This window comes from Mobula hypostoma, chromosome 7 (genome assembly GCF_963921235.1).
Source record: "Mobula hypostoma chromosome 7, sMobHyp1.1, whole genome shotgun sequence".
NCBI lineage: Eukaryota > Metazoa > Chordata > Chondrichthyes > Myliobatiformes > Myliobatidae > Mobula > Mobula hypostoma.
The window spans coordinates 12300854-12445032 of record NC_086103.1 but is presented as its reverse complement, the minus strand read 5'-3'; the positions used below and the strand labels follow the sequence as shown (position 1 = coordinate 12445032).

Here is a 144179-nt window from a genome sequence, read left to right as displayed (position 1 = left end):
AGTTAGAAAGGATTGGATAAACAAAGCTGATTTATTAAGTGTGGCTGGTTTAACAGACGAGCAATCTAATACTGGATCTAACCAGCAGTTAAAATCTCCTCCCATCACAAGAGAGTAAGCACACAAATCTGGCAAAAACGAAAATAGACATTCAAAAAATCCTGGATTGTCTACGTTGGGGGCATATACATTAGCAAAAACAATCAATTTACTGTCTAAACTCCCTGATACAATAACAAATCGACCATTAGGATCCGAAACAACTTTATGCTGAACAAAGGAAACTGTATTATCTACAAAAATCGAAACTCCACGTGATTTTGCATTAAACGAAGAATGAAATTGCATATCCTTCCACCGAGTAAAAAAACGTAAGCTATCGCAGCTGCGTAAATGCGTATCTTGTAAGAAAATAATGGATGCTTTTAATGTTTTAATATAAGCAAGCATTTTGTTCCGTTTAATGGGGTGATTCAGCCTTTTCACATTCAAACTAAATAAGTTAATATTTTGAACCATTTTAAATACCAATCATCATGTAATTAAAAGATCTGGCCGTAAGTTATTAAAACTAGAAAGCAAACCATAGGGTAAGGTAGTCAAACAGACAATCATATAATCAACCCAACACAGCTCCCAGAGAGAAATAGGTCCTACTCCCTCCCCCACCCAAAGCCAGAAGGCTGACCAATAGCAGGTCAGCAAGCTAACAACTAAAAAGTTCCCTCCCCAAAAAGTCCTGTTGACAGAAACTCTGGTCCTTCAAGGTCAATTATGTCCCTACCAAGACACAACATAAAAAGAAAACTAACTCAGTATTGGAAAACATAAAAGGATCAATTTAAACAAATTCAAAGAAAGATATAATAAAATAAAGTCTCAAAAAGGGATATAATAAAAAGTAACAAAAAAATAACAAAATGAACAGCCAAAATGTAAGCTTATTGAAACCTTATTTCAAATTCATATTAACAGAAGAAAAAATTGATCAAATAAGAAATATAACAATTTTAGACTTCAGCCTTCAGAACCTCTTTTGCACCTTCAACCAACTTTATTCTTTTTTGCAATCCGTTCTTCAAGACAATACTCAGATGAGCGGGAAAACGAAAGTAGAAACAGGAGAAATAATTTGCAAATTCTGGGTCTTGAAGAATCAATTGAACGCGCTGACCCTATGAAGTTCTTTGCAAACTTTCTGAAGCAGCTATTCCCTGTTTTATTCACTTCTGAGCCTAAGCTTGATCGGGCATGTCGCTCACCGACTTTGAAGCCACTGTCTTCGGCAGCGAGATCTAGGTCGGTCATTCTAATTTTTCGTGAATTTTGCATTAAGGACCTTTTAATTCGCCATACCCGCTGACAAGGAATGGTCAATTTCCATGGTTACAAGGTCAGATTTGTGGAGGACTATTCACCTGAAGTTATGGCCGATCATATGAAATATAAAGAAGTTATGTCAGAACTTTACAATAAAGGATTTAAACCATCTCTTCATTTTCCCGCCTGTGGTGTAGGTCCTGAGGGTTTTGTACCTCCTTCCCGATGGCAGCAGTGAGAAAGGAGCATGTCCTGGGTGTTGGGGGTCCCTGATGATGGATGCTTCTTTCCTGCGATAATGCTTCGTGTAGACGTGCTCAAAGGTGGGGAGGGCTCTTCCCATGATGGACTCAGCCGTATCCACTACTTTTTGTCGGATTTTCCACTCAAGGGCATTGGTGTTCCCATACCAAGCCGTGATGCAGCCAGTCAATATACTCTTCACTGCACAGCTATAGAAGTTTGTCAAAGTTTCAGATGTCCTGCTGAATCTCCACAAACTCGTAAGGAAATAGAGGCGCTACTGTGCGTTCTTCATAACTGCACTTGCGTGCTGGGCCCAGGACAGATCCTCTGAAAGATTAACACTGAGGAATTTAAAACTGCTGACCCTCTCCACCATTGATCCTGTGTGCTCATGGACCTCAGGTTTTCCCCTCCTTAAGTCCATAATCAGCTCCTTGGTCTTGCTGACATTGAGTGAGAGGTTGTTGTGGCACGGCTCTGCCAGATTTTCAATCTCCCTCCTGTATGCTGATCTGTCACCACCTTTGATTCAGCCAATGACAGTGGCTTCATCAGCAAACTTGAATTTGGCTTTGGAGCTGTGCTTAGCCACACAGTCACAAGAACAAAGTGAGCAGAGCCGGGGCTAAGCACACAGCTCTGTGGTGCACCAGTGCTGATGGAGATTGTGGAGGAGATGTTGTTGCTGATCCGAACTGACTGGGGTCTGCAGATGAGGAAATCCCACATCCAATCTGCACAATGTCTTGAAGCTTAATGATTAGTTTTGAGGGGGTGATGGTATTGAACTCTGAGCTGCAGTCAATAAAAAGCATCCTGATGTTTGCATTTTCTCTATCTAGATGTTCCAGGATTGAGTGAAGGTCCAATGAAATGGCGTCTGTTGTGGACCCATTGTACTGGTAGGTAAATTGGAGCTGATCACTGATGACAGCCATATAACCATATAACAATTACAGCATGGAAACAGCCCATCTTGGCCCTTCTAGTCTGCGCGGAACTCTTATTCTCACCTAGTCCCACCGACCCGCACTCAGCCCACAACCCTCCATTCCTTGATAAGTCTGGCTCAGAGTCAGAATCAGAATCAGGTTTAATAATACTGGCATATGTCATTAAATGTGTTGTTTTGTGGCAGCAATACAATTGCAATACACTATAATTAAAAACATATAAATTACAATAAGAAATACATATAAAAAATTAAAGAAGTAGTGCAAATGAGGGCAAAAAAGAAAAAGTATTGAGTTAGTGTTCATGGTTCATTGTCCATTCAGAAATCTGATGGCAGAGGGGAAGAAGCTGTTCCTGAATATTTGAGTGTGTGTCTTCAGGCTCTTGTACCTCCTCCCTGATGGTAGCAATGAGAAGAGGGCAGGTGCTGGGTGATGAGGGTTCTTAATGTCAGATCCTGCAGTTTTGAGGTATGGCCTTTTGAAGATGTCCTCAATGCTGGGGAGGCTGGTGCTATGAGGGAGCTGGCTGGGTTTACAACTTTCTAAAGCTTTGTCCAATCCTGTGCAGTGACTCCTCCGTACCAGATAGTGCTGCAACCAGTTAGAATGCAGTGTTGATTGTCAGCAAGGGGGAAGATGTCATTTCTGATCTGTACTGTGTGGTCTCTGAATGAGATAAAATTTTCCTGTACAGCTGTTGGATTTTTAACACAGTTTCTCTCTCTGCAGATGCTACCTGAGGCATCTCAACCCAACTACATACCTTTTAGATGCACTGTATTCACCCCCTCTTGGAAGTTTTCATGTTTTATTGTTTTACAACATTGAATCACAGTGGATTTAATTTGGCTTTTTTTGACACTGATCAGCAAAGTGAAAAACAAATTTCTACAAATTGGTTTAAATTTATTACAATTAATAAACACAAAATAATTGCTTACATAAGTATTCTTCCCCTTCAAATCAGTATTTAGTAGAAGCATCTTTGGCTGAAATTACAGCCTGTAGTCTGTGTGGTTAGGTCTCTATCAGCTTTGCACATCTGGAAACTGCAATTTTTCCCCCATTCTTATTTACAAAACTGCTCAGCCTCTGTCAGATTGCATGGGGATCGTGAGTAAACAGCCCTTTTCAAGTCCAACTACAAATTCTCAATTGGATTGAGGTCTGGACTCTGACTTGGCCACCCCAGGACATTAAATTGTTGTTTTTAAGCCATTCCTGTGTAGCTTTGGCTTTATGCTTGGAGTCATCGTCTTACCAGTAAACAAATCTCCCAAGTTGCAGTTCTCTTGCAGACTGCATCAGGTTTTCCTCCAGGATTTCCCTGTATTTTGCTGCATTCATTTTACCCTCTACCTTCACAAGCCTTCCAGCGCCTGCTGTAGTGAAGCATCCCCACAGCATGATGCAGCCACCACCATGCTTCACGGTAGGGGTAGTGGGTTTTTAATGACATGCAGTGTTTGGCTTATGCTAAATATGCATTTACTCTGATGGCAAAAAAGCTCAATTTTGGTTTCATCAGGCCATAGAACTTTCTTCCCACTGACTTCCGAGTGTCCCATGTCTTATGGTAAACTCTAGCCAAGATTTCATGTGCGTTTTGTTCAACAATGGCTTTCTCCTTGCCACTCTTCCAGAAAGCTGCAACTGGTGAAGCACCCGGGCACCAGTTGTTGTATGCCTCAGGGCCAGGTTAACCTAATAGTAAAAGTAGCTATGCCACGGGCCCCGCCCGCACTAAATGCTTGCAAGCTGCAGTCTAGTGAAATTGGCATCTCACCATATTTTTTTAGATTAGGTTATGAAGACACGCAGTCCTCTTTTATTGTCATTTAGTAATGCATGCATTAAGAAATGATACAATATTTCCTCTGGTGTGATATCACAAAACACAGGACAGACCAAGACTGAAAAAAACTAACAAAACCACATAATTATAACATATAGTTACAACAGTGCAACAATACCATAACTTGATGAAGAAGTCCATGAGCACAGTAAAAGTTCAGAGTCTCTCAAATGTCCCACATCTCACGCAGATGGGAGAAGGAAGAAAAACTCTCCCTGCCATACCTGACCACGGTCCGACTCTGAGTCATCCAAAAACTTCGAGCTCTGATCAGCTCTCCGACACCGAGTACTGAGCACCATCTCTATCCGAATGATTCAACCTCCATCTCGGTCGCCAACAGCAGGCAAAGCCGGGGATTTTGAGGCCTTCCCTGAAAGATTCCCGACTGCGCAGTAATGACAGCAGCGAATGAGCATTTCAGAAATTTTTCCAGATGTTCCTCTGTGTTTTCATGTCCATCTCCATCAAATCAGAATTGTCCACGGCCCCTATTTAACGGATGTGATATCATTTTTCACCGGAGGGCTACACACGCACGGCGCGCTGCTCTCTCTCCTCCCGCCTATTCTCACGACTGTTAGAGTGAGTTTGGGTAGACGATTCATTTACACTTAAATAAATGACTTCAGCCATTAGTCTCCTGTTCTTTGACAAAGTACTGTGGATTCAGTTCATAACAATGCATTTCCTAAAAGCTGTGAACCCAGTTTCATTTGTAACAATGCATCTCTGGCGCGGCACCTCTGAGACAAGAATGCTAAGTTTACAGGTAGTTGTGAAGACACCATATCTACGCTTTTTGAATATGAATTGTCTTCTATGTTAGCATGTTACATACCAAATAATGTATTATGGATTTTAACGTGCATTCCTAACGGCCATGAATGCCAGTTTAGGCATGCTGGTGCCGGTAGAATGAATTTAATCAAAAGATGTGAAAGATTCAAAGAATTGTCTATACTTGTAACTATGAACTGTCCTTTGTGTTTAGCAAATAAATATCGAGGCTCAATCACAAGGCGGTTAGACCTGTTCTGCCAGGGGTCTCTGCCTGCTGTAACCTAGTTTTGTTGAATAAAGAAACTGCCCTGGACCTACGGGTAACGCAACGCTCTGTGATTTCATCCACGCCACAACGACGACGATCTGACAACGCTGTTGTTTTCATGTCGGGGGAGCTGCATGCTGCATGGTACAGTATGTGTGTACAGGCGTGTGTTGGCTCCTTGCTGTGTCGTGGTATAAATGCTCATGCAAACCAAGGAAACGGACATAAATCATACCTATCTAAAACAACGTGAGGAATTCATCAATCTGACTGGATCCAGCATACTGGATCACATTATCAGTGAAGTGAAGAAATACAAGTATGATTCTGTTTCATTGGATTCCACTCCAGATATATCTAATGTGGACCAGCTGACTTTGACTGTGTGCTATGTTTTGCCGTCTGGACCAGCTGAAAGATTTGTGAAGTTTTTGGATATGGAAGGTCATAGTGCTGAACAGCTCGCTCGAAGTTTACTTGACTTTTTAAAGGAAAATGACATTGATATAAAAGACGGCCATGGTCAAAGTTATGACAATGCCACCAACATGAGTGGCAAGTATAGTGGCTTACAAGCACGAATTAAAGAGCTGAATGAGTTTGCGGATTACGTTCCATGTTTTGCACATTCACTAAATTTGGTTTGAAAATGTGCTGCTGAGTGTTGTCAAGAAGCATTAATTTTCTTTCAATTTGTAGAAAGCCTGTACACATTTTTTTCTGCTTCTACTTATCGGTGGGATCTCCTTTCTGCTGCATTATCTGATGGTGGTGCTCATTTGCCCATTGTGAAAAGAATGTCAGATACCAGGTGGTCAGCTAGTGCAGATGCAATGAAAGCACTTTTACATGCTTTTCTGCAATAAAACAACTCTTGGATGACATTTCAAATAACAATGATCAGAAGGCAGAGTGTCGACAACAGGCTCGTGGACTACTTTCAACCATGATGAAGTTGGAAACAGGAATAATGGTCATATTGTGGGATCAAGTATCACAGCGTTTTCAAATGACCAGTGCTTCTCTGCAATCTTCTAGCCAAGACTTGAACACAGCTGGTGCACTCGATGAATCCTTGCATGGACATATTCAAGCTATGCGGTCTACTTTTTCAGACGTTGAGCAAAAAGCCAAGGATCTGACTAAATGTGAAGATTATCAACAGCAAACTCGAAGAAAACTCAAGCAAAATCACGCGGATGATGGTTTCAGAGGTTCCAGCACTCTTGATCCACTTGTTGAATCTCAAACGCCTTCTCAGAAGTTTAAAAGCCGAACATTTCTTGCCATTATTGATATTATTGTCAAAAAGGCAGAAAGCTTATCTAAAGGTGAGTGGTCTTTTTGGATTCCTTCATCAGTTACAGTCGTTTACACCTGAAGAGATCGTAAAGAGGTCATCAAATCTTATTAAATTATATCCGGAAGATCTGGAAGAAAGTCTTAATGAAGAATTTGTGTAGCTTACAGAACTGTTGAAAACTGATCTTGCTTCTCATTTTGGCACCAAGACCTTGTAGGGTTACAGTTGTACCGTTTGATAACTGACAATTCTTTGGAGTCATGTTTTCCAAATGTAGAAAATGCCTTGCGCGTCTATTTGTCACTCATGGTTACCAACTGCAGTGGAAAATGCTCATTTTCAAAACTGAAAAGGATTAAAAATGAACTGAGGAGCACCATGGGTCAAAACAGATTGAACAATCTCACTCTAATGAGCATTGAACATGAACTTCTGCGTGAAATAGACATTTCCAGGATCATCAACAAATTTGCTCATGCTAAATCTAGAAAATCTAACTTTTAAATTGTAGCTTTGTTACTTTTGACATTTGTTGTATTATCTGGCTGTATAGCAAATGAAAAAAATTGAATTACTTTACTATGCAAGTAAATAATTTATGTTTTAATACTTAAATGCATCTTTAAAATTTAGGGCCCCTTTATAACATACAGTGCCATGCAAAAGTTTGGGCACCCGGTCAAAATTTCTGTTACTGTGAATAGCTAAGCGAGTAAAAGATGAACTGATTTCCAAAAGGCATAAAGTTAAAAATGACACGTTTCTTTAATATTTTAAGCAAGAAAGCTTTTTTATTTCCATCTTTTACAGTTTCAAAATAACAAAAAAGGAAAAGGGCCTGAAGCAAAAGTTTGGGCACCCTGCATGGCAGTACTTAGTAACACTCCCTTTGGCAAGTATCACAGCTTGTAAATGCCAGCTAAGAGTCTTTCAATTCTTGTTTGGGGGATTTTCGCCCATTCTTTCTTGCAAAAGGCTTCTAGTTCTGACAGATTCTTGGGCCGCCTTGCATGCACTGCTCTTTTGAGGTCTATCCACAGATTTTTGATGATGTTTAGGTCGGGGGACTGAGAGGGCCATGGCAAAACCTTCAGCTTGTGCCTCTTGTGGATTTTGAGATGTGTTCAGGATCATTATCCTGTTATAGGAGCCATCCTCTTTTCATCTTCGGCTTTTTCACAGATGGTGTGATGTTTGCTTCCAGAATTTGCTGGTATTTAATTGAATTCATTCTTCCCTCTACCAGTCAATGTTCCCCGTGCCACTGGCTGCAACACAAGCCCAAAGCATGGTCGATCTTAACAGTTGGAGAGGGGTTCCTTTCATGAAATTCTGCACCCTTTTTTCTCCAAACATACCTTTGCTCATTGCGGCCAAAGAGTTCCATTCGAAAGGTTCAAAGGAACATCTAAACAAGCCTGATGCATTTTGGGAACAAGTCCTGTGGACTGATGAAGTTAAAATAGAACTTTCTGGCCAGTGGGGGCCACTGCACAGGTTTGAAGTAAGCTGCAGAATGGCCCAGCTCATCCATACTAACCCCACTTATCTGCAGTTGACCTTGTATCTGTTGTAAGTGCTGAGATTACCAGCACTTTGAACCCTTAAAGTTTAGGGGTAACAGGAGGGGGAACTTCTTTACTCAGAGAGTGGTAGCTGTGTGGAACGAGCTTCCAGCAGAAGTGGTTGAGGCAAGTTTGATGTTGTCATTTAAAGTTAAATTGGATAGATATATGGACAGGAAAGGAATGGAGGGTTATGGGCTGAGTGCAGGTCAGTGGGACTAGGTGAGAGTAAGAGTTCGGCACGGACTGGAAGGGCTGAGATGGCCTGTTTCCGTGCTGTAATTGTTATATGGTTATATGGTAAATACTTAACTGTAAATTTTTTCTATTATTATATATTACATTGTACTGCTGCCACAAAACAACAAATTTCATGACATATACTTTATACTTTATTGTCGCCAAACAATCGATACTAGAACGTACAATCATCACAGTGATATTTGATCCTGCGCTTTCCGCTCCCTGGATTATAAATATTAAATATCAAAAATATTTAAAATAGTAAAAATTAGTAATTATTAAAATTTTTAATTATAAATCATAAATAGAAAATAGAAAAATGGAAAATAAGGTAGTGCAAAAAAACCGAGAGGCAGGTCCGGATATTTGGAGGATATGGCCCAGATCCGGGTCAAGATCCGTTCGGCAGTCTTATCACAGTTGGAAAGAAGCTGTTCCCAAATCTGGCCGTACGAGTCTTCAAGCTCCTGAGCCTTCTCCCGGAGGGAAGAGGGATGAAAAGTGTGTTGGCTGGGTGGGTCGTGTCCTTGATTATCCTGGCAGTACTGCTCCAACAGCGTGCAGTGTAAAGTGAGTCCACGGACGGAAGATTGGTTTGTGTGATGTGCTGCGCCGTGTTCATGATCTTCTGCAGCTCCTAGTAATATTAAACCTGATTCTGACTCTGATTCTAAAACCACATCACTCTCATGGGCCAATAATCCTGCACTGTGGTTCTTGAGATAGCTGGGCATCTAACTCGTTCCCCACCATGTTCTGCCTTTTTCCATTCCCCATTTTGTCTCCATTCTCACCCTTCCTCTCCTCCTCACCTGCCCAACACCTTCTGCTGGTTCCCCTCCTCCTTCCCTTCCTCCCATGATCCACTCTCTTCTGCTATCAGATTCCTTCGTCTTCAGCCCCTTACCTTTCCCTCCTATCACCTCCCAGGTCCTTACTTCATTTCCCTCCCCTACCCATCTGGGTTTACCTATCACCCTATTTATTTATCCTTACTGAGATACAATGTGGAGTGGTCCCTGCCAGTCCTTTAAGCCAGGGATAATTTACAATGACCAATTACCTACCAACCCGTGCGTCTTTGGGCTGTGGGAGAGAACAGGAGCTCTCAGAGGAAACCCACTGGTCACTGGGAGAACGTAAAAGCGTCTTACAGGCAATGGTGGGAATTGAACCTGGGAGGTCGCAGGTACTGTAAAGCATTATGCTAACCGCTACTCAACTGTGCTGCCCCGCCTTCTCGCTTGTCATCCTAACCCTCCCCCCACTGTCTAATTCTGGCTTCTTCCCTCATCCTTTTCCAGTCCTAATGAAGGGTCTGGGTCTGAAACGTCGACTGTTTATTCCCATCCACAGACGCTGCCTGACCTGCTGAGTTCCTCCAGCATTGTGTGCTGGCTGCCCTCGATTTCCAGCACCTGCAGAACTTCTTGTTTTTACGAAGACGGGAGAGTTGGTGTTTTGCACCTTTTGGTTATTTTCAAAGCATTTGCAGAATTCAAGGAAGGTTCCAGCTGTCCCTGGAATGATTTCCAACTCTTTTAGTGTCGGAGTCCTGTGGTCAACGCCTTCTCTCTGCCATCTGACCAGCTGCATTTGGCAGAGGCCTGAAACCCCCACCCACTCACCCGCTCCCCCACCCATCCATTTTCCCACCCTCTCCTGGTCTCACCTTTGACCTTCTATCTTGTCCTCCTCCTCCTCTCCCCATCTTCACATTCTGGCATCTTCCCCCTCCATTTCCAGTCCTGACGAAGGGAATGTGATCCCCCTCATTCTTCTAAATTCCAGCGAATACAGACCCAGGGTCATTAAACACTCTTTGTATGTTAATCATTTTCATGAACTTCCTCCAGACCCTCTCCAATGCCAGCACATCGTTTCTCAGACAAGGGGCCCAAAACAGCTCACAATACTCCGTGCATTCTGATCAATGTCTTATAAACCCTCAGCATTACATCTTTGCTTTTATATTCTAGTCCTCTTGAAATGAATGCTAACATTACATTTGCCTTCAAATCTGCAAGTTAAACTTTAGGGAACCCTTTAAAAAATATTTATTTATTGAGATATACATAGAACATAGAAATTTACAGCACATTACAGGCCCTTCGGCCCACAATGTTGTGCTGACCATGTAACCTACTCTAGAAACTGTCTAGAATTTCCCTAGCACGTAGCCCTCTATTTCCCTAAGGTCTATTACTCATCTAAGAGTCTCTTAAAAGACCCTACCACCGTCACTGGCAGTGCATTCCACTCTCTGTGTGAAAAACTTACCGCCGACATCCCTCTTCTATCTAATTCCAAGCACTTTAAAACTATGCCCCCCTCGTGTCAGCTATTTCAGCCCTGGGAAACAGCACGGAACAGGACCTTCTGGCTCTTGGAGTCACACTGTCCAGCAACCCCTGATTTATTCCTATTCCAGTCACAGGATCACTTACAATGACCAATTCACCTACTAACCAGCACGCCTTTGGACTGTGGAAGGAAACCCGAGCACCCGGAGGAAACCCACGTGTTGCCGGGAGGACGTACAAACTCCTTACAGACAGTGGGGGGAATTGAACCCTGATCACTGGTACTGTAAAGCATTGTGCTAACCGCTACGCTACCGTGATGCCCCAAATGAGCTGCACTAAAGAGTAGCATGATTGCACAGGTCTCCTTCCATCTACCCTCTGGATTACTCCACGATCAGATTCCAACTGCAAATGCCCCACCCCTTGTTATGTGTGTGGCTCTTTGCACGTCGTCTGCCCAGCCACCAGCTGAGGGGCAAATGAGAAGAGGCACGAGGCCGGAGTGGGGGACGGAAGAAGAGGAAAGGGGGGGGCGGGGAAAAAGAAAACACCTGAAGGAGAAATGCCACTGGGCTGGGGGTTTCCCAGATGGAACACAAGGCTCCGCTCCTCTCCTCCACCCTGCGAACAGTCCCACCCTGGCTGAGAAGGAGGCCATGCATTCGTGTGTGTTGTTCTGGATTTCCAGCATCTGCAGAATCCCTTGTGTTTAATAATTACATTACTTCCTGTAGGTAATATTACTTTATGTCTAGTGTGTGAGTTTATATGTACTGTGTTATTCACCCTGGTCTGGAGGAACGTTGTTTCGTTTGGTGATATGCATGTGTATGGTTGAATGGCAATAAACTGAACTTGAACTAGAACTAAATTCCCCTGGAAATTTGCAGTTGTGTCTGCTCCCACTTCCTCCCCGGCAGCCTGTTCCAGGCACACACCATTCTCTGTGTAAACCCCGTATATCTGCTTTGAAGTTATCAAAGATAAAATGTTAAAGATTAGCTTTATTTATCACATGTACATGAAAGCATACAGTGCAATGCGTCATTTGTGTTAAGGGCCAACGCAGTCCAACAATGTGATTGGGACAGGCTGCAAGTATCACCACACTTCCAGAGCCAACATAGCATGCCCACAACTTACTAACCTTGACCGTACATCTTTGGAATGGGGGAGGAAAACAGGAGTACCTTTCCCCTTCTCCCCTTAAATCTACAATCTTAGTATATGGCAATTCTTTAAGACATTTTTTTTCTGACACTTACTGTCAATGTCAACACAAGAGATTCTGCAGATGCTGGAAATCCAGAAAAATAGTCCTGTTGAGCCTTGATGAAGTGTCTCTGTGCCAACTGTTTATTCCTCTCCATAAGTTTCACAACATACAGTAGTGTGTAAAAGTCTTCGGCACATAGATATAGTTAGGGAGCTTAAGACGTCTGCATAGTACTGTGCCAGACAAAAAAAAATCATGGCATATGTGAGTGATGATAAACCTGATTCTGATATGGGTCTGTATTTTGGACCGCGAGTGGGAAAGAGGCGGGGAGAGGGGAGGGAGTGGGAACACACACACACAGAGCAAGGGTGCCTAAGAGTTTTGCACGGTATTGTATTTGACAATATGGAGCGGAGAGCAAGTTTGTAAATCTGGTGGAAACAAAGGATATTGGGAATGATGGGGTTACAATCCTGCCAGTTGGCACGTCCACACCAGACAGTGATATAATCACTGAGAATACTCCACAGTACGCCTGTACGCTCTGCGAGAAGCCACAATGTTGTACTGATTAGTAACCAAATGGGCGATCTATCTGCCCACACAATGTCCATATCTTTCCATTTTCCTCACGTTCATGTGAATGTCTCTTAAAAATCTCTAATATATCTGCCTCTACCACCACCCCAGGCAGCACATTCCAGACGCCCACCACTTTCTGTCTTAAAAAAATCTGCCCCTCCTATCTCCTTTGAAATCACCCCCTCTCACATTAAATACATACCCTCTGCTATTAGACTTTTCAATCCTGGAGAAAATGCTATCGTCTGTGTACTTCATCTTTGCCTCTCATAATCTTATGAAGCTCTACTGCTCCAGAGAAAAACAGCAACCTGAGATAGTCCAACCTTTTGTGGTAGCACATGTCCTTAAGTCCAGGCTTTGGTGATTGGCTGGCCAATGGGAGATCATGTCTGGTATGGCGGCAGAGCGAAGGGCTGCTGGAAGGTTCTGATATGGGAGCAGAGGGAAGGGCTGGTGGAAGGTTCTGATATGGGAGCAGAGGGAAGGACTGGTGGAAGGTTCTGGTATGGTGACAGAGCGAAGGGCTGGTGGAAGGTTCTGGTATGGTGACAAAGCGAAGGGCTGGTGGAAGGTTCTGGTATGGTGACAGAGCGAAGGGCTGGTGGAAGGTTCTGGTATGGTGACAGAGCGAAGGGCTGGTGGAAGGTTCTGGTATGGTGACAGAGGGAAGGGCTGGTGGAAGGTTCTGGTATGGTGACAGAGCGAAGGGCTGGTGGAAGGTTCTGGTACGGTGACAGAGGGAAGGGCTGGTGGAAGGTTCTGGTATGGTGACAGAGCGAAGGGCTGGTGGAAGGTTCTGGTACGGTGACAGAGGGAAGGGCTGGTGGAAGGTTCTGGTATGGTGACAGAGGGAAGGGCTGGTGGAAGGTTCTGGTATGGTGACAGAGCGAAGGGCTGGTGGAAGGTTCTGGTATGGTGACAGAGGGAAGGGCTGGTGGAAGGTTCTGGTATGGTGACAGAGGGAAGGGCTGGTGGAAGGTTCTGATATGGGAGCAGAGGGAAGGACTGGTGGAAGGTTCTGGTATGGTGACAGAGCGAAGGGCTGGTGGAAGGTTCTGGTATGGTGACAGAGCGAAGGGCTGGTGGAAGGTTCTGGTATGGTGACAAAGCGAAGGGCTGGTGGAAGGTTCTGGTATGGTGACAGAGCGAAGGGCTGGTGGAAGGTTCTGGTATGGTGACAGAGCGAAGGGCTGGTGGAAGGTTCTGGTATGGTGACAGAGGGAAGGGCTGGTGGAAGGTTCTGGTATGGTGACAGAGCGAAGGGCTGGTGGAAGGTTCTGGTACGGTGACAGAGGGAAGGGCTGGTGGAAGGTTCTGGTATGGTGACAGAGGGAAGGGCTGGTGGAAGGTTCTGGTATGGTGACAGAGGGAAGGGCTGGTGGAAGGTTCTGGTATGGTGACAAAGCGAAGGGCTGGTGGAAGGTTCTGGTACAGTGACAGAGCGAAGGGCTGGTGGAAGGTTCTGCTTTTGACTCAGTCATTACTGGGGTGGTGTAACATGCCAGAACCTTCACTTATGAATTCCCAAGTTGCTTCTCTGCAGATTATTGTTTTCCTTTGCAATTTCTTGGATGTTTTCCAATAATCAGGAAAACAGAAGCTGTCGGTGGAGCTCAGACAGTGTCTGTGCAGAAAGAAGGAATTAGCACAAGTCGCGGTTTTTTCAGAAACTGAGTGCAAGGAATTCTAGCAACACACATAAAAAATGCTGGTGAACGCAGCAGGCCAGGCAGCATCTCTAGGAAGAGGTACAGTCGACGTTTCAGGCCGAGACCCTTCATCAAGACTAACTGAAAGAAGAGATAGTAAGAGATTTGAAAGTGGGAGGGGGAGATCCAAAATGATAGGAAAAGACAGGAGGGGGAGGGATGGAGCCAAGATCTGGACAGGTGATAGGCAAAAGGGATAAAAGGCTGGAGAAGGGAGAGGATCATGGGATGGGAAACCAAGGGAGAAAGAAAGGGGGAGGGGAGCACCAGGCCTCCTGTCCCGTGATCCTCTCCCTTCTCCAACCTCACTTCCCTTTTGCCAATCAACTTTCCAGCTCTTGGCTCCATCCCTCCCCCTCCTGTCTTCTCCTATCATTTCGGATCTCCCCCTTCCCCTCCCACTTTCAAATCTCTTACTACCTCTTCTTTCAGTTAGTCCTGACGAAGGGTCTCGGCCCGAAACGTCAACAGTACCTCTTCCTGTAGATGCTGCCTGACCTGCTGCGTTCACCAGCATTTTTTATGTGTGCTGCTTGAATTTCCAGCATCTGCAGATTTCCTCGTGTTTGCAAGGAATTCCAGGCTTTAATTAACCATGTTGTCCAGCTGCCCCTTGCCCTGAGTCATTGTGCCAGTGCTCCTCACCCCTGTTCCAAATGGTGACCCTCTATTCTGAGGCTGTGCCCTCTGATTCTAAACTCTCCCACTGTAGGAAACATCCTCTCCACATTCACTTTACCTAGGCCTTTTGGAAGTCAATGCGTTTCGGTGAGATCCCCTACCCCGCCCTCATTCTTCTAAACTCCAGCAGTGTAGGTACTGTGCACTATACTGACTGCACAATTACAGTACAGCTGCAGTTGACCATAAGACTATAAGACACAGGAGCAGAATTAGGGCTTTCCACCCATTCAGGCTGCTTCACCATTCCATCATGGCTGATTTATTATTCTTCTCAACCCCATTCTCCTGCCTTCTTCCTGTAACATTTGATGCCCTGACGAATGAAGAACCCAATAACCTCTGCTTTAAATATACCCAATGACTTGGCCTCTACACCCATCTGTGGCAATGAATTCCACAGATTCAGCCCTCTGGCTAAAGGAATTCCTCCTCATCTCTGTTCTAAAGGGACATGCTTCTATTCTGGGGCTAGATTCTCGTCCGAGGCTCCCCCAGTATCGGAAACCATAAGACCATAACATATAGAAGCAGAAGTAGGCCATTCGGCCCATTGAGTCTGCTCCGCCATTCAATCATGGGCTGATCCATTTCTTCCCGTCATCCTACTCCCCTGCCTTCTCCCCATACTCTTTGATGCCCTGGCTAATCAAGAACCTATCTATCTCTGCCTTAAATGCACCCAATGACTTGGCCTCCACAGCCACTTGTGGCAACAAATTCCCCAGATTTACCACCCTCTGACTAAAGTAATTTCTCCGTATCTCTGTTCTTATGGCACTGCCATGTGTCGCTGGATTCTGGATTTCTTGACAGAGAGACCACAGTCAGTCCATGTTGGCAGGAACATCTCTGACTCCATCACACTGAGCACTGGATCCCCACAAGGCTGTGTGCTTAGCCCATTGCTGTTTACACTGCTAACACATGACTGTGCAGCCAGATTCAAGGAGAATCTGATCAGTACATTTGCGGATGATACCACAGTGGTGGGGCTCATCAGCAAAATTGATGAAACTATGTACAGGGAGGAGGTCAAACACCTAGAGAGCTGGTGCAAGAATAACAGCTTGATGCTTAATGTCACCAAAACCAAGGAGATGATCGTCGATTTCAGACCGTCTCAGCCTGAGCACACACCCCTCAGCATCAGCGGCTCCACAGTGGAGAGAGTGGAAAACATCAAGTTCCTTGGGGTGCAGATCTCGGACAATCTCACCTGGTCCAGGAACACCACTGGGATTGTGAAACGGGCCCAGCAGAGATTGCACTTTCTGAGGAAACTTAAATAAGAATCACTCCCCACTAACATCTTAACTATATTCTACAGAGGCGTGGTTGATAGTGTGCTGACCTTTTGCATCACAACCTGGTACTCCAGCCGCAGTGCTATTGACAAAAAAGCCTTGCAGAGGGTGGTTAGGGGAGCAGAGAAGGTTACTGGGGTCTCCCTACCTTCTGTCCAAGACCTCTTTCAGAGTCAATGCCTCCAGAAGATACGGTACATCATTAAAGACCCCTCACACCCTCTCCATGAACCGTTTGTTCTTCTGCCATCAGGTAACGTTACAGGAGCATCAAAACTAAAACCACAAGGCTACTAAACAGCTTCCTCCCACAGGCAGTCAGACTGCTAAATAGCTGCTCCACCTGACTCTGCTTTGGACACTTTTAACTTGCACTGGACACTTATAACTGATTTTAACTGACATGTGGCTGTTGTGTTTTACTATTTATTGTTATGTTTATTATTTAGTGTTGCATTTGTTATGTTATGATTGTACTGTTCCTGAGAAACGCTGTCTCATTCTGCCCTGCAGAGCTGATGTATGATTAGAAATGACAATAAAGTTTTTTGAATCTTCTAAATGGACATCCTTCAATTCTGAAGTTTGCCCTCTTGTCCCAGACTCCAGTACCATGGGAAATAACTTCGTCATATCTTATCTTTTCACGTCTTTCAACATTCGGAATGTTTCTATGAGATCCCCCCTCATTCTCCTGAACTCCAGGAAATTCAGCCCAAGAGCTGCCAGATGTTCCTCATACCGTAACCCTTTCATTCCCTGGAATCATTCTTGTGAATCTTCTCTGAACCCTCTCCAATGTCAGTATATCCTTTCTAAAATAAGGAGCCCAAAACTGCACACAATACTCTAAAGTAAGGTCTCACAAGTGCCTTATGGAGCCTCAACATCCCATTCCTGCTCTTATATTCCATACCTCTAGAAATGAATGCCAACATTGCATTTGCCTTCTTCACCACCAACTCAACCTGGAGGTTAACCTTTAGAGTATCCTGCACAAAGACTCCCAAGTCCCTTTACATATCTGTATTTTGAATTTGCTCCCCATCTAAATAATAGTCTGCCCATTTATTTCTTCCACCAAAGTGAATGAACAAACACTTTCCATCATTGCATTTCATTTGCCACTTCTTTGCCACTCCCCTAAACTATCTAAATCTCTCTGCAGGCTCTCTGTTTCCTCAACACTAACCGCTCCTCCATCTATTGTGGCAAATTTAGCCACAAATCCATTAACACCATAGTCCAAATCATTGATATACATCGTAAAAAGCAGTGGTCCCAGCACAGATCCCTGTGGAACTCCACTGGTAACCGGGAGCCAGCCAGAATAGGATCCCTTTATTCCCACTCTCTGTTTTCTGCCAATAGCTGATGCTCCACTCATGCTAGTAAGTCCCTTGTAATTCCATGGGCTCTTATCTTGCTAAGCAGCCTCATGTGCGGCACTTTGTCAAGGGCCTTCTGAAAATCCAAGTACATCACATCTACCACATCTCCTTTGTCTACCCTGCTTGTAATTTCCTCAAAAAATTGCAGTAGGTTTGTCAGTCAGGATTTTCCTTTCAGGAAACCATGCTGGCTTTGGCCTATCTTGTCATGTGCCTCCAGGTGCTCCATTATCTCATCCCTAACAATCGATTCCAACAACTTCCCAACCACTGATGTCAGGCTAACAGGTCTATAGTTTCCTTTCTGCTGCCTCCCATGCTTCTTAAACTGCGGAGTAACATTTGCAATTTTCCAGTCACCCAGTACAATGCCAGAATCTATCAATTCTTGAAAGATCATCGTTAATGCCTCCGCAATCTCTCCAGCTACTTCCTTCAGAACCTGAGGGTGCATTCCATCAGGTCCAGGAGATTTATCCACCCTCAGACCATTAAGCTTCCTGAGCACCTTCTCAGTCGTAATTTTCACTGCACATACTTCACTTCCCTGACACTCTTGCATGTCCGATATACTGCAGATGTCTTCTACTGTGAAGAGTGATGCAAAATACACACTCAGTTCTTCTGCCCTATCTGCGTCTCTCATTGCAATATTTCCAGCATCAGTTTCCATATCGACCCTCTACTCTCTTTTACCCTTTATATAGTGAAAAAGGCTTTTAGTATCTTCTTTGATATTAGTCGTCAGCTTCCTTTCATAATTCATCTTTTCCCTCCTAATGACCTTCTTAGTTTCCTTCTGCAAGTTTTTAAAAGCTCCCCAATCCTCTATCTTCCCACTAGCTTTGGCTTCCTTGTACATCCTCTCTTTTGCTTTTACTTTGGCTCTGACTTCAGTTGTCAGCCATGGTAGTGCCCTTCCATTCAAAAATTTCTTCTTATTTGGAACATATCCGTCTTGCACTTCCCTCATTTTTAGCAGAAACTCCAGCCATTGCTGCTCTGCTGTCCTTCCTGCTAGTGTCTCTTTCCAGTCAACCTTGGCCAGTTCCCCTCTCATGCCTTTGTAATTTCCTTTATTCCACTGAAATACCGACACATTGGAATTTAGTTTCTCTTTCTCAAATTTCAAAGTGAACTCGATCATATTGTGATCACTGTTCCCCAAGGGTTCCTTCACCTTAAGCTCTCCTATCACCTCTGGGTCATTGCACAACACCCAATCCAGCACACCCTAGTGGGCCCTGCACCTATTTTCTATGCTTCTAAGCTGTTCTAAAAACTCATCCCTTAGACCAGTGGTCCCCAACCACCGGACCGCGGACCATACTGGGTTGTGAGCATGTGCTACCGGGTCGCGCAGAAATGATATGATTTGGCGATATGAAACGATATGAGTCAGCTGCACCTTTCCTTATTCCTTATTCCCTGTCACGCACTGTTGAACTTGAACACCACCCACCCCCCCCCCGTCTGCAAGTCTGCAAGAATATCGTCAATATTAAACCAGTCCGCGGTGCGCAAAAGGTTGGGGACCGTTGCCTTAGACATTCTACAAGTTCTCTCTATTGAGGTCCAGTATTGGCCTAGTTTTCCCAATCCACTTTCATGTTAAAATCCCCAACGATTATCATGACATTGCCCTTCTGACACGCCTTTTGTATCTCCTGCTGTAATTTGTGATGCACTCTCCTCTTGGCTTTTCAGTATGTGATATGTCTCAAAGAGATTCCCCCCTTATTCTTCTAAATTCCAGTGAGTACGGGCCCAAAGCCATCAAACACTCCTTATTCATTAACCCTGTCATTCCCAGAATCATTCTCATGAATCTCCTCTCTGAACCTCTCCAATGCCAGCACTCTCACCTTGAGTGGACGTGTGTCAGGAGATTCCTCGGCAGCCAGACCTTAAACAGAAACAGGAAGACAAATTAGAATGGGAGAGAGGAGCCAGCAACACATTTATTGTGCCCTCTGGTTCTGGACTCCCCCACTGTAGGAAACGCCTTCTCCACGTCCACTCAATCTTGACATTTCAATATTAGATACAGTGAACTTGTCCCTGGAACAAAGGAGGCTGAGAGGTGGCCAGAGAGAACATAACACGACGAGACACATAGATAGTTACATTCTTTTCCCATTGCAGGGTAGCAATACCTTTTGGTTGAGTTTTGAGGTGAGAAGAAGGAGTTTGAAGGGGACTTGAGGTTGTAGTTTTTTTTAGAAGTTTAGATAGGTCAAAGATTAGCTTTATTGGTCACACGTAATTGAAACTTGCAGTGAAATGCATCCTTTCGCGTCAATAACCACCACAGCCCGAGGATGTACTGGTCGCAGCCCTCAATGTTACTAACACAGCTTACTAACCTTACGTCTTTGGAATGTGGGAGGAAACCAGAGCTCCTGGAGGAAATCCACACAGTCACAGAAAGAACGTACAAGCTCCTTACAGACAGCGGGGGGAATTGAACCCCATTCCATGATTGTAGGCAGTAGGCTGATCTTTGTGGGCTGAAGGGCCTGTGTCTGATTGTTCAGTGCCCTCTGAGACACCCAGCAAGCCAATGGTCCTGAGGTGGAGTGACGTCAGCACCCAAAAACGCAGGAAAGTGGGTGAGAGGGGATGGAGGGTGTGGGGGAGGGTTGAGGTGGGGTGCAGAAGGCTGGTTCGCTTAGCACGGAGCTGGGCTTCCAGCCCACAGTTTTGCTCCAAAGGTCAACCCCTGCACCATGGTCTCGTTTTTAGCTGAGTTTCTTTTCTGAAGCTCTCCCCCAAGTGAGAGGCAGTGTTGGTCTACAGGATGCAAAGTGTTTCCAAATACCTAGAAATTAAAGACTGGCGGGGATTTCCAAACCATTCTCTCTCTCTCGCTCTCTCTCTCTCTCTCTGCCTCTTTCTGTCTTTCTGTGTCTGCTTATGTGAGTCTGTCTCTTGTCTCTCTCTTTCTCTCTGTTTTGCTTTCTCTCTCTGTCTCAGTGTGTGTCTCCCTCTCTGTCTCTGCCTGTCTATCTGACAGTGGGTATCTCTCTCACTCTGTTTTCTTTCTCAGTGTGTGTGTGTGTGTCTGTCTCTCTGTCTCTTTCTTTCTCTGACTCCCGTGTCCCTGTTGGGAACCATAGTTCAGCGACAGTGGTCAGGTACGTGTCAACACTTTGAGGTCATGTTTTCTGAAGGTGACAAGAACAGCACCCACTGCAGCTGAACTTTATTTTCCCCACTTGACCTCAAGCAAGGAGCGAGATCTTTCACCACCCCCAGTGAGTACAGGCCCAGACCATCAATCAGTCCTCAGATGGTAACCCTCCGCAATCCAACAGGGGTAGGTTAACAAAATCCCAGACATGGGTAAATAGTGTTTAGTTTCATTCCAGCTAGAGGAATGTGGCTGGAATGCTGAGAATCTGGAACTTAATGCCAGAAACGATGCATATTTGAACTCATATTTGAGGTTAGACATGTCCCTATTGACTCGCTCCAACTTCGTTCGATACACCATAGACAGTATCCTAGCCGGGCGCATCCTGGCTCGGTACGGCAACAGCTCTGCCCGTGACTGCAGGAAACTGCAGAGAGTTGTGGACACAGCTCAGCATATCACAGAAACCAGCCTCCCCTCCATGGACTCTGTCTACACTTCTCAATGCGTCAGTACAGCAGCCAGCAGAATCAAAAACCCCACCCACCCCAGACATTCTCTCTTCCCCCCTCTCCCATCGGGCAGAAGATACAAAAGCCTGAAAGCTCGTCCCACCAGGCTCAAGGACAGCTTCTATCCTGCACTTATCAGACTCTTGAATGGTTCCCTAGTACAACAAGATGGACTGCAACTGTATTGGTAACACTTTATTCTGCATTCTGTTATTATTTGACCTTGTTCTACTTCAATACACTGTGTTGACGTAGCTGTATTTCAGTGGAGTAAAGGACATTACAGTGCTATGAGAGAGGAGTTGGCCAAAGTAAATTGGAAGGAGCTGCTGGCAGGTATGATAGCAGAGCACCAACGGTGTGAGTTTCTGGGAAAAATGAGGAAAATGCAGGATAGATTTATTCCAAAACAAAGAAAAACTCAAATAGCAAAACAATACAACCGTGACTGACAAGGGAAGCCAAAGTTAATGTAAAAGCAAAATTTAGGCCTCCATTAGTCTTGCAAGACCATGGATCTGCACCTGGAAAGTCTTCACTCTCCAGGGCGCAGGCCTGGGCAAGGTTGTATGGAAGACCAGCAGTTGCCCATGCTGCAAGTCTCCCCTCTCCACGACACCAATGTTGTCCAAGGGAGGGGCATTAGGACCCATACAGCTTGGCACCAGTGTCGTCGCAGAGCAATGTGTGGTTAAGTGCCTTGCTTAAGGACACAACACGTTCCCTAGGCTGGGGCTCGAACTCACGACCTTCAGGTCGCTAGTCCAATGCCTTAACCACTTGGCCACGTGTCCACATGCAAAATAGAGGGCATACAACAAAGCAAAAATGAGTGGGAAGACAGAGGATTGGGAAACTTTTAAAAACCTACAGAGAGCAAACTAGAAGAGTCATTAGGAGGGAAAAGATGAAATATGAAGGCAAGCTAACAAACAATATCAAAGTGGACAGCAAAAGCTTTTTCAAGTATGTAAAAAAATAAAAGAGAGATGAGAGTGGATATAGGACCACTAGAAAGTGAGGCTGGAGAAATAATAATTGGGGACAAGGATATGGCAGATGATATTTTGCATCAGTCTTCACTGTGGAAGACACTAGAAGTATGCCTGATGTGTGTGAAGGAAGAGAAGTGGGTGCAGTTACTATTACAAGGGAGAAGGTGCTCAAAAAGCTGAAAGACCTAAAGGTACATAAGTCACCTAGACAAGATGGACTGCACCTTAGGGTTCTGAAAGAGGTAGCACTAGAAATTGTGGTGGTGTTAGATATTATCTTTCAAAAATCATTGGACTCTGGCAAATTGCAAATGTCACTCCACTCTTTAAGAAAGGAGGATGGCAGCAGAAAGGAAATTATAGACAGTTAGCCTGACCTCAGTGGTTGGGAAGATGTTAGAGTCAATTGTTAAGGATGAGGTGATGGAGTACTTGGTGTCCACAGGACAAGATAGGACAAAGTCAGCAAGGTTTCCTTCAAGGAAAATCCTGCCTGATGAACCTGTTGGAATTCTTTGAGGAGATTACAAGTAGAATAGATAAAGGGGATGCAGTGGATGTTGTAAATTCGGACTTTCAGAAGGGCTTTGACAAGGTGCCACACACGAGGCTGCTTACCAAGCTAAGAGCCCATGGTATTACAGGAAAGTTACTAACATGGTTAGAGCATTGGCTGATTGGTAGGAGGCAGCAAGTGGGAATAAAAGGATTCTCTTCTGGTTGGCTGCCACTGACTAGTGGTGTTCCGCAGGGGTCGGTGTTGGGACCACTTCTTTTTATGCTGTGTATGAATGATTTAAATGGTGGAATAGATGGCCTTGTTGCCAAGTTTGCAGATGATACAAAGATTGGTGGAGGGGTAGATAGTGTTGAGGAAACAGGTAGGATACAGAAGGACTTAGACAGATTAGGAGAATAGGCAAGAAAGTGGCAAATGAAATACAATGTTGGAAAATACATGGTCATGCACTTTGATAGTAGAAATAAATGTGCAGATTATTGTCTAAATGGGAAGAAAATCCAAATAATCTGTGACGCAGAGGGACTTGAAGTCCTTGTGCAGAACACCTTGAAGATTAACTTGTAGGTTGAGTTGGTGGTGAGGAAGGCAAATGCAATGTTACCGGTCATTTCAAGAGGTCTAAAATATAAGAGCAAGGATATGATGCTGAGACTTTATAAGGCACTGGTCAGGCCTCACCTTGAGTATTGTGAACAGTTTTACTTACTTTACTTTATTGTCGCCAAACAATTGATACTAGAGCGTACAATCATCACAGCGATATTTGATTCTGCGCTTCCCGCTCCCTGGATTACAAAGCGATAATAAATATTAAAAATTTAAATTATAAGGCATAAATAGAAAATAGAAAAATGGGAAGTAAGGTGCAAAAAAAAAACGGAGGCAGGTCCGGATATTTCGAGGATACGGCCCAGATCCGGGTCAGGATCCGTTCAGCGGTCTTATCACAGATAAGACTGGAAGGAAGCTGTTCCCAAATCTGGCCGTACGAGTCTTCAAGCTTCTGAGCCTTCTCCTGGAGGGAAGAGGGATGGAAAGTGTGTTGGCTGGGTGTGTTGGGCTCCTCATCTAAGAAAAGATGTGTTGGCATTGGTGACAGCTCAGAAGAGGTTCACAAGGATGAATCTGGGAATGAAAGGGTTATCATATGAGGAACATTCGATAGCTCTAGGTCTGTACTCATTGGAATTTAGAAGGATGGGGGGGGCATCTCATTGAAACCTTTTGAATGTTGAAAGACCTAGACATGGTAGAAGTGGAAAGGATGTTTCCCATGGTGGGGGAGTCTAGGACAAGAGGGCACAGCCTCAGGACAGAGGATGTCCATTTAAAACAGAGATGCGGAGAAATTTCTTTAGCCAGAGGTGGTGAATTTGTGGAATTTATTACCACAGGCAGCTATGAAGGCCAGGTCATTGGGTGTATTTAAGGCAGAGCTTGATAGGCTCTTGTTTGGACATGGCATCAAAGGTTACAGGGAGAAGGACAGGGAGAGGGGCTGAGGAGGCAAAAAAGGATCATCCATGATTGAATGGCGGAGCAGACTCGATGTGCCAAATGGCCTAATTCTGCTCCTATATCTTATGGTCTTATAATGATCTGATCTGTATGAACAGTATGCAAGAGAAGCTTTTTCTGTATCTCAGTAATTACGACAGTAATAAACCAATTTACTCTCCAGTGTGATATTAAATCCTGAGGCCCTGTTTTGTGGAGCCTCAGAGGTCTGTACATTCTCCGAGGATGAGGGTTTAATCCTTGGACTTCGTTGAACAGATTCTCTTGAGACGATTAATGTACAACAAAGTAATAAGTGATCAGCTTGGACCAGGAGACGGGGTGGAGAGAAACCAGGGTGTCACAGGTATTTTAGGTTCTCCGCCTCACATATAAATATCTCCATGACTGTGGTTGGTGGGCTTTAAGAGAATTGAGGGGTGAGTACAGCGAACCTGAATTGATTAGAGAGCTTAAGGTAAAGCAACCCTTCTGGATAAGTGATCATAATATGATCAAATTCACCCTGCAATTTGAGAAGCAGAATCTAAAGTCAGAAGTATCAGTACTGCAGTGGAGAAAAAAGGAATTACAGAACCAGGGGAGAGGAGCTGGCCAAAATTGATTGGAAGGGAACACTAGCAGGGATGATGGCAGAGCAACAAGCTGAGATTTCTAGGAGCAATTTGGGAGGTGCAGATTAGAATAGAAGGTGCCCCAACGAAGGGGTATTGTTCTAAAAACAGGATGATGCAACCATGTCTGACAGGAGAAGTCAATGTAAAAGCCAAAGAGAGGCCATATAATAGAGCAAAAATTAGTGGGAAGTTAGAAGATTGAGAAGCTTTTACAAGCCAGCAGAAGGCAATTAAAAAAGCCATAAAGAAGGAAAAGATGGAATACGAAGGTAAGCTAGCCAGTAATATTATAGAGAGGGTACCAAAAGATGTTCAGATATATAAAGCGTAAAAAAGAGAGGTGAGAGTAGAAACCAGGCTTCTGGAAAATGATGCTGGAGAGGTTGTAATGGGTGACAAGGAAATGGTGGGCAAAGTGAATGAGTATTGTCCATTAGTCTTCACTGTGGAAATCACTAGCAGTGTGCTGAGAGTGTCAGGGGGCAGAAGTGTGTGAAGCTGCCATTACTTAGGAGAAAGTGCTTCAGAAACTGAAAGGTCTGAAGGTGGATAAGTCACCTGGACCAGATGGTTTACACCTCAGGGTTCTGAAAGAGGTGGCTGAAGAGACTGTGGGGGCATTAGTAATGATCTTTCAAGAATCACTAGATTCTGGAATGGTTCCAGAGGACTGGAAAATTGCAAACGTCACTCCACTCTTCAAGAAGGGAGAAAGGCAGAAGAAAGGAAATTATAGGCCAGTTCATCTGATTTCAGTGATTACGCGGATGTAGGAGTCGATTGCTAAAGGATGTGGTCTCAGGGTACTTGGAGGCACATGATAAAATAGGCCGTAGTCAGCATGGTTTCCTCAAGGGAAAATCTTGACTGACAAATTTGTTGGAATTCTTTGAAGAAATAAAAATCAGGATAAACAAAGAAGAATTGGCTGATGTTGTGTACTTGGATTTTCAGAAGGCCTTTGACAAGGTGCCAGACATGAGGCTGCTTAACAAGCTATGAGCCCATGGAATTACAGGAAAGATTCTAGCATGGGTAAAGCAGTGGCTGATTGGCAGGAGGCAAAGAGTGGGAATAAAGGGATCCTTTTCTGGTTGGCTGCCAGTGTCTAGTGGTATTCCACAGGGGTCGGTGTTGGGACTGATTCTTTCTACATTATACGTCAATGATTTGGATTATGGAATTGATGGCTGTGTGGGCAAGTTTGTAGGTGGAGGGACAGTTAGTTTTGAGGCAGCAGTGAGGCTGTAGAATGATTTCAGATTGAAGGGCTTATCATATGAAGAGCGTTTGATGTCTCTGGGCCTGCGCTCACTGGAATTCAGAAGAATGAGGGGAGGGATCTCATGTAAAGCTATTGAATGTGGAAAGGCCTCGATAGAGTGGACATGAAGAGGATGCTTCCTGTGGTGGGAGAGTCTAAGACAGGAGGACATAGTCTCAGAATAGAGGGGCATCCTTTTAGAACGGAGAGAAGGAGGAATTTCTTTACCCAGTGAGTAGTGAATCTGTAGAATTTGTTGCCACAGGCAGCTGTGGGGACTGGTCTTTATGTATATTAAAGGCAGAGGTTGATAGATCCTTGATTGGTGAGGACATGACGGTACACAGGGAGGAAGGCAGGCGACTGGGACTGTGAAGGGAATGGTGGAGCAAACTCAATGGGCTGAATGGCCCAATTCTGGTCCTACGGCCTTGTTGCATGGCAGTGTAGAATGGTTGTTTCTCTTGTAGCTTGACTTTGCTTTGCTTGTATTTTTATATAATCACCTAAGTACATGGAATGGTTCAGTGACGTAATTATGGTGCAGTTGCTTTTATATATTTGTAGAAACTTCTTACTTTTCAGTAGCAAATGTCATGCTACTTAGGCCTGGTTAATCGTTGTCACTGGAATGCTCTCTCCAGTATGAGAGACGCCAATAACTGCTTTTCCTTTGTCGTTTCTTTCTTCTCAGCTCCTCTTTTGTTGTTCACTTAAAATTGCTGGCAATAAGTATTATCCCTCATTCTTGATTTCTGAAGAACGTCTGGATCACAAACCCAACACCCTTTAACTTTACGTGTCACTTTGCTGCAACACTCTGGGTCCCAACGTATCACAGGCATTCCGTCAGGTCACTTCACCACACCTTGCCCCTCGCCACCTTCCGATATGGAAAACCCTTCTTATCTCCAGTTCGGGTGTGTTTGGGGGGGGGGGGCGTCCAGGGAGGGGTGGCATCTCTGTTTGAGAGCTTGTGGTGTCCACTCCACGGCAGATCGCTCACCGGACGCTCAGCTCTCACCTGTGCCTCTAAGTAGCTGTTGGCATGTGACACCTGTGCAGTGCTTTGCCAGGCAGCCCAAACCAGGTGAGGATAGGTGACGGGCCTCATACCCGGTGAGATGGGGCCACGGTCCAGCAGACGAGGCCAGTTAGATCTACAGTGAGATCCAAAGGCCAGGAAGGCGGCTCTGTGGAGAACAAAGAGCATGACTAGGTACGGACTGCAACCAAGGAAGCCACAATTGCTCTGACGGCTTGTACCACCGGAGCCGGACCTGCCGAGATCGAGAGATTGTAACTGTTGCAGTGCAATGGCTTTTCCACTTTAAAAACTCTCCCATACAGGCCTCCTGTCGGCATCGGACATCAAACTATTTCTAGTTCACTTATAACTGGAGGTCATGCACTTCTCACTTTGACCTCTGGATGTGGCTGCATATCATCAGAAGCTCAGAGAATTGTACAGCTATGGGAACAGGCGCCCTGGGCCCACACCATAACACCAACAGACATAATAGCAGAATTAGCCCATTTGGCCCATCAAATCTGCTCGTTCGTTCCATTATGACTGATTTATTATCCCTCTCAACCTCATTCTCCTGCCTTCTCCCGGTAACCTTTGACACCCTGATTAATCAAGAAACTATCAAGCTCCACTTTAAACGTACCCACTGACTTGGCCTCCACAGCTGTCTGTGGCAGTAAATTCCACAGATTCACCAGCCTCGGGCTGAAGGGATTTCTCCTCATCTCTGTTCTAGATGGATGTCCCTCTGTTCTGAGGCTGAACAAAGTACTTTATCTAAGTCTGCAGGCAGTATACTGTACAACCCTGAGATTCGACTTCCCCACAGACAGCCAGGAAACAAAGAAAACCGTGGAACACGTCCAGAGGAAACATCACACCCCTCCCCCACCCTGCACGCCAAAAATACAGCACAGGGCAACAAAAAAATTAATGAGAAACCAAATATAAAACAGAAAATCGAAAGAGTCCAAGCATATTCAGTTCAGCTCAGTGTTCGTTATCTGCAGGGCACCCCGATTCAAAGTGGCCCAAAATAGCAATAAAAAAAGTGACCAAAAACCAGAAACACATCATAATGTGAACTACAGAGTCGAGAAAGGAGTGACCAGAGACATCAAGTGACCAATCCAAAAGCCGCGTTGATTAAAGACCCAGGACTCTGGTACCATCCTCGGACAGCATCAGGAGAGAGAGAGAGACCATTCAAATGCAGGGACCTTCCTCCAGGAGCACCAAGTGAGAGGGATAGAGAAATAGAGATGGTCACGCGTCTAAACCTTCCCCCGGAAGCAGCCAGCGAGAGGCTGGTCGATGGCGCTGAACACCTCTCGCCTTCCGCTCACTTCTCAATGTTTTCAATCTTCATTGGTGCTTTAATTGGCGAGATCAGTGGCCACGGGCTCACGCCCCATCTCCAGGCTTCTTCGCTTTGAGGCCACAGACCTCACAGAACAGCCTCGGCAATAGCAAAACTCCAGATTGCACAGTCAGCCCAAAACACACCACCAAAATGTAGATCACAGGCTCCAACAGCAGAAGAACCATATGTGAAAAAACAAGACATTAAAGAAGTGAAAGTAGTGTTTTGTAAACCGTCTGAAGGATGTCACACCCTGGTCGTGTCTTTTGCTGACACCAGCATCCCCAGCATCGACGACACCTTCAAATGGCAATGCCTCAAAAAGGAGGCATCCATCATTAAGGACCCCCTCGCTCAGGACTCTCTCATTGCTACCACAGGGTGGAGGTACAGGATCCTGAAGATACACAATCAACATTTCAGGAACAGCTTCTTCCCCTTCACCATCAGATTTTTGAATGGACATTAAACACATGAACACTACCTCAATATTTTTTGCTCTCTTTTTGCATGACTTATTTAATTTAATTGTTAAAATACATTTCTTACTATAATTTATAGTTTTTTAAATTACAATGTACTACAATATACTGCTGCTGCAAAACCAGAAGTTTCAAGTCATCTGGCAGTGATGTGAAATCGGGCGCATCCAATTTCCCCTTGTAACTTCAGGCTTACAACACAGCAAACCTCCTGTGAGACTACAGGCCTCCAACAAAGCCAACCTCCTGTGAAACTACAGGCCTCCAACACAGCCAACCTCCTGGTGAAACTACAGGCCTCCAACACAGCCAACCTCCTGTGAAACTACAGGCCTCCAACACAGCCAACCTCCTGGTGAAACTACAGGCCTCCAACACAGCCAACCTCCTGTGAGACTACAGGCCTCCAACACAGCCAGCCTCCTGTGAGACTACAGGCCTCCAACACAGCCAGCCTCCTGTGAGACTACAGGCCTCCAACACAGCCAGCCTCCTGTGTAACTACAGGCTTTCATTACAGCCAACCTCCTGTGTAACTACAGGCTTTCATTACAGCCAACCTCCTGTGTAACTACAGGCTTTCATTACAGCCAACCTCCTGTGTAACTACAGGCTTTCATTACAGCCAACCTCCTAGTGAAACTACAGGCTTTCATTACAGCCAACCTCCTGGTGAAACTACAGGCCTCCCACACAGCCAACCTCCTGGTGAAACTACAGGCCTCCCACACAGCCAACCTCCAACACAGCTGAGGATAGGGGATGCATCACCTGCCTCAGTTAAATAACCTGATCCAGCGTGGGACTTGAACCGTCCGAGTTAGTCACCCTCTGGTCCACACAGCATCGTGAGTGAGTCTCACATGATATCCGCTGTGCCAGGTGCACAGGGGCAGACATTAATGGGCAGTACTGAGTCAGACTGACATGGTGGGAATTCCCCTTCGGAAGTGCTGTACTGGGTTAGGTATTCAGAAATTGAACGCTGGCCTGTTAACAAAACAGCACCAACTATATAAATGTTCTTTACAATCATCCAATCTGCCAACAGCAAAGTGCTTTCTCCTTTTTAAAAATCTTGGCCTAGTGCCAGACATCTCAGTTAAAATTGAGTTCACTTAATATCATCTGCACAAGTCCGTGTGTGCACGGGTGCAATGAATAACTGACTTGCAGCAGCATCACAGGCTCAGAGTGTCAGATGAACCGCGGTCACATAGCTGAAACATACCCTTAATGCCCCCTTATATGGCACCTCCTGCACCTAATAGAGTGTGTGTTCATGGTCTGTTGTTGTAGCCCATCCCCTCAAGCTTCAACATGTAGTCCATTCAGAGATGCTCTTCCGTACTCTGCTGTTGTAATGCGTGGTTATTTGAGTTACCGTCGCCTTCATGTCAGTCTGGCCATTCTCTTCTGACCTCTCTCATTAACAAGGCATTTTTCTCCCACAGGACTGCCGGTCACTAGGTGTTATCGTTTTGTTTCTCACAGCTCTAGAGAGCATTGTCCGTGAAAATCCCAGGGGATCAGCAGTTTCTGGGATACTCAGACTGCTTTATCCGATACCAACAATCATTCCACAGTCAAAGTCAGTTAGATCACGTTTCTTCCACATTCCGATGTTTGGTCTGAACCTCTTGACCATGTCTGCATGCTTTATACATTGAGCTGCTGCCACATAATTGGCTGGTTGGATATTTGCATTAACAAGCAGGTGTACCTAACGAAGTGGCCACTGAGTGTGTCTTGAACATAGAATAGTACAGGACAGTACAGGCCCTTCGGCCCACATTGTTGTGCTGACCCTCAAACCCTGCCTCCCATATAACTCCACACCTTAATATACCTGTCTAGTAGTCTCTTAAATTTCACGAGTGTATCTGCCTCCACCACTGACTCAGGCAGTGCATTCCACGCACCAACCTCTCTCTGAGTGAAAAACCTTCCTCTAATATCCCCCTTGAACTTCCTACCCCTTATCTCAATACATGTCCCCTTGTATTGAGCAGTGGTGCCCTGGGGAAGAGGCACTGACTATCCACTCTATCAATTCCTCTTAATATCTTGTAACCTCTATCATGACTCCTCTCATCCTCCTTCTCTCCAAAGAGTGAAGCCCTAGCTCCCTTAATCTCTGATAATAATGCATACTCTCTAAACCAGGCAGCATCCTGGTAAATCTCCTCTGTAACCTTTTCAATGCTTCCACATCCTTCCTATAGTGAGGCGACTAGAATTGGACACAGTACTCCAAGTGTGGCCTAACCAGAGTTTTATAGAGCTGCATCATTACCTTGCGACTCTTAAACTCTATCCCTCGACTTATGAAAGCTAACACCCCATAAGCTTTCTTAACTACCCCATCTACCTGTGAGGCAACTTTCAGGGATCTGTGGACATGTACCCCCAGATCCCTCTGCTCCTCCACACTACCAAGTATCCTGCCATTTACTTTGTACTCTCCTTGGAGTTTGTCCTTCCAAAGTGTACCACCTCACACTTCTCTGGGTTGAACTCCATCTGCCACTTCTCAGCCCACTTCTGCATTCTATCAATGTCTCTCTGCAATCTTTGACAATCCTTTACCCTATTTACAACACCACCAACCTTTAAGTCATTTGCAAACTTGCCAACCCACCCTTCTACCCCTACATCCAGGTCGTTAATAAAAATCATGAAAAGTAGCGATCCCAGAACAGATCCTTGTGGGACACCACTAGTCACAACCCTCCAATCCGAATGTACTCCCTCCACCATGACCCTCTGCCTTCTGCAGGAAAACCAATTCTGAATCCACCTGGCCAAACTTCCCTGGATCCCATGCCTTCTGACTTTCTGAATAAGCCTACCGTGTGGAACCTTGTCGAATGCCTTACTAAAATCCATGTAGATCACATCCACTGCACTACCCTCATCTATATGCCTGGTCACCTCCTCAAAGAACCCTATCAAGCTTGTTAGACACGATCTGCCCTTCACAAAGCCATGCTGACTGTCCCTGATCAGACCATGATTCTCTAAATGCCTATAGATCCTATCTCTAAGAATCTTTTCCAACAGCTTTCCCACCACAGACGTAAGGCTCACTGGTCTATAATTACCCGGACTATCCCTACTACCTTTTTTGAACAAGGGGACAACATTCGCCTTCCTCCAATCCTCCGGTACCATTCCTGTAGACAACAAGGATACAAAGATCCTAGCCAGAGGCTCAGCAATCTCTTCCCACGCCTTGTGTAGCAGCCTGGGGAATATTCCATCAGGCCCCGGGGACTTACCTGTCCGAATGTATTTTAACAACTCCAACACCTCCTCTCCCTTAATATCAACATGCTCCAGAACATCAACCTCACTCATATTATCCTCACCATCAAGTTCCCTCTCATTGGTGAATACCGAAGAGAAGTATTCATTGAGGACCTCACTCACTTCCACAGCCTCCAGGCACATCTTCCCACCTTTATCTCTAATGGGTCCTACCTTCACTCCTGTCATCCTTTTGTTCTTCACATAACTGAAGAATGCCTTGGGGTTTTCCTTTACCCTACTCACCAAGGCCTTCTCATGCCTCCTTCTTGCTCTTCTCAGCCCCTTCTTAAGCTCCTTTCTTGCTACCCTATATTCCTCAATAAACCCATCTGATCCTTGCTTCCTAAACCTCATGTATGCTGCCTTCTTCCACCTGACTAGATTCTCCACCTCACTTGTCACCCATGGTTGCTTCACCCTACTATTCTTTATCTTCCTCACTGGGACAAATTTATCCCTAACATCCTGCAAGAGATCTCTAAACATCGACCACGTCCACAGTACATTTCCCTGCAAAAACATCATCCTAATTTACATCCACAAGTTCTAGCCTTATAGCCTCATCATTTGCCCTTCCCCAATTAAAAATTTTCCTGTCCTCCCTGATTCTATCTTTTTCCATGATAGTGCTGAAGGCCAGGGAGTGGTGGTCACTGTCCCACAGATGCTCACCCACTGAGAGATCTGTGACCTGACCCGGTTCGTTACCTAATACTAGATCTAGTATGGCATTCCCCCTGGTCGGCCTGTCAACATACTGTGACAGGAATCCATCCTGGACACACTTAACAAACTCTGCCCAATCTAAACCCTTGGAACTAATCAGGTGCCAATCAATATTAGGGAAGTTAAAGTCACCCATGATAACAACCCTGTTATTTTTGCACCTTTCCGAAATCTGCCTCCCAATCTGCTCCCCTGTATCTCTGCTGCTACCAGGGGGCCTATAGAATACCCCCAATAGAGTAACTGTTCCTGACCTACCCATATTGACTCAAAAGAGGATCCTGCTACATTACCCACCCTTTCTGTAGCTGTAATAGTATCCCTGACCAGTAATGCCACCCCTCCTCCCCTTTCCCCCCCGTCTATCCCTTTGAAAGCACTGAAATCCAGGAATATTGAGAATCCACTATTGAGTGATACACAAAACACCATCCATGAGGATGAAGAGTCTCAACCCAAAATGTCAACCGTTCATTCCCCTCCATAGAGGCGGCCCAACCTGCTGAGTTCCTCCAGCATTTTGTGTGTGTGTGTGTGTGTGGCTCCGGATTCCAGCATCGGAACTTGTGTCTCCAAAGATATTCAATGCATCTTGGTTGTAGGATTGTATGAAAACAGACCTAGGAATAAGTTGGGTTAGTTGGCTTGTGTACCGAGGCACAGTGGAAAACGTGGTGCTTTGTGCACTGTTCACGCAGATCAGATCATTACACCGTGCATTGAGGTAAAACATGGGAAAACAATAAAAGAATGCAGAATAAAGTGTTACAGTTACAGAGAGAGTGCAGCGCAGGCAGACAGTGAGGTACAAGGGCCACGCTGTGGTAGATTCTGAGGTCAAGCATATGTTTCATCTTATTAATAAAGTTCAGCTTTATTTGTCAACACATCAGCCCATACAGTGAAATGCATCACTTGTGTCAATGGCCAACGCTGTCTGAGGATGTGATGCTACAACAGCGCAGTGCTTCGAGTGACACTGTTACAGATCAGGGCATTGGAGCTTGGGGTTCAATTCTGATTTGACCTGTAGGGAGTTTGTACGTCCTCCCTGTGGCCATTTGGGCTTCTTCCGGGGGCTCCGGTTTCCTCCCACGGTCCAAAGAGGTACAGGTTCATAGGTTAACTGGTCATTGTGAATTTTCCTGTGATTAGGCTCGGGTTAAATCGGTGGCCCGCGGGGTGGAGCACCTCTGTGGGTCAGAAGGGCCTTTTGTACGCTGTTGCTCGAAATAAATGAAATTAATGTGCTGGGTGCAGCCCACAAGTGTCACCATACTTGCGGCACCAAAGTAGTATGCCCACAACTCACTAATCCTAACCCATACGTCTTTATAACGTGGGAGGAAACAGGAGCACAAAGTGAAAACCACGCCATCACGGGGAGAATGTACAAACTCCTTACAGATAGTGGCGGAGTTGGAACCCGTCGTGCTAACCACTACATACATTAAATAGTCCTAAAACTACGGGGTGGAAGCTGTCCTTGAGCGGGAACTCTCTGGTAACTAGCACAGATTTGATGGGCTGAACAGCCTGTTCCCTTTTGTCAAGAATTTTAATACACTAAAGGCACGAGGCAGCTCTCAGAGCCTGAGAAACAATTCAAACCAAAGTGCTTCAACCCACCACAGAACGACACAGACAAGACCATCAGGTGAAGGACGGGACATTTCGTCATTCGGGGCTTTCCAGAGTTAAGATTAGCTCCACGTGTGAAAAGATTCTGTTTAGCAATTTGCAGAACTGATCTGATACAAAAAATGACTTCCTGTTGAGCTGTGTGCAAACCCTCAGTACTTTTCGTCATAATTCTGTTTTTCTCTCTTCCTCCTGGAACTTGCCTGTGGAGATACAGCTGAAGTTCACTATTGACAAAATCGTAGCCTTATCCAGCACATTGTGGTTATCATGTGACTCAAAGTTCCCTCCTGTTCTTTCCTCATTGTCTTCACTATGTTCCTTCTCCAATTTTCTTTTGCAATCTCCTGTTAACCCACTCCCAGAACTTTGCAACTCACCGGGCTGATAATCATCTCCTCTTTTCACCTCTGAGTTCAAGAGCCATGAGGTAGTGTTCCAGCTCTGGAAAACCCTGGTTAGATCACACTTGGAATATTGCATTCAGTTCTGGTTGCCTCATTATAGGAAGAACGTGGAAGCTTTCTGAAGATAGGTTGAGTAAACTGGGGCTTATCTCTTTGGAGTAAAGGGGGATGAGAGATGACTTGATAGAGGTGTACGAGATGATAAGAAGCATGGACAGAGTGGACAGACAAGAGACTTCTGTTTTCCCCAAGGCAGAACTGGCTGATATGAAGAGGCATTATTTTAAGATGATTAGAGGAAAGTATGTCAGAGATATTTTGTTTTAAACACAAAGAGTGGTGGCACATGGGATGCTCTGCCAGGTTGGGGCATTTTAGAAATCCTTAGACAGGCATATGAATGATAGAAAAATGTAGGAAGGAAGGGTTAGATTAATCTTAGAATGGGTTAGAAGGTCAGCATGATACTGTGGGCTGAGAGGACTGTACTGTTCCATGTTCTATTGTTGAAACTTGCTCTTAGCTCAGAGGGGCAACCAGACACTATTCTCTTAAACATGAACACCAGAGAGTCTGCAGATGCTGGAAATTCAGAACAACACACACACACACACACACACACACACACAAAGTGCTGGGGGTACTCAGCAGGTCAGGCAGAATCTATGGAAATAAATAATCGTTCGATGGCAGGCCAAGTTCAAGCTCAAGTTCAAGGTGAAGTTTATTGTCATCAGACTGTACATACATACAACCAAACGAAATAACATTCTTCTGTACCGCAGTGCACCTACAAAGCATACATTACACACAGCAAATAAAGCAACATATTACCACAAATACATTAATAAAATATAATTCAAGATGCATGTGGTAAAGTGCAGCATAGGTAAACAGTAAACACTATAGTAAACAGTAAACAGCTCGCTGTCCGTGTGATGAGACCTCAATGGTGACAGGCTTTTCATTAGACGCACAGCCTGAGGGAAGAAGCTGTTATCCAGTCTGGCCATCCTAGTCCTGATTCTCCTGTACCTCCTTCCTGACGGTAGTTGTTCAGAAAGATTGTGGGAGGGGTGGTAAGGATCCTCAACAATGCTTTGCGTCCTTCGTCTGCAACATTCCCGGTAAATATGGGGGAGGGAGACCCCGGTGATCTTCTTGGCAGTTTAATCTTCACCAGCGTGCTGTCTGAATTGCTGAGTTCCTCGATCACTTTGTGTGTGTTGCTCTGGATTCCCAGCCTCTTGTGTTTGCGATTTACCGGAGTACTACCTGGATGAGGTGGATTATGGACAGCACGGTAGCGTAGTGATTAGCACAACGCTTTAGAGTTCCATTCCCGCTGCCCTCTGTGAGCACTTTGTACGTTCTCCCTGTGACCATGCAGGTTTCCTCCAGGTGCTCTGGTTTCCTCCCACAGTCCAAAGACTTACCGGTTGGTAGGTTAACTGCTCATTGTAAATTGTCCTGTGATTAGGCTGAGTCTAAATCAGGGAATCACTGGGTGGTGCACCTCTATCAAAAAAATTAAAACTATATCAACTGTAAGATATAAAACAAACTTGCGTTAAACTCCCTGGAGCCTCGGAGGCTGAGAGGTGACCTTATGAGAGGTGTAGATTGAGTGGACAGAATCTTGTTCTCAAGGTAGATATGTCAAACATCGGAGGGTGTGAGGTGGAAAGTTTAAAGGGGATCTGAGGGGAAAGTTGTCTTTTTTTAAAAAAACACAGAGAGCAGAGGGTGCCTGGAATGTGCTGCCGGGGATGGTGGTGGAAGTAGGTATGATAGTGGTGTTAAAGAGGCTGTTAGACAACTGTTCCTTAAGGTTGTCGTAGCCAGGGGAGGCAGTGGGGGACAAGCTCCCAATGGCCTGCATCTGAAATAGCCTCTGATATCTTGGTGTATCTACTCACCTTCACGCATAGCTTAGCTACTGAGCCTGTCAGATCCATTTCTACTGACAGGAGAATGGGCAAACACGGGTCACTGGCGACTTAAAACCCGTCGCTTCAGGTAGGTGGGGCTCATCAGCCGTGGTTGGCAGATCATCTCAAAAGGAAAACTCTGATCTCAATCCTCTGCTATACCCACTCATGGGGAAGGCTTCGGGAGTAAACCCCGAGGGAAAAATCCGGAGCTGGAGTCCCTAAAGCAGCCCTACATTAAGGTCAATGCTGACTGGCAACTCTTGCGACGCCACTGGTGCCAGAATGTATAGGTCTCTGGCATTCCTTTGGATTTGTCAGATGCATGGAGAGAGGGAGATTGCTACATGGGCAACAGCTTGCTCTCCATATTGTACTGCCCAGGCTTGCATACTGACTTGTGTATCACATAGACAGCTGGTACGCAACATCAATGGTCAAGTACTGTACTTTGGATACAAATTTACATTGACTTTGATGCTTGGTAGATAGGTAGCAAAGGGAGAGTGGGTAGGTAGGTCGACCATAAGCCATAACACATAGGAGCAGAATTAGGCCATTCAGCCCATTAAGTCTGTTCCACTATTTCATCACAGCTGATCCATTTCACTCTTAACCCCATTCTCCTGCCTTCTCCCCATAACCTTTCACTCCCTGACTAATCAAGTATCTATCAACCTCTGCCTTAAGTCATAGTCATAGTCATACTTTATTGATCCCGGGGGAAACTGTTTTCGTTACAGTTGCACCATAAATAATTAAATAGTAATAAAACCATAAATAATTAAATAGTAATAAAACCATAAATAATTAAATAGTAATATGTAAATTATGCCAGGAAATAAGTCCAGGACCAGCCTATTGGCTCAGGGTGTCTGACCCTCCAAGGGAGGAGTTGTAAAGTTTGATGGCCACAGGCAGGAATGACTTCCTATGACACTCTGTGTTGCATCTCGGTGGAACGAGTCTCTGGCTGAATGTACTCCTGTGCCCACCCAGTACATTATGTAGTGGATGGGAGACATTGTCCAAGATGGCATGCAACTTAGACAGCATCCTCTTTTCAGACACCATCGTGAGAGAGTTCAGTTCCATCCCCACAACATCACTGGCCTTACGAATGAGTTTGTTGATTCTGCTGGTGTCTGCTACCCTCAGCCTGCTGCCCCAGCACACAACAGCAAACATGATAGCACTGGCCACCACAGACTCGTAGAACATCCTCAGCATCGTCCGGCAGATGTTAAAGGACCTCAGTCTCCTCAGGAAATAGAGACGGCTCTGACCCTTCTTGTACACAGCCTCAGTGTTCTTTGACCAGTCCAGTTTATTGTCAATTCGTATCCCCAGGTATTTGTAATCCTCCACCATGTCCACACTGATCCCCGGATGGAAACAGGGGTCACCGGTACCTTAGCTCTCCTCAGGTCTACCACCAGCTCCTTAGTCTTTTTCACATTAAGCTGCAGATAATTCTGCTCACACCATGTGACAAAATTTCCTACCGTAGCCCTGTACTCAGCCTCATCTCCCTTGCTGATGCATCCAACTATGGCAGCGTCATCAGAAAACTTCTGAAGATGGCAAAACTCTGTGCAGTAGTTGAAGTCCGAGGTGTATATGGTGAAGAGAAAGGGCGACAAGGCAGTCCCCTGTGGAGCCCCAGTGCTGCTGATCAGTCTATCGGACACACAGTGTTGCAAGCACACGTAATATAAAATATACCCATATTTTATATATACCCATATATTATACCCATAAAATATATATTAAATATACCCAATTCCCTGGCTTCCACAGCCACCCGTGGCAACAAATTCCAGATTCACCACTCTCTAGCTAAAGAAGTTCCTCCGCATCTCCATTCTAAATGGACATCCCTCTATTCTGGTGCAGTCCTCTGGTCCTAGGCTCCAACCAAGATAGGAAAGATCCTCTCCACATCCACTCTGGCAAGGCCTTTCAACATTTGATAGACTTCAATGAGATCCCCCTCATTCTTTTAAATTCCAGTGAGTAAAGGTCCAGAGCCATCAATCCCTCTTCATATGATGTCTTTCATTGAACCTCCTCTGAACCCTCTCCAAAGTCAGCTTAAGGAGCCCAGAAGTGCTCAGAATACTCCAAGTGAAGCCTCACCAGTGCCTTATAAAGTCTCAACATAATACTTTTGCTTTTATATTCTAGTCGAACTGAATACTAACTTTTGGAAAGCATCAAGTTGGATAATGTGCTGGAGCTTTTGGAAAGCACCAAGTTGGATAAATCGCCAGGACCAGATGAGATGTACCCCAGGCTACTGTGGGAGGCAAAGGAGGAGATTGCTGAGCCTCTGGCGATGATCTTTGCATCATCAATGGGGACAGAAGTTCTGGAGGATTGGAGGATTGCGGATGTTGTTCCTTTATTCAAGAAAGGGAGTAGGGATAGTCCAGGAAATTATAGACCAGTGAGTCTTACTTCAGTGGTTAGTAAGTTGATGGAGAAGATCCTGAGGGGCAGTATTTATGAACATTTGGAGAGGTAATAATATGATTAGGAATAGTCAGCATGGCTTTGTCAAGGGCAGGTCATGCCTTACAAGCCTGAATGAATTTTTTGAGGATGTGACGAAACACATTGATGAAGGAAGAGCAGTAGATGTAGTGTATATGGATTTCAGCAAGGGATTTGATAAGGTACCCCATCAAAGGCTTGGGGTGTATGGGATGTAAGGGAGGGGTAGCACCTCTGGTGGGGGAGCATGTTAAATCCTTTTCAAGGCGGTTAGTCCACCTTTGGTCCCCACCTGGCACTCAGCTCTCACCTGTGGCTCCCCGTAGCTGTTTGCATGCGACAGCGGCCACACCCCGGGCAATGGCTTCGACAAGCTGGCTAAACCAGGTGAGGGTAGCCGACGGGTCTCAAACCCTCGGTGAGATAGGGAGATGTCTATCCCAGCATGTGAAGACAGACTCTGGCGGATTGAGCAGATGAGACCAACGGAAGGTCCAACGGTCAAGAAGGCGGTCTCTGCAAGCGTCGTGGAACGTATAGAGCAGGACAAGACACAGAAGACGTCCTGGTCATCCACTGCGCCTAGTCCCATCTCCAGCCGTCTCGACTCTGAGTTACCACTGGACCCAGATGGGAATTGGGAATTGGGAAGAGAGAGTGAGGCTGACACTGTGCAACTCTCCCTCACTTAAATCCAAATCACGCGCTAGTCTCGACACCATCATCATCACCCTCAATCTTTGAAGTCCTGTGGCGATGGGCGAGCAATGAAGCAGCAGGTGTGGATACACTGGGAGCTGTAGTCACGGACCTGCACACAGGCGGCTCAGGTCTAATGGTCATTTTTCACTGACCGAAGCAGCAGTGAAACTCGGCGTCTACCTGGGTGACTGAGCAGCCCTCTTTCGGAACGCACTGCTCTTCTCCATAGCATGAGGAAAGGGCTAGAAAAGGTGCCCCAAACATTGCCTGCTTCATTACCCCCGGCCAGTTTACCGCGGCTGGCGGGCATCCTATCTTGGCGGTCGAACAAACACAACAAAATGCAAGGTTACACCGCTCACCATTGGCACTTGGAATGTGCACACACTACTGGACAACCCCACAGCAAACAGACCAGACAGAACAGCCTTAGTTGCCAGAGAGCTTGCAAGATACAACACTGACGTAGCAGCCCTGAGTGAGACTCATCTTGCCAACGTAGGTCAGCTGTCTGAAACTGGAGGTGGATACACTGTATGCTGGCTCAGAGCCAGAGATGCAAGTCAATACTCCACAGCTTGCGACAACCTTGGACTCACCATCAACATCAAAAAGACCAAAGTCATGCACCAGCCTGCCCCTCATGCACCGTACACACAGCCCAAAATCACAATCAAAGGACAGAAACTACAGGCAGTTGATCAGTTTACTTACCTTCACAGCATCCTCTCCCGAGCAGTGACTATTGATACAGAAGTTAATTGGAGAATAGCGAAGGCAAGTTCTGCTTTCGGTAGACTGTGCTCCACTGTATGGGAACATCGAGGACAATCAGCCCAGCAACAAAACTGAAGGTCTACAGAGCCGTGGTACTCACTACCCTCCTGTATGCCTGTGAAATGTGGACTGTGTATCGAAGGCATGCAAGACAGCTCAACCATTTCCGCATGACTTGTCTTCGCAGAATATGAGGCATCAGATGGCAAGACAAAGTACCAGACACTGAAGTTCTCTCTGGAGCAAGTCTGCCATCAGTCCACACACTGCTGATGAGAGCAGAGACCCGGTGGGCAGGTCATGTCATCCACATGCCGGATGAGCACATACCCAAGCAGCTCCTTTTGGGGAACTCTCTGCTGGAAGGTGCTCGCACGGAGGGCAGAAGAAACATTACAAAGACGCACTAAAGGCCTCCCTGAAGTTGCCTGACAGAGACACGACCTCTTGGGAAACGCCGGCACAAAACCGCCCTTCCTGGTGCAGACGCATCCACAAGGGCTGTCAAGCTAACAAAGCAAGGGGCACTGCTGAAACACAACAGAAGCGTGAGCTGCGCAAGATGATGAGAGGCATTGATCGTGTGGATAGTCAGAGGCTTTTCCCCAGGGCTGAAATGGCTAGCACGAGAGGGCACAGGTTTAAGGTGCTTGGGAGTAGGTACAGAGGAGATGTCAGGGGTAAGTTTTTCACACAGAGAGTGGTGAGTGCGTGGAACGGGCTGCCGCCGGCGGTGATGGAGGCGGAATTGACAGGGTCTTTTAAGAGACTCCTGGATGGCTACATGGAGCTTAGGAAAATAGAGGGCTATGGGTAAAGCCTAGGTAGTTCTAAGGTAAGGACATGTTCGGCACAGCTTTGTGGGCCATAGGGCCTGTATTGTGCTGTAGGTTTTCTATGTTTCTATGATTCTTCTATGTAATATTTGCTCTATTATATGCTTTCTCTTTGGCTTTTATGTTGGCTTTGACTTCTCTTGTCAGCCATGGTTGTATCACCCGATATTTAGAATATTTCTTCTTCTTTGGGATGTATCTATCCTGCGCCTTCCAAGTTGCTCCCAGAAACTCCAGCCATTGTTGTCTTGCCATCATCCCTGTTAGTGACCCCTTCCAATCAATTTTGTCCAGCTTCTCTTTCATGCCTCGATAATTCCCTGTACTCCATTGTAATACTGATACATCTGACTTTAGCTTCTCCTTCTCAAAAGGCAGGGAGAATTCTGTCCTAGGTAGGTAAAGTATTGAAGGTAGCAGAGGAAGGTAAGCAGGGTAGGTAGATAGGTAGGGTACGTGTGGGTGGAGTAGGTGGGTAGGTAGAGAGAGTAGGTAGGGTAGGTGGGTAGGGAGGGTAGGGGAGGTAGTTAGAATAGACAGTCAAGACAAGTTGATAGATTGGACAAGCAGTCTGAATGGACAAACAGGAAGGATGGATAGGCAGACAGATATATAGGTCGCATAGACAGATGATCAGAAAGACAGAGAGACAGATAGCTAACATAGATAGATCACTGCGTCCCCTCATTTGAAGAAGTTTTTTGCTTCTTGACATCTTAGAGAAATCGAAGGCAAAGCCAAGGTGGATCTTTACATGTTTATTGGCTTCTTCCATTCTATAAAACAAACTCAGGCTGATTTGCAAGCTCGAGGAGCACTAAGAGGAATATAGATTGCGTCTAGAAGGGAGCCATGGGGAAATCGGCGGTGGGGGGTTGGGGGACCAGCAGGATTGGGTGGGGGTATCAGTGGTGATGTCATCCCAGAGGCAGAGGGGGATTCAGAGCTCCAGTTTTGGTGGCAGAAGGCATGGGGACGGGGTCAAGAAGGGATACCCAGGCCAAATGGATGGATTGCCCAAAAACGTGGCTGCAGAATCTCACTCCTCCATTTCACCTACCAACCCCACTCCTTCCTCATCTTCCATCACCTCAAATAGTTTTCATCTGATAGTTAACTCACAGAGATTTTCCTTTCAAAGAAGTACTGGGATAGCAGAACCGGAGGCACCAAGGGTTGGGGATTTTGAGGAGGTGCGTGAGATTCGGAGGGAGTGTGTGGGATTCTGAGGAGGCGAGGGGAATGGATGTAAGACTGAGAGCGAAGCACATTGTCTCCACAGGGGTAGGGAGCGGAATATGACCCCAGACTATTGGAGAACAGGGATCCCATGGAGAGGGCAAGGCCGGGTCCGATGGGACAAGGGATGAAGGAACAGGGTAAAATCCACCACTGAAAAGCAGCAGTCAAAGGTCACGTACTGCAAGCCACCAATGGCAGGAGCCAGATCACAGATCCGGAGGGGTCGATCCACAGAACCTGAAGTTCGCTGACTCCCTGGACTGGGGCCGGATCAGAGAATTCTGACCTTCTGGCAGAGTCCCGGTGAGGATTTCGGTGCTTTGGGAACAAAGAGAGCAGAATCACATGCACAGTGACACACGTGGGGGTCAGCTCGATCCCAACCCAGGCTCTTGCTGCAGGGATAGGTTGTGGGGTTGGGAGGGGGTGGACTGGAAACGTTGGCATTTTGTCCCAAGATGACCCTGTCCTGACATTCTTCCTGCGGCGAAGGACATCACCAACATGATAGGGTGGAACCACCATTTCTAATCGTCTCCACCACACAGCGCTAGAAGAACGCTACTGTAGTCCCCCGACGTATCACTCTAGGAATGAAAACAGAAAGGGCATTTATTTAACACACCATGCAGATAAGGATGATGCCTTCAAAGATGAAAGATTAGCTCTATTTGACGCACATATGTTGAAACCTACAGTGAAATTCATCATTTGCGTCAAATCAAATCAGAGAGGATTTTGCAAAAGTCGCCTACATAACACATTCACGACTCACCATCCCTAACCGCACGTCACTCGCGGGCTGTCCCCAGCACATCCTCAGACTGTGTTGATATTGACAAGAACAGTGCATTTCACTGCCTGTTTCAATGATTCCACACACCACTAATAAAATCAAATTTAATTTTCAATCCAGGCATCTTCCTGCTATACCTCTTCTGCACTCTCTCTGGAGAAGGAAGTTGCTTAGGCTTATTTGTCACATGTACATCGAAATGTCAAAACGGACAGTGAAATGCGCTGTTCGCGTTAGTACCCAACACCGTCCGAGAATGTGTTAGGGGCAGCCTGCAAGTGTCCGACAACAATTTCCTAATCCTAACCCGGATATCCATGGAATGCGGGAGAAAACCAGAGCACCCAGAGGAAACCCACGCAGTCACAGGGAAAATGTACAAACTCCTTATAGACAGCAGCAGGAATTGAACCCTGATCGTAGAGATGACACTGTAACAGTGTTATACTATCTGCTACCGTAAAACGCATTTTACAAACGTTGGCTCATTCATGGAGTTCCCCAACTGGTCCACAAACCACCACCTTCTTTCCTTGAGGTCTTCCTGTTACAAGAACCACCCCTTGTAATAATGATCAGTGAGGCACCGAGAACCTCTATGGACTGACAAGTAACTTTTATTATTTGAACTAAAAAAGCAGGTGGGTTCACACTCTTATCTACCCGTGTGCTCCCTACTAGAACCCCTGACACTCCATGAACAGCCAATGAAGAGAAAAGGATATTATCCGGGAAAGGAGTCTCCGCTGGCCAGGCGTTCCTTGTGGTCCCGATCTCCTCGTGTCCGTGGGGTCCTCCTTATCCGCGATGCTTGGTCTCTGGCTGCTGGAGAGTTATCGCCCCTGTGTATTTGGAGCTCCTGAGTCTAATACAGTTCCTCATCAATTGAACCATTGGATCTCCACCCCATTGGCTCAATCTCACCTGACCTACCTGGGACACCTTCTTACTGGTCATTGTACAGGGCTACAGCCAACATTGTTCCATGGCTCTGCCCACCCCAGCCTTGAGTATTTGTGTCTTTACACTCTGACTGCTCCAAACCAGTGAAATGAGGCAACCCAGACAGAGTCTAATGAGATTACCGATGCAAGTCTGGCATTTTACAAGTAGCTACTCCTCTGAGAATGGTCTCAGGTATATTGCTCTGATTAGATTGTCCCAGAACAAGAATCAGATCAGAGTCCATTCCCTCTACATAACAAATGGATACTTGGTTGAGAATGGTCTCAGGTTTAGCAGATCATTACCTGAAGCTTCATGTGTCCACATTCAGTTGCTCTGATTAGATTATCCAAGAGCAAGAAACTGTTCAGAGTCCACAAAATGGGAGGGAAACAAAGACAACTGGTTTGTCTGCTTCCCCTGTCCCTGATCAGGCTGAAGTTCCTTCTGGCCAACATTCCCAATCCATCTCCGTCAGGAATGCTCCAACTAGGACCACTTTTGGAGCGATGGAGCATGAGAGGAGACTTCATAGAAGTGTATAAGTTTATACATGTCCCTTTAGAACAGAGATGTGGTGGAATTTCTTTAGCCAGAGCGTGATGAATCTGTGGAATTCATTGCCACAGAATGCTGTGGAGGACAAGGCACTGGGTGTATTTAAAGTGGAGGTTGATAGCTTCTTGATTAGTCAGAGTGTCAAAGGTTATGTTGAGATGGCAGGAGAGAGGGGTTGAGAGGGATAATAAATCAGTCATGATGGAATGATGGTGCAGACCTGATGGGCTGAATGGCCTCATTCTGGTCCTACGTCTTATAGTTCCCCACTCACCTAGCTTCACCTAACTTCTGCCAGCTTGTACTCCTTCCCCCCCCACAACCTTCTTATTCTGACGTCTTCCCCCTTCCTTCCCCGAAGGGTCCCGGCCCGAAGCGTCGACTGTTAATTCATCTCCATAGATGCTGTCAGACCTGCGAAGCTCCTCCAGAACTTTGTGGGTGTTGTCATTGAGATAAGTAGATGGACAGGGGACGATTGGAGGGCAATGGGCCAAATGCGGGCAGGAAGGACTAGCTCACTGGGCGTCATGGCAACGTGGAGGTCATTACAGCTCAGGGCGTTCTGGAGTTCAAAGTTCAATTCCAGTGATGATGTAAGGGGTCTCTGTACGTCCTCCCTCCAAGGGATTTCTCCGGGTCCTCCTGTTTCCCCTCTACAGGCCAACAATGTACCAGGTAGGTTAACTGATCACTGTAAATGTCCCATGATCAGGTTAGGGTTAATCGGATCCCGCCGAAGGGGCTCAGCCCAAAACATCGACTGTACTTTTTTTTCCCACAGATGCTGCCTGGCCTGCTGGGCTCCTCCAGCATTTTGTGTGTGTTGCTCGGACTTCCAGCGTCTGCAGATTTGCTCTTGTTTGTGAGAGAAATACGAGTTGGGCTGAAGTTTCTCTGCTCTACGCTAGGGGTTCCCAATCGTTTTTACGCCACAGACCCCTACCATTAACCAAGGGGCCCCCTGCCCTACGCTCTTAAGGAGCCAGATTAGACTTTACAAGAACCTTCTCATTTTGTGACCACAAATTCAAACTGGTCACCACACTGGAGTTGGGAGTTCAGCTCTGGTGCTGTCAGTAAGGAGTTTGTACAACCTTCTCATGTAGGTGTGGATTTCCTCCCACAGTCCAAAGGCAGTTCGAAGGTTAATTGGTCCCGTGATTGGGCGAGGGTTAAAAAGGTGGGTGCAAGGTGACATGGCTTGTTGGGCCAGAATTAAACTTTAGGCATACACATGCATAGAGCTAAACAAAACAGCATTGCTGCGGGGACAGGGACAGGGTACTAAATACAATACGTACCATCACACACAGCACACATACAGTCACACACAGTCACAAAAAAATAACATTTGCACAAGTGCTCAGTTCCGCATTTTGTGCTTGTCGGTTAAGATTTCCAGCAGTGGCAGAATCTCGTGTGTTTAGAAAGAGGTTAAGGGTGTGAGACTTGCCTCGATGAAGGAGTGCAGTGAGGCATCGTACATCTTCTTGAATTCCTGGCGGATGTTCATCAAGTCGATCTCACTTCTGGAAATCATGATCCTGGTCAGAGTCCTGTCATCCGTCCCGGCTCCCTGGAAAACACACACCAGGGGAAGGTCAAAGTCAGAATTCAGATTCAAATTCTTTTATTTATCACATCTGCATCCAAACATCCACTCCTACAACAGCCACCACCTCTACCACAGGGACAAAGGCAGTGTATGACACGCCTGCCTTTACTAGACAAGGCAATCAGTTATGTTACCGCTTTAGAAAGCTTCTTCTCTGAAGTATTATAATTCCCCATTCTGGCCTCTTATTTCTTATAGACAATAGATACAGGATAAGGCCATTCGGCCCTTCGAGCCAGCACTGCCATTCACTGTGATCATGGCTGATCATCCACTATCAGTATCCAGTTCCTGCCTTATCCCCATAACCTTTGATTCCACTGTCTTTAAGAGCTCTATCCATCTCTTTTTTGAAAGCATCCAGAGACTTGGCCTCCACAGCCTTCTGGGGCAGAGCATTCCATATATCCACCACTCTCTGGGTGAAAAAGTTTTTCCTCAACTCCGTTCTAAATGGCCTACCCCTTATTCTTAAACTGTGGCCTCTGGTTCTGGATTCACCCACCAGCGGGAACATGCTTCCTGCCTCCAGCGTGTTCAATCACTTAATAATCTTATATGTTTCAATAAGATCCCCTCTCAGCCTTCTAAATTCCAGAGTATACAAGCCCAGTCGCTCCAATCTTTCAACATATGACAGTCCTGCCATCCTGGGAATTAACCTTGTGAACCTACGCTGCACTCCCTCAATAGCAAGAATGTCCTTCCTCAAATTTGGAGACCAAAACTGCACACAGTACTCCAGATGTGGTCTCACCAGGGCCCTGTACAGCTGCAGAAGGACCTCTTTGCTCTTATACTCAATTCCCCTTGTTATGAAGGCCAGCATGCCATTAGCTTTCTTCACTGCCTGCTGTACTTGCATGCTTGCTTTCAGTGACTGATGTACAAGAACACCTAGATCTCATTGTGCTTCCCCTTTTCCTAACTTGACTCCATTTAGATAATAATCTGCCTTCCCGTTCTTACCACCAAAGTGGATAACCTCACATTTATCCACATTAAACTGCATCTGCCATGCATCCGCCCACTCACCCAGCCTGTCCAAGTCACCCTGCATTCTCATAACACCCTCCACACATTTCAAACTGCCACCCAGCTTTGTGTCATCGGCAAATTTGCTAATGTTACTTTTAGTTCCCTCATCTAAATCATTAATATATATTGTAAACAGCTGCGGTCCCAGCACTGAACCCTGCGGTACCCCACTGGTCACTGCCTGCCATTCCGAAAGGGACCTGTTAATCGCTACTCTTTGTTTCCTGTCAGCCAGCCATTTTCAATCCATGTCAGTACTCTGCCCCCAATACCATGTGCCCTAATTTTGCCCACTAATCTCCTATGTGGGACTTTATCAAAGGCTTTCTGAAAGTCCAGGTACACTACATCCACTGGCTCTTCCTTGTCTATTTTCATAGTTACATCCTCAAAAAATTCCAGAAGATTAGTCAAGCACGATTTCCCCTTCGTAAATCCATGCTGACTCGGACCAATCCTGTTACTACTATCCAGATGTGTCGTAATTTCATCGTTTATAATTGACTCCAGCATCTTTCCCACCACCGACGTCAGGCTAACCGATCTATAATTCCCTGTTTTCTCTCTTCCTCCCTTCTTGAAGAAAGGGACAACATTCGCCACCCTCCAATCCACAGGAACTGATCCTGAATCTATAGAACATTGGAAAATGATTACCAATGCGTCCACAATTTCTAAAGCCACCTCCTTACGTACCCTGGGATGCAGACCATCAGGTCCCGGGGACTTATCAGCCTTCAGACCCAACAGCCTATCCATCACCATTTCCTGCCTAATATAAATTTCCTTCAATTCATCCATTACCCTAGGTCTTTTGGCCACTATTACATCTGGGAGATTGTTTGTGTCTTCCCTAGTGTCTTCTCCTCACCTTGCCCCGGTGCCCCTCCTCTTTCCCTTTCTCCCATAGTCCACTCTCCTCTCCTATCAAATTCCTTCTTCTTCAGTCCTTTTCGCTTTCCCACCTATCACCTCCCAGCTTCTCACTTCACACCTCTCTCCTGGCTTCACATAGTCATAGTCATACTTTATTGATCCCAGGGGAAACTGGTTTTCGTTACAGTTGCACCATAAATAGTAATAAAACAATAAATAATTAAATAGTAATATATAAATTATGCCAGGAAATAAGTCCAGGACCAGCCTATTGGCTCAGGGTGTCTGACCCTCCAAGGGAGGAGTTGTAAAGTTTGATGGCCACAGGCAGGAATGACTTCCTATGACGCTCTGTGTTGCATCTCGGTGGAATGAGTCTCTGGCTGAATGTACTCCTGTGCCCGCCCAGTACATTATGTAGTGGATGGGAGACATTGACCAAGATGGCATGCAACTTAGACAGCATCCTCTTTTCAGACACCACCGTCAGAGAGTCCAGTTCCATCCCCACAACATCACTGGCCTTACGAATGAGTTTGTTGATTCTGTTGGTGTCTGCTACCCTCAGCCTGCTGCCCCAGCACACCCATCACCTTCTAGCTTGTACTCCTTCTCCCATCCTCACCTTCTTATTCTAGCATATTCCCTCTTCCTTTCCAGTCTTGACAAAAGGTCTCGGCCCGAAACATCGACTGTTTATTCCTCTCCATAGTTGCTGCCTGACTTGCTGAGTTCCTCCAGCATTTTGTGTGTGGGGAGCAGACTGGTTTCTGTCTCTACAGAGAGTGGAATGCGCTGTCCAGTGTATTGACTGGTTGCCTCACAGCCTGGTACAAAAACACCAATGCCCTTGAATGGGAAATCCTACAAAAGGTAGTGGTTACAGCCCAGTCCATCACGGGTATAGCACTTCCCACCACTGAGTGAATCTACACAAAGTATTGTCACAGGAAAGCAGCATCCATCATCAGCAACCCCACCCCCCCAGGACAATCTCTCTTCTCACTTTTACCATCAGGGAGAAGATACAGGAGCCTCAGGACTCACACCACGGGTTCAGCAACAGTTATTACCCCTCAACTACCAGGCTCTTGAACCAGAGGGGATAACTTCACTCAACTTCACTCACCCCATCACTCAACTGTTCCCACAACCAATGAACTCACTCTCAAGGACTTTCCATCTCATGTCCTTCATATGTATTGTTTATTTATTATTATTAGTGCTTTCTTTTTGTATTTGAACAGTTTGTTGTCTTCTGCACTCTGATTGAACACCGTAGCTGGGCGGTCTTTCATTGATTCTGTTATGGTTATTATTTTATAAATCTATTGAGTATGTCTACAAGAAAATGCATCTCAGGGTTGCATATGTTGGCGTATATGTACTTTGCTAATAAATTTACTTTGAACTTTGGTGGTGGAGAAGGTGGTGTTTGACAAGAGGTGTTTTAGGGTCTCTTTGATGGATGTACGAACATACAAAGAGTGGGGGATAGGGACCATACGTGGGCAGAAGGCATTAGGTGCCCTTAGCTGCAATGGTTCAGCACAACATTGTGGGCTGAAGGGCCTGTTTCTGTGCTCGTGTTCCCTGTCAAACACCGCCATCTGCAGGTACCTCACAGCACTGCAGACCATTTTGATAATGGAAATCGATCCCATTTCTTCACTGTCACTGGGTCTAAATCCTGCAACACTCCCTCACCAGAGAGACAGCTGCTAAAGTTAAAGTAAACTTATTATCAAAGCACATATATGTCACAAATCAAACCCTGAGATTCTCTCAAAGACTCTCACAAATTTCTACAGATGTTGAATTAAATTGAATTGAATTTTATTACTTACATCCTTCATATACATGAGGAGTAAAAATCTTTGTTACGTCTCCATCTAAATGTGCAATGTAGATTTTATAGTAATTTATAATAATAGCATGTACAACAATATAACATAGAAATACAGTTGCATCAGCATGAATTAATCAGTCTGATGGCCCGGTGGAAGAAGCTGTCCCGGAGCCTGTTGGTCCTGGCCTTTATGCTGCAGTACCATTTCCGGATGGTAGCAGCTGGAACAGTTTGTGGTTGGGGTGACTCGGGTCTCCAATGATCCTTTGGGCCCTTTTCACACACCTGTCTTTGTAAATGTCCGGAATAGTGGGAAGTTCACAACTACAGATGCGCTGGGCTGTCCGCACCACTCTCTGCAGAGTCCTGAGATTGAGGGGAGTACAGTTCCCATACCAGGCAGTGATGCAGCCAGTCAGGATGCTCTCAATTGTGCCCCTGTAGAAAGTCCTTCATCCATCTGAGGTGAAAGAGGCGCGGTTGTGCCTTTTTCACCACACAGCCGGTATGTACAGACAGTGTGAGATCCTCGGTGATCTTTATGCCGAGGAACTTAAAGTTGTTCACCTTCTCAACCCCAGATTCATTGATGTCAATAAGGGCTAACCTGTCTCCATTCCTCCCGTAGTCCACAACCAGCTCCTTTGTTTTTGCGACATTGAGGGAGAGGTTGTTTTCTTGACACCACTGTGACAGGGGAGGGGAGGCACTACACAGCATCAGAAAAAGCTGCAGAAAGTTGCAAACTCAGCCAGCTCCACCATGGGCACCAGCCTCCCCAGCATTCAGGACACCTTCAAAAGGCGATGCCTCAAAAAGGCAGCACCCACCAATAAGCAGCCCCATGACCCAGGGCACGCACTCTTCTCATTGCTACCATCAAGGAGGAGACTTTTGATAGCTTCTCTACATAGATTGAGTGTATGTCCATAAAGTGACGCTAGGCACAGGAGCGTCTGTACATCAGGGGACTGACAGGAAATGATAAAGTCGTGGTGATTGGGGGTGTGGAGGGGTGGGTGGGTGGGTGGAGGTGTTGCTTGGGGAAAGTAACTGTTTTTGAGTCTGGTGGTCCTGGTGTGGATGCTACGTAGCCTCCTCCCTGATGGGAGTGGGACAAACAGTCCATGAGCAGGGTGGGTGGGATCCTTCATAATGTAACTGGCCCTTTCCCGGTACCTCTCTGTATATACGTCCATGGTGGGAAGGCTGGTGGCAGTGATGCATCCGTAAGGCCAGTGATGTTGTGGGGATGGAACTGGACTCTCTGACGGTGGTGTCTGAAAAGGGGATGCTGTCCAAGTTGCATGCCATCTTGGACAATGTCTCCCATCCACTACATAATGTACTGGTTGGGCACAGGAGTACATTCAGCCGGAGACTCATTCCACCGAGATGCAACACTGAGCATCATAGGAAGTCATTCCTGCCTGTGGCCATCAAACTTTACAACTCCTCCCTTGGAGGGTCAGACACCCTGAGCAAATAGGCTGGTCCTGGACTTATTTCCTGGCATAAATTACATATTACTATTTAATTATTTATGGTTCTATTACTATTTATTATTTATGGTGCAACTGTAACGAAAACCAATTTCCCCTGGGATCAATAAAGTATGACTATGCATTGGGCAGTTTTGATGACCCATTGTAGACAATTTCATTACACAGTGCATTGAGGTGGAACAAGGAAAGACAGAAAGAGAACACAGAATAAAGTGTTACATTGCAGAGTGGTGGGTGCCTAGAATGAGCCCCCTTGAGTGGCGATGGAGGCAGGTTCTAGATTCAAGTTGTTTAATGTCATTTCCAGTACACGAGTATAAGGGAGAACAAAATGATTGTTACTCCAGATCTGATGCAGCACAAAAAAAACACAATAAGATAAATACATAAGGCAGCTTACTGACAGAGACATTGTACTTTACCTTCATGGACTTGTATAACCGCTCCGCAAAGAACAACGGTTTGTTCTTGATGGAACGCACTAGGAGAGACAGAGAAAGGAAAACTTTGGGTGCATCACAATTGTACCTTTATCATCTAGAGGTCCCCAACACTGGTCTGTCAGCAAGTAAAATCTGAATTCACCTTGTGGAATTTAATGACAACCAGGTGGTAGAAGCAAGTTTAATGATATCTTTCAAACAGAGTTATGGGTTGCAGGCCAGAAATATGTCTCCACCAAGGGAGATGTGAGGTGCTCCCTCCCTCCGCTAGCCTGCAGGTCACCAATGAGAAAGGTGTAGCACCTGCATAGCCCCCACCCCCCCCCAACACTCACCCGTCACGTGAACCCATGGGAGCAGGCGGTGGATGGTCGCTTGAGCAGGGGGTACCGATCACACGTCCTGGTTATGTCACCACTGACGCCAGGCGGACAACCTCTGGACAGTACTGATAATGGCTTGGCTGACCGTGGTCTGAAGACACTGCCCAAAAGGCAGCAATGCCAAGCCACTTTTATAGAAACATCTGCCAAGACCAATCATAGTCACAGAAAGACCATGACTGTCCACCTCAAACAACATGGCAGATATCGAATGAACGAAATGGAATTGAAATTGCTTTATTATTGTCATATGTACTGTTATACAGATGAGATCATTGCACAGTGCACTGCGGTAGAATGAGATAAAACAGTAACAGATGCAGAATGAGGTGTTACAGTTACAGAGAAAGGGCAGTGCAGGCAGGCAAATTCATGAGGTGACCTATTAACCTACAACCCAATTGTCCTTGGACTGTGGGAGGAAACCGGAGCACCCGGAGGAAACCCACACTGTCGTAGGGAGAGTGTACAGACTCCATCCGTGTAGCGGCAGGAATAAACCTGGGTCACTGGCGGTGTGCTGACCCTGCCGCAATTTCTGTCTTTACGCCAGGTTTCCGGCAGCCTCCCAGCCCAACACCAAGTCGTTCGCAAAGACTCACCGACTCCAATCAGCCCGTACATTAGGTCTCCCGACATCTCGGTCTTGATGGCCTGCTCGATGTCCCTGTTGGTCAGTTTAATGTAATCCTGAAATACTGAAAAGGATGTGAATCGTCAGCCAGGGTGGGTCAGTGAGTGTGAGAGTCAGAAAGTTATGCTGCAGCCAGATGGATATATTTTTTATTTTAGGTTCAGAGATCCAGCACGGTAACAAACCCCACCAGCCCAGCGAGCCTGCCATGCACAATACACCCATGTGACCAATTAACCTACTAATCCATACGTCTTTGGACTATGGGAGAAAAGTGAAGCACCCAGAGGAAACCCAGGGAGAAGATCGAAACTCGCAGACAGCAGTGGGAGCTGAACCTGGGTCACTGGAACTGTAAAGCGTTGTGCTAACCACTACGCTTGATAGCATAGTTCTGCCCCATGTCCCACACACCGCCATCCACAGGGGTGCGGCACGGTAGTGTAGTGGTTAGCACAACGGTTTATCGTACCAGCGGCCCGGGTTCAATTCCCGCTGCTGCCAGTAAGGAGTTTGTACGTTCTCACCGTGACCGCGTGGGTTTCCTCCCACAGTCCCGACAAGTACCGGTTAGGTTAATTGGTCATTGTAAATTGTCCCGTGACGAGGCTAGGGTTAAGTCGGAGGGTAGCCAGGTAACACGGCTTGAAGGGCTGGAAGGGCCTGTTCTGTATTGTGTCTCAATGAATAAACAAACAGCCTTAGACGTTGAAGTGTCTGTCTATTCGTTACATAAACGAATGTGTAACTTCTCCTCACCAAAGATGCGCATCGGTATTCTCATACCTGGGTGTTTCAGGTTCAACGTCCGTGCATAGAGTGCACCTTCAACTCAAAAACCAGAAAGTGCTTTTCACAAGGCTGTGTGAGGCTCATAATAACGTCGCTGTTGTTGTAAAGTGTGGGAACAGTGCGTGATTTCTGCAATAACAGCACGTTATGTTCAGACTGGGTGAGGACACAGGAAAGGTTCTCCAGGGTGCTGCCTGGATTAGAGAGCGTTACCTATAAGGAGAGGTTGGATAAATGTGAGCCACGCACACAAAATGCTAGAGGAACTCAGCAGGTCAGGCAGCCTCTGTGGAGAGGAACAAACAGTCAACGTTTCGGGCCAAGACCCCTCCTCAGGACTGAAAAGGAAAGGTGGAAGATGCCAGAATGAAAAGGTTGTGGGGTGGGGGAGGAGGGCAAGCTGGAAAGTGACAGGTGAGAGGGAAGATGGGGGTGTGAGGGAGGGGAGATGAAGTGAGAAGTTGGGAGGTGGGAGGTGGTAGAAGTGAAGGGCTGGAGAAGAAGGAATCTGGTAGGAGAGGAGAGAGGACTATGAGAGAAAGGGAAGGAGGAGCACTGGGGGGTAGGTAGGTAGGTGAGGAGAAGGGAAGAGGTGAAAGGGGAAGCAGAATGGGGAAATGGAAAAAGAGAGAAGGGGAATGAACTTGGGTTGTTTTCACTGGAGTGATGGAGGCCTGTTAGAAGCTCATAAATTATAAGAGGCAGAGATGGATTAGGCAGTCAGAATCTTTACTCTGGGATAAAAATGTCATGTACCAGAGGACAAGTACTTAAGGTGCGTGGGGGAAAGCTGAAAGGAAATGTGCTAGATTTTTTTTACACGGAGAGAGGTGGCTGCCTGGAGTGATGGTGGAAGCAGATATGACAGAGGTGTTTAAGAGGCTCTTAGACATGATTATGCAGGGAATGGAGCGTGCGAATCATGTCAAGGGCATACTTTTAAGGTGACTGTTGAAAAAATATATAAACAGTAAAAGACAGGCGAGAGCAGATATCGGACCGCTGGAAAATGACTGTGGAACAGTGGTAATGGAGGACAAAGAAATGGCGGTCGAACTGAATAGGTATTTTAGACCATAAGATATAGAAGCAGAATTAGACCATTTGGCCCATCAAGACTGCCCCAACATTTCATCGTGGCTGATCCAATTTTCCTCTCGGCCCCAATCTCCTGCCTTCTCCCCGTATCCTTTCATGCCCTGGCTAATTAAGAATCTAATCAATCTCTGCCTTTAATATACATAAAGACCTAGGCCACTTTTATTTTTCCAGGTCAACATGGTTTTCTCAAGGGAAAATCTTCCTGACAAATCTGTTGGAATTCTTTGAAGAAATAACAAGCCGGACAGACAAAGGAGAATCAGTTGATGTTGTGTACTTGGATTTTCAGAAGGCCTTTGACAAGGTGCCACACATGAGGCTGCTTAACAAGCTAAGGGTCCATGGAATTACAGGAAAGATTCTAGCCTGGATAAAGCCGTGGCTGATTGGCAGGAGGCAAAGACTGGGAATAAACAGTACCTTTTCTGGTTGGCTGCTGGTGACTAGTGGTGTTCCACAGGGGTCTGTGTGGGGTCGCATCTCTTCACGATGTATGTCAAGGATTTGTATGAAGGAATTGATGCTTTTGTGGCCAAGTTTGTAGACGATACAAAGATAAATGCAGGGGTAGGTAGTGTCGGGAAAGCAGGGAGTCTGCAGAAGCACTTAGACCGATTGAGATAATGGGCAAAAACTTAAAGATGGAATATAGTATAGGGAAGTGTATGCACAAGGATTAAAAGCATAAGACTATTTTCTAAACAGGGAGAACATTTAAAAATCAGGGGAGCAAGGGAATTTGGGAGCCCTCGTGCAGGATTCCCTACGGGTTAACTTGCAGGTTGAGTTAGTAGTCAGGAAGGCAAGGGCAATGTTACTATTCATTTTGAGAGGACTAGAATAAGGACAAGGATGTAATGTTGAGGCTTTATAAGGCATTGGTGAGGCCTCACTTGGAGTATCGTGAACAGTTTTGGGCCCCTTACTGAAGAAAAGATGTGCTCACATTGGAGGTGGTCAAGAGAAGGTTCATGTGAATGATTCCAGGAATGAAAGGGTTAATGTGTGAGGACCATTTGATGGCTCTGGGCCTGTACTCACTGGAATTTAGAAGAATGAGTGGGAGCTCATTGAAACTTACCAAATATTGAAAGGCCGAGAGAGTGGATGTGGAGAGGATGTTTTCGATGGTGGGGGAGTCTAGGACCAGATGGCACAGCCTCAGAATAGAGGGACATCCATTTAGAACAGAGATGAAGAGGAATTTCTTTAGCTAAAGAGTGGTGAATCTGTGGAATTCATTGCCACAGACGGCTGTACAGGCCAAGTCATTAGGTATATTTAAAGTGGAGATTGATAGGTTCTTGATTAGTGAGTGTCAAAGGTCACAGGCAGAAGAGAGTGGATTTGAAATGAGTTAATAAATTAGCCATAATGGAATAGCGAAGCAGACTCGATGGGCTGAATGGCCTAATTCTGCTCCTACGTCTCATGGTGTTTTTAACGAAAAAACGGGGAATGTCAGAGGTCGTGGTGACTATGTGGACTGGGTGGAGGGACGGGGAAGGGATGGGGGAGGGGACGGGGGAGGGGACAAGGTGAAGAGCAGACGCTCTCTCAGCCCAAGTCATACACATTGGAGAACGGGAGGGTGGGGGAATGGGGATGGCGTCAGGAATGCTGGGGGGTACAGGGACTGGGAAACATCGTGGGTGAACTCACCCTTCCTGAGGTGGGCGTAACTCCTGGTGCACAGTATACTGATGAACTTCGATTCCATTGAGGCAGATTCCTCATCACTGGAGCTGCACAATTCCTGGGAATCAGAAGGCATCGGAATTATATCTGCATTCATGGAACCGGAGAGAGGCCTCTTTAACCACTGTGGTGTCTCTCTCCGCACGGACCCCTCCCTGTCTCACCCACCACAAACCCCACACGTTCCTTTCCTGATCTTCACAGAGACAATTTGCCCCCAGCTTTTTCTGGGGGGGAGGGAGGATGGGGTGAGACCTGCACTGTCTCCTTCCCAGGGGAAAGACTTTATTTTATTTAGAGATACAGTGTGGAACAGGCCCTTCTGGCCTTACAAGCCTCACCACCCAGCAACCCACTGACTTAACCCTCGCCAAATCATGGGACAATTTACAATGACCAATTAACCTACCGACCCTGGACTGTGGGAGGAAACTGGAGCACCCGGAGAAAACCCCCATGATCACAGGGAGAACGTACAAACTCCTTACAGGCACACACGGGAATTAAACTCTGAACTCCAGGATGCCCCAAGCTGTAATAGTGTGGCACTAACCGCCACACTACCATAGCACCCCAGCTGTAAGATAAAGTACGCTCTCCATGCCCGCTGATAGCGATTCTCACACAGGTGAAGCGCCCCCTCCAGATTTCCCCCACCACTGACCCACCACACTAACTTACGGAAAGAGCTAAATAGAGTGGATGTGGAGAGGATGTTTCCTACAGTGGGGAAGCCTAGGACCAGAGGGCACAGCTTCAGAATACAGGGACACTCATTTAGAACAGAGATGAGAAGGGAGTTCTTCAGCCAGGGGTGGTGAATCTGGAATCATTGCCACAGACGGCAGTGGAGGCCAAGTCATTGGGTAAATTTAAAGCAGAGTTCTTGATTAGTCAGGGTATTGAAGGTTAAGGGGATAAGGCAGGAGAATGAGGTTAAGAGGGATAATAAATCAGCCATGATGGAATGGTGGAGCAGACACGATGGGCTGAAAGATTTAAATTTCCCATGTCTTAAGGTCTATCTTTAAGGTGGAGGTGGACAGGTTCTTGATTCATCAGGGCATCAAATATTATGGAGAGAAGGCAGGAAAACGGGGTTGAGAGAAAAAATATATCAGAGATGATGCAATAACAGAGCAGAGTTGATGGGCTGAATGGCCTAATTCTGCTCCTATGGCCTTTTCCCATTCAATCCTGGCATGCCAGTATTTATTACCCTTCCCTAAGTGCCCTTACACCGAGGATAAAGTTAAGAGTCCGAAAGGAGAAAGTGGGAGATGGTCGACTTGGAGAAGTAAAGGCTACGGAACTTAAATCAGGAGGGGAAGAGGGAACGATTGATTAGGAAGTGGAAGAGCAGCATTATCACCCAGAAGGTAGCCCGTGTATAGTAAAAGCTGTCAGAGCACATGGTAGAGGCAGGAACATTAACAAAATTTAAATACGTACTTGGACAGAAATATGGATAGGGAAGTTTTAGGGAACCTACCATCACCAATAGCAGGGTGTTACACTGTGTAAAAACGCCATTCTGTGCAAAAAGAAACATCTCTGACATCCGCCCCCCCCCCCATACTTTCTTCCCATCTCCTTAAAATAATACTCTCTCGTATGAGCCACTTCTACCCTTGGAAAAATTCTCTGGCTGTCCACTCGATCTCTGCCTCTCATCAACCTCTCCTCATAAGACATTATGCCGGGCAGCATCCTGGTAAATCTCCTCTGCACCCTCTCTAAAGCTTCCACGTCCCTCCTGTAACGAGGTGACCAGAACCGAACACAATATTCCGAGTGTGGTCTAACCAGGGCTTTATATTCCTGATTTCCCTAATTATTTAATTTCCGCAACTGCTGTGGTGGGGTTTGAACCGGCAACCTGGGATCTCTCGCTGGTAAAATGAGAAACCTGAGCACAAGTCACAGTTTGCGAGGACTGCTGAGAGAACTATCGAGGTCTCTCTCACCCCTACCCCGGCTGTAAACCAGAAGCTCTGTGTTTGCAGAGCACTCCTCCCATCCGACCCACCATCTCTTTGACCTCCCACCATCAGGCAGAATGCATCACAAAACGAAAACAAGGATTGTTAGGCTGGGTAACAGCTTCTTCCCCAGGCTGGGAGACTTCTGAACACCCAGCACCAGTAACACTTTTTATTTAAACTTTACTGTGCGAACTCTTGGGCACACATACAGTGCCTATAAAAAGCATTCACTCTCCTTGGAAGCTTTCATGTTTTATTGTTTTACAACATTGAATTACAGTGCATTTAATTTGGCTTTTTTTTAAACACTGATAAACACTTTTGTGACAAAGTGAAAACAGATCTCTACAAAGTGATCTAAATTAATTACAAATATAAATCACAAGATAACTGATTGCATAAGTATTCACCCCCTTCAAGTCAGTATTTAGTAGAAGCACCTCTGGCAGCAATTACAGCCTCGAGTCTGTGTGGATAGGTCTCTATCAGCTTTGCACATCTGGGCACTGCAATGTTTCCCCACTTTTCTTTACAAAACTGCTAAAGCTCTGTCAGATTGCATGGGGATTGTGAGTGAACAGCCCTTTTCAAGTCCAGCCACAAATTCTCAGTTGGATTGAAGTCTGGACTCTGACTCGGCCACTCCAGGACATTAGCTTTGTTGTTTTTAAGCCATTCCTGCGTAGCTTTGGCTTTATGCTTGGGGTCATTGTCTTGCTGGAAAACAAATCTTTCCCTCAAGTTGCAGTTCTCTTGCAGATTGAATCAGGTTTTCATCCAGGATTTCCCTGTATTTTGCTGCATTCATTTTACCCTCTACCTTCACAAGCCTCCCAGGGCTGCTACGCCATACGTAGCATTTAGTCCAATGGCCAAAAAGCTCAATTTTGTTTTCATCAGACCACAGAACCTTCTTCCAGCTGACTTCAGAGTCTCCCACATGCCTTCTGGCAAACTCTAGCTGAGATTTCATGTCAGTGGTTTTCTCTTTGCCAGTCTCCCATAAAGCTGTGACTGGTGAAGCACCCGGGCATCACAGTCTCTCCCATCTCAGCCACTGAAGCTGGTAACTCCTCCAGAGTTGTCACAGGTCTCTTGGTGGCCTCCCTCACTAGTCCCTTCTTGCACGGTCACTCAGTTTTTGAGGACGGCCTGCTCTGGGCAGATTTACAGCTGTGCCATATTCTTTCCAGTTCTTGATGATTGACTTAACTGTACTCCAGGGGATATTCAGCGACTTGGGAATTTTCTTGTATCCATCTCCTGACTTGTGCTTTTCAATAACCTTTTCGTGGAGTTGCTTGGAGTGTTCTTTTGTCCTCATGGTGTAGTTTTTGCCAGGATACTGACTCACCAGCAGTTGGACCTTCCAGATAGAGGAGTATTTTTACTACAATCAACTGCAACAGGTGATCTCCATTTAACTAATTATGTGACTTCTAAAACCAATTGACTGCACTCTTTGGTTGTCATAATTAAAGGGCAGGAGGAGGAGGTGAATACTTTGCAATCAATTATTTTGTGTTCTATATTTGTAATTAATTTAGATCACTTTGATATTCTGATATGGGTCTCTATTGCGGACTGAAAGTGGGAAGGGGGCAGGGAGAGGGGAACTATGGTTGGGAAAAGGGGAAGGGGACAGGAAACACCAGAGACATATTCCGTAATGATCAATCAACCAGTTGTTTGGAATCAATGACATTGTCTGGGGTCTCAGGGCTGGGTGTGTCTGCACTCCCCACCCCACCACCTCCAGTCCTGACATTCCTTTCCTGCCACCTGTCCCACCCCCTTCCGTGGCGCTCCACCCTCGCCATTCCCAATATCCTTTACTTCCGCCAGATTTACAGACTCGCTCTCCACTCCACGTTGAGAAATACAGCACTGTGCAAGGGTCTTAGGCACCCTAGCTATACACTGTATATATGCCTGGACTTTCACACAGTACAAAACATGCACCTTATAGCACCTTGTACAACACATCTGCAGAATAGTACAGAAACCAGAGCTTGAAGTTCCTTGTGCCCAGGATGACACAGGAATGAATCTCCTACAGTGACTTACCAGGTAGCCTGTGATAAGCTGACAAGGTTGGCAGAGAAAGAAAGAAGAGAGACATTGCTAATGTGACAGACAGGATGAGTATGGACCGACACAGTTCCATTGCAGAACCACCTGACAGAACATCCCGAAGCTGGCTAGATACCAAAACCGCATTTGGGGTAGGGTAAAGGCCTGCAGTGCAGGAAACGTAGAACTTGATTTGTACACAATACTTTCCCACAGATACGATCACAGGCAGAGGAGGGAGAGAGGAGGTGGGGGGTTGAGGGAGGGGGCTGGAGGAGGGGTAGTGGTGAGGAGAGGGTATGGCGGGGGGATGAGGGCAGTGAAGGGGTTAGAGGGGGTGGGGGGAGTAGAGGGGTGGGGGGAAGAGGGTGGAGGTGGGAAGAGGGGGAGGCAGACAGTGGGGGGGCAGAGATGGTGGAGAGCAAAAGGGGGAATAGGGTGAAGGGGAACAAAATACTGGAGGACTGGTGAGAGAGGGGGGCAGGGTGAGAGAGAGAGGGGGGTGAGAGAGGGGGGGTGAGGGGGATGAGGGGGGTGAGAGAGAGGGGGGTGAGGGGGATGAGGGGGGTGAGAGAGAGGGGGGTGAGGGGGATGAGGGGGGGTGAGAGAGAGGGGGTGAGGGGGATGGGGGGTGAGAGAGAGGGGGGTGAGGGGGATGAGGGGGGGTGAGAGAGAGGGGGGTGAGGGGGATGGGGGGGGTGAGAGAGAGGGGGGTGAGAGAGAGGGGGGTGAGGGGGATGAGGGGGGGTGAGAGAGAGGGGGGTGAGAGAGAGGGGGGTGAGGGGGATGAGGGGGGGTGAGAGAGAGGGGGGTGAGGGGGATGGGGGGGGTGAGAGAGAGGGGGGTGAGAGAGAGGGGGGTGAGGGGGATGAGGGGGGGTGAGAGAGAGGGGGGTGAGGGGGGTGAGAGAGAGGGGGTTGGAGGAGCAGGGTGGAGGAGCAGTAATGGTGAGGAGAGAGTCGGGGATGAGGGCAGTAAAGGTGGGTAGAAGGGGTGGGAGGAGGGGAGTAGAGGGATGGATGGAAGAGGGTGGAGGTGGGAAGAGGGTGGAGGTGGGAAGAGGGTGGAGGGGGGGAGAGGGGGAGAGGGGGAGGCAGACAGTGGGGGGCAGAGATGGCAGAGAGCAAAAGGGGGGAATGGGGTGAAGAGGGGACAAAATGCTGGATGAACTCAGCAGGTAAGACAGTATCTATGGAACAGTCAATGTTTCAGACCGAGACCCTTCATCAGGACTGGAAAGGAAGGGGTCAGAAGCCAGAATAAGAATGTGGGGAGATGGGGTTCATCTGTCAGATGGTACTCCTTCCCTTCGCCCACCTTCTGATTCTCAAGGAACTGGTCAGAGCACACCTGGAGTATTGTGAGCTGTTTTGGGCCCCATATGTAAGAAGGACGTGTTGGCATCAGAGAGGGTCAAGGGGAGGTTACTGAGAATGATCTCAGTAATGAAAGGGTTAACATATGAGGAGCATTTGATGGCTCTGGGCCCGAACTCACCGGAGTTTAGGAGAATGGGGAGGGGCGAGGTCTCACTGAAACCCATCAAATATCGAAAGGCCTAGATAGAGTGGATGTGCAAAGGACGTTTCCTATAGTGGGGGAGTCTAGGACCACAGGGCACAGCCTCAGAATGGCACCTCTCCATAGATGCTGTCTGATCTGCTGAGTTCCTACAGCACTTTGTGTATTTTCTGGTTCTATTTCAGATTTCCAACATCTGCAGTTTTTAAAATCATTTCCCCCTTCAGTATGCTTTTGGCATCCCCAGGTGTAAATTCTGTCCTCTGTACTTTTTCCGTACCTTGGCATCTTCTGCTGCACGAGCCAAATCTGCGTCACCCTCCTCTCGATTGGCCTGTCGTGAGAAAACAAAAAGTACACCGATGTCACCATACATCGCCATGTGACTCACGCTCTCGCAGGCATTCACAGGAAAGTACAGAAATACAAGAGAATTTACAAAAAGGTACACATAAACAGACAGGAGAAGTGGAATCCTTACAAATGAGCCTGCAGGTTGTGGAATCAGTTCAGTGTTGAGGTGAGGGAAGTGATCCACACTGGCTCAGAAGTCTGATGGTTGTCGGGTAGTTACTGTTCCTGAACCTGGTGGTGTGGGACCGAAGGCTCCTGATGGGAAATGATTGCAGGGAGTTGGAGGAATAGGGCCCTCTGGTGGATGGGGTTGACATTGCATGTTATTATCTACATTACACACAAGCCAGTACACAGGCCAGGCCAGTACATTATATGCAAGCCAGTACACAGGCCAGGCCAGTACATTATGGAGCCCCCTCTCCCTGCAGCTGATGAATCCAAAGGAACGGCAGAGACCGATACAGTTTAATACCAGCGGCATCGCAGGAGTTGCCAGTCAGCACTGAACTCAATGCAGGACTGCCCTGGGGACTCCAGCCCCGGATTTTTCCCTCAAGGTTTTCTCCCGGAGCCTTATCTATGACTGGGTATTAGCTGCAAGGCAGTGGAAGTTTGAGATCAGAGCTTTCCCTCTCCTAGTCAAGCTGCTAACCATGGTTGAAAAGCCCCATTTGCCCAAAGTGACTGGTTTTAAGGTGCCAGTAACCCATCTTTGCCCATTCTCGTCATTAGAATTGGTTCCACTGGGCTTCCCAGCTGAGCGGCACATGAGAGCCAGGAGCTGGGTTGGTTGTCAGAGTCTATCTGACACACACACCATTGGGAGCATTTCTCTGGCAGCTGGAGCTCATCCCCCCGACATCCCCAGATATAACAACCTGAAGGAACAGAACTAGAGGTGCTGAGTTTTACACAGGATCTCGTGCGTGCTGTGTCCCAGAGTTTCCAGGGAGCTGATTATTTACTCTGGGGGATGAACACGCTCGTCCTCATCAAGGGGTCTGCAGTGGAAAGGATGAGCAACTTCTAGTGACTGGACACCGACATCTCAGACAATCTATCCTCGGCCCAACACATTGATACAATCATTAAGTAGTCACACCAGCAGCTCTACTTCCTTAAGGGTTTGAGGGGATTCAGTACGTCTAGCATATTTCCACAGTTGTACAAGGGAGAGCGTTCTCACAGGTTTAATCACTGCCTGGTACGAAGTTCCACTGCACAGGATTGGAAGAAATCGCAGATGGTTGTAGACTCAGGCAGCTCCATCGTGGGCACTAACTTCAAAACCATCAAGAACATCTTCAAGAGGTGATGCATCAAGGTGATGCCTCATTAAGGACCGTCATCCTGAACACGCCCTCTCCTCGTTACTACTGTCAGGAAGGATCCTGAAGACACACACTCAACGTTTCAGGAACAGCTTCTTCCCCTCCACCATCAGATCTCTGAATGGCCCTCGGACACTTGAACATCACTCATGTTTTGTAATTTATACTAATCTTTATGTCTAGGCACTGAACTGTTGCCACAAAACAAATTTCCCATCGTATACGTCAGTGACAATAAACCTGATTCTGATTCAGATCTCCGAGGGACTGACTACTGAGCTGAAGGCACAGCTGGTCCAAGACACCAGTGCAAACCAGACAGAGCAACAGCACTTATTCCATGGTCTTCAGTCATCTTGTACCTGGATTAGTGAAATAAGGAATCTCTTGAAGTGACCAGACGTTTCAGAGCCGACATCGTCTTCTAAACTGCTGTGATAGGCTGCAGAGAGAACGGAAACGTAAACACACCAATGTGATACCGATGACCCTCTCTCTCCATCTCTGTTTCTCTCTCTCCCTCCCTCCCCCTCTCCGTCTCAGGTCTGCCATTTGAGCAGGGGGCAGAGAACAACGTGTGCCACACCGTATGGCTGATCTCATTTTCATTTCAGCTCCTCAGTCTCGGAATCAGTTCACCACCCGCCCCCCGCACGAATCATCACCCCCTGAGAAAATACTCGAACGCTCTGTTTCCACCGCCCTTCACGGGAGCGACTCACTACCGCAAGAGAAACATTTTGCCTTAATTGGGTGACTCTTTATTTTACAAAGCCATCTCTAAATTTAAGTTTTTCCATCAGGCAGCAGATAACAAAAACGTGAAAGCATGTACCACCAAGCACAAGGACAACTTCTACCCCACTGTTATCGGATTATTGAATAGTTCCCTTGTACAAGAAAATGGAGTCCAATCCCAGTAGGATGGACTCTTGGCCTCACAATCTCCCTTGTTACGACCTTACACCTTATTGTCTGCCTGCACTGCACTCTCTCTGTAGAATCATCAAGTCAGACTACTACGCACATAATCAGGCTCTTTGGATTATCTAGTGCATGCTGAACTATCAACCTGCCTACTCCCATTGGCCTGCACCTGGACCATAGCCTCTTCCATACCCCTCCCATCCATGTACCTATACAAACTTCTCTTAAATGTTGAAATTGACCCAGCATCTACCACTTGCATTGGCAGCTCGTTCCACACTCATGTTCCCCCTGAAACAGTTCAACTTTCACCCCTCACCCATGACCTCCAGTTCTAATCTCCTCCAACCTCGGTGGAAGAAGCCTGCTGGCACTTACCCTATTACCCTATCTATACCCCTCCATAATTCTAGATACCTCTATCACAGAGGTTTCCAATCTCTTTTATGTCACGCACCCCAACCATTAACCGAGGGGTCTGTGTGGAAACCCCTGCTCTACCAAATCTCCCTTCAATCTTCTACATTCGGGGGAATAAAGCCTCATTCAGCATCCTGTGTTGTTAGGAACAGCCTGTCTGGATGACATGCAGACTAAACCTCCTCACTGTATCTCGCAAACTAAACCTTCTCACTGTATCTCGCAAACTAAACCTTCTCACCGTATCTCGCAAACTAAACCTTCTCACCGTATCTCACAGACTAAACCTTCTCACCGTATCTCGCAGACTAAACCTTCTCACCGTATCTCGCAGACTAAACCTTCTCACCGTATCTCGCAGACTAAACCTTCTCACCGTATCTCGCACACAAAACCTTCTCACCGTATCTCGCAAACAAAACCTTCTCACCGTATCTCGCAAACAAAACCTTCTCACTGTATCTCGCAAACTAAACCTTCTCACTGTATCTCGCAAACTAAACCTTCTCACTGTATCTCGCAAACTAAACCTTCTCACCGTATCTCGCAAACAAAACCTTCTCACCGTATCTCGCAAACTAAACCTTCTCACCGTATCTCGCAAACAAAACCTTCTCACCGTATCTCGCAGACTAAACCTTCTCACCGTATCTCGCAGACTAAACCTTCTCACCGTATCTCGCAGTGTGTGACAAGAATAAATAATAATTCAACGTCAATAATAATTCACATTCGGCCAAATACAACAAAAAGAAAACAATACAAAACAGACAAACAATAAATAAAACACAGAACAGTACAGCACACTACATGCCCTTCGGCCCATGATGTTGAGCTGGCCCTTTAACCTACTCCAATTTAACCCTTTCCTCCCACAAAGCTTCCATTTTTCTACCATCCATGCACCTGCCTGAGAGTCTCTTAAATGTCCCTAATGTATCTGCCTCTATCAACACCCCGGCAGGGTGTTACACACACCCACCACTCTCTTGTGTAAAAAACCTACCTCCGACACCCGCTATACTTTCCTCCAATTGTTTTAAAATTATGCCCCCAGGTATTAGCCATTTCCACTTTGGGGAAAAGTCTCTGAATGTCCACTCAATTTATGCCTCTTATCATCTTGTACACTTCTATCAAGTCTCATCTTCTTTTGCTTCAAAGAGAAAAGGTCTAGCTCGCTCAACCTATCCTCATAAGACATGCTCTCTAGTCCAGATCTCGTCTACACCTTTTCGATGCCATAGGCCCCTACCATTAAACAAGGGGTCCGAGGATCCCAGGTTGGGAACCCCTGCTAAGGCTTCCACGTTCATCCTATAATGAGGTGATAGATAAATCCCAAATATTCTCACAGCCGGGATGTGAGAGAGAAACTTGGATTAGGACTAGGTCATGAAAACTCACCCTCCTTGTAGGTCTCCTTGATGTCCGAAATCTCATGATTTGTCCTTGTGGTAAGAATTTCGATCAGGGCCCGTTCGTCCGTGCCCGCACCCTGTGCAAAACAAGAATGTGATGGTCACACAGCTCGGAAACAGGTCCTTCAACCCAACTCATCCGCACTAAGCACGCTGCCCGAGCAAGTCCCAGTTGCCCACATTTGCCCAAAGTCCATTGTTGGATTCTGAGGTTTTCAATCCACGGTTCTTTCAGAAGTCAGGAAAAAGGCACAAACCTGTAGCTTCATGATCATTTTATTAAGCGTTGATAGAACAAAGGGAACTGGAACAGGAGTTAGAAGCAGAAAGCTTAAAGACAAAGAGACTAAGATGCTGGGTGCCCTCCATTGATTGGGGTTGACCATGGACATTGTGTCCTGTCTACATGATATACAAGCTGGTACACAAGCCAGGACAGTACGATACGAAGAGTTTGCCGTTGCCTATGTAGCAGGTTCCCCCTCCCCATGCAGCTGATGAACCCAAAGAAATGGCAGCGACAGATAGTTTAGCACCAGTGGCATCGCAGGAGTTGCCAGTCAGCATTGACCCCAACGTAGGATTGCCTTAACTCCAGATTTTGCCTCAGGGTTTACTCCCAAAGCCATGAATGGATGGCCACAAGGCAGCAGAAGTTTAAGATCAGAGTTTTCCTTCTCCTAGATGAGCTGCCAATCACGGCTGATGAGCCCCGTCTGCCCAAAACAACTTGATTTAAGGCACTAGAAACTTGCCGTTGCCTACTCCTGTGAGTAGAAATGGTTCAGCTGGGCTTAGTACCTAAAATGCTAAGATTAAGAAAATGGCACCCAGCATGGAGAAGCTCTTTTATGGGAAATTTCCATTTAAATTTGTAGATAAGAGTTAACCAATGAGATAGCTCTTATTCAATAATGCAGAACAAAGAAGCTTCCAGAACCTTTCAAATTATACTTTGTATAACCATGAGGAACAGACTGAACTTGCATATACATATTGTCACCACTAAGAAGCATACTCAGTAATTCCTGTAAGATCAAATATAAGCAAACAATTAACGGTTAAACTACCAAGAAAATAACAATTAAATAGTCTAATCTAAGAATTAAACAGTTAGATCCATCACCCCCTAAACATTTCCTATCCATGCATCTGTCCAAATATCTTTTAAACGTTGTTCGTGTACCCACCTCTGCCACTTCATCTGGCAGCTCGCTGGACATGCACACAACCCTCTGGGGGAAGAAGTTTCTTCCCACACGCAGAGAGGGTAGCGTAATGCTACTACGGTGCCAGCGGTCCGGGTTCAATTCGTGCCTCTGTCCGCAAGGAGTTTGTAGGTTCTTCCCGTGACCGCATGTGTTCTCTCCGGGTGCTCTGGGTTCCGCCCACATTCCAAAGGCGACGGGTTAGGGTTAGTAAGCTGTGGGCATGCTGTGTTCGTGCCGGCAACGTGGCAACACTTGTGGGCTGCCCCCAGCACATCCTCGTTGATGATCTTTCCCCTCTCATCTTCAACCTATACTCCCTAGTTTTCAGTTCCCCTTCCCTGGCACATTAACCAGCCCACTTTCTCCTTCTGGACCTGACTCGTAACTTTATGCTCAGTGTAGGGATGAGTAATAAATGCTGGCATGCCAGGATTGAATGGGGAGAAGATCACAAAGCATAGAAGAAGAATTAGGCCATTCAGCCCATCAAATCCACCACACCACTCCATCACGTCTGATTTATTATCTCTCTCAACCCCTTCTCCCTGTAAGCTTTGATACCCTGACTAATCAAGAACCTATCAACCTCCACTTTAAACATACTAATGTCTTGGTCTCTACAGCCGTCTGTGGCAATGAATTCCACAGATTCACCACCCTCTGGCTAAAGAAATTCCTCCTCATCTCTGTTCTAAAGGGACTTCCTTGTATTCTGAGGCTGTGCCCTCTGGTCCTACACTCCCCCACTACTAAAAACATCCACTCTTTCGGGCCTTTTCAATATGCGATGGGTTTCAATTAGATCTTTTCCCATTCCTCTAAACTCCAGCGAGTACAGGCCCAGACCTGTCAAACGCTTCTGCTACGTTGACCCTTTCATTCCTGGGATCATTCTCGTGAGCCCCTCCGGGCCCTCTCCAATGCCAGCACATCCTTTCTTAGATAGAGGGCCCAAAACTGCTGATGATACTCCACGCAGCCTGACCAAATCCTTGTAAAGCCTCAGGTGGGCCGAGGGGTTTGTTTCCCATGATTCTACAAAGTCTACAGATGCTGGAAATCCAGAGCAACACACACAAAATGCTGGAGGAACTCAGCAGGCCAGGCAGCGTCAATGGAAATGAATAAACAGTTGACGTTTTGGGCTGAGACCCTTCTTCAGGACCAGAAAGAAAGAGGGAAGAAGCCAGGATGAAAAAGTGGAAAGAGAGGAGAGAGGAAAGAGGATAAGGTGAAAGGTGATAGGTGAAGCAGAGGGTGGGAAAGGTAAAGGGTTGGAGGAGATGGAATCTGACCGGAGAGGAGAGTGGACCATGGGAGAAAGGGAAGGAAGAGGGTTACCGGGGGAGGTGATGGGTAGGTGAGGAGAAGAGGTCAGAGGCCAAAGTGGGGAATAAAAGAAGGGGGATTCAAAATTAAAACCCCACTCAAGAGATGAAGAACATCTATAAAGGGTTGGAGTGCAGTCTCTGAGCTGAGCCAATGATCTTGGTCGATCTCAGGAGGGGTGTGGGCCAGAACACAACTCACCTTCATTGCCTTCTGAAGCTGTTTGGCATCAAACTCAGCGGCAGTCATCATGAGGCCCAGGAGGATGCGCTGCAGGTTTCCACCAACCTCAGACTTCAGGTCGGCCATCAGGTCCTGGGGAGAGGGGGGGGAGACTGTGAGAGTGAAGGGCTGCCCCAGATCAAACCGTGCTCCACCACACACCCAGAGTAACGTCCCCTCCAGCCCGATAACCTCCCCACAGTCTAATCCCCACCTCAGCCCAATACACCATTCCCTCACCCTCTCCTAAATCTCGTTCCAGCTCCACAATAATACCCCTCCACCCAACCACCCCGTCTAATCCATTCCGCTCAGTCCAAACCCGTACCCACACCCATACCCACTTTCCCCATGCAGCCCCAGTAATCCCTCCCTCCAACTCACCCCCTTGATCTAACTGCACCATCCTCTCACCCTCCTACCAGTCTACTAAGCCTTTCTTTTACCCCCTCCCTCATGACCACACTGCCTGTCTAATTCCAGACACAGCGCAGCCCCTCCCTCTCCATTCCTTTAACCGTCTGCAGAATCTCTTGTGCTTTTGAGAAGAGTTGGTATGTCATAGCAAACCTCTACGGATTTACATACCGCAGAGACCATTCTGACTGGTTGTACCCCCGTCTGGCACGAAGGGGACACTGCGCAGGGCTGTGAGCTTAGCCAGCTCCATCATGGGCACTAGCCTTCCCACCATCGAGGGCACAGAACATTACAACACAGTACGGGCCCCTCAGCCCACAACGTGCCAACATTTTAGCCTATTTTAAGATCAACCTAACCCTCTCCTCCCACATAACCCTCGGGGTTTTCCTTTCATCCATCTAAAAATCTCTTAAATGCTCCTAATACTTCTCCAAGGCGACACCTCAAAAAGTCGGCATCCATCATTAAGGACCCCCATCACCCAGGACATGCCCTCTTCTCATTGGGGGAGGTACAGGAGCCTGAAGATACACATTCAACATCTTAGGAGCAGCTTCTTCCCTTCCGCCATCAGATTCCTGAATGGCCGTGAATCCAAATTTATTTATTTATTATAAGTTATAGTGATTTTATATGCAGCGAATCAGAATTAGGTTTCAGCACTGTACCGCTGCCACAAGATAAACACAGAGGGTAAAGACTATCTGCTGGTCAAAAGCCACAGCCACCATGTTATCTGTTGACTGGCCCACTTGAAGAAAACTGTAGGCCTTCCATTGGCTGCTTTTGGCACCAGGGTACAGCTAACATTTCAATGTAGTGCTTGTGCAGCTCCAGCTCTCTGAATCACCGTGGACTGGGGGTTGTGTAGGCCGTGCTGTGGAAAGACTGGAAGGGTAGTGCAGGTAGAGGGCCCCCATCTCTGTAACTTGAACATTTTAGTGCTTGTCGTTGTTGATAAATGGTTAAAATTTTAAACAGTTTGTGTCTTCTGCCCCCTTTACTGAATCCACGAACTTATTTCCCTACAACAGTGCCCTTAAGATCTCATGTCTGAATACGTTGGCCTCTATCCTTCGAGACGCCGAGGACCTACCCGGCCCAGCTGGGATTTGAACTGCTGCCGGAGATGCTGTCTTTGTGCATTGCTCCTCTGGGAAATTATGTTGATGATCGCCTCCTCGTCAGTGCCTGGACAAGAGAGCAGGCGGCCTGAGTTAGCGAGTGTACAGATACAGGGAGGAACAGGGATACAGAGAGGAACACGGATACAGGGAGGTATACGGATACAGAGAGGAACAGGGATACAGGGAGGAACACGGATACAGGGAGGAACACGGATACAGGGAGGTACACGGATACAGGGAGGAACACGGATACAGGGAGGAACACGGATACAGAGAGGAACAGGGATACAGGGAGGTACACGGATACAGGGAGGAACACGGATACAGGGAGGAACACGGATACAGGGAGGAACACGGATACAGGGAGGTACACGGATACAGGGAGGAACACGGATACAGGGAGGAACACGGATACAGGGAGGAACACGGATACAGGGAGGTACACGGATACAGGGAGGAACACGGATACAGAGGGGTACATGGATACAGAGAGGAATACGGATACAGAGAGGAACAGAGATACAGAGAGGAACACGGATACAGGGAGGTACACGGATACAGGGAGGTACACGGATACAGAGAGGAACACGGATACAGAGAGGTTCACAGATACAGAGAGGAACAGAGATACAGAGAGGATCAGGCCCTTCCAGCCCAATGAGACGCAGTGCCCAGCAAACCCCCGATTTAACACCAACTACCCAAACCATGGGACAATTTACAGTGATCTATTACCCTACTAACCTTTGGACTGTGGAAGGAAACCAAAGCACCCGGAAGAAACCCACATGATCACAGGAAAACGTAAGACTTTCTAAAAGAGGACATCGGAATTGAACTCCGAACTCCAACACCCCGAGCGGTAACAGCGTCGCACTAACTGCTACCCTAATGTGGCGCCCTTCAACGTCTTCCCTCCGATCACCGGGGGGAATCCCCTCCCCACTGAGAGCCAACGGGAAGAGACAAAAGCAACGAGGAATATACACTGTACCTCCCTGCACCCCCACTCCCGTTTCTCCCCTTCCAACCCAACAAGTGCACTGCCCAGTGACCCACCTATTTAACCCCACCCTAATCACAGGACAGTTTACAATCACCAATTAACCTACTAACCGTGCACTGTGGGAGGAAACAGAGCACCCAGAGGAGACCCCCACGTTAATGGGGAGTACTTACAAACGCCTTACCAAGGATGCCAGAATTAAACTCCAAACTGTGATGTCCGAACTATGATAGAGTTGTGCTAACCGCTACAATACCGTGACACACAAATTAATTATTTCATTTAAACATGAAGTGTACCACAACTTACAGTGGTCACCAAATGAGAGGATTCTTGTAAAATCTAATCTAGTTCACTAGTCATACAGCACATTACAGGCCCTTCGGCCCACAATGTTCTGCTGACCATGTAACCTACTCTAGAAACTGCCCAGAATTTCCCTACTGCATAGCCCTCTATTTTCTAAGCTCCATGTACCTATCAAAGAGGCTGTTAAAAGGCCCTATTGTGTCTGCCTCTACCACCATGACTGGTAGTGCATTCCACACGCCCAACACTCTCTGAGTGAAAAACTTATCTCCGACATCCCCCTTGTACCCACTTCTAAGCACCTTAAAACTGTGCCCTCTCGTGATACCACTTCAGCCCTGGGAAAAAGCCCTCAGCTGCCCACACAATTGTCTGCCTCTCATCATCTTATACCTCTAACCCTCTGCGATCCAGATGGTAACACACACACAGACTCAGCAGGTCACGCAGTATCTATGGAAAAGAGTAAACAATTGATGCTTTGGGCCAAGACCCTCATCAGGACTGGAAAGGAAGAGGGAAGATGCCCGAATAAAAAGTTGGACGGAGGGGAAAGAGGACAAGCTAGCAGGTGATAGGTGAGACTAGGTGAGGGGGAAGGTGGGCGGGTGGGGGTGGGGATGAAGTGAGACACTGGGAGGTGATAGGTGACACCAGGTGAGGGGGATGAAGTGAGACACTGGGAGGTGATAGGTGAGACCAGGTGAGGGGGAAGGTGGGTGGGTGGGGAGGGGGATGAAGTGAGATACTGGGAGGTGATAGGTGAGACCAGGTGAAGGGGAAGGTGGGTGGGGAGGGGGGGATGAAGTGAGACACTGGGAGGTGATAGGTGAGACCAGGTGAGGGGGATGAAGTGAGACACTGGGAGGTGATAGGTGAGACCAGGTGAAGGGGAAGGTGGGTGGGGAGGGGGGATGAAGTGAGACACTGGGAGGTGATAGGTGAGACCAGGTGAGGGGGATGAAGTGAGACACTGGGAGGTGATAGGTGAGACCAGGTGAGGGGGAAGGTGGGTGGGTGAGGGGAGTTGTAAGGAAATTGGCCAGCTTCATCATGGGCACCAGCCCCCCCAGCATCGAGGGCACTTTGAAAAGGTGAATGCCTCAAACAGGCAGCATCCATCATTCAAGACCCTCATCATGAAGACGTTTCAGGAACTGCTTCTCCCCCTCTGCCATCAGAATTCTGAACAGACCATGCACACCCCCTCTCTATTTGTCTCTGTTTGCACTTTTTAAAATATATGTTTCTTGTAACTTATAATGAATGTTTAATGTATTGCACTGTACTACTGTCACAAAACAACAAATCTGCTCCCGTGCTTCAGTGATGAAAAGTGATTCTGTTTCTGTACCGTGGGTGTCATAGTAATGTAGTGGCTGGCGCAAAGTTTTTACAGCTCGAGGCCTTAGAGTTCAGAGTTCAATCCCCATGTCATCTGTAAGGAGTTTGTACGTTCTCCCTGTGAAAGCATGGGTTTGCTCCGAGTGCTCCAGTTTCCTCCCACAGTGCAAAGATGTTCATTGGTGACTGTAAATTGCCCTGTCATTAGGCTAGCGTTATGTCAAGGGTCGCTGGCCGCGCAGCTCGAAAGGCCGGAAGGGCCTGTTCCATGTTGTATATCTCAATAAACAAATAACTTCTAGCAGTTCAAAACTCTTAGTCAGGATCCCAAGCCGCCTCTCTGGCAATTAGATTCACAGATGGGATGGGGAGAGAGTAAATTAAAGCACCAGCCATCCGACAATAAGCTGCAATGCTTCTGGAAGCTTCCGCAACTCTGACCTATTCCTTTCATCGCCTTGCGGAGGGCCTTTACGTCCACCTCAGGTTTGAAGTCGGCAGCTGGGCGTATCGTCCCCTTCAGCTGTTGTGGGGAAAAGGAAAGTAAGAAGCATTGGTCAGTGAGGGCGTGGGGAAGCAGAGAGAGTTGATGAGTGCGAGGGGGAGAGCAGTGAACCCCAAACCCTGCGCCCTCAGGGTCCTGAGTGAATGAAACTCGATAGCGGTCACTGAGTGCAAGCGGAATAAGCAGCCGTTTGACCCACTGCGTTAGGAAGCAGGTGCAGTGAGCGGGAGCCAGTAGAGTTCGCAAGAACAACACACACAAAACGCCGCAGCAACTCAGCAGGTCAGGTAGCATCTATAGAGAGGAATAAACAGTCAACGTTTGGGTGGGGGGGGGTTGGGTTTAGCCTCAACAGCTGGTGTGCCCACCCACCCAAACCCACCCAAACCCACTGCGAGCGTCAGCAGAGCAGCGTTAGTGGAAGAGCAGCAGATTCCGCAAACCCAGTTCATCACTTAAAGAGACAGTAACCCCGGGACTGCAAAGTGCAATAGTTCAAAGGGGAGAGAGGGTGGGAGTCCCCGCTACGGCGTTGAGGGATAGGGAGGGGGAAAATTGATGTCAAGGTCGGGGTGGAAAGGGAAGATAGCGAGTGGTGTGGGAAAGGGGGGAGGGGTGGGGAGAAGGAGGAGGGGAGGGGGAGAAGGAGGAGGGGGAAAGGGGGAGGGAGAAAGGGGAGGGGGAGGGGGAAAGGAGAGGGGGAAAGGGGAAAGGGGAGGGGGAGAGGGGGAAAGGGGGAGTGGGAGCAGGGGAAAGGGGGAGGGGGAAGGGGAGGGGGAAGGGGGAGGGGGAGGGGGGAGGGGGAGGGGGGGGGGAGGGGGAGGGGGGAGGGGGAGGGGGGAAGGGGAGGGGGGAAGGGGGAGGGGGAAGGGGGAGGGGGAGGGGGAAGGGGAGGGGGAAGGGGAGGGGGAAGGGGAGGGGGGAAGGGGGAGGGGGAGGGGGGAAGGGGGAGGGGGAGGGGGAAGGGGGAGGGGAGGGGGAAAGGGGGAGGGGGAGATGGAAGGAAGGGGTGGTAGAATGGAGAGAGGAGGGTAAATTGGGGAGAAGAGGGGTGGGAGTGATATGAAAGGGAGTAATGGGAACAGAGGGCGAATGTTGAGGGGGAGATGCGGTCGAGGAGGGGAGGGACTCTGTAGGTTGGGGTGGGGGGCTGTATAGGCTGAAGAGACTATGTCTGCATTCTGTACACGCATCTCTTTAACTGACTAATGCCGTTTGCCTGTGATTCTACCACGAAGGTAAGATCAAAAATCAATTTTTATTTTCTTTACCTAAACAGTGAGAAGTATCACAACAAGCTCTGTGTCAGAATGTTCTCCATTCATATTCACGACTGACAAGTCTGTACAGAGTAGCTTTCAGAAGGATGTAATGGCATGAGAGGATTTAACCCTCAATGTGCCACCGTAAACCCTCAGTTGCCCTTCTTTACAACCAGTGGACTCCTGACATGGGCAATACGAGCTCAACTCTTAATCTGACCAGACAACTCCCGCTGTCCAGGGTGACGGCTCACTGTTGCACTGACTGCCTGTTTTACTACATCCCATCACCTAACTGCCTCGGAAACAGTTCGGAATGTTTTAAAAGCTGCAGAAACCTAAGTGAATTCAAACTATAAGATTGATCTACTTTTAGGGCTTGAGATAGCCATTTCAATTTCACTTGTCTGCAAATTCTTTCATGAACAGTTTAACCTCACCATCTACGTTGCACCCTATTGTCTGTGTGCATTTACACAACGTGCACAAAATGCTGGAGGAACTCAGCAGGTCATGCAGGTCTTTGGAGAGGAATAAACATCAACATTTCAGGCCAAGACCCTTCATCAGGGCACATGCTCCACTCCCCTCCAGAGAGGGCAGTTTTCTCACCTGCAATGGGGAGTCATCCGGGGCGCCTCCGGGCGACTCGTGTAGCAGCAGAACTCTCAATTGCGACAGCTAAATATTCTCATTTCAGCCTGATACAGCTGAAAAGCACAACTGCTTCCAAGGTCAGTACAGTCAACAAAGATTTCTTAATGCGTTTAAACAAACTAATGCTGCTTAATACCCACAGAAACAATGCCGATTTCTCGCCGGATTCCACTCAGGGAACGTGGCTGCAGGTCAGGAATACGAGTGTGTTAAGGAAACGGGGTTTTAAACTCCCTACACCGACTATCTTGCTGGCAAACGCACAGTCTCTGGTGAATAAAACCAATGATCTCAGAGCCAGAATCAGAGGGACATTAGGATCGTGTGTGTCCTTTGTTTCACGGAATCCTGGTTAACCCCTTCTGTACCGGATGCCGCGATTCAGATCGACGGGTTTACTATACACCACCAGGATCGATCTATAGAAGCTCTCAAAAGCAGAGGTGGAGGAGTTTGCCTCATGATCAACTCTTCTTGGTGCACAAATATATCAGTGCTGTCCCAATTCTGCTCATCAGAATATCTAGCCGTTAGGTGCCAACCTTTTAACCTACCACAGGAGTTCTCCGGGGTTGTTTTGGTAGCAGTATACATTCCACCTCAGGCCAACGTCAATCAGGCTTTAGATGATTTGAGCAATGGAATCAATATGCACGAAACAGCGCAGACTGACGCCTTCACTATTGTTTTGGGAGATTTTAACCAGGCCAGTCTGAAAAAAATCACTCAGTAATTACCATCAACAGATCACTTGCAATACCAGAGGAAACAACACACTGGACCATTGTTACACCACCATCAGGAATGCCTACTGTGCTATTCCACGCCCTCACTTCGGGAAGTGTGATCACCTGACTGTACTTCTACTCCCTGAGTATAGGCAGAGACTGGAGACTGCAGCACCAGTAGTGAGGACCAAGCTGGTATGGACGAAGGAAGCACAGGAGCGTCTACAGGACTGCTTTGAATTGGTGGACTGGACTGTATTCAAGGATTCATCTTCAAATCTGGATAAGTATGCTGTAGTTGTTATCAACTTCATTAAACCTGTGTGGATGAGTGTGTGCCTACAGAGACTTACTGTACATTCCCAAACCAAAAGCCATGGATGAACCAGGAGGTACGTTGTCTGCTGAAGGCAAGATCTGTGGCCTTCAAGTTTGGCGACCCAGGCCTGTACCAGAAAACCAGGTACGATCTGCGGAGGGCTACCTCAAGAGCGAAGAGACAATTTTGAATGAGTTTGGTGGTGACATCAGATGTATGACAACTCTGGCAGGGTCTGCAAAACATTACTTCCTACAAAGTGAAACCTAATAGCATGAATGGCAGTGATGAACTCAGATGAACTCAACGCCTTCTATGCCCACTTTGAAAGGGAGAATATAAGTACAGCTGTGAAGATCCCTGCTGCACCTGATGACCCTGTGATCTCCGTCTCAGAGGCCAATGTCAGGCTGCCTTTATAGAGAGTGAACCTTCGTAAAGCAGAAGGTCCCGATGGAGTACCTGGTAAGACTCTGAAAACCTGTGCCAGCCAACTGGCAGGAGTATTCAAGGGCATTTTCAACCTCTCATTGCTAGGGCCGAAGTTCCCACCTGCTTCAAAAAGGCAACAATTATACCAGTGCCTAAGAAGAATAATCTGAGCTGTCTTAATGATTATCGCCCAGTAGCACTCACATCGACAGTGATGAAATGCTTTGAGAGGTTGGTCATGACTAGACTGAACTCCTGCCCCAGCAAGGACCTGGACCCATTGCAATTTGCCTATCGCCACAAAAGGTCAATGGCAGATGCAATCTCAAAGGCTCTTCACACGGCCTTAAACCACCTGGACAACACAAGCACCTACATCAGGATGCTGTTCATTGACTATAGCTCAGCATTTAATACCATCATTCCCACAATCCTGATTGAGAAGTTGCAGAACCTGGGCCTCTGTACCTCTCTCTGCAATTGGATCCTCGACTTCTTAACTGGAAGACCACAATCTGTGCGGATTGGTGATAACATCTCCTCCTTGCTGACGATCTCAGGGGTGTGTGCTTTACCCACTGCTTTACCCTCTCTCTATATCCATGATGGTGTGGCTAGGCATAGCTAATATACCATCTATAACTTTGTTGATGATACAACATTGTTGTTAGAATCTCAGGTGGTGACGAGAGGGTGTACAGAAGTGAGATATGCCAACTAGTGGAATAGTGTCACAGCAACAACCTGGCACTCAACATCAGTAAAACGAAAGAGCTGATTGTGGACTTCAGAAAGGGTAAGACAAAGGAACACATACCAATCCTTATAGAGGGATCAGAAGTGGAGAGAGTGAGCAGTTTCAAGTTCCTGGGTGTCAAGATCTCTGAGAACCTAACCTGGTCCCAACACATCGATGTAGTCATAAAGAAGGCAAGACAGCAACTATACTTCATTAGGAAATTGAAGATATTTACATACAAAAACTTCTATAGATGTACTGTGGAGAGCATTCTGATAGGCTGTATCACTGTCTGGTATTGGGGGGTGGGGGGGGCGACTGCACAGGACTGAAAGAAGCTGCAGAGGCTTGTAAATTTAGTCGGCTCCATCTTGTGGAGGTTATATTGACTAGTTGTATCACAGCCTGGTATGGAAACACCAACGCCCTTAAACGGAAAATCCCGCAAAAAGTAGTGGATATGGTCCGATCCATCAATGGTAAAGCTGTCCCCAATACTAACCACAGCAACATGAAATGCTGTTGCAGGAAAGCAGCATCCCCATTATCAGGGGTGCTCACCACCCAGGCCATGCTCTCTTCTCGTTGCTGCCATCAGGAAGGTGATACAGGAGCCTCAGTACTCTCACCACCAGGTTCAGGAACAGTTACTACCCCTCAATCATCAGGCTATTGAACCAGAAGGGATGATTTCACTCAGCCCATCAATGAAATATTCCCACAACCAATGGACTCATTTCAAGGACTCTTCATCTCATTTTCTTGTTATTTATTGTTATTTATTTATAATCGCATTTGCACAGTTTGTTGTCTTCTGCACTCTGGTAGAACGCACTAATTGTGCAGTCTCTCATTGATCCTGTTATAGTTACTAATCTATTGATTTGCTGAGAATGCCCACAAAAAATGAACCTCAGGCTTGTTTATGGTGAAATATATGTACTTTAAATATAACATTTACTTTGAACTGGGAACTTTCTGAGGTTGTGCCCTCTGGTCCTAGACTCCGCTCACTATAGGAAGCAACTTTTGCACCTTCACTCTACCTAGGCCTTTCAATATTCAATCTGTTTCAATGAGGTTTCTTCTGAACTCCAGTGAGTACAGACCCAGAGCCATCAAGCACACCTCATCCATTAACCCTTTTATTCCCAGGATAATTCTTGTGAACCTCCTCTAGACCAAGATGGACTCTTGGCCTCACCATCTACCTCATTATCAACTTGCACTTCATCATTTACCTGCACTGCACATTTTCAGTAGCTTTTACAATTCATTCTGCATTGTTCTCCCTCAGCAATGATCTGATCTGTAAGCAAGACCAGTTTTTCCACTGTACTCAGTCATGTGATGATAATAAACCAATACCGATAAAGGAAGGCGGTAGAAGCCAGACCAAGGTGGTGGGGAGAGTGGGTATTACTGTCTCTTTAAGGTCAGTGTGGTGTGTCCATAGGGTGGATTAGACACAAGCCGCGGTTAGCACATGGAAGTGGTTAGCAGATGGTTAGGTGAGGGAGGGGTGTTTGAACCAAACCTCGACTCTTGCAGTGGCACTGAGTTCCCAGGTCTGATAGGCAACCTGCGCGGCCTCAGGGAAAAATTCACCCGCAACACTGCAACGTCAAGCAAACAGGACAAGATGTGAGGCCCGGGAGGGGTACAGGACACCGAGGTCGATGGGGCTGGGGAGGGGAATGCACACGTTTCAAGACTCCACACCTGAGGCCACTCATGTTGCCAACCCCCACCCTGCCTCCGTTTCCAAAATCCTTGCCCCCAACCTTGATTATTGACAATATCTTCAGAAGGTAGTGACTCAAGATGGCGACATCCATTATGAAGGACCCTCACCATCCAGGACATGCTATTTTTTCATTACAACCATCAGGGAGGACCATAAGACAAAAAGTAGGAGCAGAATTTGTCACTCAGCCCATCAGGGCTGATTTATTATCCCCCTCAACCCCATTCTCCTTCCTCTCCCCATAACAACAGACAATAGACAATAGGTGCAGGAGTAGGCCATTCGGCCCTTCGAGCCAGCACCGCCATTCACTGTGATCATGGCTGATCATCCACAATCAGTACCCCATTCCTGCCTTCTCCCCATATCCCTTCACTCTGCTATCATTAAGAGCTCTATCTAACTCTTTCTTGAAAGCATCCAGAGAATTGGCCTCCACTGCCTTCTGAGGCAGAGCATTCCACAGATCAACAACCCTCTGGGTGAAAAAGTTTTTCCTCAACTCTGTTCTAAATGGTCTACTCCTTATTCTTAAACTGTGGCCTCTGGTTCTGAACTCCCCCAAAATCGGGAACATGTTTCCTGCCTCTAGCCTGTCCAATCCCTTAATAATCTTATATGTTTCAATCAGATCCCCTCTCATCCTTCTAAATTCCAGTGTATACAAGCCCAGTCGCTCCAATCTTTCAACATATGACAGTCCCGCCATCCCGGGAATTAACCTCGTGAACCTACACTGCACCTTTGACACCTTGACTAACTAAGAACCTATCAATCTCTGCTTTAAATATACTCAATGACTTGGTCTTCAGAACCATCCATGGCAACGGATTCCACAGATTTACCACCCTCTGGCTAAAAAAATTCCTCCTCGTCTCTGTTCTAAATGGACATCCTTCTATTGTGAGGCTGGGCCCCTGGTCCTAGACTCACCCACTATAGGAGGCATCCTCTCCACATCCACTCTATCTAGGCCTTTCAATATTCGATAGGTATCAATGAAGTCCCCCCTCATTCTTCTAAACTCCAGTGAGTACAGGCCCTGCGCCATTAAACACTTACCGTATGTTAACCCTTTCATTCCTGGAATCATTCTTGGGAAACTCCTCTGAACACTCTCCAATGCCAGCACATCCCTTCTTAGATAAGGGGCCGAAAACTGCTCACAATACTCCAAGCGCGGTCTGACAGTGGCTTATAAAGCCTCAGTACCACATCTTTGCTTTTATATTCTATTTCTCTCAAAAGCTAACATTGCATTTGCCTTCACCACCACTGACTCAATCTGCAAGTTAACCTCCACAAGGACTCCCAAGTCCCTTTGCACCTCTGATTTTTGAATTTACTTCCTTTAGAAAATAGTATGTTTTTTCTCTTTTACCAAAGTGTATGACCATCTACTCCCCTACCCTATATTCCATCTGCCACTTCTTTACCCATTCTCCCTTCTGCTTAAGTCCTACTGCAGACTCCCAGCTTTTATCAACCCTACCTGCCCCCCACCCCACCTAGCTTAGTATCGTCTACAAACTTGGCCAGAAAGCCATTAGTTTCATCATCCAAATCGTTGACATATCCCAATAACAACCCTGTGGAACACCACTAGTCACCGGCAGCCAACCAGAGTAGGGCCCCTTTATTCCCACTGTCGCCTCCTGCCAATTGGCCACTGCTCTATCCATGCTAGAATCTTTCCTGTAATACCATGGACTCGTTACTTGTTTAACAGCCTCATGTGTGGCACCTTGTCAAAGGCCTTCTGAAAATCCAAGTACACAACATCCACTGACTCTCCCCTGTCCATTCTGTCTGTTATTTCCTCAAATAATTTCAACAGATTTGTCAGGCAAGATTTCCCCTAATGCTGACTTTGACCTGTTTCACCATGCATCTCCAAGGACTCCAAAACCTCATCCTTAACAATCAATTCCACCATCTTCCTAACCACTGAAGTCAGACTAACTGCCTTACAATTTCCTTTCTTGTGCTTCTCTCCCTTCTGGAAGAGTGGAGTAACATTTGCAATTTTCAGTCCTCCGTAGCTATTCCAGAACCTAGTGATTCTTGAAAGATCATTACTAATGAATGCCCCCACAATCTCTTCAGCTACCTCTTTCAGAACCCTGGGTGCAGTCTATCTGGTCCAGGTGACTTAGCTACCTTCAGACCTTTCAACTTCCCAAGCACCTTCTCCTGAGTAATAGCAGTAACACACCCTTCTGCACCCATTTCCCCACCCCACCCCCGACACTCTCGCATTTCTGTCACACTGCTGGTGCCATCCACAGTGATGACTGACGCTAAATACTTATTCAGTTCGCCCGCCATTTCCTTGTCCCCCATTACTACCTCTCCAGCATCATGTTCTGGTGGTCCAATATCCACTCTCGCCTCTCTTTTACTCCATATATCTGAAAAACTTTTGGTATCCTCTTTGATATTTCTGGATAGATTACTTTTTCTCTTCTTATGGCTTTTTAGTTGCCTTCTGTTGGTTTTTAAAAGCTTCCCAATCCTTGACCTTCCCACTAAGTTTTGCTATCTTATGTGTCTTCTCTTTGGCTTTTATGTTGGTTTTGACTTCTCTTGTCAGCCATGGTTGTATCATCCTGCCTTTAGAATACCTCTTCATCTTTGGGATGTATCTATCCGGCACCTTCTGAATTCCCCCAGAAACTCCATCCGTTTCTGTTCTGCTGTCAACCCTGCTATTGTCCCCTTCCAATCAACTTTGGCCAGCTCCTCTTTCATGCCTCTGTAATTCCCTTTACTCCACTGTAATACTGATACATTTGGTTTTAGTTTCTCCCTCTCAAACCGCAGGGTGAATTGTATCATATTATGATCACTGCCTCCCAAAGTTTCCTTTAACTTAAGCTCTCTTATCAATTCTAGTTCATTATACAGTCTAGAATTGCATTCCCCTAGTGTGCTCAATCACAAGCTGCTCTAAAAGCCATCTAGCAGGCACTCTACAAATTCCCTCTCACAGGATCCAGCACTAACCTGATTTTCCCAATCTACCTGCATATCAAAATCCCCCAGGACTATTGTAACATTGTCTTAATACATGACTTTTCTACTTCCAGAGGCCTATATATAACCCCCAAAAGGGTCTTTTTACCCTTTCAGTTTCTTAACTCTGCCCACAAGGATTCTGGTCCTATATCTACAAGAGCATGAAGACCCACACTCAACCATTAAGGAACAGATGCTTCCCCTTCGCTGTCAGACCCTAAAAACTATGAACTATTGAACAGCACAAATCCTTCATCCCACAATGTTGTGCTGTCCTTATAACCAGCTCTAAGGTCAATCTAACCCTTTCTTCCTCCATAGTCCTCCATTTTTTCTATCATCTATCTGCCTATCCAAGAGTTTTTTTTTATTAAATGTCCCTAATGTATTTGCCTCTTCCACCACCCCTGGTAGCACGTTCCTCACACCCACCACCCTCCTGTGTGAAAAACCTACCTCTGACCCTATACTTTCCCCCAAACACCTTAAAATTATGCCCCCTGGTATTAGCCATTTCCACCCTGGGAAAAAGTCTCCGACTGTCCACTTAATCTCTGTCTCTTACCATCTTATACACCTCTATCAAGACACCTTTCATCCTCCTTTGCTCCAAATAACATTATATTCTGTAACGCTTTATTAAAGTCAGAGTCACAGATGGGTACAGCACAGAAACAGGCCCTTCAGCCCATCTAGTCCATGCCAAATCCAGCAGACCACAACTGAACCATAGCCCTCCACATCCCTCCCATCCAAGTACCTATTCAAGTTTATCTTCAATATTTTAATCAAACCCGCATCCACCACTCTCACCACCCTACATGAAGTTCCCTCTCATGTTCCCCTTAAACATTTCGCCTTTCACACTTAACCCATGACCTCCAGTTTTTGTCCAACCAAACCTCAGTGGAAAAAGCCTGCTTGTATTTACCCTATCTATACCCCTCATAATTTTGCATATCTCTATCAAATCTCCCCGCAATCTCTACACTTCAGGGAGTAAAGTCCTAACCTATTCAACCCTTCACTATAACTCGGGTCCCCAAGTCTTAACAACTTGCTTGTAAAATTGTTTTTGCACTCTTTGAATCTTATGTACATCTTTCCTGTAGGTTGGTGACCAAAACTGCACAGAATATTCCAAATTAGGCCTCAGCAATGTCTTATACAATTCCACTATAACATCCCATCTCCTGTACTCAATACTTCGTTTTATGAAGGCCAATATGCCAAAAATTCTCTTTATGACCCCATCTACCTGTGACGCCACTTTCAGGGATCTGTATTCCCACTCTGCTTTCCTTCGTCAGGAACGATCTGTCTGGATGGCAGGCGAGCAAGTGGTTTTCACTGTTTCTCAGTACCTGACATCCCTTCCCCATCTTCCCCAAGCCTCCGTCTCCCCTGGCTGCGTCTGGGATTGCACTGTGCTCCCACTGAACGTTCAACCTATATTACAATCCTTCCTCCCTCCCTCTGTAAGCTGTAAAGAAAAACAGCTCTAGTTTGCTCAACCTTTCACCATGAGACACGCTCTGTAATCCAGATGGCATCCTGGCCAGTCTCCTCTGCACCCTCTCTAAAACTTCCACATCCTTCCTGTAATGAGGCGAGCAGAACTGAACACAGTACTCCAAGTGTGGTCTAACCAGGGTTTCATAGAGCGGCAACATTACCTTGCGGCTCTCAAACTCTACCCCCAACCCGACTAATGACCAATATACCACGCACCTTCTTTACCACCCAACCAACTTGCACAGCATCTTTGAAGGATCTATAGACAGTTCAAGAGTATCAAAGGAGCAGGGGAATAAAGGTAGGTGGGTGTAATTAGCTGTAACCCCACTGACGTATACAATAAATTAAATCCGGGGCCAACTTCTGCCCTTGACAACACTTTCCACACTGTAACCCCGTGAACAAGCACCCCCACCCCAGCCTTTGGGGTAGGGATGATGTGGCTCTAGTCGGCAAGGGAAAATCTCTCTGAACAGTCCACCCAACCCTCTGCCTCCAGTAGCCGGGTAACGACTCCCATTTCTACCCGTCAGGGAGGAAGACAAACTTACTCGTCGTCACCGCCACACAGCCGCAGCAAAGCTCGCTTGTACACCCCAGAGGTGTCACTCTGTAAGGAAGAAAGGATGAATGAAACCTATGGTTACTCCCATCTGTAATCACCCCCCCCCCCACCCATTCAGAATCAGAATCTCTGTCTTACGTGACATGAAATTTAAAGAGAATGTTAATCAGGACATGCCCTCTTCTCACTGCTACCATCAGGGAGGAGCTACAGGAGCCTGAAGACGAACAGCTTCTTCCCCTCCACTGTCAGATTTGTGAATGGACAACGAACCCACGTACACAAAATCATTTTTTTCTTTTTTGGCTCTTTTTGCACTACTTAATTTAATTGTATACAGCACCAGTAGCAGTAAAACTATAGGTCATACAGTACTGAGCAAAGTCTCGGGTACATATACTGTCCCATATACTGTAGAGGAGAAGATGGCGGCGCAACGCAGCTCGCAGCGGCCACTCCGGTGATGAATATCTGTTATTTGTCAAGTAGGGCACTGTGCACAATCCTGATTTGATGGAGACGGACATGAGAAGCACGGAGGAACATCTGGTGAAACTTCTGAAATGCCTGTTTCGCTGCTGCTGCTACTGTGTGGTCCGGAATCTCCGGAGGGGAAGGCCCCGAGTCCTCGGCTTTGCTCGTCGCTAGGCGGCCGGGGATGGGGTCAAAGCGCTCGGCAGAGATGGTGCTCGGTGTCGGAGGCTCGAAGTTTTCGGATGGACTCAAGAGTTGGCTGTGGTCAGGTGCTTCCAGGGTGCTGCATCGGCAAGTTTGCGGCGCTGGAAGCTCATGGCAGAAAGAGAGGTTTCTTCCTTCAACTGTCTGCATGAGATGATGAGGCTATCGGGACTTTGAGACTTTTTTTAACCGTGCCCATGGTCTGTTCTTTATCAAATTACGGTATTGCTTTGCACTGTTGAAACTATATGTTATAATTATGTGTTTTTTGTCAGTTTTAGTCTTGGTCTGTCTTGTGTTTCTGTGATATCATACTGGACGAACATTGTATCATCTCTTAATGCATGCATTACTAAATGACAATAAACGAGGACTGAGTGCCCTCATAATCTAATCTAATACTGTATGTATATGTGTGTGTATATATATATTTCTTATGGTATTATGAGTGACCCTCTGTTGGTCAGGGTCGACCCTGGATGTTGCATCCTAGCGGTCAGGATACACAAGCCAGGGCAGTACGATACAGAGAGCAAGCTGTTTCCCATGTTGCAGGCTCCCTCTCTCCACAGAGCTGATGAATCCAAAGGAACGGCAGAGACCGATACAGTTTGGCACCAGTGGCATCGCAGGAGTTGCCAGTCAGCGTTGAACTCAATGTAGGGCTGTCTTAGGGACCCCAGCTCCAGATTTTTTCCCCCGGGGTTTACTCCTGAAACCTTCCCCGTGAGTGGGTATGGCAGCAAGGCAGCGGAGGTTTGAGATCAGAGTTTTCCTTCTAGATGAGCTGCCAATCACAGCTGACGAGCCCCATCTGCCTGAATATATAGTTTTTAATTTATATTTTTTTAATTATCCAATACAAAGTACTGCTGCCCCAAAACATCAAATTTCAGGACATACGCCAATGATATTAAACCTGGTTCTGATTTATTTGTCGCATGTACATCGAAACAGTGAAATGCCTCATTTGTGTCAACGACCAACGCAGTCTGAGGATGTGCTGGAGGCAGCCTGCAAGTGTTGCCACACTTCTGGTACCAACACAGCACGCCCACAACTCACTAACCCTAACCAATACGTCTTTGGAACACGGGACAGAACCAGAGCATGTGGAAGAAACACACGTGGTCACAGGGAGAACGTACAAACTCAGTGCAGACAACGGCGAGAATTTGACCCCGATCACCGATTCCTGAGGCTGTAAAGCATTTGTTGTTTTCCTGGCTGATCTTTCCAGAAGTGAAGGATTTTTAGCGTGATGTTCCCGACCCACCCCTCAAATTCTCCAATATTTCCTTTCTGCTCAGGAGGAGATTCCCAAACCCACGATCGCAGGAAAATTCCTGACAACTTTAAAAGTTGTTTTGTAGAGAGCATTCTGACTGGTTACGTAAGCCAGGGCAGTACGCTCAATGATTTAGGAACAGCTTCATCCCTGCACCATCAGATTTCCGAATGGACTGTGAACCCATGAACACCACCACAATATTCCTTATTTTTGGAATTATTCGCCCCGACACTCACCCGGATCATACTGTGCAGTGATTTCTCGTACTTCTTCCGAAACTCCTCACGGATGTCCAGCATGTCGATCTCGCTACGGGACACCATGATTCGGATCAGAGTGTTGTCCCGTGTTCCCATACCCTGTAGAGGGTAAGGGAGGGAAGAGAGTGGGGGGGGAAGAGGAGAGGGGAGGAGGAAGAGAGGAGGGGAGGAGGAAGAGAGGAGGGGAGGGGGAAGAGAGGAGGGGAGGGGGAAGAGAGGAGGGGAGGGGGAAGAGAAGGGTGGGGGAAGGGGTGGGGGAAGGGGTGGGGGAAGGGGTGGGGGAAGGGGGTGGGGAAGAGGGGTGGGGAAGGGGGGGTGAAAAGAGGGGTGAAGAGAGGGGTAAGAAAAGAGAGTGAAAGTGAGAGAGAGGGAGAGGGTTGAGGGAGAGGGAGCAGGAGACGGGGAGAGGAGATAGGGAGGAAAATGGAGAGGGAGGGAGCAAGGGAAAGAGCCCTCATCTGGTGTTCTGCCCTTGAAGTCTGTATCTATCTTCTGCCCCGGCTGCTGCACCACATCAAAGGGGCCCGTTCTGTGGGAGGGGGCGTGTTCACAGGGATAACACACTGGCACAGTGGTTAGTATAACACTTTACAGCGGCAGTGGTCAGGGTGCAATTCTGCTGTGCCAACGACCGTCACAGTCCGTGGACGTGCAGCCTGAAAGTGTCACCAGTGCCAACATAGTGTGCCCACAACTCAGCTACCCAGACCCGTGCCTCTCGGGAATGTGAGAGGAAACCCACGTGGTCACAGGGAGAATGTTCAAACTCCCTACAAGCAGCGGTGGAAATTGTACTGTAATTGGTGATCATAGAAACATAGAAACATAGAAAATAGGTGCAGGAGTAGGCCATTCGGCCCTTCGAGCCTGCACTGCCATTCAGTATGATCATGGCTGATCATCCAACTCAGAACCCTGTACCAGCCTTCCCTCCATACCCCCTGATCCCTTTAGCCACAAGGGCCATATCTAACTCCCTCTTAAATATAGCCAATGAATTGCCTCAACTGTTTCATGGCGGAGAATTCCAGATTCATCACTCCCTGTGTGAAGAAGTTTTTCCTCATCTCGGTCCTAAAAGGCTTCCCCTTTATCCTCAAACTGTGACCCCTCGTTCTGGACTTCCCCAACATCGGTCACTGGCCCTTTATCAGAGTTACAGTGACTGCTACACTACTGTGCCTCATTGAAGAGGTGCTTGGATAGGTACATGGATGGGAGGGGTATGGAGGGATATGGTCTGGGTCAATGGGACTGGCATGGGCTAGAAGGGCCAAAAGGCCTCTTTCTGTGCTGTAATGGTCTATGACTCACAAATACATCGAAACATACAGTTACACAAACAACATGTTATTGTGTGTTTCGATGTACTTGTGATAAATACAATGGCCAAGCTGTACACCTGCTCGTTAATGCAAATATATAAGCAGCCAATCATCTGGCAGCAACCCAATGCATAAAAGCATGCAGACACGGTCAAGAGGTTCAGTCGTTGTTCAGACCAAACTTCAGAATGGGGAACAAATGGGGAAGAATGTGTTCTAAGTGACTTTGACAGTAGAATGATTGTTGGTGCCAGATGGGGTGGTTTGAGTATCTCAGAAACTGCTGATCTCCTGGATTTTCACACACAACGGTCTCTAGGGTTTACAGAGAATGGTATGAAAATCCAGCGAGCAGCAGTTCTGTTGGTTAAAATGCCTTGTTAATGAGAGAGGTCTATGGCAAATGGCCACATTGGTTCAAGCTGACAGGAAGATGACAGTAACTCAAATAACCACATGTTACAGCAGTGGTGTGCAGAAGAGCATCTCTGAACATACAAGACATCAAACTTTGAAGTGGATGGGCTACAGCAGCTCAGAGGACACAAACATACACTCAGTGTCCACTCTATTAGGGTCAGGAGACTCCTAATAAAGTGGACACCAAGTGTATATCTGAATGTGTCTAAAGGAGGGGGCAGCAATGGAGGGAAGGGGACCCAGTGTGTGCGATGGGCAGATGGGGGGGGAAGTGGAGAAGTGGGAGGGGGCTGCAAGTTGCAACACACAAGATAGCGCCGGAGATGAGTACCGAGAAAGGACACCTGACGAGTCTGGGTGATAAAGAACAAGAGTGCAAGCAGCACAGAGGGGTATGGAACTAATGCTGGGAAGTGGGATTCACAACGGTAGGTGTATTGCCAGCACTGGAGCGCTGGGATGAAGGATCTAATTCTCTGCTTTACGGCTGTCTGGGATGTGTCGACGTTTTCCGCCGGCGCAAACTGCTTTACCTTCATGGCCTTGAAGAGTCGGGAAGCGAAGTACTCCGGCTTGTTTCTGGCACATCTGACTGCGGGGCACAGGCAAACAGGCAACATTAACCAGGTGGCATCAGACCAAACCTCCAACCTACCCACCGGATCACAGCGAAGACCGAGGCAAGCACAGAGAAGAACCGGGGTAAATGGTGTGGGGAAGTGTAACCCCCCCGGCCCCGGGAAGTTTTCCACCAATCTCCAGTGGAGAGCATTCTGACTGGCTGCATCAGAGTCCGAATCAGGTTTAACAACTCTTACATATATCGGATGTTTCCTGGCAGCAGCCCAGTGCAGTACATGAAAATAAATACAAACTACATAAACAAATAGCGCAAAAGAGGCAACACACAAATTACTGGAAGAAGACTGTAAGACATAGGAACAGAATGAAGCCATTTGGTCAATCGAGTCTGCTCCGCCATTCAACCAAGGCTGATCCTTTTTTCCTCCTCCTCAGCCTTATCCCCAGAACATTTGATGCCATGTCCAATCAAGAACCTATCCTGCTCTGCCTTAGATACATCCAACGACCTGGCCTCCACAGCTGCCTGTGATAACAAATTCCAGAAATTCACCACCCTCTGGCTAAAGCAATTTCTTTGCATCCCTGTTTTAAATGGATGCCCCTCTATCCTGAGGCTGTGCCCTCTTGTCCTAGACTCTCCCATCATGAGAAACATTCCTTCCACATCTACTCTGGCTAGGCCTTTCAACATTCAAAATGTTTCAATTAGATCCCCCACCCCAATCCTTCTAAATTCCTGTGAGTACAGACCCAAAGCTATCAAATGTTCCTGTATGATAACCCTTTCATTCCTGGAATCATCCTTGTGAACCTCCACTGAACCCTCTTCAATGCCAGCTCATCTTTTCTTAGATGAGGAGGCCAAAACTGTTCACAATATTCAAGGTGAGGCCTCACCAGTGCCTTATAAAAACTCAGCATCACATCCCTGCTCTTGTATTCTAGACCCCTTGAAATGAATGCTAACATTGCATCTGCCTTCCTTACTACTGACTCAACCTGCAAGTTAACCTTCAGGCAACACAGATAAAAGTTGCTGGTGAACGCAGCAGGCTAGGCAGCATCTCTAGGAAGAGGTGCAGTCGATGTTTCAGGCGAAGACCCTTCGTCAGGTCTCGGCCTGAAACGTCGACTGCACCTCTTCCTAGAGATGCTGCCTAGCCTGCTGTGTTCACCAGCAACTTTTAGGTGTGTTGCTTGAATTTCCAGCATCTGCAGAATTCCTGTTGTTTAGTTAACCTTCAGGGTGTTTTGTACAAGGACTCCCAAGTCCATTTGCATCTCAGATTTTATGATTTTCTCCCAGGTTAGAACACAGTCTGCACATTTATTTCTACTACCAAAGTGCATGATCATGCATTTTCCAACATTGTATTTCATTTGCCACTTTCTTGCCCATTCTCCTAATCTGTTTATTCCTTCTGCAGCCTACCTGTTTCCTCAACACTACCTGCCCCTCCACCAATCTTTGTATCATCTGAAAACCTGGCAACAAAGCCATCTATTCCATCATCTAAATCATTGATATACAGCATAAAAAGAAGCGGTCCCAACACTGACCCCTGTGGAACAACACTAGTCACTGGCAGCCAACCAGAAAAGGATCCTTTTATTCCCACTTGTTGCCTCCTACCAATCAGCCAATGCTCTAACCAAAATATACAACATCCACAGCATCCCCTTTATTTATCCAGCTTGTAATCTCCTCAAAGAATTCCAACAGGTTCGACAGGAACTCAGCAAGTCAGGCAGCATCTGTGGAAATGAATAAACAGATGACATTTTGGGCCTAGACCCTTCATCAGGACTGGAAATGAAGGGGCCAAATTACAGAATGAGGTACGGGGAGGGGAAGGAGGACTAGCTGGGAGGTGATAGGTGAAGCCAGGTGAATGGAGGAGGAAGATGAAGTATGAAGCTGGGAGGTGATAGGTGGAAAAGGCAAAGGGCTGAAGAAGAAATCTGACAGGAGAGGAGAGTGGACCATGGGAGAAAGGGAAGGAGGAGGGGCACCAGAGTAGGTGATAGGCAGGTGAGAAGAAGAGGTAAGAGGCCAAAGTGGGGAATAGAATAAGACGGAAGAGGGAGGGGGAGAAAGTTACCGGAAGTTGGAGAAATCAATATTCATGCCATCAGGTTGGAAGCTACCCAGACAGAATATGAAGTGCTGCTCCTCCACTCTGAGAGTGGCCTCATTGTGGCCGTGGACGGACATGTCAGGATGGGAATTGGGAGAGGAATTAAAATGGCAGTGAGGTGGTGCTCACAGGTTCATGCACCATTCAGAAATCTGATGGCAGAGGGAATGAAGCTGTTCTGAGAACATTGAGTGTGTGCCTTCAGACTCCCAATGTCTGGAATGAGACGGGAGCATGTCCTCAGTGGGAGGGTCTTCAGCAACAGGGTCTTCACCGCCTTCAATGGTGGGAAGGCAGTGCCCACGATGGAGCTTAGCGAGCCTACAAACCTTTGCAGCTTCTTTCGATCCTACGCATTGGTGCCTCCTTATCTGGTGGTGATGCAACCGGTTAGAATGCTCTCCATGGTACATCTGTACAAATTTACCAAATTTCCTCAAACTCCTAATGAAATGCAGCCACCTTCATGCCTCCTTCATAATTGCATCACTATATATTCAGTCCAGGATAGACCTTCAGAGATGTTGATGCCCAGGAACTTGAAACTGCTCGTCTCCTCCACCACTGACAGCTCAATGAGGACTCCTAACTTCTCCTTCCTGAAGTCCACAATCAATTCCTCGGTCTTGCTGGTACTGAGTGTGAGGTTGCAGCCTGGGCTGAAAGCTCCAATGCAGGGGATAGCAAGAGGCTGCACAGATTTGTAGACTTGACCAGCTCCATCACGGACACAATCTCCCCCACCGTCAAGCACCTCTGTAAGAGTCAGCATCAAGATGGTGGAAACTACCACTGAGGATCCTCACCACATAGGACATACCATCTTCTCATTTTTAGCATTGGGGAGGAGGCAAAAGACCCAAAATCAACTATTTAGGAACAGCTTCTTTCACTCCACCACCAGATTTCTAAATGGTCCTCATTGTTCTATCTTCTTTTCCCACTTTTTATTTTAAAATATATAGTAATTTCATGTCTTTGCAAACCAACAAACTTCACATCATGAAGATGTTGATGGTAAACCGGATTCTGGTTTGGGGTGAGAGGGCAGTCCAGTGACGGTCCGGTTCAGGAACTAAGAGTGAACATGATCTCCCAGCTATCGTGAAAACGTGGCATCTCATAAACCAACAACCTAGCTCAAACTGTGTCAGTTCAATTCCCCTCTAGGGAGGGTGAAGTTTCCCCTGCATTGTTCCTTGCAAACTTTTACAGATCTATTGTTGAGAGTGGGCCTGACTGGTCTGGATACTTCCAACGCTCATCGTGCTCTGGTACTGCAGAGGAACGTCAGGAGCTGCAGATGGAAGTGGACTGAGCCCAATACCTCATTGACACTTCCCTCCCCACCATTCCTATTACCTACAAGAGGCACTGCAGAAAGCAACATCCATCATCAAAGACTCCCACCATCCAGACCAGGCCATCTTCTCACAGCTCCCATCAGGCAGAGGTACAGAAGCCTGAAGTCCCACACCGCCAGGTTCAAGAACAGCTACTTCCTGTCAACCACTCGGTTCTTGAACCGAACAACAATAGTCGTAGTCATAGTCATACTTTATTGATCCCGGGGGAAACTGTTTTTTTGTTACAGTTGCACCATAAATAATAAATAGTAACAAAACCATAAATAGTTATATAGTAATATGTAAATTATGCCAGGAAATAAGTCCAGGACCAGCCTATTGGCTCAGGGTGTCTGACCCTCCAAGGGAGGAGTTGTAAAGTTTGATGGCCACAGGCAGGAATGACTTCCTATGACGCTCTGTGTTGCATCTCGATGGGATGAGTCTCTGGCTGAATGTACTCCTGTGCCCAACCAGTACATTATGTAGTGGATGGGAGACATTGTCCAAGATGGCATGCAACTTAGACAGCATCCTCTTTTCAGACACCACAAAACTGCAGTCATTACAGTTAAGTAACACTGTGACCACTTTGTGCTAAAATTGACTTTTTTAAAATTCTAATTGCTTTTACGCCATCTTAAAAGTTTCTTCCCCCAGGCAGTTAATCTGATCAACCATTCTAGTTAGCCCCTGCACCACCCCCTCTATGTATTACCCCTATCACTGCACTGGAAACACTTTAAACCACTGCTTATAATGTTGTTACACTGGAAATACATGCTGGTAATTAGGTATTTGTGCACATTTTATTCCATAGCCATACTTTAACCTCTAACTTTACTTTTATAAGATTTCTTTATTCTTTATAATTGCTGAATATTTTCTTGTTACATGTCACAGCAACTCACCACAGCAAACTCTAATACATGTAAATGCATGTGGTGAATAAAGTCGATCAATTCCTTCTTGTTGAAATTGTGTGTATTTTATGAGGACTAATGTTTTTCTTGTGACTGCTGTTTATCCAATGCTGCTACAATTCAAAATTACAATCAGAGTCAGGTTTATTATCACCGGTATTTGTTGTCAAATTGTTAACATGGCAGCAGCAGTTCAATGCAGTACATGTGATAACTATAGAAAGGATAAATAAATAAATCCATCAAATACAGTAAGTATATATATGTATATTGATAGATTAAAAATAGCACAAAAACAGAAATAATATCTAGTGTCTACAAAATAATATTCACACCCACCCCTTGAAAGTTTTCATGGTTTGTCTTACAACATTGAATCACAGTGGATTTAATTTGACTTTTTTGACACCGATCAACAGAAAAAGACTCTTTTGTGTCAAAGTGAAAACAGATCTCTACAAAGTGATCTAAATTAATTACAAATATAAAACACAAAATAATTGTTTATGTAAATATTCATTCCCTTTAATATGACACACCAAATCATCACTGGTGCAGCTAATTGGTTTTAGAAGTCACATAATTAGTTAAATGGAGATCACCTGTGTGCAATCAAAGTGTTTGAATTGATTGTAGTAAAAATACCCCTGTACATGGAAGGTCCAACTGCTGGTGAGTCAGTATCCTGGCAAAAACTACACCATGAAGACAAAAGAACTCTCCAAGCAACTCCACCAAAAGGTTATTGAAAAGCACAAGGCAGGAGACGGATGAAGAAAAATTCCCAAGTCACTGGATATCTCCTGGAGTACAGTTAAGTCAATCACCAAGAAATGGAAAGAATATGACACAATTGTAAATCTGCCCAGAGCAGGCCGTCCTCAAAAACTGAGTGACCGTGCAAGAAGGGACTAGTGAGGGAGGCCACTAAGAGACCTGTGACAACTCTGGAGGAGTTACAAGCTTCAATGGTTGTGATGTGAGAGACTACACATACAACAACTGTTACCCAGGTGCTTCATCAGTCACAAATTTATGGGACCGTGGCAAAGAGAAAGCAACTGTTGAAAAAAAACTCAGCTAGAAGGCATGTGGGAGACTCTGAAGTCAGTTGGGAGAAGGTTCTATGGTCTGATGAAACCAAAATTAGACTTTTTGGCCGTCAGACTAAACGCTATGTTTGGTGTAAGCCAAACACTGCACATCATCAAAAACACACCACCCCTACTGTGAAGCATGGTGGTGGCTGCATCATGCTGTGGGGATGCTTCACTGCACCAGGCCCTGGAAGGCTTGTGAAGGTAGAGGGTAAAATGAATGCAGCAAAATACAGGGAAATCCTGGAGGAAAACCTGATGCAGACTGCAAGAGAACTATGACTTGGGAGAAGGTTTGTTTTGTTTTCCATCAAGGCAATGATCACAAGCATAAAGCCAAAGCTACACAGGGACGACTTAAAAATAACAAAGTTAATGTCCTGGAGTGGCCAAGTCAGAGTCCAGACCTCAATCCAATTGAGAATTTGTGGCTGGACTTGAAAAGGGCTGTTCACTCACAATCCCCATGCAATCTGACAGAGCTTGAACAGTTTTGTAAAGAAAAATGGGGAAAAATTGCAGTGTCCAAATATGCAAAGCTGATGGAGACCTTTCCACACAGACTCAAGGCAATAATTGCTGCTAAAGGTGCATCTACTAAATACTGGCCAATCAATTAGTTTGTGTTTTATATTTGTAATTAATCTAGATCACTTTGTGGAGATCTGCTTTCACTTTGGCATGGAAGAGTCTTTTTCTGTTGATCAGTGGTTAAAAAGCCAAATTAAATTCACTGTGACTAAATGTTGTAAAACAATAAAACATGAAAATTTCCAGGAGGATGAATACTTTTATAGGCACTGTATATTTTTTTAAAAAGTGAGGTAGTGTTCATGGGTTCAATGTCCATTTAGGAATCAGATGGCAGAGGGGAAGAAGCTGTTCCTGTGTGCCTTCAGGCTTCTGTACCTCCTCCCTGACGGTAACAATGAGAAGAGGGCATGCCCTGGGTGACGGGGGTCTTTAATAATGGACGTTCCCTTTCTGAGACACCTCCTTGAAGATGTCTTGGATACTACGGAGGCTAATACCAAGATGGAGCTGACTAATTTTACAACTTTCTGTAGCTTCTTTCAGTCCTGTGCAGCAACCCTTCCTCTATACCAGACAGTGATGCAGCCTGTCAGAATGCTGTCCAAGGTACATCTATAAAAGTTTGAGTGTTTTAGTTGACAAACGAAATCTCTTCAATCTCCAAATGAAGTATAGCAGCTGTCTTGCCTTCGTTATAGGTGCATCAATATGTTGGGACCAGGTTAGATTCTCAGAGATCTTGTCACCCAAGTAAGTTTCTCCTTGCACCTATGTACCTATGGACTTGTGTAGATGGCAATCGACCTGACTTTGACTTCCTGCCAACCAACAGCAAGTGTTTCCTTACCCACTGTCAACATCAGCTTCTGAAAGTCTCCCGAAAGCTCATCCCGCAGGCTGTCTTCAATCTCCTTCCCGGCGATATTCTGATACTCGTCAAACACTGGAAAAGAACATTTTTTTTTGAGATACAGTATAGTAACAGGCCCTTAAGGCCCACACCACCAAATGTCACCCATGTGAGCAATTAACCTGCACATATTTGTAAAGTGTGGTGCGTGGCCAAGTGCTTAAGGCATTGGACTAGCGATCTGAATGGTTGTGAGTTCGAGCCCCAGCCAAGACAGCGTGTTGTGTCCTTGAGCAAGGCACTTAACCACACAATGCTCCAGTCCACCCAGCTGAAAATGGGTACCGGCAAAAATGCTGGGGGTTAACCTTGCAATAGACTGGCGTCCTATCCGGGAGGGTGGGGGGTGAGTCTCGTACTCCCAGTCGCTTCACACCACGGAAACCGGCATAAGCACCGGCCTGATGAGCCTATAAGGCTCGGGACAGACTTTAACTTAACTATTTGTAAAGTAGGAAGAAACCAGAGCACCCAGAGGAAACCCAGGTGGTCACGAGGAGAAATTACAGACAATGGCAGGAATCGAACCCAGACTGCTGATGCAGTATAGTGTTATGCTAACCACGCATCACTACATAGCTTCCGTAGCTTTTTATTGCTGATTTCCAGCAGCTGTATTATTTTGGGTTTCAATTATTACAGAAATTAAACCCAGGTGACAAAATAGCTCCCCACTCTAGTACAGATTTAGAGATTTAGGAAGAGAGTACAGCAACAGGCCACTACACTAACAACTACCACGCCACCCGGAGGGATGGTTAACATTGCACAGGGAAACACTCACATCCTGACAAGGTCGACTGATTGCTCCTTCTGATCGTATCAGGGGACTAGTAACCTGACCAGACCATTGTCATAGAGTCAAAGGCCCTTCGGCCCGACTCAGCCATGATGCCATCTAAGTTAGGCCCATTTGCCTACATTTGGACCACAGCCCTCCAAGCCTTTCCTATTCATGTACCTATCTACATCTAAGAAAGGACACGCTGGCATCCGAGAGGGCCCAGAGGAGGTGATCCCAGGAGTGAAAGGGTTAAAATACGAAGAGTCTTTGATGTGTCTGGGCCAATACTCAATGAACTTAGTTTAGGAGAATGGGGGGAGGGGGGTGAAAACTCATAGAAACATACCAAATATATTGAGTGGATGTGGAGGGGATGTTTCCTATAATAGGTGAGTCCAGGACCAGAGGGCACAGCCTCAGAATACAAGGACGTCCCTTTAGAACAGAGACGAGGGGGAATTTCTTTAGCCAGACAGTGGTGAATCTGTGGAGGCCAAGTCATTGGGGATATTTAAACCAGATTGATAACATCTTGATTAATAAGGGGGTCCAAAGTTATGGGGCGAAGACAGGAGAATGGGGTTGAGAGGGATAATACATCAGCCACGATGGAATGGCGGGGTGAGCTTGATCAGCTGAAAGGCCTAATTCTATTCCTACGTTTTACGGAGGAGCTGCTGGCAGTCTGATGTTGCTGTTGAGTCATACCTAACCGAAGGTGGCAGAAACTACGGCTTCCCAGGATGGTGATAAATGTGCTCTCTTCCGTTCCCCACTGGAGCTCCCCGGCTTCGTACAGCTCCTGCGTGATTCAAAACACAGCCATGAGCATCAGGAAGACACTTGCCCCATTAATCCAGTCACTTCCGGAGACAATCTACAATTCTCAACACCTACTGTGAGCTGGTAACATCATTCAAGACCCATCCCATCCTGGACACTGTCCGTTCAATCTCCTGCCGTCTGGTAGGAGATACAGAAACATCTCAGCCAAGACAGTAAGACTGGGAAATAACTTCTTCCCAGTTGTGCAGCTGAATAATGCTACACCCTGGATTTCAGTTGGCCTTTGAATGTTATGGTAAAGGTCGTTACTCTTTTTATAATATTCGTACATTGTTAAATATCGTTTATACTCCCTCACAAAATGTTCCTGAGTGTGTTATTTCTTTAGATGCTGAGAAAGCTTTTGATAGAGTAGAATGGCCTTATTTATTTAAGGTGCTTGAAATGTTTAATTTTAGCTTGAAATTTATATCCTGGATTAAACTGTTATATTACTCCCCTGTAGCCTCGGTTCGTACTAACTCTTTAAACTCACCTTTTTTTCCTCTCTTTCGTGGTACTCGACAAGGCTGTCCTCTTAGTCCCCTATTATTTGATATTGCATTAGAACCTCTTGCAATTGCTATTCGAGAATCTTCAAATATTACTGGGATAACTCGGGGATTAAAGTCCCATAAATTATCACTCTATGCTGATGATTTACTTTTATATATTTCTAATCCTGAGAGATCCATTCCTGCTGTTTTAGAGTTATTAGCACAATTTGGTCTTTTCTCAGGTTATAAATTAAATCTTAGTAAGAGTGAACTTTTTCCGATTAATAAACATCTTCCCTTATATTATAAATTTCCATTTAAATTGATTAATAATTACTTTTCATATCTTGGGATTAAAATTACTTGTAAACATAAAGATTTATTTAAGACTAACTTTTTACCATTAATAGACCATATTACTCAACTTTCATCTAAATGGTTTCCCTTATATTTAACTTTGATTGGTCGTATTAATGCAGTTAAGATGTTTTTTTTGCCAAAATTTTTATATGTGTTTCAGGCATTACCAATTTTCGTTCCTAAATCTTTTTTTGATAAAGTTGACTCTAAAATTTCTTCATTTATTTGGCAGAATAAGAATCCGAGACTGGGTAAAATACATTTACAGAAAGCTAAGAGAGATGGAGGTTTAGCATTACCTAATTTTAGATTTTATTATTGGGCTATTAATATTCGACATATGAAATTTTGGTTACTTGACCGGGACATACTATCTATTCCTAAATGGGTAGCATTGGAATTACAATCTGTTCAGGGTTATACACTTGGTTCTATTTTAGGTTCCTCTCTTCCTTTTGATTCGAAACGCCTTAAGCAGGTCTCTAACCCGATAGTTAAATATGCTTTGTGCATTTGGTTTCAATTCAGAAAATTTTTTGATCTTAATCAATTCGGGTTAGCGATTCCTATTTTAGGTAATATATTTTTTCCTCCCTCTTTTACGGATCGCGCTTTTCAAACTTGGAAGACTAAGGGTATTTTACGGTTTTTGGATTTATTTTTAGATGGTTCCCTTATGTCTTTTGAACAATTATCTAATAAATATAACTTATCAAGAATACATTTTTTTAGATATTTACAAGTTAGAAATTTCCTAAGTACTATACTTTCTTCCTTTCCAATGCTCCCTCCTATATATATTTTAGATTCGATAATTAACCTTAATCCATGTCAGAAAGGTGCATCGGCTATGATTTATAATATTATTATGAAACTTAGGAAAGCTCCATTTGATAAGATTAGGGTAGATTGGGAACAGGAATTGGGGCTTACCATTTCTGTGGATGATTGGGGGCAGATTTTACAATTAGTTAATACTTCCTCTATTTGTGCTAAACATTCCCTAATTCAATTTAAAGTGGTTCATAGAGCACATATGTCCAAAGATAAGTTAGCGCGTTTTTACTCGCATATTAATCCTTTCTGTGATAGATGTTCGGGGCAGATAGCCTCTTTAACTCATATGTTTTGGTCTTGCCCTACTTTGGAAACTTTTTGGAGAGATATTTTCAATATTATTTCTAAGGTATTAAATATAGATATCTCTCCTCACCCTATTACTGCTATCTTTGGACTACCTAAAATTTCTAGTAATCTTTCCCCTTCAGCCCGTAGAATGATTGCATTTCTTACTTTAATGGCGAAAAGATGTATTTTACAACATTGGAAAGAGCTTAATGCTCCAACTACCTTTTTTTGGTTTTCTCAGACGATTTTATGTTTGAATTTGGAGAAAATTAGAAGTAACCTTTATGATTCTTCATTTAAATTTGAACAGATTTGGGGACCTTTTATTCGATATTTTTATTTAATGTAATATTTACCCTTCTTGTTTTTTTTCCACTGTTTTAATGGAGGTCGGGATTGAGGACGTGATTTTAAGTTTAACTCTGTTTGGTTTCAAGTTAGCCCATTGCTTTGCCTTGCTTTTAGTTAGTTGCACGGTGGGTTTTTTTTGGGGGGTTTTTTTTTCTTTTTTTCCATTGATATATATAAAATTTAGTAAACTATTATGTTATCTTGGTTTCTTATGCTTAAATTACATTGTAGTATTTTCTTTTTGGTATTGTTATCTTTTGGAATTTTATTATACTTTAACATTGTATTAATGTTTATATGGCTTACCTTTTTTGTATACTTACTCAATAAAAAGATTTAAAAAGAAAGAAAGAATGTTATGGACCATCAAAGTCACTTGTTGCATGTAACGAAGCCATACCACACGCATTGTAAATATTTGTTTTGCACGGACCAGGGCAGCACTGCAATCTGGTTATCAAGAGATGCAGTTTTTGTTCAGACCAAACATCAGAATGAGGAAGAAATGTGATCTAAGTGACTTTGATCGTGGAATGATTGTTGGTGCCAGGCAGGGATTTCAGAAACTGTTGATCTTCAGGGATTTTCACACACAGTCTCTAGAGTTTACAGAAAGTGGTGTGAAAAACAAAATTAAAATTCATTGAGCAGTGGTTCTGTGAGGGGAATGCCTCGTTAACGAGAAAGGTCAGAGGAGAATGGCCAGACTGGTTCAAACTGACAGGACAGTGTCAGTAACTCAAATAACCACACGTTACAACAGTAGTGTGCAGAAGAGCATCTCTGAATGGACAACACGTTGAATTTTGAAGGGGATGGGCTACAGCAGCAGAAGACCAGGAACATACACAGGTACGGGAGGTTTGTAATAAAGTGGCCTCTGATTGCATATGGTGAACAAAGCTGATCCTTGAACCTTATCATTGTACACACCTCTATCAAGTCACCGAGTCTGGGTTTGACCTACTGCGGACCTACCTTGGCATCCTGAGCCACAAGGTCCTCACTCACAACATCATCCTCCTCTCTGGTTCCCTGGGAGGCACAAGGAGCAGAAAGGACAAAAGATTAATTTCTCACCCTGCTACAACTGTCATTGGATTAACGTAGGAAGAGTTTGAAGGCTCTGGGCCTGTACTCACTGATGCTTAGAAGAATGAGGGAGTTCTCATTGGGGGGGGAGGGAGGGAATATAGACTCACACCACGAGAGGCCTGCGTTGGGCATTTTTTCATGCCTTACATGCCGCAGATTGGAAGTCTGTGTGGGGCACCACTCCTCGCACAGACACAGGAGCAATGTGTGATTAAGTGCCTTGCTCAAGGACACAACATGCTGCCACAGCTGAGGCTGGAACTAGCAACTTTCAGATCACTAGACGAACACCTTAACCACTTGGCCACGTGCCCAACACCAATTCTCATTGAGAACTATCAAGTATTGAAAGACCTGGATACAATGGACATGGAGAGGATATTTCCAGTAGTGGGTGGGAGGGGGAGGTGAATTTGTGGAATTCATTGCCACAGACGGCTGTGGAGGCCACGTCGTTGGATATATTTAAAATGAAGGTTGATAGGTTCTTGATTAGTCAGGGCATCAAAGGTTATGGGGAGAAGGCAGGAGAATTCGCTTTAGAGTAGGGATTCCCAACCTAGACTCCTACCGTTAACCAAGGGGCCCGTGTGGACCCCAGGTTGAGAGAGATAATAAATCAGCCATGATGGAATGACAGAGCATACTGGCCTAATTCTGCTCCTATGTCTTATGATCCGGGGACCTGAAACGCTCACCCAGACAACACGCGTTGAATCTCATTGCAGCATCTGTGGTAATTGCCATGGTAGTGTAGCAGTTAGCCTGCGCTGACAGCTCGGGGCATTCCAGAGTGTCATTCAGTTCCTGCGCTATTCTGCAAGTCCCCCCCGTGGAATGCATGGGTTTTCCCCGGGTGCTCTGGTTTGCTCCCATAGTGCAAAGACGTCCCGGGTAGGTTAATTGGTCAATGTAACTTGTCCCGTGATTAGGTTAGGGTTGGTTCCTTAAGGTTGGTATAGACCAGGGTGGTAATGTGGACAGGCTCCCACTACCTATTAAATGCTCCCAAAGGCATGCACCTCAAATAGCCTCGGACAACCAAGTCCAGCTCCTGGCTTTCGCTCGTGGCTGAGCTACTAGGCCCATTGGAGGTGATTCTACCGACAGGAGAAGGGGCAAAGGCGGGTTACTGGTGCCTTAAAGCTCGTTGATTCAGGCAGATCAGTCTCCCTAGTCCTGGCTGGCAGCTCATATGTATCTGTTATTCTGCCTAGCTCCATTGCCCTGTACTCGGACCAGAGCTGTCCACACCCCTCCCATCCATGTACCTAACCAAATGTCTCTTTAATTTGAAAGCAAACTCACATCCAACACTTCCGAAGGCAGTTCGATCCACACTTGCACCGCCCTCGTGTTGCCCTGAAACCTTTCACCCTTAACCCGTGACCTCTGGTTCCAGTCTCACCCAACCTCAGCGGAAAAAGCCTGCTTGCATTTACCCTATCGATACTCCTCATAATTTTGTATACCTCTATCAAATCTCCACTCGGTTTTCTACATTGCAAGGAATAAAGTCCTATCCTATTTGACTTTTCCCGATGACTCCCTCTCCTCCAACATCTCAAGACCCGGCAATATCTTTGTAAATTTTCTCTGCACTCCTTCAATCTTTCTCGTAAACTGTGGAGAAGAGGCTAGGATAATACTTGTTCACTCGAGAGGTGACTGTCCTACCATGAATTTACCTCATGGTACCAAAATGGGTAAGAGTTAGCAACACAACGTCAGTGTGACCTCATACACTGGCAAGTTAGGTTCCATCCTCACTCCTCCTGCATAAATTCACGGAGGATGGGATGGGATGATATCTTTCTACACAGTTCCATTGCCAGAGCACATACCTGCAGCAGCACCACCAACATCTTCTTAAAGTGTCCAGATGTGTCTCCAACAACATCAGTTTCCAGATCGGATTCATACACTATACAGGAGAAAGGATACAATGCTGTCAGAGGCAATGGAGGGTGGCTTCCCACCTCCTCCTGGCTCCCAAACTCCACCACTCCAAATCCTCTCCTGCCTCTCCCACCACCTCCCCACCTCCCTCTCCCCCTCACACCCACCACCTCTCTCCTCCACACACCTCCCCAACTCCCTTTCCCCATCACACCTACCACCTCCCTCTCCTCCACACCCACCACCTCCCTCTCCCCCTCACACCAACCTCCCTCTCCTCCTCACACCCACTTCCCTCTCCCCCTCACACCCACCACCTCCCTCTCCCCTACACACCTACAACATCCCTCTCCTCCACACCCCTACCACATCCCTCTCCTCCACACCCACCACATCCGTCTCCCCCTCACACTCACCACCTCCCTCTCCCCCCGCACACTCACCACCTCCCTCTCCCCCCCCACCACACCCACCTCCCCCTCCCCCTCCCCTTGCCAATCACAGGTTTGTCCTTTGGGTCAGTTGGCATAAGGTGGTGATGAGCAGGCGGTGACAACCTGGGTCAGTGGTATCCCAATCACCAGCAGTCCCACAACTTAGGTTACCTCACCCGAACGTTCACCTCACCTTCCTTGTAGGCACTGGTCAACGCATGAATCTGTTTGTTGTTCCTGGATGCAAGAACTTCAATCACACACTTCTCATCCGTTCCCAGACCCTACCAAGGGAGAGAGAAATGAGGACAGTGCTTCATAGTGCCAGTAATCAGGGTTTGATCCTGCCACTGTCCGAAAGGAGTTTCTACATTCTCCCCGAGACCCTGTGGGTTTCCTCCGGGTGCTCCGGTTTCCTCACCCAGTCCAAAGACGTACGGGTTGGGGCTAGTGAGTTGTGGCACGCTCCCAGAAGTATAGTGACATTTGCAGGCTGTTCCCAACACATCCTCAGACTTTGTAGATCATTAACGCAGAGCACATTTTACTGTAGGTTTTCATATACATGGCAGATGCAATTTAATGTGGATAAATGTGAAGTTATCCACTTTGGTGGCAAAAATAGGAAAACAGATTATTATCTGAATGGTGGCCGATTAGGAAAAGGGGAGGTGCAACGAGACCTGGGTGTCATTATACACCAGTCATTGAAAGTGGGCATGCAGGTACAGCAGGCGGTGAAAAAGGCGAACGGTATGCTGGCATTTATAGCGAGAGGATTCGAGTACAGGAGCAGGGAGGTACTACTGCAGTTGTACAAGACCTTGGTGAGACCACACCTGGAGTATTGTGTGCAGTTTTGGTCCCCTAATCTGAGGAAAGACATCTTTGCCATAGAGGGAGTACAAAGAAGATTGATTCCTGGGATGGCAGGACTTTCATATGAAGAAAGACTGGATGAATTGGGCTTGTACTCGTTGGAATTTAGAAGATTGAGGGGGAATCTGATTGAAACGTATAAGATCCTAAAGGGATTGGACAGGCTAGATGCAGGAAGATTGTTCCCGATGTTGGGGAAGTCCAGAACGAGGGGTCACAGTTTGAGGATAAAGGGGAAGCCTTTTAGGACCGAGATTAGGAAAAACTTCTTCACACAGAGAGTGGTGAATCTGTGGAATTCTCTGCCACAGGAAACAGTTGAGGCCAGTTCATCGGCTATATTTAAGAGGGAGTTAGATATGGCCCTTGTGGCTACGGGGATCAGGGGGTATGGAGAGAAGGCTGGTGCAGGGTTCTGAGTTGGATGATCAGCCATGATCATAATAAATGGCGGTGCAGGCTCGAAGGGCCGAATGGCCTACTCCTGCACCTATTTTCTATGTTTCTAAATAAAGCTCATCTTTATCAAGGCGTAGGAACAGAATTGGGCGATTTGACCCATCAGGACTGCTCTGCTATTTCATCATATCCGATCCAGTTCCCTATCAATCCCATTCTCCTGCCTCTCCCTGTAACCTTTGACACCCTGACTCATCAAGAACCTATCAACCTCTGCTTTAAATACACCCAATGACTTGGCCTCTACAGCCGCCTGTGGCAATGAATTCCAGATTCACCAGCCTCTGGCTAAAGAAATTCCTCCTCATCTCTGTTCTAAATGGACATCCCTCTGTTCTGAATCTGTGCCCTCTGGTATCTTTATCTGTCTTTAGGCAGATTCTTCAAACCATGTCACCTCAGGTTCAATTTCCAAACAATCCCCACCACCTCTGTTTGAGTATCAAATAGATAATCTCAGATTCAAGATTAAGATGAAATTTATTGTCATCTGACTATACCCACAGTGTCTCTGAAAAGTATTCATCCCCCCCCCCCCCGCAGAAGTTTTAATGTTTTACAACATTGAATCACAGTGGATTTAATTTGGCTTTTTTTGACACTGATGAACAGAAAAAGACTTTGGTTTTCACTTTGACACAAATCTCTACAAAATGATCTAAATTAATTATAAATATAAAACACAAAATAATTGATTGCATTAAGTATTCACCCACTTTAATATGACACACCAAATCTTATGCAAGAAAATTTCCAGGTCACTGAATATCCCTTGGAGTACATTTAAGTCAACCATCAAGAAATAAAAAGAATATGGGACAGCTGTAAATCTGCCTAGAGCCAGTTGTCCTCAAAAACTGAGTGACCGTGCAAAAAGGGGACCAGTGAGGGAGGCCACCAATAGACCTGTGACAACTCTGGAGGAGTTGCAAGGTTCAGTGGCTGAGGGGGGAGAGTCTGTGCATACAATAAATGTTACCCGAGTGCTTCACCAGTCTCCCAATGGCAAGGAGAAAGCCACATTCCATCACAGCACATCAAACAAAATGTTACCACAAACAAGTTAATAAAATGTTAATATAATTCGCAGTGCATGTAGGGCACTGAAGTTGTTCCGAAGCTGATCTGAGGCTATTTGAGAGGGGAACATTGGTGCCAGGATTTGGAGGCGAGGCTGAGGCCAAACTCAAACTGGAAGAACAGCCCCCGGGTCACTTACAATCTGACTGCACGAACAACGAATTCTCCAACTTCCAGTAATATCCTCCACATTTACTCCTTTACTCTCTCCTCTCAATTCACCCAGATTCACCCATCCCTGCCACATCACCGCTTCTTTCCCCTCCACCACCCCCTCATCCCAATGGCCCCCCCACACTGTTCCTGTCTGACCCCCCCCAACTCCCACTCTTGCTTCCATGATCCACATTCCTCTCTGATCAGATCCGACCATCTTCACCTCTCACCTCCCAGTGTCTCATTTCAGCCCCCCTCTCCCCACCCACCCACCTTCCCCTTCACCTGGTCTCACCTATCACCTCCCAGTGTCTCACTTCATCCCTCTCCCCCACCCACCCACCTTCCCCCTCACCTGGTCTCACCTATCACCTCCCAAAGACTCACTTCATCCCCCCTCCCCACCCACCCACCTTCCCCCTCACCTGGTCTCACCTATCACCTTCCAGTGTCTCACTTCATCCCCCCTCACCACCCACCCACCTTCCCCCTCACCTGGTCTCACCTATCACCTCCCAGTGTCTCACTTCATCCCCCTCCCCACCCACCCACCTTCCCCCTCACCTGGTCTCACCTGTCAACTCCCAGTGTCTCACTTCATCCCCCTCCCCCACCCACCCACCTTCCCCATCACCTGGTCTCATCTATCACCTCCCAGTGTCTCACTTCATCCCCCTCACCCACCCACCCACCTTCCCCCTCACCTGGTCTCACCTGTCACCTCCCAGAGTCTCACTTCATCCCCCTCTCCCACCCACCCACCTTCCCCCTCACCTGGTCTCACCTATCACCACCCAGTGTCTCACTTCATCCCCCTCCCCACCCACCCACCTTCCCCCTCACCTGGTCTCACCTGTCAACTCCCAGTGTCTCACTTCATCCCCCTCCCCCACCCACCCACCTTCCCCATCACCTGGTCTCATCTATCACCTCCCAGTGTCTCATTTCAGCCCCCCCTCTCCCCACCCACCCACCTTCCCCTTCACCTGGTCTCACCTATCACCTCCCAGTGTCTCACTTCATCCCTCTCCCCCACCCACCCACCTTCCCCCTCACCTGGTCTCACCTATCACCTCCCAGTGTCTCACTTCATCCCCCCCTCCCCACCCACCCACCTTCCCCCTCACCTGGTCTCACTTGTCACCTCCCAGTGTCTCACTTCATCCCCCCTCTCCCCACCCACCCACCTTCCCCCTCATTTGCCAGCTTGTACTCTTTCCTCTCTCCCCCACCTTCTTATTCCAGCTTCTTCCCCCTCCTGATGAAGGGTCCCGGCACAAAATGTCAACTGTTTATTCGTTTCCGTGGATGCTACCTGAGCGGCTGAGTTCCTCAGCAGCTAATTATTAATTTCCTCCTAAATAATTGTAGGATTTTTGATGGAAACAGTCAGTGATTCTCAGACAAAGTTCCTCTGATGAAGGGGCGTTACATTTTACTGGGGCGCGCTGGACTGCAATTGCCAAGCATACACCTGTTTCACTGTACCTGGATGGCATCCCTCAGCTCCTTGGCATCATATTCGGCTGGCGCCTTCATCAGTCCCACGATGAGCCTCTCAAACTTGCCCGTCAGCTCATACTTCAGATCCCCGATCAGATCCTGTAACAGAAAGATCGTAACACAGAGACACATGTGGTGCAAAACCCTCAACGGTGGCAGGAGTGGCCTTGGCTTCCCCCCCACTCCCCCCAGTGTTCTTCACAGTAATTTAGTAGAATCAGGCCATTCAGCCCATTGAGTCTTCTCTGTCATCGCATCACATCACAGAACATAGAAGAGTGCAGGTTTCTCAGCACACAATGTTGTAGAATTCCTCCACAATCAATCTAACCCTTCCCTCCCACCCAGCCTCCATATTTCTATCATCCACGTGCCTATATAATTGTTTCTTAAATGTCCCTAATGTATCTGCCTCTGCCTCCACCCCAGAAAGCGTGCTCCACACACCTGTCAGTCTGTGTAAAAAACCTACCTCTGACATCTCCCCTGAACTTTCCTCTAATTATCTTAGAATTATGTCCCCTCGTATTAGCCATTTCCACCCTGGGAAAAAGTCCCTGACTGTCCACTCGATCTATGCCTCTTAGCATCTTGTACACATCTACCCTGTCACCTCCCATCCTCCTTTTCTCCAGAGATAAAAGCTCTAACTCACTCAACCTGTCCTCATAAGACATGCTCCCTAACCCAAGTAGCATCCGGTAAATCTCCTCTGCACCCTCTCTAAAGCTTCCACATCCTTCCTATGTTGAAATGGAACACAATATTCCAAGTGTGGTCTAACTAGGGTTTTATAGAGCTGCAACATTACCCCACGGCTCTTTAACTCAATTCCCTGACTAATGAAAGCCAACACACCAACCACCTTAACCACCCTTTCAACTTGTACAGCAGCTCTGGGGAATTTATGGATTTGATTTCGAAATCTCTCTGTTCCACCACACTGTTAAGAATCCTGCCATTAATCCTGTACTCTGTCGTCAAGTCCGACCTTCCAAAGTGAATCACTTCACACCTTTACAGGCTGAACTCCATTTGCCACTCAACACCCAGCTCTGCATCCTGTCTACATCCTGCTGTGACCTATGACAACGTTCTGCGCTATCCATGGCAAATTTTGTGTCATCTGCAAATCACTAACCCACGCTTCAACTTCTTCATACAAGTTAATTACAAAAATCACAAACAGCAAATTTATTTTCAACCCCATTATCACTGAAGAACCCACCAACTTCCCCTTTAAATATACCCAGTGACTTGGTCTCCACAGCTGTCCATGGCAATTCCACAGATTCACCACCCTCTGGCTAAAGAAATTTCTCCTCATCTCTGTTCTAAATGAACATCCCTCTATTCTGAGGCTGTGCCTCCAGGTCCTAGATGCTCCCACCAGAAGAAACATCCTCTCCACATCCATTCTGTCCATTATTTGGTAGGTTTCAAAGAGACCCCCTTCATCCTTCTGAACTCCAGTGAGTACAATCCCAGAAACATCAAACGCAGCTCATACATTAACCCTTTCATTCCTGGGATAATTCTCATAAAACTCCTCTGGTACCTCTCCAGGGACAGTACAACTTTCATTAGATTGGGACCTAAAATTTCTCACAGTTATTCCAAAAGTAGTCTGACCAATGCTTTATCACGTCCTCAACTTCAGTCTTGGAAAGTCCAACTGACCCCAACGTTGAAGACTTCCTGGGAGCTGGGGACAAGTTCCAGATGTCTCCGCTAACATCACCATGGCTTAAATCCTTTGTCCTAGATGTTCCTAATAAATTAAGTTAGACTTTCTTTAGTCTTACTTAATCTTTTGGCCCATCTAGATTCTCCCATAATTTCTTTAAATCAGAGGGTGGTGAATCTGTGGAATTCTTGCCAGAGGCCACGTCATTAGGTTTATATAAAGCTGAGGTTGATAAGTTCTTGATTAGTCGTGGTGTCAAAGCTCATGGGGGGGGAGGGGGGAGGCAGAAGAACAGGGATTAAGGATTGTGAATACTTGTGGATCCCATACCTACGAGAGAATGTGCTAGCATCGGTGGGGGGGGGGGGGCAGAGGTCCAGAGGAGGTTCACAAGAATGATTCCAGGAATGAGAGTTTGATGGCTCTGGGCCTGTACTCACTGGAGTTTAGAAAAATGAGGGTGACCTCATTGAAACTTATCAAATGGTGAAAGGCCTGAGTGGATGTGGAGAGGATGTTTTCGACAGTGGGAGTGTCTAAGACCAGAGAACACAGCCTCAGAATAGAGAGATGTCCATCTAGAACAGAAATGAGGAGGAATTTCTTCAGCGAGACAGTGGTGAACCTGTTGAATTCATTGCCAAAGGTGGCTGTGGAGGCCAAGTCATTGGGTATATTTAAAGAGGAGATTGACGGTCTCGTGATTAGTGAGGATATTAAAGATTACAAGGAGAAGGCAGGAGACTGGGGTTAGAAAACATAGAAACATAGAAAACCTACAGCACAATACAAGCCCTTCAGCCCACAAAGTTGTGCCGAACATGTCCCTATCTTAGAAATTACAAGGCTTACCCATAGCCCTCTATTTTTCTAAGCTCCATGTACCTATCCAAAAGTCTCTTAAAAGACCCTATCGTATCCGCCTCCACCACCGTTGCCCGCAGCCCATTCCACAGAGTGGTTAAAAAAACTCTCACCCTCTCATCCTCCATCGCTCCAGGGAGAAAAGGCCGAGTTCACTCAACCTGTTTTCATAAGGCATGCTTCCCAATCCAGGCAACATCCTTGTAAATCTCCTCTGCACCCTTTCTATGGCTTCCACATCCTTCCTGTAGTGAGGCGACCAGAACTGAGCACAGTACTCCAAGTGGGGTCTGACCAGGGTCCTATATAGCTGCAACATTACCTCTCGGCTCCTAAATTCAATTCCACGATTGATGAAGGCCAATGCACCGTATGCCTTCTTAACCACAGAGTCAACCTGCACAGCAGCTTTGAGTGTCCTATAGACTCGGACCCCAAGATCCCTCTGATCCTCCACACTGCCAAGAGTCTTACCATTAATACTATATTCTGCCATCATATTTGACCTACCAAAATGAACCACCTCACACTTATCTGGGTTGAGGGACAAAATATATCAAACGCGTTGGTCTGGTGAATGGGCCAAATTCTGCTCCTGTATTTTACTGCCTTAATCATCCCAATGTGGGAAAAGTTGGATAGGCTGGGTGTATGTCCATGGGATTTAGCAGAGTGTGGAGATGGTGTATACCCATGGGATTTAGCAGAGTGTGGAGATGGTGTATACCCATGGGATAGGCTGGGCGTATACCCACGGGATTTAGCAGAGTGTGGGGTCGTGTATACCCATGGGATAGGCTGGGGTATGTCCATGGGATTTAGCAGAGTGTGGAGATGGTGTATACCCATGGGATAGGCTGGGCGTATACCCATGGGATTTAGCAGAGTGTGGGGTCGTGTATACCCATGGGATAGGCTGGGGTATGTCCATGGGATTTAGCAGAGTGTGGAGATGGTGTATACCCATGGGATTTAGCAGAGTGTGGGGTCGTGTTTGTCCATGGGATAGGCTGGGCATATACACACGGGATTTAGCAGAGTGTGGAGATGGTGTATACCCATGGGATGGGCTGGGGTATGTCCATGGGATTTAGCAGAGTGTGGAGATGGTGTACACCCATGGGATAGGCTGGGCATATACCCATGGGATTTAGCAGAGTGTGGAGATGGTGTATACCCATGGGATTCAGCAGAGTGTGGAGATGGTGTACACCCATGGGATAGGCTGGGCATATACCCATGGGATTTAGCAGAGTGTGGGGTCGTGTTTGCCCATGGGATAGGCTGGGGTATGTCCATGGGATTTAGCAGAGTGTGGGGGAGGGCTGTTTGCCCATGGGATAGGCTGGGCGTATACCCATGGGATTTAGCAGAGTGTGGGGTTGTGTTTGTCCATGGGATAGGCTGGGCATATACACACGGGATTTAGCAGAGTGTGGAGATGGTGTATACCCATGGGATAGGCTGGGTATGTCCATGGGATTTAGCAGAGTGTGGAAATGGTGTACACCCATGGGATAGGCTGGGCGTATACCCATGGGATTTAGCAGAGTATGGAGATGGTGTATACCCATGGGATTCAGCAGACTGTGGAGATGGTGTATACCCATGGGATAGGCTGGGCATATACCCATGGGATTTAGCAGAGTGTGGAGATGGTGTATACCCATGGGATAGGCTGGGGTATGTCCATAGGATTTAGCAGAGTGTGGGGGAGGGCTGTTTTCCCATGGGATAGGCTGGGCGTATACCCATGGGATTTAGCAGAGTGTGGGGTCGTGTTTGCCCATGGGATAGGCTGGGCATATACACATGGGATTTAGCAGAGTGTGTGGGGGGGTGTATGCCCATGGAATTTAGCCAAGTGTGGGGGCAGGGTGGGATTAGATCAGGGGTTCCCAACACGTAGTTCATGGACCCCTCAGTCAATGGTAAGATCCATGGCATAAAAAGGGTTGGGAACCCTGCACTAGATTGATCTTGGATTAAGTTAAGAACATGATACAAGCAAGGGATGATACCGTACTGTTCTATGGCTGTAAGCATGGCTACGGAGTGCTCTATAAAATGGCGATGATACACTGTACCTCAGTGACACCAGCCTGCAGAAATGACGAATACGAGGTTTTTTTTTAAATCACAGAGGGTGGTGGGTGTGGGGAACGTGCTGCCAGGGGTGCTGGTAGAGGCAGATACATTAGGGACAACTAAGAGACTCCGAGACAGGCTTATGGATGATAGAAAAATGGAGGGCTACATAGGAGATTGATCTGAGCGTAGGTTAAAAGGTCAACACAACATCATGGGCAAGAGGGACTGCATTGTGCTGTAATGGTCTATGACCATCCTGGGAAAAAGGGGCTAACTGTATCCAAGCTTCTGATAACCTATGCTCTTCCATCATCTGAGGGCCTGTACTGTGTGCAATGTTCTACGTTGTTTGTGTGAAACATTCTGGAGAAGACAAGGTGATAAGTTACCCTTCCGTAGAGAGTTTTGTAGCTCGTGTAGATCTGCTGCCGCTGTGCATTTGACCTGGTGGTCAGGAGGTCAATGATGGTCTCCTTGTCACTGCCTGTATTCAGAACAGAAAGAATAATTCAGTTACTGCAGCTGAAGAAGCCACTGCTTCTATCCCTGCTCTTCTATCACCCTCAACTCAGCTGATTAGAGGCGGTACCGTAGCATAGTGGTTTAGCGTAATGCTTTACAGTGCCAGTGACCTGGGTTCAATTCCCACCACTGCCCTTAAGGAATTTGTACGTTCTCCTCATGACTGCATGGGTTTCCTCCGGGTGCTCCAGTTTCCTCCCACATTCCAAAGGCCTACTGGTTCATAGGTTCATGGTCAATTGGTGTAAATGGATGGTGCAGGCTCACTGGGCAGAAGAGTCTGTTAATGCGCTGTATCTCTAAATAAATACATTTTGAACCAGCCTTTGGGACTGCCTAGTTGATCAACCAGAGTTGGCTCATCCACTCCCTTTGTGAGGTCACCTTGGGCCTGATTCTGCACAGTACCATCTCCAAAACCTCAGGAATAATGTAGAGAAAACACTAAGGTGACTTCTGAAGGCACAACGGACTTTAGACAGGGGCAGGAGAAGTTCAAAGCTCAAATTAAATTTGCTATCAAGGAACACATATATTACCATGTACTGCCTTGTGATTCATTGTCCTGCAGGCAGTTACAGCAAAATAAAACAGAATTTGGACGGTCGGTAGAGTAGCAGTTAGTATAACTCTATCACAGAGCCAGCAACCCAGGTTCAACTCCTGCCACCGTCTGTAAGGGGTTTGTACACTCTTCCGACCACGTGGCTTTCCTCTGGGTGCTCCGGAATCCTCCCATATTCCAAATACAGTAAGTTGCAGCATTCCACGCTGGGGCCACAAGCGTGGCGACTTTTCAGGGCTACCCCGAGCACATCCTCGGACTGTGTTGGATGTTGACCCAAACGACGGTATTCACTGGAGGGGTAGAGCACCAACCAAAACAAATACTTTCCCAGAGAGGTGTAGATAACGCTCAGAAACCAGCCTCCCTCCATGGACTCCGACTACGCTTCTCACTGCCTCGTCAGGGTAAGCAAAGACCCGCCCCCCGCCCCCCGGTAGTTTTCTTCACTCCCATCAGGCCAAAGGTACAAAAGGCTGAAAGTACATTCCACCGGGCTCAAGAACAGTTTCTACCCCACTCTCATCAGATCCTCCAACAGGCACTTAATACAATAAGATGGACTCTTGACCTCACAATCTACCTCGTTATGACCTTACACCTTATTGTCTGCCTGCACTGCACTCTCTCTGTAACTGTAACACTTCATTCTGCATTGTTATTCTTTTACCTTGTTCTACCTCAATGCACGGTGTAATGATCTGATCTGTATGAACAAATGTGCAAGACAAGTTTTCACTGTATCTCGGTACGTGTGACAACAATAAACCATTTCCAATCTAAAAGGGAAAGATTTTCGAAGTGATTGGAGGAGAGCAGGACCACTTGTGTGGAGCTAGTACACATTTGATGGGCCGATGGGCCTATCAGTGCTGTAATCACTCAGTGATTCTGGGACCAGCTCCGTCACGGGCACAGCCCTCCCCACCTTCGAGGGCATCCTCAAGAGGGGGCGATCTTCATGGAGGGCCCTACCATCTGGAACATGCCCTCTTCTCATCACAGCCATCGGCGAGGAGGTTCCAGATGTCCGAAAACATACACTTGACAATTCTCTTTCCTCTCCATCATCAGATTTCTGAATGCTCTAACAGGCCAAGAACACTCCCTCACTGTTCCTCTTTCAGACCATATACTTATAGCCATTTTTATGCCTGTAAAAAGCAGGATTACCACAGCCACAACACCACAAATTTCACAACCTACGTCGGTGACAATGAACCTGAATCTGACCATTTCTTAGGCAGAATGCATCCTCCTTGTGGTCACAAGAGACTGAACATAAAATGTCGACGGCCCATTTCCCTCCTCAGATGCCACCTGACACAGTAAGCACCTCCAGCAGCCCATTCGATTCCAGCATTCCCGTTCCAACATGGCCTCCTTTACTGCCGCAACAAGGCCACACACAGGTTGGAGGGAAAATACCTCATATTCTGTCTGGGTATTCTCCAGCCTGACAGCATGGACATCGATTTCACTAACTTCTGGTAATTTTATTCCCTCGCCTCTTTCTCTCTCCATCCATTTCCCATTCTGGTTCCCCTCTCACCCCTCCTCTTCTCCTCAGCTGCCAATCACCTCCCCTGGTGCCCCTCCTCCCTCTATTTCTCCCATAGTCCACTCACCTCTCCGATCAGATTACTCCTTTAGCCTTCTACCTCTTCCACCTATCACCTCCCAGTGTCTCACCATCTCCCTCTCCCACCCACCCACCCACCTTCCCCCTCACCTGGTCTCACCTATCACCTCCCAGTGTCTCACTTCATCTCCCTCTCCCACCCACCCACCTTCCCCCTCACCTGGTCTCACCTATTACCTCCCAGTGTCTCACTTCATCCCCCCTCCCCCACTCACCCACCTTCCCCCTCTCCTGGCCTCACCTATCACCTGCCAGTGTCTCACTTCATCCCCCTCACCCACCCACCCAACTTCCCCCTCACCTGGTCTCACCTGTCACCTCCCAGAGTCTCACTTCATCCCCCTCTCCCACCCACCCACCTTCCCCCTCACCTGGTCTCACCTATCACCTCCCAGTGTCTCACTTCATCTCCCTCTCCCACCCACCCACCCACCTTCCCCCTCACCTGGTCTCACCTATTACCTCCCAGTGTCTCACTTCATCCCCCCTCCCCCACTCACCCACCTTCCCCCTCTCCTAGTCTCACCTATCACCTGCCAGTGTCTCACTTCATCCCCCTCACCCACCCACCCACCTTCCCCCTCACCTGGCTCACTTCATCCCCCTCCCCCACTCACCCACCTTCCCCCTCACCTGGTCTCACCTATCACCTGCCAGTGTCTCACTTCATCCCCCTCAACCACCCACCCACCTTCCCCCTCACCTGGTCTCACCTATCACCTCCCAGTGTCTCACTTCATCCTCCTCCCCCACCCACCCACCTTCCCCCTCACCTGGTCTCACCTATCACCTCCCAGTGTCTCACTTCATCCCCTCCCCCACCCACCCACCCACCTTCCCCATCACCTGGTCTCACCTATCACCTCCCAGTGTCTCACTTCATCCCCCCTCCCCCACCCACCCACCTTCCCCCTCACCTGGTCTCACCCGTCACCTGCCAGCTTGTACTCCTTCCCCTCTGCACATACTGATTCAGGCTTCTTCCCCCTTCCTTTCCCGTCTTGATGAAAGGTCTCGGCCTGAGATATTGACTGTTTATTCCCTTCCATGGATGCTGCCGGACCTGCATAGTTCCGCCATCATTTTGTGTGTGTACGCCCATTTTGTCTGTTGTGGAAGAAGTTGGTGAACTGAACCGATCTCCAGCTCCCAACACGTGGTGGTGAAATCGGAACAGCCTCTACACTTCCAAGTGCTGGTCCCCCACCACCCCCGCCCGAGGCCCGTCAACACCAAGCCAGGAGTTAACCAGCAGTAGGAGCTTCCTCACCAATTCCTTTCATAGCGTTGTAGAGAATCTCCGCATCCTGATTGGCCGAAAAATTCTGGGAGGCTTTCACACTGCCCCGGTACCCGGCCCTGCCGCCCTGCGGGAATCAAAACACATCCATCAATCAATCAATCTGCACCAAATAGTAAAGAATTTATTTGTTAAAATATACCTCCCTACATGTGATTAGGAAGGAGGAGTTAGAATGCACGGTAATTATGGGAAAGATTGAAGGGAAGAAAGCAAGAGGAAGACAAAGACAAATGATGATGGAGACGGCAGCCAGAGAACTGGAAATGAATACCAACGAATTGATCCACTTGACCTGAAACAGGAGTGTGTGGGCCATGGCAGTCAAAGCTCAAACTGGGCACGGCACCTGATGATGATGATGATGATGATGGCGATATCCTCCTACACACCACCACTGCTTCATCATTTCCTGTCAGTCATCTTACGTACATACACTCCTGTTCCTCACATCACTTTATATCTGTATCACCCGTCTGATGTGTTTACAGTCCTGTGTACCTAACACCAAGGCTTTTGCACAGTACTGTGTTTGTCAGCTTGGAGCAGAGAACAAGTATGTAAATCTGGTGGGAAAAAGGGACTTTGGGAATGGCAAGGGTGGAGCGCCACGGCAGTCGTGTGGGACAGGTGGCAGAGAAGGAGTTCCGGGGGTGGGTGGGATGGCGGGGGGGGGGGGGTTACAGGTGCAGACAGACCCAGCCCTCAGACACCAGGGAAGGTCATTTGATTCTGAACAATTGGTTTATTGATCATTACAGAATGTCTCTCTGGTGCTTCCTGCTCCCTCCCCTCTCCCTTCCATGATTCCCCTCTCCCTGCCCCTGTTCCCACTCTCAGTCCACAATAGAGACCCATAGCAGAATCAGATGTGTTATGAAATTTTGTTTTTTTTTTGCGACAGTACAATGTAATACCTAAAATTACTACGGTACTGTGCAAAAGTCTTAGGCACCCTAGCTGTATATATGTGCCCAAGAGCTTTGCACAGGACTGTAGACTGATTCAGCTTTTTTTTACCGTTGTGTTCTTTATCTTATTTTGTTTTTGTGCTGCATCAGATCTGGAGTAACAATTATTCCTTTCTCCTTTACATTTGTCTACTGGAAATGACATTAAACAATCTTAAATCTTGAACACATCAAATGCCATGCCTTCCCTGGTTACATTGATTCAATTTTGTAGGAGGAGTGTCAATTCCTCTGCCCAGCTGGGAGTATATGAGGTATCTCACTGAAGACTCAGATTTAGATTTATTTATCACAGGGGTTCCCAACCTGGGGTTCACAGACCCCTCGCTTAATGGTATTGGTCCATGGCATGAAAAAGGTTGGGAACCCCTGATTGATCACATGTACATGGAAACATACAGTAAACTGTGTCATTATACGAGTTTTTGTCATCCTACAAATTTCTACAGCTGACAGTGAAGAGAATTCTGTCAGGTTGCAAAACCACCTGGCCTGGAGGCTCCAGTGCACGGGATCACACGAGGCTGCAGAGAGAGGGCTGCAGGCCCATCCCAGCCTGGCCTGGAGCTCCAGTGCACGGGATCACACGATCGCAGAGTGAGGGCTGCAGGCCCATCCCAGCCTGGCCTGGAGCTCCAGTGCACGGGATCACACGATCGCAGAGTGAGGGCTGCAGACGCAGCCAGCTCCATCACGGACAGAACCTTCCCCATCATTGAGGGCACGTTCAAGAGGCAGTGCCTCAGGAAGATGCCGTCCATCATTAAGGACCCTCAGCACCCAGGACATGCCCTCTTCTCATTGCTACCATCAGGGTGTGGGTACAAGAGCCAGAAGACACACACTCAACGATTCAGGAACAGCTTCTTCCCCTCCGTCATCAGATTTCTGAATGGTCCATGAACCCGTGAACACTATCTTGTATTTAATTTTTTTACATTATGCATTTATTTTTGTGATTTATAGATTTTATGTATTTGCACTTTACTGCTGCTGAAAAATAACAAATTTGGTGCTGTAGAAATCAGTGATAATAAATCTGATTGTGATTTGAACCTTGACCTTCCCTATGTTGGAGGGAGGTGTCTGATCGCTCACACTGATGGCTGGAGTCGGCAAGGTCACATAACTCTACCATCGCTAGTTAACCGGAGTCTGGACACCAAAACCGGAAGGATGAAGAACCAAGTCAGTGAGTCCAATGGTTGAGACAAGAAGCTGAAAAGGTCCTGGGTCAGCACGGCCAGAGTTCAAAGGTCAGCAAGTCCTGCCCATCCTTGGGGATGAAGGCTTGCCTATGTGTGTGAATGGTTAGGAGGTTGTGGAAGGAGCTTGATTAACCATTTAGAGTCATAGTGATAGAAAAATACAGCACAGAAACAGGCCCTTTGAACCCTCTTCCATGTCAAAACCATTTAAGTTACATACTCCCATCGACCTGCACCCAGACCCAGCCCCCCATACCCCTATCATCCATGTACTGATCCAAACTTCTCTTAAACGTTGAATCATGCTCGCATGCAACACTTGATCTGGCAGCTCGTTCCACATACTCACGACCCTCTGAGTGAAGGTTTCCCCTCATGTTCCCCTTAAACTTTTCAACTTTCACTCTTAACCTATGACCTCTAGTTGTGGTCCCACCCAACCTCAGTGGAAAAAGCCTGCTTACATTTACCCTATCTATACCCCTCATAATTTTGTATACCTCTAGCAAATCCTCCCTCAATCTTCTATGTTCTACGCAATAAAGACCAAACCTATTGAACCTTTCCCTTTAACCCCGGTTCTCCAGTCCCAGCAACATCCTTGTAAGCTTTCTCTGCACTCTTTCAATCTCATTTACATCTTTCCAGTAGGTAGGTGACCAAAACTGCACACAGTACTCCAAATTAGACGTCACCAGCGTCTTTATCTCAACTTCACCATAACATCCCATCTCATAGAAACATAGAAAACCTACAGCACAATACAGGCCCTTCGGCCCTCAAAGTTGTGCCGAACATGTCCCTACCTTAGAAATTACTAGGCTTACCAATAGCCCTCTATTTTTCTAAGCTCCATGTACCTATCCAAAAGTCTCTTAAAAGACCCTATTGTATCCGCCTCCACCACCATTGCCGGCAGCCCATTCCACACACTCACCACTCTCTGTGTAAAAAACTTACCCCTGACATCTCCTCTGTACCTACTCCCCAGCACCTTAAACCTGTGTCCTCTAGTGGCAGCCATTTCAGCCATGGGAAAAAACCTCTGACTATCCACACGATCAACGCCTCTCATCATCTTATACACTTATACATCTTATCTCCTGTACTCAGTACATTGGTCTATGAAGGCCAATCTGCCAAAAGCTTTCCATAAACCCTATCTACCTGTGACGCTACTCTCAATGAATTATGGACATGTAGTCCCAGATCCCACTGTTCTACCACACTCCTCAAAGCCCTACCATTCATTGTGTAAGATCTACTCTGGTTGGTCCTCCCGAACTGCAAACCCTGCAGGTGTCTGCATTAAATCCCATCTGACCCCACTGCAAGCTCCTGATAGTCTTCCTCACTCTCCACTGCACCCTCAATCTTGGCGTCATCCGCAAATTTGCTGATCCATTTAATCACATTATCATCCAGATCATTGATATAAATGACAACAACAATGGACCCAGCACCGATCCCTGCAACACACCACTAGCCACAGGCCTCTAATCAGAGAGGGAACCATCTACTACCACTCCCTGGCTTCTCCCACAAAGCCAATGTCTAATCCAATGTACTACGTCATCTTGAATGCCAAGTGACTGAACCATCCTGACCAACCTCCCATGCAGGACCATATCAAGTGGCTTACTAAAGTCCAGGTAGACAATATCCACTGCCTTGCTTCATCCACTTTCCTGGTAACATCTTCAAAAAGTACTCTGTAAGAATATTTAGATAAGACTTAACATGCACAAAGCCATGCTGATTATCCCTAATCAGTCCATGTCTATCCAAATACCCTTAGAATACTTTCTGATAGTTTTCCCAAATCTGATGTCAGGTTCACCTGCCTATAATTTCTTGGTTTATTTTTAGAGCCTTTCTTTAACAGCTTAACATTAGCTATCCTCCAATACCTCACTTGTCACTAAGGATGTTTTAAAGAGTTCTTTGAGGAGGTGACCAGGCATATAGATGAGAGTTGTGCACTGGATGTGATATATATGGATTTTAGTAAGGCATTTCACAAGGTTCCACATGGTAGGCTTATTCAGAAAGTCAGAAGGCATGGTGAAGTGAAGTTTGGCTAGGTGGATTCAGAATTGGTTTGCCTGCAGAAGGCAGAGTGTCGTGGTGGAGGGAGTACATTCAGATTGGAGGATTGTGACCAGTGGTGTCCCACAAGGAGCTGTTCTGGGACCTCTACTTTTCATGATTTTTATTAACGACCTGGATGTGGGGGTAGAAGGGTGGGTTGGCAAGTTTGCAGACAACACAAAGGTTGGTGGTGTTGTAGATAGTGTAGAGGATTGTCAAAGATTGCAGAGAGACATTGATAGGAGGCAGAAGTGGGCTGAGAAGTGGCAGATGGAGTTCAACCTGGAGAAATGTGAGGTGGTACACTTTGGAAGGACAAACTCCAAGGCAGAGTAAAAAGTAAATGGCAGGATACTTGGTGGTGTGGAGGAGCAGAGGGATCTGGGGGTACATGTCCACAGATCCCTGAAAGTTGCCACACAGGTAGATAGGGTAGTTAAGAAAGCTTATGGGGTGTTAGCTTTCATAATTCGAGGAATAGAGTTTAAGAGTCGCGAGGTAATGATGCAGCTCTATAAAACTCTGATTAGGCCACACTTGGAGTACTGTGTCCAGTTCTGGTCGCCTCACTATAGGAAGGATGTGGAAGCATTGGAAAGGGTACAGAGGAGATTTACCAGGATGCTGCCTGGTTTAGAAAGTATGCATTATTATCAGAGATTAAGGGAGTTAGGGCTTTACTCTTTGGAGAGAAGGAGGATGAGAGGAGACATGATAGAGGTGCACAAGATAATAAGAGGAATAGATAGAGTGGATAGCCAGCGCCTCTTCCCCAGGGCACCACTGCTCAATACAAGAGGACATGGCTTTAAGGTAAGGGGTGGGAAGTTCAAGGGGGATATTAGAGGAAGGTTTTTTACTCAGAGAGTGGTTGGTGCGTGGAATGCACTGCCTGAGTCAGTGGTGGAGGCAGATACACTAGTGAAGTTTAAGAGACTATTAGACAGGTATATGGAGGAATTTAAGGTGGGGGGGTTATATGGGAGGCAGGGTTTGAGGGTCGGCACAACATTGTGGGCCGAAGGGCCTGTAATGTGCTGTACTATTCTATGTTCTATAAATGTCTCTGCTACAGCCAATGCAATTTGTGCACTTGCCTCACACAAGGTCCGAGGGAAAACCTTGTCAGGCCCTGGGGATTTATCCACCCTCTGCAAACACCTCCTCCTCTGTAATCTGTACAGGGTCCATGACCTCACTACTGCTTTGCCTCACTTCTGTAGACTCTGTATCCATCTCCCGTGTAAATACTGATGCAAAAAATCCATTTGAGATCTCCCCGTCTCTTTTGGTTCCGCACATAGATTACCAGTCTGATCTTCCAAAGGACCAATTTTGACCCTTACAATCCTTTTGCTCTTAACATATCTGTGGAATCCCTTAGGATTCTCCTTCACCTTGTCTACTAGGGCAACCTCGTGCCTTCCTTTTGCCTTCCTGATTTCATTCTTAAGTGCTCCCTTATATTTCTTATATGCAAGTCCCTCATTTGCTCCTGCCTGTCTATATCTGCTATGCACCTGTTAACTTTTCTTAAACCAAGGCCTCAATATCTCTTGAAAAGCAAGGTCCCCTACACCTGCTATCTTTAACTTTTATTCTGATTACACACACAAGCTTTGCACTCTCAAAATTTCACTTTTGATAGCCTCCCTCTTACCAAGTACACCTTTGCCAGAAAACAACCTGTCCCACTCCACACTTGCCAGATCATTTCTGATACCGTCAAAATTGGTACTTCTCCAATTTCAAATCTCATCCCGCGGACCAGACCTATCTCTTTGCATATTTACTTTGAAACTAATGGCATTGTGATCACTAAATGCAAAGAGTTCTGTGACACAAACTTCTGTCACCTGCCCTGTCTCATTCCCTAACAGCAGATCCAGTATCACGCGCTCTCTCGTTGGGACTTCTATGTACTGATGAAGGAAACTTTCCTCAACACATTTGACAAACTCTATCCCATCTAGTCCTTTGACAGTGTGGAATTCCCAGTCAATATGTGGAAAGTTAAAATCACCGATTATAACAACCTCATGTTTCTGGTTGTTGTTTTGTTGTCGTTGTAGCTTGTGTTGTTCTGCCGAACGTCGTGTTCATGCTAAGTTGGCACTGGAATGTGTGGCAACACTTGCAGGCTGCCCCCAGCACTTCCTCAGCTTGTGTTAGCTGTTACATGTAAATGACATATTTTACTGTGTGTTTCCACGTACACGTGATAAATATTCTGAATCTGAACCTGCCTTCCAGTATAAGTCCGGTGTGGACGTTGCTAATTTCAGGGTTCCCAGAAGAAAGTAGGTGTCAGAAGTAGGTTTTTTTTTAAAATATACACACAGAGTGGTGGGTGCATGGAATTCCTCCAGCATTTTATGTGGGTGTTGCTCTGGATTCCCAGCATCTGCAGAATCTCATGTTTGAGGAGAGACTGGACAGGTTGGGACAGTTTCCCCCAGAGTAAAGGAGGCTGAGAGGTGCCCTTATAGATATATATAAAATAATGACGGCCGGTCAGCGAACATCTAGAGACTTTCTCCTGGAGCAGAAATGCCGGGTACGAGGGGATATAATTTGAATGTGATTGGAGGAAAGTATAGGGGAGATGTCAGAGGTAGGGTTCCCCCCCCCCACAGAGAGTGGTGGGTGTGTGGAACGCCTTGTCAGGGGTGGCGGTACATTCAGGACATTTAGTGTATCTGGCTGTTTAAGCTGTGGACACAGATTAGCACATCACAGGAACCAGTCACTCCTTCATGGACTGTCTACACTTCTCAGTAAATCGGTCCTCACATTGCCGCATGGATGGGCTACATGGGAGGGGAGGGTTGGATAGACCTTAGCGTAAGTTAAGTTGTCAGCACGACCTCGTAGGTTGAGGAGCCTGTAGTGTGCTGTAATGTCCTATCTGCTACTTATTTATTTAGACCATAAGATATAGGAGCAGAAGCAGGCCATTTGCCAATCAAGTCTGCTCCGCTATTCCATCAAGGCTGATACATTTCCCCTCTTGGCCCCAATCGGGAGGAGAAGATGGCGGCGTGCCGCGTGTGAGCAGCCCTCCGGTGAAAAATGGTATCATATCTGTTCAATAGGGGCCGTGGACAATTCTGATTTGATGGAGAATGGACGTGAAAGCACAGAGGAACATCTGGAGAAATTTCTGAAACGCCCGTTCGCTGCTGTCGTTACTGTGTGGTCGGGAATCTTTCAAAAGGTAGGCCTCAAAATCCCCAGCCTTGCCTGCTTTTGGCGACCGAGAAGGAGGTTGAATCATTCGGACAGAGATGGCGCTCATCACTCGGTGTCAGAGAGCTGATCACAGCTCAAAGTTTTCGGATGACTCAGAGTCGGATTGTGGTCGGCATGGCAGGGAGAATTTTTTCTTCTTTCTCCCATCTGCGTGAGATGTGGGACATTTGAGAAACTTTGAATTTTACTGTGCTCACGGACTTCTTCATCAAGTTATGGTATTGTTACACTGTTTGTAACTATATGTTATAATTATGTGGTTTTGTCAGTTTTTTCAGTCTTGGTTTGTTCTGTGTTTTGTGATATCACACCAGAGGAAATAATATATCATTTCTTAATGCATGCATTACTAAATGACAATAAAAGAGGACTGTGTGTCTTCATAATCATAATCTCCTGCCTTCTCCCCATATCTGTATCCCTTCATGCCCTGATCAATCAAAAATCTATCAACCTCTGCCTTAAAATGCATGGTCATGCACTTTGGTGGTAGAATAAAATGTACAGATTATTTTCTAAACTGGGAGAAGATCCAAATATCTGAGAGGCAAACAGGCTTGTGCAGAATAAAATGTACAGACTATTTTCTAAACTGGGAGAAAATCCAAATATCTGAGAGGCAAACAGGCTTGTGCAGAATAAAATGTACAGACTATTTTCTAAACTGGGAGAAAATCCAAATATCTGAAAGGCAAACAGACTTGTGCAGAACACCCTAAAAGTTAACTTGCAGGTAGAGTTGGTGGTGGAAGGCAAATGCAATGTTAGCATTCATTTCAAGAGGTCTAGAATACAAGAGCAAGGATGTGATGCTGAGGCTTTATAAGGCACTGGTGAGGCCTCACCTTGGGTACTGTGAACAGTTTTGGGCTCCTTATCTAAGAAAAGATGTGCTGGCAACGGAGAGGGTTCAGAGGAGGTTCACAGGGATGATTCTGGGAATGAAGGGGGTATAATACGAGGAAAGTTTGATGGCTCTGGGTCTGTACTCACTGGAATTTAGAAGAATGAAGGGGAATCTCACTGAAACCTTTCAAATGTTGCAAGGCCTTGATGTGGTAGATGTGGAAAAGATGTTTCCCATGGTGGGGGAGCTTAGACAAAAGGGCACAGACTCAGTATAGAGGGGCATCCATTTAAAACAAAGATGCTGAGAAATTTCTTTAGCCAGAGAGTAGTGAATTTGTGGGAATGTATTTCCACAGGCAGCTGGGGAGGCCAGGTCTGGAGGTATTTAAGGCAGAGCTTGATAGGTTCTAGACTGGACATGATACAAAGGTTACAGTGAGAAGGCCGGGGAGTGGGGCTGAGGAGGAGAAAAAAAAAGGATCAGCCATGATTGAATGGCAGAGCAGACTTGATGGGCCGAATGGCCTATTGCTGCTCCTATGTCTTACGGTCTATATATACATAAATATTTGGCCTCCACTACTACCTGTAGCAAAGAATTCCACAGATTCACCATTCCCTGGCTAAAGAAGTTCCTCCTCATCTATGTTCTGAGGCTGTGTCCTCTGGTCTTAGACTCTCCCACCATAGAAAACGTGCTCCCCACATCCACTCTATCAAAACCTTTCACCATTCAATAGGTTTCAATGAGGTTCACCGAGATGCAGCACAGAGCGTCATAGGAAGTCATTCCTGCCTGTGGCCATCAAACTTTACAACTCCTCCCTTGGACGGTCAGACACCCCTGAGCCAATAGGCTGGTCCTGGACTTATTTCCTGGCATAATTTACATATTACTATTTAACTATTTATGGTTCTATTACTATTTATTATTTGTGGTGCAACTGTAACGAAAACCAATTTCCCCCGGGATCAATAAAGTATGACTATGACCCGTTATTCTTCTGAATTCCAGTGAATACAGGCCCAGAGCCATCAAACACTCTTCATATGACAAACCATTCAATCCTGGAATCATTTTTGTTAACTTCCTTTGAACCCTCTCCAGTTTCAGCACATCCTTTTCAAGATAAGAGGCCCAAAACTGCTCTCAGTACTCCAAGTGAGGCCTCACCAGTGGTTTATAAAGTCTCAATGTTGTGTCCTTGCTTTTAAATTCCAGTCCTCTGGAAAAGAATGCTAACATCACATTTACCTTCCTCACCACAGACTCAACCTACAAATTAACCTTTAGTGAATCCTGCAGAAGGAATCCCAAATCCCCTTGCACGTCAGTTTTTTGTATTTTCTCTCCATTTAGAAAACAGTCAACCCTTTCATTACTTCTACCAGAGTGCATGACTATACACTTCCTAACCTGTGGTGTACACCATCTGGTCCAGGTGGCTTATCTACCTTCAGACTTCTCAGTTTCCCAAGAGCCTTCTCTCTAGTTATGGTAACTTCACACACTTCATGACCCCTAACACCTGGAATTTCCACCATACTGCTAGTGTCTTCCATGATGAAGATCGATGCAAAATACTTATTCAGTTCACCTGCTGTTTCCTTGTCCCCCATTACTACCTCTCCAGCATAGTTTTCAATGGTCCAATATCCACTCTCACCTCTCTTTTACACTTCATGTATCTGAAGAAACTTTTGGTATCCTTTTTAATATTATTAGCTAGCTTACTTTCGTATTCCATCTTTACCTTCTTAATGACTTTTTTTAGTTGCCTTCTGTTGGCTTTTAAAAGCTTCCCAATCCTCTAACTTACCACTAAGTTTTGCTCTAGTCTACTATATGCCCTCTCTTTGGCTTTTATGTTGGCTTTGCCTTCCCTGTTAGTCATGATTGTATCATCTTGCCTTTAGAATTCTTCTTCCTCTTTAATGTACTGACGTTGGAGAGGGTACAGAGAAGATTCACTAGAATGATTCCGGGAATGAGAGGGTTAACATATGAGGAACATTTGTCTGCTCTTGGACTGTATTCCTTGAGTTTAGAAGAATGAGGGGAGACCTCATAGAAACATTTCCAATGTTAAAAGGCATGGACAGAGTGGATGTGGCAAAGTTGTTTCCCATGATGGGGGAGTCTAGTACGAGAGGGCATGACTTAAGAATTGAAGGGCGCCCTTTCAGAACAGAAATGCGAAGAAATTTTTTTAGTCAGAGGGTGGTGAATCTATGGAATTTGTTGCCATGGGCAGCAGTAAAGGCCAAGTAATTGGGTGTATTTAAGGCAGAGATTGATAGGTATCTGAGTAGCCAGGGCATCAAAGGTGACAAGGCAGGGGAGTGGGACTAAATAGGAGAAAATGGATCAGCTCATGATAAAATGGCGGAGCAGACTCAATGGGCCGAATGGCCTACTTCTGCTCCTTTGTCTTATGGTCTTATGGTCTCTTTGGGATGTATATATCCTGTGCCTTCCGAATTGCTTCCAGAAATTCCAGCCATTGCTGCTCTGACATCACCCCTGCCAGTGTTCTTTTCCAATCAATCTGGCCACCTCCTCTCTCATGCCTCTACAATTCCCTTTACTCCACCGTAATACTGGTACATCTGACTTTAGCTTCTTCCTTCTCAAATTGCAGAGTGAATTCAATCATACTATGATCAATTTCCTCAAAGGGTTCTTTTAACTTGAGCTTAATTTTTAAAATAATATTTTAACTTAAGGAATTAATCAATTCCGATTCACCGCACAACACGCCGTTCAGAATAGCTGATCCCCGAATGGGTTCAACCACAAGCGGCTCTAAGAAGCAATCTCATAGGCTTTCTAGAAACGCCCCCTCTCGGAGTCCAGCACCAACCTAATTTTCCCCAATCTACTTGCACATTGAAACCCATTATGACTACTGTAATATTGCCCTTTTGGCACGCATTTTCTATCTCCCGTTGTAATCTGCAGACCACATCCTTACTGCTGTTTGCAAGTCTGTACACAACTCCCATCAGGGTATTTTTACCTTTGCTGTTCCTTAGCTCTATTCACAATGATTCAACACTTTCTGACCCGTTGTCACCTCTTTCTAATGATTTAATTTCACCTGTTACCAACAGAGCCACACCACCCTCTCTGCCTACCTGCCTGTCCTTTCAACACATTGTGCATCCTTGGACATTAAACTCCCACCTATAATCTTCTTTCTGCCATGAATCAGTGACGCCTACAACATACTTGCCAATCTGTAACTGTGCTACAAGTTCATGGACCTTATCCTGTACACTGCGTGCGTTCAAATATAACGCCTTCAGTCCTGTACTCACCCTTCTCGATCTTGTCCGCCTTTGACATTGCAACTCATCCTGTTCAGTGCAATGTTGCCCCATCATCAGCCTTTCCTTGCTAGGAGTCTCACTACACATTGCCTCTGTTTGTAAACCAGCCACCTCATCTTCAGCACTATCACTCCAGTTCCCATCCCCCTGCCAAATTAGTTTAAACACACCCAAAAAAACTCTAGCCAACCTGCCCACAAGGATATTGGATATTCTGGTGCTTAGAATACTTATCTGAAGACACAGCGTGGAACAGCCTCTTCCAGCCCCAAGAACCACACCAGCCAGCAACACACCGATTTAACCCGAGCCTAATCACAGAACAATTACAATGACCAATTAACCTACTAACTGGTTTGTCTTTGGGACTGTGGGAGGAAACCGGAGCACCTGGAGGAAACCCACGCAGTCACAGGGAGAACATTCAAACTCCTTACAGAGGAGGAGGGAAGGGTTAGATTGATTTTAGTGCAGGTTAAAAGGCTGGCACAGTATCGTACGCCAAAGGTTCTGATCTATGCTTACTGTTCAGCATTCTATGTATTAAGACACTCCCTCCCTCACTCTCTCCATCTGTTCCAGCCCCTGGAACTAGCTGATCTCAATGTCAAATTCCAGCAGCAACCAGCAAGTCCCCTTCCTCACGAGTATACCGGGCAATCTAAATAAACTCACACAGCTGTTGTACGTGAGGGAGAACCGGGAAGAGTTCATTCATCCCAGCGGATAGTGTGTGGGGACGTCATTGCCCATATCGGAACTAAACCCTCCTGTCTTGATTTTTGATCCCTTCAGTAGCTTGCCCTATATACTGTTTCAGATCAAATCATCGCAGTGCATTGAGCAGAAATAAATAAAACTATAACAATGCAGAATAAAGTGTAAAAGCTACCAGAAACATGCAGTGCAGGTAAACAACAAGGTGCAAGATCACAACGAGATAGGTTGTAAGGTCAAGAGACCATCTGATCCTACAAGAGGTCTATTCAAGCCTCTGATAACAGTGGGGTAGAGGCTGTCCTTGGGCCTGGTGGGACGTGCTTTCAGGCTTTTGTATCTTCCGTCCGATGGGAGAGGGGAGAAGAGAGAATGTCTGGGGTGGGTGGGGTTTTTGATTATCCTGGCTGCTTTACTGAGACAGTGAGAAGTGTAGACAGAGTCCGTGGAGGGGAGGTTGGTTTCTGTGACGTGCTGATCTGCGTCCACAGCTCTCTGCAGTTTCTTGTTGTCATGGGCAGAGTAGTTGCCCTGATGCATCCAGACATGGTGCATTGATAAAAATTGGTTAAAGTTGACAGGGTCATGCCAAATTTCCCTAGCCTCCTGAGGAAGCAGAGACATTGGTGAGATTTCTCGGCTGTGACATTGACGTGGTTGGACCAGGTCAGGCTGTCAGTGGTGTTTACACTGAGGATCATGAAACTCTCAGCCCTCTCAACCTGTATACTGTTGATGTGGACACAAGCATGTGGGTCACCCCCACCACCTTCCAAAGTCAATAACCAGCCCTTTTGTTTCACTGACACTTACAGAAATACCGTTGCCATGACACCACGTCACTAAGCTCTATCTCCTTATCTCCTTAGTGTCCTCCAACTCATTGTTATTTGGGAATCAGCCTTTCGTAGATTTGAGACCCAGAGCCACTCACAATGCTTAACCCCCTTATCAAACAAGAATTTATCAACCTCTGTGTTAAATACACCCAATGGCTTGTTCAATAGCCATATGCGGCAACAAATTCCACAAATTCACCACCCTCTGGCTAAAGAAATTCCTCCTCATCTCTGTCCTAAAGGGACGTTTTTCTATCCCGAGGCTGCATCTCTCCTACTAATGCAGATTCTGGCCACACAGAGCCTACAGGGAGTGGGGTAGGGGTCTGGAGATACAAAGCTGTGGAGCACCAGCGTTTAGAATTATCATGGCAGAGGCGTTGTTGCCTATCCTTGCTGATTGTGGTCTGTTGGTCAGGAAGTCAGGATCCAGTCTCGGAAAGACCTGCTATCTGCCAGGGTCTGGAGTTTGACGATGAGATTGTTTGTAACCAAATGGATACCGGAATGCTTGGAAAGAGTGGACAATGCCATCTCTCCATTAGTAGGAGAGACGTAGACCAGAGGGTACAGCCTCAGAATAGAAAAACGTTCCTTTAGAACAGAGATGAGGAGGAATTTCTTTAGCCAGAGGGTGGTAAAGCTGTGGAATTTGTTGCCACATATGGCTATTGAACAAGCCATTGGGTGTATTTAACACAGAGATTGCCAAATTCTTGTTTGATAAGGGGTTAAGTGTTGTGAGGCCGTGGGGATTTATCCAACCTCAGCAAAAGGACATGCTGGCAGGTCCAGAGGAGGTTCATGAGAATGATCCCAGTAATGAAAGGGTTAATTTACGAGGAGCATTTGATGACTCTGGGCCTGTACTCTCTGGATTTTAGAGGATGGGGGGGGGGGGGTCCTCATTGAATCCTACCAAGTATTAAAAGGCCCAGATAGAGTGGATGTGGAGAGGATGTCTCCTGTAGTGCAGAGCGTTGTGGGCGTGCTATCCTGGTACCGGAATTGTGGCAACACTTGCAGGCTGCCCCCCAGCACTTCCTTAGGTAGTGCTGGCTGTCAACATAAATGACTCATTTCACTGTAAGCTTCCATTTCTACGTGATACTTAAATGAACCTGAATCTGAACCCATCTTCCAGTGAAAGTCCAGGGCAGATGTTGTTACTCTCAGTGTTCCCAGAAGAAAGTACAGGGGGAGAGATGTCAGAGGTAGGTGTGTTACAGAGTGGTGGGTGTGCGGACCGCATGGCCAGGGGTGGTGGTGGAGGCAGATACATGTGACATTTCAGGGCCTCCTATGTAGACGCGTGGATGATAGAAAAATGGAGGGCTACATAGGAGGAAAGGGTTCGATTGGTATTAGTGTAGGTTAAAGGGTCAGCACAACATCGTGGGCCGAAGGGCTTGTACTGTGCTGCTCTATGCTCTATGCGCTATGAATTATCACACCGTTTGGAACAAGAGCAAACTTTCCACGAAAGGACTTCCACCTGTCTCCTTCCGTGACTCTGCCTGAGAAATCTATATCGCCTTTAATCCACCGTGGGGCCCCTTTTCACTTCCTGGATCATCCCTCCCCTTCCCCACCCTCCCCACCCCTCCCCCCACCTCCCCTGGAAGCGGCTCTCCACAGCTGCTCCCTCCCTGCCACAGTGCATTAGGCTATAAATAACACCGGCTCGTGGGCTCCTGCTGAAAGCTTCATTCTCTTATATGGTCGCATGAAGCGAGGTGGTTAGTTACATCCCTGGCAACGCTGACAGCAGGGACTCGTCCACGCTGGCTGAATCTACTGTCAGCCTCGCAGAGAACTATTCAGCTCAGAAACAAGCCCCTCGGCCCCTACCCGTCCATGCCAACGCTTTCCTTTACTTACCCCACATCAAATGCCAACATTCAACCTCCCTCTCCATATGCACTCAGTGGCCACTTTATCAGGAACCGCCACCCCCCCCCATGTGTAATAAAGTGGACATGAGGCAGAATAAAGGTGTGGCATGGACTAGATGGGCTGAAAGGCCTGTTTCTGTGTTGTATTGCTCCAGGGCAGGCGTTCTCAACCTGGGGTCCATGGCATAAAAAAACCCCGCTCTAAGGGAACAGTTGTAACCACAGCGAGGGCAGGAGTCGCATGCTAACACAAGACAAGGTAGGCGGTTGAAATGAAGGTCCTTTTGTCTGCCCACGGTGTCTTCTGGAAGCTTCAAATTCCACAGAGTACATTCCTGAGCTCAACAAATCATAGAGCACTACAGCACACTGTGGCCTATCTGGTCCGTGCACACCTATTATTTTGCCTAGATCTATTGACCTGCACAGCGACCAGAGCCCTCCATATCCCTCCCATTCATATACCTATCCAAACTTCTCTTAAACATTGAAATCAACCCCGCATCCACCACTTCCGCTGGCAGCTCGTTCCACACTCTGAGTGAAGACGTTCCCCCTCAGCTTCCCCTTAGATGTTTCACCTTTCACCCTTAACCCGTGACCTCTAGTTCGAGTCTCACCCAAACCTCCGTGCAAAAAGCTCGCTTGCATTTGATGGTGAACGCTGGTTCTTCACTTGCGAAGATCAGGAGGGATCGCCATCACTGCAGGACATTTTTCCCGCCTGCGCTGCGTAGGTTTAGACCGAGGATCGGTGCGTGCGTGCGAACCGATTTCCACTCCTTAGGCCGGGGGACGTTCCACAACAGCACAGCGAGCTGCGACAATTGCGGTGACCGCACGGCTGTGGGTTGAGTATCGGAGTTTTCCTTCTCCTAGACAGACTGCCTGGCAAGTCTAACCAGTCCCATCTACCAGGGCGTGGAATCAGAGCTGCCCTTCTCTCAGGCTGGCTGCCGACCAAGGCTGATGAGCTCAGGCAGGCTGGCTGCCCAGTTAGCCCGCTGGACATTCAGTCACACCATGACACAGCAAATCCGGTAAGAACAGGGACACCACGTGAAGGCACTGCCGTGGGCACAGTAGCGTAGGAGAGGCCAAATGCGAGTGATTTCCTGCACGGCAAGCCAAACAGTGGTCGTATGGTGATCACTACACCTGGAAAGGGAGATGATTCACCTTCTTTAAGTGAGCAGGACGTCCAGCCCAGAACTCACCTGTCCCTTGCTGGCATTTACCCTGTCTATACCCCTCATAATTTTATATACCTCTATCAAATCTCTCCTCATTCTCCTACACGCCAGAGAATAAAATCCTAACCTATTCAACCTTTCCCTATAACTCAGGCCCTCAAGTCCCAGCAACATCCTTCGAAGTATTCAGTTCCACAACTGACAAACTGGTGGGACATAAGTGTCAGAGAGATCCCTCTGCACCTGCCCATTCGGCCCCAAGCAGTCCTCCCAGGTGAGGCAACACTTCACCTCGGAATCTGTGTTGGAGTCGCCTACGGTGTCCAGTGCTCCCGACGCTGCCTCCCCTACGCCAGTGAAACCCAACGTAAACTGGAGGACTGATTTCCTCAGCACCTCCACTCCATCTGCTGAAAGCGGAATTTCCTGGTGGCCAACCACTTTAATTCCCATCCCCATTCTCATGCCGACGTGCCGGTCCATGGCCTCCTCTCTCGCCGTGCCGGGACCACCCTGGGGGTGGGGGAGCAACACCGGGTATCGGGCGCCATGGTCGCATGGCGGTTAGCGCGACGTCGTTCCAGCTCGGGGTGTCGGAGTTCAATCCCACCGTCTTCTGCAAGGAGTCTGCATGTCCTTCCCGCGGAACGCCTGGATGATCCGGTTTCCTCCCACAATCCAAAGACATTCCAGTTAGAAGGTTAATCAGTCATTGTAAGTTGTCCCATGGTTAGGCGAGGGATAAAGCAGGGGTTACTGGGCAGCACAGCTCAAAGGGTCATAACGGCTTTCTCTGCCCTTTTCTCACTGTTACCATCAGGTAGGAGGTACAGAAGCCCGAAGGCACACACTCAATGATTCAGGAACAGCTTCTTCCCCTCTGCCATCCGATTCCTAAATGGACATTGAATCTTTGGATACTACCTCACTTTTATTTAAATATATAATATTTCTGTTTATTGCACAAATTTAATCTATTCAATATACATATACTGTATAAAGTACAGGGAATAAGATTTATTTATTATCATATCCGTTAAATAGGGGCCGTGCACAATCCTGATTTGATGGAGACAGACGTGAGAAGCACGCAGGAACATCTGGAGTAACATCTGAAATGCCCGCTTCGCTGCAGCTGCTACTGCGCGATCCAGAATCTCTGGAAACGAAGGCCCCAGATCCTCGGCCTTGCCTATTGCCGGGGCTGGGGTCGAAGCACTCGGCAGAGATGGTGCTCGGTGTTGGAGAGCTGGCCGGAGGCTCGGAGTTTTCGGATGGACTTGGAGTCGGACTGTGGTCGGATGCTTCCGGGATGCTGCACCGGCAAGTTTGCAGCGCTGGAGGTTTACCGCCTGCGTGAGATGATGGGACTTTCGAGAGACTTTGAGACTTTACCGTGCCCATGGTCTGTTCTTTATCAAATCACGGTATTGCTTTGCACTGTTGTAACTATATGTTATAATTACATGGTTTTGTTAAGTTTTTCAGTCTTGGTTTGTCATGTGTTTCTGTGATATCATTCTGGAAAAACATTGTATCATTTCTTAATGCATGCATTACTAAATGACAATAAAAGAGGACTGCGTGTCCTCATAATCTAATCTAATTATTTTCTGCTAGATTATGTATTGCATTGAACTGCTGCTACTAAATTAACAAATTTCATGTCACATGCTGGTGATAATAAGCCTGATTCAGATTCTGTACTGCAACTCCAAATGAAATAGATAAATATTCCGCCTAGGTAGTCTCCAACCTGATGGCATGAACATCAGTGTCTCCAACTTCAGGTAATTTTCATCCTTTCCTCCTGCCCTCTTCTTCAATTCCCCACTCTAGTCCCTTACCTCTTCTCCTCACCTGCCTATCACCTCCCTCTGGTTCCCCTCCTCCTTCCTCTATCTCCCATGGTCCACTCTCCTCTCCTACCAGATTCCTTCTTCTTCAGCCCTTTACCTTTCCCACCTATCACCTCCCAGATTCTTACTTCACCCACTGTCCCTAACCCACCCACCTTCCTCCTCACCTATCACCTGCCAGTTTGTCCTCCTTCCCCTCCCCATCTCCTTATTCCGGCTTCTTCCCCCTTCCTTTCCAGTCCTGATGAAGGATCTCGGCCCAAAACGTTGATGGTGTCTTCCTCTCTATAGATGCTGCCCGACCTGCAGAGTTCCTTCAGCGTTTGGTGTGCATTTCTCTTTTGTAAAGTGCCCCCTCAACCCCGGCTCCTGTTGCTCGATAGATGATATTTTTTTCCAAAGAGTGGGCACGATTCGAACGTAGAGAAAACTTGGTTAAAGTTCCCACAAAGTGGGCAGTCGGTCAAGCCCAACCTGAACACATAATCCATACAGTCCCTTTGGCCCTCTGGGTCTATGCTATCCCATTTTAATCTCACATTCCCATCAACTCCCCCCCCCCGCCACATTCTACCCCCTTGCCCACACATTGGGGGCAATTTACAATTAACCCACCTACTCTGCAGTTTATGGGAGAAAACACCAAGTATACGACCCAGCCTGCAGGCTGCTTTGTCCAGAAACTCCCTTCTGGAAAGCAGTAGGGCGGGATTAAAACAAAAACTTCACGCCATCTTAAAAGTTTCTTTCCCCAGGTAGTTAATCTGTTCAACCATTCCAGCTAGCTACCCCCCAACCCCCTCTATCTATTACTTCAGCTACTGTACTGTAAACATTTTAATCCACTTTTTATAATGCTGTTTACATTGCAAATACATGCTGGTATTTATATATTATTGCACATTTTATTCTATATCCATACTATAATATCTAACATTATTTTGATATAATCCACTGTTATTGTTGACTGCTGTTGTTTTCTGTTTGATGTCACCCTCTGCCCAAATTCCTAACACATGTAAATGTACATTCAGTGAATAACGTTGATCCTTGATACCAGAGTACTCGGTGGACACCCAGGTGGTCAAAGAGAGAATGTGCAAACTGCATGCATACAGATAGTGCCGGAGGCCGGGATCGAACCGGGGTCTCTGGATCTGTGAGACAATGCCTCGGCCAGCAGGGCTGCTGTACCCCTCAATACGCTGGTCATTAGGTTAACTTGCGGAGACAGGAGATTTGTTGGGATTTAGACCACAAGACACAGGAACACAATTAGGCCATTCAGCCCCTCTGGTATGCTTCACTATTTGACCACGGCTGATGTATTTTCCCCTCTCCTGCCTTCTCTCCACAAACTATGACACCCTTACCAAACAAGAACCTATCAACTTCTACTTTAAATACCCCCAATATCTTGGCCTCCACACCTGTTTGTGGTGAGGAATCCCACAGATTCACCACCCTCTGGCTAAAGAAATTCCTCCTCATCTCCATTCTAAATGGACGCCCGTCTATTCTGAAGCTGTGTCCTCTGGTCCTAGACTCTCCCACTATAGGAAACTTCCTCTCCACATCCTCTCTATCTACACTTTTCAATACTCGATAGATTTCAATGAGATCCTATCTCATTCTTCTAAACTCCAGTGAGTACATGCCCAGAGCCATCAAATGCTCCTCATATGTTAACCCTTCCATTCCCAGAATCGGTTTTGTAATCCACCTCCAGACCCTCTCCAATGACAGCACATCTTTTCTTAGACAAGGGCACTAAAACTGCTCACAACAGTCTGACTAATGCCCTATAAAGCCTCAGCATTACTGTACTTCCCTAATTTTATATTCCAGTCCTCTCAAAGTGAATACTAACATTGCATTTGCCTTCCTCACCACTGACTCAACCTGCCAGTTAACCTATAGGGAATCCAACACGAGGACTCGAAAGCCCCTTTGCACCTCTGACTCTTGAATTTAGTCCCCATTTAGAAAATAGTCTACGCCTTTATTCCTTCTACTAAAGTGCACGACCGTGGACCCCACTGCACCATATTCCATCTGCCACTTCCCACCCACTCTCCCAATCTCGGGTTTCCCCACCACCCCACCGTCTCTTGTGTCTCCCCCCACTTGCCCGGCTTGTTCGGCTCACCTTCACCACAGCGGACATGTCTTCGAGTTACCGCAATCCGACGCTGAGGAGAATGAATCTGGAGAGACAAAAAGAGAGGGACGGTAATAATTCATGACTTGGACGTCGTTCCGTTTCTGACGCACTTGTCCACACTCGGTTGCCCGGATCATCAATAATGAGTCTCATATTAGAACAGGATCTGTAAACAGAATCAGATGAAGCAGCAGATGCTGTTTATTTACCCAAACATCCTGCCGCAAAGCCAGTTTGAAACATTAATTTAATCAGCTCCTTAAAGTCAAGATTCTAGACTGTTCAACGTCACTTCCAGTACAGGAGAATGAAATAATTGTTACTCCAGATCCAATTCAGCATAAACAAATAACAGTAAGATAAATAACACAATAATTAGAAAAGCACACAATATAAATGCGCAAGAGAGCTTCGATATACAGATTGATTGTATGTCCATAAAGTGACACTGGGCACAGGAGTGTCTGTACAGAAGGTGACTGACAGGAAATGATAAAGTCGTGGTGGTTGGGGGTGTGGAGGGGTGGGTTCATGGGTGGAGGTGTTGATCAGCCTTACTGCTTGGGGAAGGTAATGGTTTTTGATTCTGGTGGTCGAGGTGTGGATGGTACGTAGCCTCCTCCCTGATGGGAGTGGGACAAACAGTCCACGAGCAGGGAGGCTGGGATCCTTCATGATGTTACTGACCTTGTTCTGGCACCTTTCTGTACAGATGTCCTCGATGGTGGGTGGGCTGGAGCGGGTGGTGCGTTGGGCAGTTTTGAGTTGAATGTACCGTACCACAGCAGACGTTATGCTAGGACCTGCCTCTCAGACCACTGCAACCTGCACCATCTTCAGTTTGAGGCACTTTATGATAATGCATGCAGATCGCTGCAGCAGTGGCGGGGGGTCACGTAGTCGTCTCTGCTGCATGATTGCTTCAGGGACCCACACACCCTCCTCTGCAGCACCACCACCAGAGACTCTGCAGATGCTGCAAATGCTCAGTGGCATGCAGACACACAGCCAGCAGGGTGAACTGCCAGCCTTCAGCGCCTGCTGCACCTCCACATCGGAGGACGTTGGGCTCACACTTCGCAAGATCCGCTCGGGGCCGGGCTGTGGTTCGGAGGGGGGGGGTCTCCTCTCCAACCCTGCCAACGTCCCACACTGGAGACATGAGGCAGAGCCAGTGCCTGCCATTGGATGGGGAGGGGCAGAGCCAGTGTGTGCCATTGGGTGGGGAGGGGCAGAGCCAGTGCCTGCCATTGGGTGGGGAGGGGCAGAGCCAGTGTGTGCCATTGGGTGGGGAGGGGCAGAGCCAGTGCCTGCCATTGGGTGGGGAGGGGCAGAGCCAGTGTGTGCCATTGGGTGGGGAGGGGCAGTGCCAGTGTGTGCCATTGGGTGGGGAGGGGCAGAGCCAGTGCCTGCCATTGGGTGGGGAGGGGCAGTGCCAGTGTGTGCCATTGGATGGGGAGATATCACTCAGCCCGTCTGCCTGCTCCCTCTGGGCGTCACAAGAGAATCCAACTTCACAGAAGAACACAATTCTCCCTGGGTCAGTCGCTCCCCCTCGACCAGCATAACTAAACAATTCTCAGCTCATGATGTCTCTCTGACATTTCAAGGTAGTTTCAGACCCATTGGAATTGGTTTAATATCCTCACACGTCCATACAGATCAGATTGTTACTGTTCTAGCTCACTGCACTGTGTAACAAAGCACAATAAAGTGTAACAGACACACACACACACACACACACACACACACACACACACACACACACAGCAGGTCCAGCAACCTCGGGAATTAACAGTCAATGTTTTGGGCCAAGACCCTTCATCAGGACTGGAAAGGGAGGGGGCAGAAGCCAGAGTAAGAATGTGGGGAGGAGGGGGAGGACAAGGACAAGCTGGAAGGTGATAGGGTGGAGCCAGGTGGGTGGGGGGGGGAAGATGTAAGAAGCTGGGAGGTGATAGGCTGGAGCCAGGTGGGTGGGGGGGGCGGAAGATGTAACAAGCTGGGAGGTGATAGGTGGAAAAGGCAAAGGGCTGGAGAAGAAGTAATCTGACAGGACAGGAGAGTGGAAGCAGAATAAAGTGTAAAAACTACAAAATAGCGCAGAACAACACACACACAATGCTGGAGGAACTCAGCAGGTCAGGCAGCATCAGTGGAGAGGAACAATCAATGTTTCCCGAGACCCTTCCTCAGGACTGTGATGTGCATCTGAAAGTAACGTCATCTGGAAGTGTAGTGTAGGCAAACAATGGTGATGATGTCACTTTTACAAACAGAACTTCAAAAATTCAAAGTCTCTCTTCCTCCACCATCCCTCCCAGTTAGGCACCTCCTGTCCTAACTAATTGGCCACTGAGTGTATGTTCATGGCCTCCTGCTACGGTACACCATCCACTTCAAGGTTCAACGCGAGATACTCTTCACCGTGGTAATGCGTGGATATTGGAGTTACCGTTGCCTTCCTGTCAGCCTGAGTCTGGCCGTTCTCCTCTGACCTCTCTCATTAACAAGATATTTTCACCCACAGAACTGCCGCTCGCTGGGTGCTTTTTTGTTTTTTCTTGCACCATTCTCTGTAAATTCTAGAGGCTATTAATCCCAGGAGATCAGTAGTCTCTGAGATACTCAAACCACCCTCTCTGGCACCAACAATGATTCTACAGTCAAAGTCACTGAGATCACATTTTTCCCCATTCTGATGTTTGGTCTGAACAACAGCTGAACCTCTTGACCATGTCTGCGTGCTCTTATGCATTGAGTTGCTGCCACATGATTGGCTGATTAGATAACTGCATTAACAAGCAAGTGTACAGGTGTACCTAATAAAGTAGCCACTAATTGCACTTTGAGATAGGAAAAAGTAAACAGAATGCAGAATACAGAAAACAAAATGCTTGTGATAATAGTTACGCAAACCAGCCTCCCCTCCATGGACTCTGTCTACACTTCTCACTGTCTCAGTAAAGCAGCCAGCAGAATCAAAGACTCCACCCACCCCAGACATTCTCTCTTCCCCCCTCTCCCATCGGGCAGAAGATACAAAAACCTGAAAGCAATTACCACCAGGCTCAAGGACAGCTTCTACCCCACTGTCATCAGACTATTGAAAGATTCTCTTGTAGGATAGGGAACAGGCTCTTGTCCTCACAATCTACCTCGCTGTGACCTTGCACCTTATTGTCTGCCTGCTCTGCACTTTCTCTGTAACTGTGGCACTCTTTTCTGCATTCTGTTATTGTTTTCCCTTGTTCTACCTCAATGCACTGTGTAATGATCTGATCTGCATGAACAGTCTGCAAGACAAACTTCTCACTGTATCTCAGTACATGAGACAATGGCAAACCAATTCCAATAAACGAATTCCCATAGATGAATGAATTTAAAATTAGATCCCAAAAATGTATGTGCTTAGATGTGTTTGGATATCCCCTCTCCCTCTCTCTCTCTCTCAAACACACACACACACACAACCCGTGGTGAACTGTGTGAGGTAACTATTACAGAGGGATGAACTAAGTATTCTCTCAAAAACGTGCAAAGCATCCATCCAACTAAATTGACACCACACCTTCCCTAGAAGACACAGCATGCACAAAAATGCACCAGCAATTTTAAAATTCACACCTTGCTCTGCACAAGACAGTTATTTTGGTACATCTGCTCAGTGGGAATGTACAGACTCAGTCAGAGAGATAATTACTTTGAAAACTGCATAATTCAGACCAGTCATAATTCACAGCTGTAATGACTCTGCACTGAAATTATAACCCTGCCACAGAACAAAAAACAGAAGCAAGCAGGGTTTGAGGGGAAGAGCATTGTATCTGATAGAACCTCAGGAACATTTGGTGTTTAGCCAAGTCTCCTCTGCCTCTCTGAAATCCAGTCATTTTTACAGCGTGGTTCTGTAATATACACAGGGTTCTCTCATGGGCGTTTGAGGCTGCTGTTCAGGGGAACCCAAATATTCCTGTCTATCTGCTTCATTCAAGCTCAGTCTATTGTCATTCAACCGTACACATGTATACAGCCAACCGAAAGAATTTTCCTACAGACCAGGGTGCACACCACTCACACACATAACACAAAGTAATATTACCATAAATAAATTAACAAATAACAAGGTACATTTACAACACAAGTCAGAAAGTAAATAGTATAACATTTCACGCATTTGTGAGCTGGGTGGTGGGAGGGAGTTCAGTAGTCTCACAGTCTGGGAGAAGAAGCTGCTTCCCATCCTAACAGTGCTTGTCCTGATGCTACGGTACCTCCTGCCCAATGGTAGGGGGTCAAAGAGATTGTGGGACAGATGGGGGAATCATTGACAATGCTAAGAACTCAGCATGCACAGCTAGCTGGATAAATATCTCAACATTTACAAGTGTGTTTCTCTTGGGGAGGAAAACTGGTAAGACTGCCAGTTATGTCAAGGCACAGGTTGCATGCAATCAAATGCTTATTTTTTTGAAAGAAATAAGTGGAAAATATATCAAACTTTTGAAAGAGTTTCACTGAGTGGTGAAAGAACTGAAAATGTTAGAATCAGGTTTAATATGACTGGAATATGTTGTTATATTTGTTGCTTTGTGACAGCGGTACAATACAATACAGAATAACCTATTAATTTAAAAAAGTATAATTATAGTGCAAAAAGGGAGAAGAATTGAGAGGTAGGGCTCATTGTTCATTGAGAAATCTAACGATGGAGGGGAAAGAAGCTGTCTGCTAAATCGTTGAGTGTGTGTCTTCAGGCTCCTGTACCTCCTCCCTGATGGTAACAATGAGAAGAGGTCTGTGGTTAGGTCTACTAAATTGTGTTTTTTTTCCAAAATTTCTTCTGCTCTGCACGAGGCTGCATTTTGCAGGGAAGAGGGAACGACAGGCTGGGCTGGGTGTGGAGGATGATTTATCGGCCAGCTGTTGAAGCCTGTTGGAAAGGCCACTGCAGTGGTCACACCTCAACACTGCAGAACCAGAACTCAGCCCCTGGGAGAGGACGACACAGAATATATGGTGTAAAATCAAATTTTGCTAATTCCCAAATTAGATTTTTCCAAAGAAACACAATTTGAAAAAGTCATAGGCACTTACCTTAAAATGGTCAAAATGTATCAGTGTTAAGCAAAGTGACACAAAATCTACATATCTTGTTATAGATATGGATACAATACATACTCACATTGTCTTCTGAAAAAAAGTAACATTTCCCAAGGCAACATTTGAGATTTTCTACAATCTCCATTCACTCTGAAATTCTTTAACCCAAAAACAGTTCCATTAAATTCTTCAAATAACAGATTTAGATTTTAAAACTATTTAGCAGACATAACATTTACATATAATTATTTCAGCAGAGTGAAGCTTTTTCAATAGGTGGATACAATTGCTACTTATTTCCTTCAAAGATAACCACCTGATCTGCAAACTTTGAAGCAATTTGACATTTCAGAATATTTTAAAGTAACAATGTTTAATTTTTTAAATGTATCTATTGCACCATTTTAAACAACTTCGGGTTGAAAGCTGGGCAAAGTGACATTTAGAAACAAGACTCGTGCACCTTTTTTTAAAGAACTATTAAACGATAACTATTTTATGCGGCAAAACAACAAATTTCACGACATTTGCCACTAATGTACCTGATTCGGATTCTACAATTTAACAGTCCTACAGAAAAATATAAGAACAGATATCCAGGTAAGTTGAGAAAACGGAATGCACTTGATAATCTGTTTAAGTAACAATCTCTGAAAACAGGTTGACACAAGCGGACGGTGTATTTGCGGTGTGGTGGTCCCGGCCGCGGACACTCACCGGAACCCCGAGCTGCGCTCAGTGCGTCTCCGCCCGTCGCTCTGCTGCAGCCGCCGGCCGGCCGGTTCTCTCCTCCCCCGACGGCGGGGCGCAGCCAGCCTCCCCTGACGTGGCGCTGGCGCAGAATCCAATCCCTGCGGCTGTCTCTGAGGCGAGACCCCGGGCTCCACGCACAGTCACTTGCACCCTGTGGCCACTGGGGCGTGAACTTGGGAAGGTCACGGTGAAAAGTACATTCAAAATTGTAAGGCAGTTTAATGCCATTTCCAGTACACAAATGTAAAGGAGAACGAAATAATTGTTATTCCGAATCTGATGCAGCACCAAAAAAATCATAAAAAATAACCGACACAATCATAATAAACAATAACTATAAATCCA

The 144179-nt window shown here is 46.5% G+C and overlaps 1 protein-coding gene across 2 annotated transcripts; it reads right to left on the bottom strand.

Annotated features, from left to right (window-relative positions):
- Positions 1 to 43360: 43360 nt before the first annotated feature.
- Positions 43361 to 143969, bottom strand: anxa6 (annexin A6). 2 transcript variants are annotated; one of them, XM_063053031.1, is made up of 25 exons: positions 143799 to 143956; positions 137964 to 138021; positions 117578 to 117674; positions 113968 to 114062; positions 108922 to 109035; positions 105053 to 105143; positions 104371 to 104450; positions 102410 to 102466; positions 98979 to 99072; positions 97424 to 97519; positions 90487 to 90545; positions 88185 to 88307; positions 85966 to 86024; positions 80669 to 80747; positions 74931 to 75012; positions 71800 to 71894; positions 70260 to 70373; positions 67505 to 67595; positions 65113 to 65192; positions 63343 to 63396; positions 57448 to 57541; positions 53861 to 53956; positions 52855 to 52913; positions 47003 to 47125; positions 43361 to 43834 (listed from the first exon to the last, which is right to left on the bottom strand). In XM_063053031.1, the coding sequence occupies exons 2-25, from the start codon at positions 137979 to 137981 to the stop codon at positions 43775 to 43777; spliced, it is 2010 nt and encodes a 669-aa protein (XP_062909101.1). In that variant the 5' UTR covers positions 137982 to 138021; positions 143799 to 143956; the 3' UTR covers positions 43361 to 43774. The 2 variants fall into 2 exon arrangements, with proteins under 2 accessions (XP_062909101.1, XP_062909102.1); XM_063053032.1 differs by lacking the exons at positions 43361 to 43834; positions 47003 to 47125; positions 52855 to 52913; positions 53861 to 53956; positions 57448 to 57541 and adding an exon at positions 61170 to 61553 and having other exon boundaries at positions 143799 to 143969.
- Positions 143970 to 144179: the final 210 nt, after the last annotated feature.

Excerpts from the sequence above, each read along its gene's own strand:
- anxa6 (XM_063053031.1), bottom strand. Across the intron at positions 114,063-117,577 it reads CAACGCTATGAAAGGAATTG|GCAGTGACAAGGAGACCATC; the intron begins GTGAGGAAGCTC and ends TTCTGAATACAG. Across the intron at positions 47,126-52,854 it reads GGTTATACAAGTCCATGAAG|GGAGCCGGGACGGATGACAG; the intron begins GTAAAGTACAAT and ends TGTGTTTTCCAG.